This window comes from Salmo salar, chromosome ssa20 (assembly GCF_905237065.1).
Source record: "Salmo salar chromosome ssa20, Ssal_v3.1, whole genome shotgun sequence".
Taxonomy (NCBI): Eukaryota; Metazoa; Chordata; class Actinopteri; order Salmoniformes; family Salmonidae; genus Salmo; species Salmo salar.
This window is the reverse complement of record NC_059461.1, coordinates 8,716,668-8,860,846: the sequence shown is the minus strand read 5'-3', so window position 1 is coordinate 8,860,846 and position 144,179 is coordinate 8,716,668. Positions and strand designations below refer to the sequence as shown.

At 43.6% G+C, this 144,179-nt stretch overlaps 1 protein-coding gene across 3 annotated transcripts; it reads left to right on the top strand.

Moving 5' to 3' along the window:
- The first annotated feature begins 31,595 nt into the window (after positions 1-31,595).
- LOC106580155 (rho-related BTB domain-containing protein 2) lies at positions 31,596-127,025 on the top strand. Of its 3 annotated transcripts, XM_014160896.2 has the most exons (11): positions 31,596-31,912; positions 32,721-32,839; positions 77,309-77,510; positions 77,618-77,721; positions 91,963-92,148; positions 93,985-94,786; positions 95,113-95,332; positions 102,366-102,484; positions 119,835-120,074; positions 120,431-120,536; positions 120,774-127,025. In XM_014160896.2, the coding sequence occupies exons 3-11, from the start codon at positions 77,319-77,321 to the stop codon at positions 120,950-120,952; spliced, it is 2,148 nt and encodes a 715-aa protein (XP_014016371.2). In that variant the 5' UTR covers positions 31,596-31,912; positions 32,721-32,839; positions 77,309-77,318; the 3' UTR covers positions 120,953-127,025. The 3 variants fall into 3 exon arrangements, with proteins under 3 accessions (XP_014016371.2, XP_014016370.2, XP_014016372.2); XM_014160895.2 differs by lacking the exons at positions 31,596-31,912; positions 32,721-32,839 and adding an exon at positions 61,368-62,990; XM_014160897.2 differs by lacking the exons at positions 31,596-31,912; positions 32,721-32,839 and adding an exon at positions 76,691-77,187.
- The last annotated feature ends 17,154 nt before the right edge of the window (positions 127,026-144,179 follow it).

The window sequence follows — 144,179 nt, the reverse complement described above, 5'->3', positions numbered from 1 at the left end:
CGTCACGGTATCTCTCTGCATTCAAATTGCCATCGATAAAATACAATTGTGTTCATTGTCCATAGCTTATGCCTGCCCATACCATAACCCCACTGCCACCATGGGGCACTCTTGACAACGTTGACATCAGCAAACCGCTCGCCCACACGACACTATACATGTGGTCTGCGGTTGTGAGGCCGGTTCGACGTACTGCCAAATTCTCTAAAATGACGTTGGAGGCGGCTTATAGTAGAGAAATTAACATTCAATTATCTGGTAACAGCTCTGGTGGACATTCCTGCAGTCAGCATGCCAATTGCACGCTCCTTAACTTGAGACATCTATGGCATTGTGTTGTGGGACAAAACTGCACATTTTAAAGTGGCCTTTTATTGTCCCCAGCACAAGGTGCACCTGTGTAATGATCATGCAATTTAATCAGCTTCTTGATATGTCGCACCTGTCAGGTGGGTGGATTATCTTGGCAAAACAGAAATGCTCATTAAGAGGGATATAAACAAATTTGTGCACAAAATATGAGAGAAATGAGCTTTTTGTGCGTATGGAACATTTCTGGGATCTTTTATTTCAGCACATGAAACACACACTTTTCATGTTGCGTTTATATTTTTTGTTCAATGTAGAATGTCTTTGTAGTCATCTATGTGCTAAAGAAAGGGTGAAACATCTAATGATATATGGTGAGAAAGAGGACTTTTTGTACGATTTTAGCTTGTATATTTTGACTGACCACACACTGGCACATGTTGAGGTGTGTGTGTGTGCACAAATGCAAGCAGTAACAGACCATGACACTACAGGATTAGTGTGTATAAATCTGTTTCATAGATAAAAGGGAGTTGAAAGCAGCTCAATAAATCAGGTGTCTCAGTATAGCATTGTTAAATGTGTATCTGTATTAGATGTTGTTTATGTTAATTTCCTTCAGCATTCAGTTTTAAAATGTAACATTCCATATTAAGTCTTAAATATTCTTATACAGCATCACTTTATAAATGTACACTAACTATGAATCAACTTGAATATGTGTTGTAGCTCTTTTTTGTGTGTGCTTGCTGTAAAAAATAAAGAAGAACAAAGGAGAAAAATACATAGCAGCAAAAGTGATGAAACTGCAATGACGCATGTACTGTACAATGCCCATTTGGATAGGCGATTTCGATTTTTGGCCTCAATACTCCAGCCAAATTCAAATTTGAGATCAAATAATCAAATTTGATGCTATTATGATTTAGAGTTATGACTCAATCAGGATGGAATATGAGCCGGAAGCTAGCTATACCTAAAGATGAGCACAAATACTTTTTCTTCAAAATAAACATATTGTTAAAAATCCACACGTGTGTGCTTGGTCAAAGGCACAAGTGACTGCTGCCTCACAGGCTGATGTTGGCAAAACTGCTGCTTCATAGTCTTTAATATTGCATTCACTACTATTGCAGTCCATAACTGTCACTATCACTACTATAACACGTTTTTTACCCCCCATAATTACCATAAAACTACTTCAAAACATGCAAGCACACACATTTTCTTCAGAAAATGTAATTTTCTAGTTTTAATTGACATTTGCCAATGCCTGCAATGGAACATCTGAGAATAGAAACTGCCATGTTGAGATACAGTACCTGTAAATGTTACTTTGTGATGAATTGCAGTTCACCAATATGCCAGTAGATGATGCTCCGCATCAGTTCTTGGCCAACATAGTGGGAATGAGTTGGATCCTTTTGTGGAATAGAGTAAATATTAAGCACTTGCAGGGCTTAGAGTTCACTTAACAGTGTTAATTCTCTCACCAAGTGTGCTCAGGGTGTTGTAGAGCGGTTTGGGATGAGGTCCAACTTTCAAACTAATGTCATCATCTGCTTGCTATATCAGTGGCTGTAACAAGTCCCCTTTATTCACAGCATTCTGAGCAGTGGTGCTGTGGAGACAACTTAGATTTATTGATTAGTTAATTATGAACAATCTACCACTGGAAACGTGGTGTAAATTCCTATACTCAACAACTGAGTTTGAGTCAATCTCCGGGATCTAGGTTGATCCCAAGCAGCTGCAATCCCTTATGACAAGATAACAACATTTAGGTCAGTGTGGAATATTACATTCCAGTGGTCTGTTATTGTGTCATTGTTGTCAGCGCTGCTTTTGGAATGTCAGCTGATGGGTTGTCGTAAGCCTCCACACCACAGCCAAGTCATGTAAACCTCTTAACTTTGGCAGGTAACCACTGAGTGACACAGTGTGCTAACGAATAATTGATGATGGGGTCAAATGACTACCAGAGAATCGATGGTGGTTGTTAGAATGGCCTGAGGAGTCTGGTTGGTCGGACAGTGGAGTCGATGAGATCCCCAATCACATGGGTGCTGTTAGAATTACAGAACTCTACTGGAGCAGAGAAAGAGCTCAGGGGGGAGCAACAGAGGTTATGGGGGACAGGGTATGTGAAAGACCGAGAGAGTGGGGGGGTGACGGGTAAGAGCATAGGATCATTCCATGTCATTTCAGCAAGCCATGACACCCACCATCTCACATCGCTCTGAAATTGTTTCTGTTAGAAACAGATCAAATTAGCTTTCCTGCAACATTATTTTGTTGAAAAATTATTTGAGAAATTAATCTGAGAAAGTAAGCTAATTGATTGCATCCAATTGGTCTTTTTGATTCATAGGATTCATATAATATTCAATGAATATAGTCTCCAACATCCAATTTGGATTAAACCTTTTTCTAACAATGAGTTACACATGAGGAATCCAAAGAACTGTTCAAAAGCCACCCATGGACCCTCCACACCAATCAGTTCTCTATGTCTGACAAGTAGTATGGTCATCCTAAGTAATGTATTCCCAGTGAATTTGGCGACGTTTTTTTTCCCCTGTTCAGAGAAATTAGTCATTCAAGTTTTTAGGTTTATTTATGTCCCATCCTACATCTAGATATTACCATGTTCTGACTAAATCCTCTCAAAATTCTCGTGCTTTTTGAGATGGAACAACCCCATAGGAAAACTCATGTATGACACTAGTGTGAGCAATAAGGATAGAAAGGGTATGAGGGAATTTTGGGATAGAAGCAACATAAAACGGCACTGGGCCACAGTGACAGGCTCAGCTGGGTGAGGCTCTGTGTTATTCTGGCCCCTGACATACTGTAGCCCCAGGCCCACTCATGCTGTGTACTGCCATCCACTTTAGCATAATACAATATACCAGTCAATACAGTGTACTTATGGGCGAGGAGATATGGGGACTAGCTTACATCTCTCAACCATGGTTTGGAATGTTTTGTTTGCCAGAAGTGGGACAAATTAGCTATGTTATGTACAGACAGGCATTTAATGTGTGTGTGTGTGCATGTGTGCTGTATGCAGCAGAGGTGGGATAGAAGTAATGACCCCATTCACTCTACCCAGCAGACACAGGTATATTTTATTCATGAGTGACAAGAATAGCAAAATATCTCCAACGCTTTATGTGGAAAAACAATGAACCAGTTCTGCAAAGGAGAGTCATTCCCCCTTTGAACTAGAGTTATTACGGAACCTACAAACAGTATGTGACTGGAAGAATTACCTTTTTATATCCAATCATAAGAGGGTTAGGAGCCGACCCTTGTTAGGCAGAGGTATCGACCAAGCCCTATGACACAGCCACAACACAAACCAAAAAGCTTCGGACATCAATCAGGTGTGAAATGTGGATGGCCCAGGTCTCATCGACAACATCCATGCCAGTCTTTCCTGGTTGAGGGTTGATGAGAGATTAACTGCATCAATTCTTGTTTTTGTGAGAAATGTAGTGTTCATTTCCAAATTGGGTGGGAGGAGCTATAGGAGGACGAGCTGATTGTAATGTCTGAAATGGAATGGCGTCAAACGTGTGTTTCCATATTTGATGTGTTTAAGCCACCAGGGGTCTCTTCAGTCCCAGAACAGGAAGACTAGCTGTCGCCATTGGTGTCGTCTAATGGGGATCCCAATAAAAATCTAAAATCATCCAGCCCACTGGCAGCTGCCTGGGCTACTACAGCAAAGCCTGTTGGGGAAAGAAGCGCACCAAGGGGATGAACAGTCTAAAGCTCCTCCAAGCTGGACGGCAAACAAACACACAGAAAAAGGAGAAACAGACAGACGCCACGCTGAGCAAATAGACTGCTATCAAAACACACCGAGAGTGAGAGACGAGAGAGAGGAATGAGACAGAAGGGGTTGGTGGAGTTTTAGTATAAGTGAGAACCATGTTTTTCATTCAATTCTCTGGCAATGATTCATTAGGTTTGTTTTCCTCTAGAGATTGGCGTGTTTGTTTAAGTGGGGGGTCTTGTCTTACTGAAGCGTGCACCTGTGATGTGTATCTGGCTGAATCTTTCCTCAGAATGAGATGAGTGATAGAAAACAGGCAATGACATGCAGAAATGCATACTATAAACTTTATTGTGGACATTTTTACACAGGAAGTCAATATTAAATGAAGCACTCTATTGTCAGCAAGATGGAGAGGTCACAGTCAAAATTCAATGCATAAGCACCGGTCTGAAGTGAGCTCCAAAAGGCCGTTCCTTACATACTGCTATCTAAACCTATATAAACATGATTCATTGGATCGGTTCCTACATGTGACTAAGAAAATGCACTTTATAACTTCAAAGACTGAGGTTAATAGCATTTTTCAACATAACGTGATTCACTCAGGTGGATGGTTGGCAAACCTCAGTCAACCCAGCCTAGCAGACTTGGTACATTGCTGTGCATTGCTGTACATGACACCAGAGGAGGCTGGTGGAAGGAGCTATAGGAGGGCGGGCTCATTGGAATGGATTAAATAGAATGGAGTCAAACATATGGAAACCACGTGTTTGACTCAGTTCCATTAATTCCATTCCAGACATGACAATGAGTCTGTCCTCCTATAGCTCCTCCCACCAGCCTCCTCTGTATGAGACCCACCCAAAGCTTGCCTGGAATTCTCATTAAGGGGAAATGCTGTCTCCCACACATCTGACTCACCAGATGGCTCCTGAACTACAACCCACATGAAAGGGCAAGAGAAAATGGCTGGAAAACAGCACAGAGGAAAACAGCTGGAGAAGATCAGTGAAAGCAGGGAGGTGCAGGGATACTCGAGTTACAGGAAAGAGAAAAGTCCAACACTGAGATTGGGACCAAGTGTCCCAATATGCATCAGCTACTTGTCTCCAACCTTAACCAAAGTCTGAGAGTCTTGATGCATGAAAGAAATATGGTGAAATCTGAAAAGCTATCCTGTTCTCCCACCTAACTACAATCAAGAGGGGATGGAGACAAGGAAGGGAAGATTATTGGGAAATAAAGTGAAAGATGACCATTGTCCCTTTTTTTAAGAGTTAACCTTTTAAAGTCAATGTTCCGCACCTTAAACCGCATGGAAACAACTTCGAATTTCATGCAGATCCACACTGATTTCAAACAAGCTTGCCACGCCACCAGACTGCCATATCTGCAAACCATACACACACACACACACACACACACACACACACACACACACACACACACTTCTTCATTTTGGATAGTCAGGATTTAATTCATACGGTTGGATGTCACAGTGCCATTTTCTGCTTCCTTGACTCTCCCCTTCACGTTACAGATGCTCCACATTAATATACCAGTGGCACCCCAATACGTACCCCTACTTAGGCCAATTCGCAGACATGGGGAGTCATCTGTGCTTAAGTGCATTAGAGTAAAATAAACATGATCAGCCATTGCCATCTGTGCTGGGATGGCATGGTTGCCTAGGGCCGGGTTCTGTTTGGATGGTCTGACGTGGGTGTTCTGAGGATTTTGTGTGTGTGTGTGTGTGTGTGTGTGTGTGTGTGATGGCAGCACTCACATGATGATGGATTCATTTTCCAGACTAAGGCTCCAGACAGGAGCCACGTCTCTCTGACTTAAGCAGCGCATGTGTCCGTCCCTTCTAAGTGTAAGGTTTTCAGAAAGCTATCCTCATAATCCCTGGTATGATCAAGTGTGATGTGTGAACCATCGAGTCCCAAAATAGAACCACAACAACTATATCCTGGCATCCATCTCCATTGACAGTGTTAACTAACTCAAATCCAGTACTTGAATACAACACTAACTAGTTGTCTTGAAGGCAGCTCATCAACAAGCACCAGCCGCTACATTGCTAATCAGCCTCCACTAACTAGTTGTCTTGAAGGCAGCTCATCAACAAGCACCAGCCGCTACATTGCTAATCAGCCTCCACACCTGTCCTCACTCTACTTTATCACCTCTGCCACCACTACTTAAACTTGACCAGACTAACATTCCTCCTTTCTGTTCTGCAGTGCGCATTGTGTTGCACGGCACTGTGCGTTACTAGCCTTATCAAGTTTAGCTGAGAGTGTTCTCCACTCAGCAAGTTAACTATAATATTTTGTTGCGTTTCGCACCTCATCCACTAACCTCTACTCTGTTCGTCTCTCAGCCACGCAGTTGAAATCAGTTGGTTCTTGACATTTTCATGCTTTAGAATTGTTTTAATTGCCGTCTTCAGGCTCTTTAAATCCCTCGTTTCTCTCATATCACGGACCAGCAAGCTACTTGCTTTCACAACATTTTCTCTCCACCAAGCCGGGCCAACTCCGTGGTACGTTCACAGCGTGCTCTACTGAGCGCATTTCCTGACTCTCCACGGCCCTGCTTCACCCGAACGCACCAGTGCACCTTCCGGCCACATGCCCCGCTCTTCGGTGGACCAGTGAGGCATTGCTGTCAACCATTATATCCGAGTCTCAACCATTGCCGGTACAGTAATTCCGTATTAACTTACATTCATGTTAAGGGTAATTGATAAAAGCTCTGCTTGGCCTTTTCATTATACCATTAATAATTAATGTCCAGGGTCACTTGCCACAATCCATGTGACGGTAGGCCACACGTATCAGTTTGTAGCAAAATTCAACCATATATTGGCCACATACTATCACCCTGCAGACTGGCCACATACTATCACCCTGCAGACTGGAAATCTTCATGTCATTGCATGGCGTCCATCAAGCCATGATTGTTCTCTCACTTGTTATTTTTCTCTCTCCTGTGTGCCCCTTTTTCTTACACTTAACTACTGGCTGCTCTTCCTTCCAGAACCACAACCTCATCCACCTCCACCCATGTTGCTGACTGCATGACAACACCAAGCACCTGAGGGACACAATGACGATATCCCCTGCTGCCTCCACTGCAGCATATTCATTCCAGCACCACCAACTTGGCCTCAAAGACTTAGACCCAGGCCCCCAAGCCAGCTCCGGCCCCGTCTTCTCTCCCACGGCTTGGTATCCATTTCCATCTGAGACAAATACTATCCCTGTCCGACTATTCCGCTGACCAATTCTCAGGACACTCCTTCTGGGGTCTAAGGATGGCAGGGATGAGCTGTATACCAGGTCTTCACTTCATATTGGCAGTAGCCCTGGCACACAGGCACGTGGTGGGTAGCCCTGATAGCGCCAAGGGTGGATTAACATGTTAAGTTGGTTGCTACGGAGGGGGCGAGGTTCTGAAGTTGTTTTAGAGCCATTCAATGTAATAGAGGTATTCCATACAATACAAAGTACAAAATAACACTGTTGGTCAGAGCAACTCTGTCAATTTTGGGAAAACCAATACTGAGTTGGAGGGGAAATCTGGAGCAGTCTTAAGGATCGGACCCTTTTTTTAAATGTTCTGCTAAAATTACATGCCCAAATCTTACTGCCTGTAGCTCAGCACCTGAAGCAAGGATATGCACATTCTTGATACCATTTGAAAGGAAGCATTTTGAAGTTTGTGGAAATGTGAAATGAATATAGGAGAATATAACATTAGATCTGGTAAAAGATAAGACATAGATTTATTTCATTTTTTTCCAACTTTGTAACGCAAGAGAAGGGTCATGACGTACTATTCCAGGTTAGGTGCAATTTTGGTTTTGACCACTAGATGGCAGCAGTGTATGTGACATGTTTTAGACTGATCTAATGAACCATTGCATTTCTGTTCAAAATGTTGTATCAAGACTGCCCAAATGTGCCTAATTGGTTTATTAATACATTTAAGTTAATAACTGCACTCTCCACAAACAATAGCATTTTATTATTTCACTGTAATAGCTACTTTAAATTGGACAGTGCCGTTAGATTAACAAGAATTTAAGCTTTCTGCCCATATCAGATATGTCTATGTCCTGGGATTTTTTTTGTTTGTTACTTACAACCTCATGCTAATAACATTAGCTCAACCATCCCGTGTGGTGGGGCAACGATCCTGAAACCAATGCATTCCCTATCTGGATATGGAATGACTGATGTCAAACTCTTATACAAATTGCTGGGCATGACTCACTGGGGCATTTCTAGAGGAGCTGAACTCAAATCGTAAATGGCTAATTTACCGAGACAAGAACAGTGCAAACAGCAGAACATTTTATCCAAATGCCTTAACTGGAGGGAGACTGAATTGATCATGAAATTTGAACTGGTTTCACTTATCAATCTGGCTGGTCAGATGTTTCAAACAGTCTCAAAATAAATAATGTCCTACTCACTGTTGGATTAAATCCTGCTATATTTTACACGGTAGAATATTTAGGACACAACAGTACGTTTGCTTCTGTTGAGTGATGGAAAATATATACAAAAAAGATGGATATCCACTTTACAATAGCTACAGTGCCTTGCAAAAGTATTAATCCCCCTTGGCGTTTTTCCTATTTTGCTGCATTACAACCTGTAACTTAAATAGATTTTTATTAGAATTTCATGTAATAGACAGACAAAATAGTCCAAATTGGTGAAGCAAACGTAAAAAAATAACTTGTTTCAAAAAAATGTAAGTGGTGCGTGCATGTGTATTCACCCCCTTTGCTATGAAGCCCCTACATACGATCTAGTGCAACCAATTACCTTCAGAAGTCACATAGGTTGTGACATAGTCCACCTGTGTGCAATATAAGTGTCACATGATCTTAGTATATATACACACAACTGTTCTGAAAGGCCCCAGAGTCTGCAACACCACTAAGCAAGGGGCACCACCAAGCAAGCAGCACCATGAAGACCAAGGAGCTCTCCAAACAGGTCAGGGACAAAGTTGTGGAGAAGTACAGATCAGGGTTGGGTTATAAAAAAATCTTAAACTTTGAACATCCCACGGAGCACCATTTAAATCCATTATTAAAAAATGGAAAGAATATGGCAGAAAAACCATTGCTTAAAGAAAAAAATAAGTAAACGTTTGGTGTTCGCCAAAAGGCATGTGGGAGACTCCCCAAACATATAGAAGAAGGTACTCTGGTCAGATGAGACTAAAACTGAGCTTTTTGGCCATCAAGGAAAACGCTATGTCTGGCGCAAACCCAACACCTCTCATCAACCCGAGAACACCATCCCCACAGTGAAGCATGGTGGTGGCAGCATCATGCTGTGGGGATGTTTTTCCATCGGCAGGGACTGGGAAACTGGTAAGAATAGAAGGAATGATGGACGGCGCTAAATACATGGAAATTCTTGAGGGAAACCTGTTAGTCTTCCAGAGATTTGGGACTGGGACGGAGGTTCACCTTCCAGCAGAACAATGACCCTAAGCATACTGCTAAAGCAACACTAGAGTGGTTTAAGGGTAAACATTTAAATGTCTTGGAATGGCCTAGTCAAAGCCCAGACCTCAAGCCAATTGAGAATCTGTGGTATGACTAAAGGATTGCTGTACACCAGCGGAACCCATCCAGCTGGAAGGAGCTGGAGCAGTTTTGCCTTGAAGAATGAGAAAAAATCCCAGTGGCTAGATGTGCCAAGGTTATAGAGACATACCCCAAGAGACTTGAAGCTGTAATTGTTGCAAAAGGTGGCTCTACAAAGTATTGACTTTGGGGAGTGAATAGTTATGCACGCTCAAGTTTTCAGTTGTCTTATTTTTTGTCTTTCACAAGAAAAAATATTTTTCACCTTCAAATTGTTAGGCATGTTGTGTAAATCAAATGACAAACCCCCCCCCGAAAAATTTTAATTCCAGGTTGTAAGGCAACAAAATTGGAAAAATGCCAAGGGGGGTGAATATTTTCACAAGGCACTGTATGGACAAAAGGCAGGCGAAAGGTCCTGGATGGCTAGGTATGTATGCTCACACTATTTATTTCAAGGTCACTTGCTCAGACATTGTATGAACTCAATAACAGTTTGTTTCTCCTCACAGATGAGTCTCTGTCTCATATGAGGCTCCTACACATTACTGTAGGTTCCTGGGATCCAGCAGCACACAAGTCAGACAGCATGGAGCCCCTCCTCAGGTATTACATAACTCATGTCCTAGCTGCTCTGTCACTCACACCGCAGGTGTGTGTGTGTGTCTGCGCTTGTACGTGCACACTACACACTAGTTTCCGAAAGACATAAACGAAAACTCTATCCTTTTTAAAATAGTATTAAATGCGGGTAAAACAATGTTTTTTAAAGCACATGACAATGACTTAAGCATACAATATGTACTTTGGATGTTGCCCACATTAATCGTGTCCCTGCTTACAAATATCTAGGCATCTGGATAGATGGGAAGCTATCTTTTTAAAAAGCATATTGATGACTAAGTTAAGAAGCTGAGAGTAAAAATGGGCTTCTTCTATGTAAATAGGTCATGCCTCTCGCTTAAAAGTAGGAAGTGCACCATTCAGTCATGTTTATGAATACAGCTGCCACTTCATTAAAGCCGTTAAAAGCAGTTTACTGTGGTGCCCTTCGCTTTATTATGGGTGATAGGTTTAGTACACATCAGCACATTCTCTACCAGAAAATAGTCTGGCCCTCTGTCATGTAGCTCTCTTACAAAAACTCCCGCTGTACCTTACATCATTAATAACCTTTTAGAGATACAGGGGTATGCGCAATGCTGTCAGGAGTACGCCAAATAAAAATGTGATTCACATTTTCAAACAGTCCATTTAGATTTTCCAACGGGAGCTATACATTTGGGTGATGTTTTTTTTCCCTCGCCTGAGTAGCCTCGTTTCACTGCCAAAAAGTGAAATAACAACACAATGTCAAATACAGGTAGCCTTAATGTCATATAATTAACATCCAATCACATTAACCGTTACTCTCTCGCGGGAATTCCGCTAACGGTCCGTATGTAGACAAACGTAGCTGCTGCTCATTTCGTTTGCTCGAAAATTGATAAATGTTTTAAAAAAAGTAAGACCCGCGTCCACAGAAACACATATCAGCTCTGCTAGTAGTACTGCTACTACCAGCAGTACTACACCTGCACATGTTGCCGACCATAAGTTGTTCTGCTTCCATGAGCACATCCAATGTAATCCATCAGTAATTCTACATTTGTTGCTAGCATGGACACAGTGACAATTGTGAATCTGTTGTAGCCGAAGAGCTACTGCCTCCTTACCGGGGAAAGCACCGAACAACAGACAGGGACGTTGGCCCATCGAAGAGGTGCAAATTTGATGAGAACTACATTGATTTGGGGTTCACTTATATTGGGAGTAGTGCCTTTGCTCAGCCACAGTGTGTTTATATGTGCAAAAGTACTATCTCACAACTCGATGAAACCTTCACTCTTGCGCAGACATTTAGAAACAAAACATGCCAATTTGAAAAATAAGCCCCAGGAGTCTTTTGAGCGAGAATTAAGACTACTTTCGAGTAGTAAGACATGTATAAAAGCAACAGATACCATTAATAATAAGGGGCTAGAAGTGTCTTATATGGGGAGCTACCGAGTGGCTAGGACAGACAAGCCCCATACTATTGTGGAGGACTTAATTCTTCCTGCTGCCACAGATATGGCTGAGGGAAAAGGCCCAAAAAACGATACAAACAATGCCTTCATCAAACAACGCTTTTTCACGATGCAGTGACATGGCAGGAGACATTTTGAATTTCTATACGTTACAGCTGGATAAGTCAACAGATGTGGCGGGCCTGGCATAGCTCCTGGTATATGTCGTTATTTTTATGGGGGGCCAATTAAGGAAGACATCCTCTTCTGCAAACCACTGGAAACCAGGACAACAGAAGAGGATATTTTTTAAGTACTGGACAGCTTTGTGACATGGACTTTGGTGGTCAAGATGTGCTGGTATCTGTACTGATGGCGCAAAAGCCATGACAGGGAGACCATAATGGAGTGGTAATGCGCGTGCAAGCAGTTGGGTACACTGCAGCATCCACCGAGAGGCTCTTGCTGTCAAGGGAATGCCTGACAGCTTGAAAGACGTTTTGGACACTACAGTGAAAATGGTTAACTTTGTTAAAGCAAGGCCCCTGAACTCTCATGTATTTTCTGCATTATGCAATGATATGAGCAGCGACCATGTAACACTTTTACAACATACAGAAGTGCGCTTGTTATCAAGGGGCAAATAATTGACACGTTTTTATGAATTGAGAGACGAGCTTAAAGTTTTCTTTACTGATCATTTTCACTTGTCTGACCGCTTGCATGATGACGAGTTTCTCACGACTGGCCTATCTGGGTTGGGTGATTTATTTTATTTTTTTCTTGCCTGAATGATCTGAACCTAGGATTACAGGGACTCTCCGCAACTATATTCAATGTACGTGAGAGCCTCATTAAAATTGCAACAAGCGGTTCTGTGAAAATTGTATTTAATCAGAAGACACTGCCAGATTTCTGGATAGGGCTGCGGTCAGAGTATCCTGCCTTGGCAAATTGCGCTGTTAAGATACTGATGCCCTTTGCAACCACATACCTATGTGAGAGTGGATCCTCGGGCCACACTAGCATGAACACGAAATACAGGCACAGACTGTGTGGAAAATGATTTAAGACAGACTCTCTCCAATACAACCCAACATTGCAGAGTTATGTGCATCCTTTCAAGCACACCCTTCTCATTAACCAGTGGTTATTCACAATTGTTGATGAACAAATAAGGTTTTATATTTAAGATGGCTAAATAAAGAGCAAAATGTAATGATTATTATTATTTGTGCCCTGGTCCTATAAGAGCTCTTTGTCACTTCCTATGTGCCGGGTTGTGACGACAACTCACACTCATTCTTATGTTTAGTAATTGTATCGTATATGTGTGTGTGTGTGTGTGGCAGGCTTACAATGATGGCAAAAAAAAAACATTTGAGAGTGCGCTGACCCTGGTGCTAGAGGGGTACGCAGCTGGAGGTTGAATGTTTGAAGGGGTACGGGACTATAAAAAGTTTGGGAACCACTGGTCTAGAGCAATCCAGGGAGAATACCTTCGTGAGAGTCTCCCCTTTACACAGTGGGGTCATATTAGTGTGTAGCCCAAATGATTTGGAAATTGGCACATCAGTCAGTTACTGACTTCAGACTAGTCCTGTGGGGGTCATACAGCAAAGCGGAGAACATGGTGTTAGTGAGAGTCTCTTTCCATATTAGTTAGTAGGCCAAACCGTTCGACTGCTACAAATGTTTTCGATTTTCAGGATGTCTCAGCGCAAGATCAGCCACCTCTCATTCCATTTCCCTATCTGTCGTTCTAGTATTTCAACAATGGTTTCACTTTCACACATGCCTCTAATTCCTTTATTCTACCACTTGGCACTGTGCAAATGCATGGTCTAGGCTGTGCCTAAATTTACCCACACTTTCAAGCAAACTTTCATGTTGATTAATCCCACGCATGGTTTACGCAAAGATTTGTGCCGAGACATTATTGATAAATGAGGCTCCTGGATTTTTCTCAACTTTGGAGTATCTCTCCGATGTGTAGAAATAATGTACAACAATCCTTTATGTTAATTCAGAAATATTGGTTACTTCTCTGAGAACTTTGAATTGTCAAGGCGTTAAACAAGGTTGCCCTCTGTCACCATACTTATAAGAATATATAATTTTAAGGTTTTCCACCAAGGCCTCCAACTAGGGGAGAAGGTAGTAGGGGCATTAGATAGATATGAGGTTTGTAAATTCAAGTAATGTCATTTGATAGACTCCAATTCTATCTGCTAATTTCATAGCTGATCCAAAAAGAATCAAACATTTAAAGTAATGTTTAACCTTACAATGAGTAACACATCCATGGCCACATGTTGAGGTGACTTTAACTATACATTTCTTCCTATATAATCATATAAAGCGTGCATGTTCTAGATTGCATGCATAGGCCGTCCCAGGTCTGTGGAGATATTTACAGTTGCTGTAATAATCTGCGCAGAATCTTGAATGGCATTGATCACTTGCACCATATGCTTTTAATGTAATCTCAACTGCAATCCAGGTCATTTGGTTCTGCTATTGGATCAATCGCAGTGCTAACACAATCTGTTTCGTATAAATAAAGAACATTTCTTACATATTCCAATTTGAATTTGGCTGTGCTTTTAAATGGTTGAACGCACAGTGATAGACATTTGGGTGACAACTAAACCAAAAATCAGACATTGTTTTTAAGCGGTTGAACGCATAGTGATAACACATTGGAAATTCAACTAACTTTTGTCTTCATTTTGAGTGGGTGATTTATAGGTTGCAATCTCATTGATCAGCGTCTCAACCAAATATTGAAATAGCACGGTGTGCCTAGAGGGTAGCCACTAAACCATCAAAAGAACTAGCCAAGGTGAGGGTGGAAAGGAAAATGCCACTTGGTCAGTATAAAACTTTGAGTGGAACCAGACTCTACGGCAGGGGTGTCAAATTAATTTTCCATGTGTGGGGGGAGGGGGGAATTGGTCTTTAACGACGTCCGGAGGGCTGCACTGAAGATCCATTGGTCCGGATTGGACTTCCCGGGCTGTATGTTTGACACCACTGTTCTATCTGTCTGCATACCTTCCTGCATTCCTATCTGCCTGCCAGGGTACACTAGTGATAACATTTAAATCTGGTAATTTAGCAATGCATGCACTGAGCACACAGCCTGGCGTCCGAGCCATACAAAACAAATGAACACAGGGGGAACTGCTAGACATCAATAAAAGGTCAAAGCTTCAAACACACAGAGATGTCCATTAAGGGAATCCCCCATACTCTGTGTGGCTGTGGAAGGAAAGAAGCAAGCAAGCAGGGAAAGAGGGAGAAAGAGAGCAACGTGGCAGTCCCCATGTATTTGTGGAGTTTGAGAAGCTCCTGTTCAATGGCTTGTTGAACACATGTGTGAACACATACTCATACACACATCATGAGCATTCTCAGGTGTGCCCATTTCAGTTTCACAGGAAGAACATGTCATGCCACTGCAGCTATGCACCCAGAAACACATAGTGACAGAGACACTGAGTAGATTACCCCCAGAAAACATTTCAAATCTCTAGTTCCTCTCTGAGCTTTACAAGTCTTAATCCCACCAGTTTGGTGAGATGAGAGAGAGAGGGGGAGAGGAGATAAAGGAGAAAGAGAATATAAGGAGCGAGAGAGAGTCTCAATGTGAAATAGGAATCTTCAGTCAGCTCATGCAACGATGTCTGGGCAGTGGCAGCAGTACTGGGGGGAGAGGAGATAAAGGAGGAAGAGAATAGAGGGAGAGCGGGAGAGAGCGTCTCAACGTGAAATAGGAATCTTCAGTCAGCTCATGCAACGATGTCAGGGCAGTGGCAGCGGTACTGGTCCCTGTTTCCATGGCAACCCCAAAGTACCGTTGAAGTAGTGACACGACTGGGAACGCTATGCTGAGCGGCGTTGAACCGCACGTGCCAAAACCTGGCTCCTCTCATGAGCGTGGCTATTCATAGCACTCTGCACCGAGCCAGGACTGGGCTCAGATGCTGGGGCCTGACGAGGGTGGTTGATACCCCCCTCTCTAGAGCCCAGACGAGGGCCCAGGCGGTGGTGTGGCAGTGGGCAGGTGTACGAAGGGACACAGCGTGGACCTGATCTCTTTCTCACTCTGATCCTGCTCCAGACTCTGGGAGTGACACCTGCTCTCCGTACTGCCCTACAGTGACAGAATGTATTATGTCTAGTCACAGAGCTTATGACCCAAATCTTATGAGCTTTCAATCACAAAGGGGGACCTCGGGCTCTGGATTGCATCCAGGATCACATTTGATCCTGTAGAATAGATTGTATTTGTTCCTTTCACCTAGCTGTGAGTCAGTTTTACTGTAGTGACTCAGGGCCTAGCTCTCTCTTACACACTGACCTAGTAGCGTATCCATCTCCAATCAATTGGTGTGTCACACACATGGGCAGAATGATCTAATTCAGCTGAACAGTGAACAACGGCACCCAGTCCCCCTAGCACACAGGGCTGGCTGGCTGCTACCCAGTGTGCTTGGGTACGCATGGTCAGTGGGGTGGGCTGAGTGAGTGCCTCCCTTTTGTAAGCGATTGTTCAAGCTCAATTGGCACTTCTGTAACGTTGCTTTGTCAGAGGGATCGGCAGACAGAATGGGTTGGGCTCTGAGGCACAGAAAGAGTTCTGAGTGAAATCAATCTGGGTGGGATTAGTACCAACATTTCATGTGTGTGGCACCCCAGCTTTGTTGGATTTAACCGATGCAGGCCTTTCCCACCCCTGGAATCAGCAGTTTGCCCCCACACAGGAGAGGGAGACAGTGGGGTTAGCTGTTTGGAGAAAAATGTAAATTCAAAGATAAGGGTCGTATAGGCAGCGAAACAAGGACGAACGCCGGGGCTGAAGCTCAACTGCGACTTGGAGAAATACCCATAAAACTTAGCGGTCAAACACGGAAATGGTTCCAATAATTTTACAAACACTTCAAACTAAGTATGTGTTTGGTGTAGGCTTACCTTGGCGTGATATTTTGATAATTGTGTAATTCTCTCTCGGACAAGGTGAATTTGAACAATATATTCGCCCCAATTTACTCTCAAATTTCAAATGCTAATTTACAACGAAGACCTCAGCAAGACAAATCCCTGCAGGAAGCTCCTGTACGTCATCTCTAGCCGACACTGTCATTTACCGTTCACCAGCACGATCGGAGACCTGTGCCCAATCCATGATGAATCAATGTGCTGTATTGAAATGAATTGAACAAAGTGTTGATCGTCTTCCATCCCCTCTCTCTGTCTTAGCTATCCACTGACTACACTTTAGCTAGATAGTTAGCATAGCAGTAGATCAACAAATCATTTTGTATTACTTAGCCTGTACAGTATGTCGACTTTGGTGTCTCATTCAGACCTTATGGCATTTTTCAAGGATGAGCAGAAGAGCATTAAAAGGGGAGAAGACCACTATGTCTGGCCATGTGTAAATGTGCAGCTATAGTGAGGGGCAATGTTCCTTCTAACCAGGACTGCAGTGCAGAAGAAATATCAGCCCGCGCTGAGAAGCACAAGATTGAACTTCACTCAACTTTCTAGAGTTCTCCGTGTTAGTTAACACTATCAACATTTCCCTTTACTGTGGGAACTGTGATCGAATCAATGCAATATTAGCGAAAGCAAAACGAACTATGCAAGACTTAGTATGCAAAAAGTAACTGTGCAGGAGATTTTGTTGTAGGCAGAACGCATCTTAGTAGGATTCTATTGCATTGACAGGCACGACTCAGGCCTGTACCCTACACAGACTGGCGCCACAACCAATCAGAGCTGCAGTAGGCCTATATGCAAATAGACCATTGCCATATATGGATCTGTGCCTGTTTGTACAGCATGAGCGGTCGTGAGTAGATGCGCTTGTTTTGAGATCAAAGCGAGAGCTTCATGTAGCGACGTGTGCACATTTGTACATTTGTTAATATCCTTTGCTAGTTAGTGAGTTATTAGCGTTAATATCCTTTGCTAGTTAGTGAGTTATTAGCCCAGTTAAAGATCATTTGTAGTCAGAAATGGGGAGTGATTACTTCCTACAAGAGCACAAAATGTGCATTTCTAGACATCTTTGAAAAGCTAGTCAGGTGTAGAGCTTTTTTTGTCTTAAAGAGGCAGCGTTTTATTTTGAGACAGTAACCAATAGGCAGAGGGTAGCAAACAACCCAACAACATTTTCAGTCACCTCCTTGTCTGAAGGAAAAGTGGATAAACAGTTATTTTTCAAAAGTCTCATGGAATGTCTGATTGTGGACAACAGGAAAAGGAGGACCGAGCACGCCCCCATTCTCATCGACGGGGCTGTAGTGGAGCAGGTTGAGAGCTTCAAGTTCCTTGGTATCCACAACACCAACAAACTTCATGGAACACACCAAGACAGTCGGGAAGAAGGCACGACAAAGCATATTCCCCCTCAGGAGACTGAAAAGATTTGGCATGGGTCCTCAGATCCTCAAAAAGATTCTACAGCTGCACCATCAAGAGCATCCTGACTGGTTGCATCATTGCCTGGTATGGCAACTGCTCAGCCTCCGACCGCAAGGCACTACAGAGGGTAGTGCGTATGACCCAGGACGTCACTGGGGCCAAGCTTCCTGCCATCCAGGACCTCTATACCAGGCGGTGTCAGAGGAAGGCCCTAAAAATTGCCAAAGATTCCAGCCACCCTAGTCATAGACTTCTCTCTGCTACAGCACGACAAGCGGTACCGGAGCGCTAAGTCTAGGTCCAAAAGGTTTCTTAACAGCTTCTACCCCCAAGCCAATCATTGCTAACCAAATGGCTACCCAGACTATTTGCATTGTCCCCCCCACCCCCATCTTTACACTGCTGCTGCTCTCTGTTTATTATCCATGCATAGTCACTTTACCTCTACCCTGTACATATTACCTCAATTACCTTGACTAACCTATGCCACCACACAGCCTCACTACTGTTATTTTAGTGTTGCTCCTTAATTATGAAAAAAAATCATAGATTTTATTTATACTTTTTTACTTCAGTTTATTTTATTAAATACGTTCTTAACACTTTTTCTTAACTGCATTGTTGGTTAAGGGCTTGTAAGTAAGCATTTCACTGTAAAGTCTACACCTGTTGTATTCGGTGCATGTGACAAATAAAATTGGATTTGATGTAGGCCTACATTAAACACTACATATTGGCTGCTACTGTAGGCTGAACAATAGAACAGCTATTTCTATGTTAAGATGTTATGGGATGCATTGTTCTCCATTGTTTTTGATGGTAGGCCACACTGGTAGGCCTACATTATGATTAAATAGCCACAGTAGCCAACTAACTTAAAGCAGAAACAGCTTCAGTGTTCACAGTAAACGCGCACCGGAAGTTGTACAGAATTTTCACAACGTTCAAGTTCGCACTTAGCAGACCTGAAATTTGCTCAGTGACAATTTTGAGGGAACATTGGTGAGGGGCAATTTACCGGTTTGGTCAGGGCCAGCATGACGGATAAAGTTTCTTGTGCCAGTGAGTGTAGCTATTAAGTTTGAGCATCTTAGCAAAAACAATGTGTTCTATACATCTGTCAACATTCAAGGAAAGAGCCACTTAATTTATATAATCATTAACCAGATTACCCCAGATACTAGACTTAGAACTCAGTTCTAGAATGTTGTCATTGAGAATTAATCCAAATCTGACATTCAGAATTGCCTTTGTTTAGAATATTTTTTACATTTTGTCATCTAAATAATCTTTGGGTGTGAAAAAGCAGTGAAGAAAAGTTTCAAAGGTGAAGGTGGTAAGCTACACAATGTGTAACAGTCGTCGTACGTAGTGGACCAAGGCGCAGCGGGTTGAGTGCTCATAATGACTTTTATTGAACACAAACAAAACAAGAAAACGATCGAACGAACAGGATTGCAGGCTAAAACACACAGCTATGCAACCACAACTTGACTCTCAATCAGCAACAACGATGTACAGCTGTTCCTGATTGAGAGCCATACAACGCCAACACAATGAAATACACAACATAGAAAACCATAGAAATACAAAACAAGAACATTACCCAAAAACCCCGGAACACATAAATCAAACACCCCTCTTACATAAATACATATTCCATAAACCCCGAACCACATAAAACAAATAACCCCTGCCACATCCTGACCAAACTACTATAACCAATAACCCCTTATACTGGTCAGGGTGTGACACAATGACACGCTATACAGTATTGTACTTTCATGACCAGAGACAAATCTTAAATGGCACAGTATTTATTTATTCGAAGTGGTACATGCATTCACCCAGTCTTGATTTATAGGATCCTTCCCACTATATGATTGATATGTCAAGTGATAAAATCCCAAGATATCAATTAAACGTTTATGGAAAAACTGCATTGTCCTCATGTGAAAATGTCAGTTTATTAAATATTCTACAACTGTAATGTCATCAACTAAATCAAACTTTATTTACATAGCACATTTCTTACAACATGCATTTCATTAACACCCAATCTTAAAGTCATGAGAACCATACACAAACATGACAAACATTACGCAAATTCATTGACAAGTGGACCTTCCACACCCAATCCACGTCAACAGTCTGGATCTTCCTCTTCTGCCATGGTGGAGGAGATTCCTTTTCTGGTAAATACAGGGCCGTTTCTCTTTCCTACCGGGGATTGGCTGCTGTAGACCCGAGTGTTGTCACTGGGTTTCCAGTCCACCCATCAAAAAATGAATTTCTTTTACTAGCTAGCTCAGTTGATTAGTAAAATGGTAACATCTATATTAAAAAACCATAACCCACAGACTTGACTATAGTAACAGTAAAATAGACTGGGCTTTGGTCTATCTGCACATCTAAAATCCTACTATGTGGATGAGACATTTCTACTGGGATGGAGGAATTATCTGGAATGTTCAACTAGATGATCAGGACAGTCTAGGGTACTATTTGCATGAAGAGGTGAAGTATTGCGATGAGCTACACTACTGTACTACTGTACTGATTCCAATTCTCAAGAGGAAAGTTAAATCCCTCAGCCGTGAGGTCACTGAGGAGGACCAACGGTGATATGAGGGAATCGTCTGAAAGGGACTGACATGCAGGGATGCAACATAAGGATTTTGGGCACTGGGCAGCAGACCACGATTTCTACTAGCCTGGGTAACATTCAGGTCCTAAATCTGTGACATGCAATGTTTGTAAAGGCATAATTTCACTGCTGTGTCAGTCTAGTTTTGCACATTTTCTACTAGCCATTTCACTACTGTGTCAGGCTAGTTTGGCTCATTGTCTACTAGCCCAGTCTGAAAAGTACTAGCCTCGGGCTAGCTTAATTTCCATCCCTGCTGACATGTATAACTGGCTTCTCAGGTCATTTTGATTAGTCATGTACAACAGATGTGTGTTTTCTATAGGAAAACATTGAGCCTACAAGTCCTTTGTGAGCTAGCTAGCCAGCTAGTTAACGTTAGCTCACCATTCATGTAGTCACACTTTTCCACTTTGTGACAGACATGCCAGCTAATGTTCGCCCACCAGGGCAACAAAGTCCGACTACACCATAGTGAGATACGGTGAAACGTTAGCTAGCTAACACTAGCTAATGTAGCCAACAAAGGTGCCTAACTAGCTATCCCACCTGGTAATATTTAGCTAGCTATATCCCTTCTCTGGTGGGCTACCATTAGTTATCATGTCACCATGTGAAAAAGTATGACTACACAAACCGTGAGCTAACATTAACTAGCTGGCTAGCTCACAAAGGACTTGTCAAAATTAAAATGTCACAACAGTCATTATGCTAGACTATGCTGGATTTCTTTTTACTTGTAAGGAAGGCAAAGTGTGTTCATTTTTCAAACACATGTAGCTAACCACAGATGTTTGACCTAACCAAAATAGCTTGTTAGCAGCTAGCAAACATGGCTTACCTTATCACACAGCTCCAGCGACGCCTCTCACTTACAGAGTAGTGGTTCCAATCTGGTACATAGCACAAAACCATCCTTGCTTTTGATTTACGGAGAGACCTAAGGTTAGCTAGTTAGCTACAAAGGCGAGGGTAATTTTAAAATGCTATGGTAGCTAGCTAGGTCATTTGAAAAATGCTAACTAAGAATACACACGAGAAATACACAATATCAATTATTTACACGAGAAACTGAAAAGCCTGTAATATCTACTCGCTAGGTTACTTGCTACTGTGCATTGAGAAATGTGGAGGTTTTTCCCACTCTGGGCTTTGAGTGATTACGTCAAAGCTTGCGACAGGATGTGTAGTTCTGTTTGATAGCCACATTAGCAGCTAATTAGCATTTCATTTTGGGGGGTAATTACAGGCGAATATATTAACAAAAGTTATATTGTCCGAGAGAGATTTGCGTAGTTATCAAAATGTCACGCCAGGCTAAGCCTACACAAAACACAGACCTTATATGAAGCAGCTCTAAAATCCCTTACGGGAAAGATGTATGGTGGAAAAATGATTGGAACCATTTCCGGGTTTTACCGCCAGGTTTTATGGGTATTATGACTCATACTGTGGTACTCAATTGTGCCCGGGCACTACAATGGTGCTGGGCAGAATCCTGGGCAATGAGAAAGGGCTGGAAAGGACACTTTGGGATAATGCTACTATGCACCTGATGTGGCATGAAGGAGAGAGGTAACAAAGAAGATGATGAGCATAGAGTTGACCCAAAATGACAACCATTCGCATGACCAACATGTGAATTTTGCACCTTCACACCAGTGCTCATCACTGCTATAAAGACATGTCTCCTCCCAGTACATTAAGAAGGAATAGGTGCAACTCTCGCTCACAGTTAAAAACGTAATACTTGATTGATTTTTATTAGTTAAAAGTGTCTGTCAATGGCCTTCATCAGAAACATGTTCCCAATACATTCACTTTTTCCAGATACAGGTCCAAGATTTATGCCAATGATGCCATTTCCATGGCCACAGCTAGATGCACTCACCACCAGCATATTATTATAACTATAGTGCCAAGGACCTATGGCTTGACTTGTGGTGTGTTGTTTGGGGCCCTCAATGCAAAACAGTTGAGATGTGAGCAAGCCTGGAGATGTTTCTCGGCTCACATATGAGAATGCCTCAGCAAATGGTAAAGTGAACTGGAGAGGCAGAAACCAAGATGATGAAAACATGGTCCTGTGCGTTCCTCCCAGTAAATCATTGTCCTATCATGGCAAAGGTCTTAGTAACACTTTAGTATCATCCCATAACATTTTCATAAGAGCGACATCAGCTGTGTCATGGCACAAATTGATAACTGTTAAAAATGTAATTGATGGCCTGTCATTGACAGTCATGACATATCACAGTAAATGTACCTGTGATATTACAATGCTATTATAGTTTTACGGAAGGATACTCGATATTTCAAGTATCTCTAAAACGTGCATTTACCCCCTGTGACTCTCCTAATTAGATTCTAGACAAAGGATGTGTGTGGGAAAGTCTGGGGGGGGGTGTTCATCCAAGCCGTCCACTGAATAAACATACAGGTCCACCTGGTGTGTAATCACTAGGAACCAAACGGAAGAAAACAGGATGAAACGGAGAGGGGCCTACCTGAATGTATCCAGTAAGAAACACCTGTTTTAGTTTTTACGCTGCAAACAGTTTTGTTACATTGTGCGCTAATGAATCGCCCATAAACTGTCTAGCAGACACACTTGATGCACAACAGACAATGTGCAACACTTTGCGTGACTACATGGATATCAACTCCTCTGTTCCACACCTGTAGACCCGTCCCAGTGGGTGTCACCCTTCTACTCAAAACTTGATGCTATTTCTAGCTTGACATTTCCAACCAATTTGTCTAATATCTACAGTGCCTTGCAAAAGTATTCATCCCCCTTGGTGTTTTTCCTATTTTGTTGCATTACTACCTGTAATTTAAATGGATATTTATTTGGATTTCATGTAATGGACATACACAAAAATATTCCTAATTGGTGAAGTGTAATGAAAAAAATTACTTGTTTCATAAAATAAAAAAAGTGGTGCGCGTGCATATGTATTCACCCCCTTTGCTAGGAAGCCCCTAAATAACATCCGGTGCAACTCATTACCTTCAGAAGTCACATAATTAGTTAGATTGCACACAGTTGGACTTTATTTAAGTGTCACATGATCTCAGTATATATACACACCTGTTCCAAAAGGCCCCAGAGTCTGCAACACCACTAAGCAAAGGGCACCATGAAGACCAAGGAGCTCTCCAAACAGGTCAGGGACAAAGTTATGGAGAAGTACAGATCAGGGTTGAGTTATAAAAACATATCCAAAACTGAACATCCCACGGAGCACCATTAAATCCATTATTTAAAAAATGGAAAGAATATGGCACCACAACAAACCTGCCAAGAGAGGGCCACCCACCAAAACTCACAGGCCAGGCAAGGAGGGCATTAATCAGAGAGGCAACAAAGAGACCAAAGATAACCCTGAAGGAGCTGCAAAGCTCCACAGTGGAGATGGGAGTATCTGTCCATAGGACCACTTTAAGCCATACACTCCACAGAGCTGGGCTTTATGGAAGAGTGGCCAGAAAAAAAGCCATTGCTTAAAGAAAAAAATAAGCAAACATGTTTGGTGTTCGCCAAAAGGCATGTGGGAGAGTCCCCAAACATATGAAAGAATGTACTCTGGTAAGATGAGACTAAAATTGAGCTTTTTGGCTATCAAGGAAAATGCTATATCTGGCACAAACCCAACACCTCTCATCACCCTGAGAACACTATCCCCACAGTGAAGCATGGTGGTGGCAGCATCATGCTGTTTGTCTTCCAGAGATTTAAGACCGGGACGGAGGTTCATCTTCCAGCAGGACAATGACCCTAAGCATACTGCTAAAGCAACAATCGAGTGGTTTAAGGGGAAACATTTAAATGTCTTGGAATGGCCTAGTCAAAGCCCAGACCTCAATCCAATTGAGAATCTGTATTATGACATAAAGTTTGCTGTACACCAGCGGAACCCATCCAACTTGAAGGAGCTGGAGCAGTTTTGCCTTGATGAATGGGCAAAAATCCCAGTGGCTAGATGTGCCAAGCTTATAGAGACATACCCCAAGAGACTTGAAGCTGTAATTGCTGAAAAATGTGGCTCTACAAAGTATTGACTTTGGGGGGGGTGAATAGTTATGAACGCTCAAGTTTTCTGTTTTTTTGTTTTATTTCTTGTTTGCTTCACAATAAAAAATATTTTGCATGTTCAAAGTGGTAGGCATGTTGTGTAAATCAGATGATACAAACCCCCCCAAAAAATCTATTTTAATTCCAGGGTGTAAGGCAACAAAATAGGAAAACTTCCAAGGGGGGTGAATACTTTCACAAGCCACTGTATGTGTAACGAAAACAACATTGGGCTTTGCATTAGTTTGAAATAAACATGCTTGCACATAGATTACACAGAGATCAAACACACACACGTGCACAACACACACACACACACACAGGGGCGTCACGCGCCAATTATTTTAGAGGGGGCACTAAGTACGTAAGGATATATGGGGGGTGGTTGGAGAATTTTGCATTTTCCAAACACCTGAAACATATTTTTCCGGCAATCTATAGCCATAATCATTATGCCTAATTCTATGTAAAAAAAATATACAGTACCATTCAAAAGTTTGGACACACCTACTCATTCAAGGGTTTTTCTCTACATTGTTGAAAAATAGTGAAGATATCAAAACTATGAAATAACACATATGGAATCATGTAGTAACCAAAGAAGGTTTAAACAAATCAAAATATATTTTAAATGTAAGATTCATCAAAGTAGCCACCCATTGCCTTGATGACAGCTTTGCACACTCTTGGAATTCTCTCAACCAGCTTCATGTGGTAGTCACCTGGAATGCATTTCAATTAACAGGTGTGCCTTGTTAAAAGTTAATTTGTGGAATTTCTTTCCTTCTTAATGTGTTTGAGACAATCAGTTGTGTTGTGACAAGTTAGGGGTGGTATACAAAAGATAGCCCTATTTGGTAATGACCAAGTCCATTATGGCAAGAACAGCTCCAATAAGCAAAGAGAAACGAGATTCCATCATTAGTGCAGTCGCAAAAACCATCAAGCGCTATGATGAAACTGGCTCTCATGAGGAAAGCCACAGGAAAGGAAGACCCAGAGTTGACAGCCTCAGAAATTGCAGCACAAGTAAATGCTTCAGAGTTCAAGTAACAGACACATCTCAACATCAGCTGTTCAGAGGAGACTGCATGAATGAGGCCTTCATGGTCTAATTGCTGCAAAGAAACCACTACTAAAGGACACCAATAAGAAGAAGAGACTTGCTTGGGCCAAGAAACACGAGCAATGGACATTAGACTGGTGGAAATCTGCCCTTTGGTCTGATGAGTCTTTGTGAGATGCAGAGTAGTTGAATGGATGATCTCCGCATGTGTGGTTCCCACCATGAAGCATGGAGGAGGAGATGTGATGGTGTGGGCTGGCTTTGCTGGTGACACTGTCTATGATTTATTTAGAATTCAAGGCACACTTAACCAGCATGGCTACCACAGCGTTATGCCATCCCATTTGGTTTGCGCTTAGTGGGACTATCTTTTATTTTTTGACAGGACAATGGCCCAACACAACTCCAGGCGGTGCAAGGGCTATTTGACAAAGAAAGAGAGTGATGGAGAGTGATGTTGCATCAGATGACCTGGCCTCCACCCAATTGAGATGGTTTGGGATGAGTTGGACAGCAGAGTGAAGGAAAAGCAGCCAACAAGTGCTCAACATACGTGGGAACTCCTTCAAGACTGTTGGAAAAGCATTCCAGTTAAAGCTGGTTGAGAGAATGCAAAGAGTGTTCAAAGCTGTCAAGGCAAAGGGTGGCTATTTGAAGAATCTCCAATATTTCATAGTTTTGATGTCTTCATAATTTTTCTACAATGCAAAACCCTTGAATTATTAGGTGTTCTAAAACTTTTGACCCGTAGTGTGTTTTTTTCTTCTTCTGCATACCTCTTTACCTGTCCAATTATCCTTTTAATGAGGGTGTCATTCTGACTGTTGTAAATCACACATCTCAATGTACTGCACTAACATGGCTAGGATATTACATCCAAATTGCAACACAGTACATGGAATCATAACACACATCATCAATACATGTGGCACATGTCATGGCATCATAATTAATACACAAATATCATGATATTATCATAAGGTGCAATATTACATTTAAAGAAAGTATTTTTTCTTAGCTGTCTGTATCCTGATGGCATCTCTGCTAAAATCTGGGTAAAAGATTGAAAGGAATGTGAGTCTTATTTAGTACATTTAGTAATTGCTTGCTTTTCTAAATGTAACAGTGTAGGTTCCGTCCCTCTCTTCGCCCCAACCAGGGACCCTTGCACACATCAACAACTGACACCCCACGAAGCATCGTTACCCATCGCGCCACAAAAGCCGCGGCCCTTGCAATGCAAGGGGGAACCCTACTTCAAGTCTCAGAGCGAGTGACGTCACCGATTGAAACGCTATTAGCGCGCACCACCGCTAACTAACTAGCCATTTCACATCGGTTACATAAAGTCTAGCAAACTTGCCAGCATGCAAGATAGTTAGCCAAGCTACTGTAACTTGATTGATAGCATGAAATGCCTTGGTAGCTAGTTATGAGGTTGGGAGATTGGGAACCAATCTAGAATGTCATTGTATGCTGTAGTGTTAAGCGTTCCTTCACTGGAACTAAGGGGCCTAGCCCGAACCTTGAAAAACAGCCCCAAACCATTATTCCTCCTCCACCAAACTTTACAGTTGGCACTATGCATTCGGGCAGGTAGCGTTCTCCTGGCATCCGCCAAACACAGAGTCGTCCTTCTGACTGCCAGATGGTGAAGTGGGATTCATCATTCCAGAGAACGCTATTCCACTGCTCCAGAGTCCAATGGCGGCGAGCTTTACACCACTCTAGCCGATGCTTGGCATTGTACATGGTGATCTTAGGCTTGTGTGCGACTGCTTGGCCATGGATTCCCATTTCATTAAGCTCCTGACTAACAGTTATTGTGCTGATGTTGCTTCCAGAGGCAGTTTGGAACTCAGTAGTGAGTGTTGCAACCGAGGACAGATGATTTTTGCTTGTGTGGCCTACCACTTCGCAGCTGAGCCGTTGTTGCTCCTAGAAATTTCCACTTCACAATAACAGCACTCTTCAGTAAGGCTATTCTACTGCCAATGTTTGTCTATGGAGAATGCATGGCTGTGTGCTTGATTTTATACACCTGTCAGCAACGGGTGTGGCTGAAGTAGCCGAATCCACTAATTTGAAGGGGTGTCCACATACTTTGTATGTATAGTGTATTTCACCTGTATGGAGATGGTTTTTCCAGCTTAGATGGTTTAGGTCAGGGGTATTCAATTCTTACTCTGCAAAGTCTGGAGCCTGCTGGTTTTCTGTTCTATCTGATAATTAATTGCGCCCACCTGGTGTGCCAGGTCTAAAAGTCCCCGATTAGAGGGGAACAATGAAAACAAGCAGTGGAACTGGCTTCGAGGTTCAGAGTTGAGGTTGAGGGGTTTAGGTAGTCTCATATATGAATCTTCCTTACCTTGGCAGCCATTCTAACTGAAGATTGCGGGTGATGCAAAGTTCCAATTTTGGATATCCTAACTCTGTCTGGATTCTAATAGAAATTATATAACACTTTGCAAGCCAGCATAATATAACAGCCAATGTGGTCTGCAAAACACACTGTGTTAGGGTAACACTAGGCTGTCGAGGTATGGTATTGTCAAAAAAAAGTTATGTATTGTAATAAATAATAAAACATTTATGATAAAATATTATCTTAGGTGAAGGCTACAGGGTTGCAAGTCATGAACACAACAACCATGTCCCTGTCACTAGGAAACACAGTCATGGATGGTACAGATAACTCTAAAACTCTTGAAAAGCACCCTGGGAAATAAATATGCAAATATGGCTTTACACCTACAGTGTTAAAACAACACCCCAAAACGATTTACTGTGACACCACAGCTGTTAATTCCCTAACACTAAGAACGTGTAACAGCATCAGCTCTATTAATGTGTTAATTTATGTTGTTAGGGACCCAACACTCTAGTTTATCAACACTTTGAAAAGTGTTAGTTTAATCTTCAGGATCAGACAGTTGTAAATCATGAAGCGCGTTATGTCAAGATCACAGATTTTAAAGAAACAACAAATGTCGGTACATGTAAGTGTCTTATATCGGCTGAAAGCTTAAATTCTTGTTAATATAACAGCACTCTCCAATTTACAGTAGCTAATACTGCGAAAAAATGCCATGCTATTGTTTGAAGAGAGCGCCTAGCAACAAAACACTTTTTTCACCGAGACAGGTTTGATAAATTCACCTCTGAAGGTGAAATGTGTACTTACATTCTGAAATCTTGCTCTGATTTATCATCCGAAGGGTCCCAGAGATAACATGAAGTGTTGTTATGTTAGATAAAATAATTTTTCATATCCTAAAAAGGTCCATATAGCATGCACGATCGATTTTGTATTTCCACTCGTTCAATTTGCAAAGAAAGGAATCTATGAAAATCTCACCCTAAACATTGTTTCAATGAGTCAAATCACGTTCGTATCTATTCCTCAGAGATCCTAAAAAGTAACAAGACTTCACTATTTCATTAGGGGTGTAGTATATCCTATAGGACACCGTATTTGGTCAGAGAGCGACGCCTTCATGGCACGCTGATGACGCGGGCGGCCATCACTTGAACAACTATCTTTGTCAAATAAGCACCAATCGAGATCAAACAAAGCTAGCTAGATAGCCAATGAGCTGGGCTTTACGGGAGTTTCTGGAAACCATGTATATGTCGTAAAATGTAGCAACTAACCTTGTACGACAGCATGCCTTTTCATTTTGGACAAAAATTAAAAGGATATTCAGAGTTATGAAGTTATGAAAACTGGTTGTTTTGCAAATGTTGAACTTATAATATGGCTACTAATACTTGGAAAGCTAAATCAAAGTCCAAGTATACAAATTTGACGATATTCTTGCAGAAAAATGGAATATGAATTTGAATGTCTCCTTCACGATTTGCCCAAATGTACCTGGGGACTTCACACTAAAAGTCTTGAGGTTCAGTCATACTTCAAGTTATCCATCTGCAACTTTGCACATACACTGCTGCCATCTTGTGGACACTATCTGAATTACAACCAGAGTGATGGCTAGAACTGTGACCTTTCTCTTGCATTTCAAAGATGGTGATAAAAAAACACTGGTTGTTTTCTTCTTTGTATTTTCTTCTACCAGATCTATTGTGTTATATTCTCCTACATCCTTTCAAATGGTACCAAGAATATGCATATCCTTGCTTCAGGGCCTGAGCTACAGTCAGTTAGATTTGGGTTTGTCATTTAGGCGAAAATTTAAGAAAAGGGGGCTATCCCTAAGAAGTATTAAGACTATTTTGGTGGGTCACATATACACACTAAGAAAGTGTTTAACGTAACACTCTTGGTGTTAAGGAACCCCCACTCTTGGTGCACCGAAATAGCCACCGTGCTTCTACACCTGCATTGCTTGCTGTTTGGGGTTTTAGGCTGGGTTTCTGTACAGCACTTTGAGATATCAGCTGATGTAAGAAGGGCTATATAAATAAATTTGATTTGGTTTGATTTGTTAAAATTCTGATCTCAAATTTGCTGTGTATGCCAACTTCATAAAATTGCTAGGTGGCTAATATTACAGAGAAACAACAAAACATTTCAGTTTATTATTAATCAAAAAGGAATTAATAGACTACATACTGTAGCTTGATCAAATTAATGTATTAACACAAATCCTGTGAGGACTGCACATCACCAGCATCTAAAATCAAACCAAGCGCTGTGTTTCACTTTACTCTCTCTCTCCTCCTCCACTGACGATACTGCACACACTTGAGTATCTAACAATCTGCCCAGCATTTCTTTGCTCTGTTCACATTGGAAGGAACCCCTTACTGGGGGTTCCTTCCAATGACACTAATTAGAAATAATTATGATAAAACGTGGGCATGTCTTCACTGCACGCACACACACACACACACACACACACACACACACACACACACACACACACACACGGGTTGAGCAAGGAAGAGAGATAAATAATACTCAGGATGCATACTAGGCCAAATGTATTTATCCTGAGGTAAAGAATATGACAGAGATGGTGTGAATTTGATTGATTAAGCATAGTCACTATAAAGATGTCATCAAGTCCGGCAATAGGCATAGTTGGTAGGCTATAGCTTGAGCATTTAGATCAGGTTTAATTCACCTCTCTCTCCAACAACCAACCACAAATACAACATGGCATGACTGTATTACTACCATCCCTAAAAATGGGAGTCGTTGTACCAAAGAAAGGAATGCAGGCGACAAGCTTAGGTCCGCATATTATGCCCATAGAAACGCATTGGGTTTATTCTGGACAGATTTTGGCTAGTGAGCCTGCTCGCTGCGCCTCTTCCTCTCTGCTGAAACTAGCGAGCGAAACATTGCTCCTCTGTCTTACTATATGTAGCCCATCTATGTGATGCTGTCTGGACAGAAATAGTATGGCATGCCACAGGCTACTCTTTTTGTCCAGACAGCATCAGATACATAGTCTACACATGCTGAGACAGAGGGGCGCTGTTTCGCTCGCTCGGATGCTTTAACTGAGATTTATGCGTCTTTCTGTCCGCGCGCGTCTCGGTCAAATAACGGATAAATATTTAATTTCTAAGGGCGAGCCAGACCCATAACGCCGGACCAGACAGCCAGTTGTTGGTTGGAGCACGTCTCTAGAGTCAACGGATGGGCGAGTATTAACCCTGCTGTATAATTCACTGCGGCCAGCAGATCAAACAAACGGCTAAAACTAACGAGTCACCCAGAAAAACGAATCATGACTCTCGAGTCAGTAGAAAGAGTCGTTCAAAAAGAACCAATCGTTCGGGAACTGGCGCCAGGCTGTCGTCACCGTCACGGCTCTCGTTGATAGGCACGGGCGTTTTGTCGCTGGCTGGGCTGGAGCGAAACTGGGTTCATCTACAGTATGTGGCAACAGAGAGCGAGAGACAGGACGGCGAGACCACAGAGACTCCAGGAAACTTCGGGCCAATTTGGTGAGGATGCATGGCAGTCTTGCAACGCATGCACTATCGCGTTGAATGGGGTGTGATTGGACAAGGGATGCGTTGAAACAAGGACTTGGAGATGTACTTTTTTTTTGGTCTCAAAATTAGCTTACATCATTGACAAATAAACACTGGTATAGCCTTTATTTAGGTTAAAGCAATGCACGTTGTGGATACCACGTTTGCTTTCGTCATAGGCTTAATTGCAATCACATTTTGCGCGTATTAGATATATTTGGATGAACGTTGTCAAGGCCCAGGACCTGGTTAGAATAGCTAAGAGGCGAAAAAGAATATCCGCTAAACTATATGTAGTCTACAGCGTTGTCTAGGTAGAGGCAAGAGAAGGAATTAGACAAGGAAAGTCGGGCGCAAGCTTCTGCAAAGCCCCTGTTTAGGTTTGAAAGAAACAAAAGGAAAGTGGAAAGACTCGCATCAGCACCAGTGAACACCCAGACAGAGAGACAGACGGAAAACAGCCAGACTGAGTTGATAGCCCTGATAGCGACTGTTATTGGATGACACTTTCATCATTTTAAGACTATATCCGGAAAATACAAGATTGTCTGCACTTTTTGCAATATACAATAGGCTCCATGTAATTACATTCCTTCCGGCGTCTGTAAAGTCTGGAGTATTTCAGAGCGTAGTGGTCTCAACAAAACCACTCTAAAAGGCATCTAAAAACAGAGGTCAAGTCTCAGGAAAACTTGCCAGTAGAAATGAAGTGTTCACAAATGTCGTATCATACAGGAATGTAGCTTACTGAATAGTTATTGTGTGTTGTGCCTTGCAGCTAAATGGAAAGAGAAATAGACGAGCGCTGTCCAAAATAACTTAAATAAAGGGAAAGCGAGGATTGTGAAGTGGACAACGCAGAACACTAAAGATTCCAGAGGCGAATGACCATTGAAGGTAAGCACCTAGTTGAGTGCCATAATTACAGAATTTAGCCTAGGTCTTATCACAATAATAAACAATGCACCAAAAACGAAACAGAAGTAACTGACCACACTTGCATTGGATTGCATAACCGTTTAAGCATGTTGAATACGCCTATATTTTGCTGTTACTTGCAACTTACCTTAGGCTATTACATGAATAATTAAACACAACTTTTTTTATTTTGTTTTGTGTACCAATTAGCGAGGCCTACTTTATAATTATTCACCACTGTATGACACTATCTATGATATGTGGGTCCTTTAACATTTTTTTTTGTACCCCAAATTTTAAATGATGGCAAAAATACACTTTCTGTCAACCAGACAGAACGTAGGCCTAAATGCTTTAAATTCCCCCAAATAAAAATGTCACAATTGTAAAATGTGATATTTCAACATATACATTTGTGTATGTTTTTCATGTTTTGATCAGATATTTTTTTTAATAAATGTTATCCATAGCCACCTGTTATGAACATTTGTCTGTTATTCATTCAAAGTGTTGTGTTTCTGTTACACTCAGAGGCTGAGAAACTGACGATTGAGCTAATCTGACATACCAGTGCGACCTAAGATGGCCACTGATATCGGCGATATAGGCGATATGGGCACCGGTGCCATCAGACTTTTAGCTCTGTCTTTGGAACTCTATGGGCTATCTACTCAGTTCCAATTGCATCTGAAAGATGAGACTCTCGTCTTGGTATACTGACATTGACTGGGAGCTAAATATGTATTTGAATTATATATATATATATATATATACACTGCTCAAAAAAATAAAGGGAACACTTAAACAACACAATGTAACTCCAAGTCAATCACACTTCTGTGAAATCAAACTGTCCACTTAGGAAGCAACACTGATTGACAATAAATTTCACATGCTGTTGTGCAAATGGAATAGACAACAAGTGGAAATTATAGGCAATTAGCAAGACACCCCCAATAAAGGAGTGGTTCTGCAGGTGGGGACCACAGACCACTTCTCAGTTCCTATGCTTCCTGGCTGATGTTTTGGTCACTTTTGAATGCTGGCGGTGCTTTCACTCTTGTGGTAGCATGAGACGGAGTCTACAACCCACACAAGTGGCTTAGGTAGTGCAGCTCATCCAGGATGGCACATCAATGCGAGCTGTGGCAAGAAGGTTTGCTGTGTCTGTCAGCGTAGTGTCCAGAGCATGGAGGCGCTACCAGGAGACAGGCCAGTACATCAGGAGACGTGGAGGAGGCCGTAGGAGGGCAACAACCCAGCAGCAGGACTGCTACCTCCGCCTTTGTGCAAGGAGGAGCAGGAGAAGCACTGCCAGAGCCCTGCAAAATGACCTCCAGCAGGCCACAAATGTGCATGTGTCTGCTCAAACGGTCAGAAACAGACTCCATGAGGGTGGTATGAGGGCCCGACGTCCACAGGTGGGGGTTGTGCTTACAGCCCAACACCGTGCAGGACGTTTGGCATTTGCCAGAGAACACCAAGATTGGCAAATTCGCCACTGGCGCCCTGTGCTCTTCACAGATGAAAGCAGGTTCACACAGAGCACATGTGACAGACGTGACAGAGTCTGGAGACGCCGTGGAGAACGTTCTGCTGCCTGCAACATCCTCCAGCATGACCGGTTTGGCGGTGGGTCAGTCATGGTGTGGGGTGGCATTTCTTTGGGGGGCCGCACAGCCCTCCATGTGCTCGCCAGAGGTAGCCTGACTGCCATTAGGTACCGAGATGAGATCCTCAGACCCCTTGTGAGACCATATGCTGGTGCGGTTGGCCCTGGGTTCCTCCTAATGCAAGACAATGCTAGACCTCATGTGGCTGGAGTGTGTCAGCAGTTCCTGCAAGAGGAAGGCATTGATGCTATGGACTGGCCCGCCCGTTCCCCAGACCTGAATCCAATTGAACACATCTGGGACATCATGTTTCGCTCCATCCACCAACGCCACATTGCACCACAGACTGTCCAGGAGTTGGCGGATGCTTTAGTCCAGGTCTGGGAGGAGATCCCTCAGGAGACCATCCGCCACCTCATCAGGAGCATGCCCAGGCGTTGAAGGGAGGTCATACAGGCACGTGGAGGCCACACACACTACAGAGCCTCATTTTGACTTGTTTTAAGGACATTACATCAAAGTTGGATCAGCCTGTAGTGTGGTTTTCCACTTTAATTTTGAGTGTGACTCCAAATCCAGACCTCCATGGGTTGATAAATTGGATTTCCATTGATTATTTTTGTGTGATTTTGTTGTCAGCACATTCAACTATGTAAAGAAAAAAGTATTTAATAAGATTATTTCTTTCATTCAGATCTAGGATGTGTTGTTTAAGTGTTCCCTTTATTTTTTTGAGCAGTATATATATATGTATATATATACTATATATAGTAATATATATATATATATATATGTATTATATATATATATATATTTTATTTTTTTTGTTATAGTGGCTGCCAAGCCCCCAAGGGGCCAAATCTGGGATAGTTCCATATTTATGTTTTCTGATTTTTTTTGTTGTCAACAACTTGTTGCTTGACATAGTCCTAAAGTTTCAGAAGGATCAAAAAAAAGTTTTTAGAAATTGACATTTATGACCACTTGGTCAAATATTTAGGAGCATGTGTGACCAAAATATCTCTCTCTCTCTCTCTCTCTCTCTCTCTCTCTCTCTCTCTCCCACCCTGTCTCTCTCCCTGTCTCTCTCTCCCTGTCTCCCTGTCTGACTTTCCACTTCATGAGATGTGAATGGTGGGATGTTCAGATAGTGTTGACATCAGTTCCTCTGCTCTGTTTTTGTATCAGCTGTGGAATTTGAACCTCTCTTCCTTGGGTGAGGCCTTTCCTGCTCTGTGGAATATGTTAGTCTCCTGAGGGGGCTGGGAGTGTGTATTGATAAATGGGGCTTCCCAGTGGGGTTGATCACCAAACATTCCAGGCTGCTGGATGGAGGGTTAGCGGGCCAGCTCTGCACAGATGGGAACCATATAAGACGCTGTTTCTCTGTGTGTTGAGCAATAGCATGCACACACACACATTCAGACACACACACCCAACGACCCCCACCACTGTTCAACTCTGCATACCCCGACCAATGCATGGGGCAGGAGAACCCAGGGGAGGGCTGTGTGTGTGTGTGTGTGTGTGTGTGTGTGTGTGTGTGTGTGTGTGTGTGTGTGTGTGTGTGTGTGTGTGTGTGTGTGTGTGTGTGTGTGTGTATTCTACTCTCTATCAAGGGACAGAGAGCTGCCAAAAGCAAGGGATGTTTCATAACAGTCTGATTCAGTCTTGGAAAGATACTTGCATGACAAAGGAACACACACACAAAGACTGCATAGTGCACACATGTGGAAACTCTCTCACACATACATACCCCTTGTCACCTTGGCAATCAAACACTCACAGAGAGACTCACAAAGATATGCCAAATCAAAGTTAGTTCTTCTCTCTAAACCACATGATGTTTGTCTCTCTGCTGCAGTAATGTCGTCTCAGAGAGAGGGAGAGAATGAGAGAAGGCGGGGGAAGAGAGGCAGGTGGTTGTGAGAGAGAGGGATTGCAGTCATACAGTTTCTGTTCTATCCTTTCTCTCTTTTTTGGCTGCCACCCGGTTTTGTTTTTTAAACAGGGTGTCCGTGTGCAAAGAATGTGTGCGCGGCATGTGTGTGTATGTGTGTGTGTGTTTGTATGGTAGCAGAGAGGAGAGCTGGAGCCGGGACAGTGTCTGCCCAGAGAGGAAAGAAGGAGCACAGATCCTAAGGAAGAGGGAAAGGACATGTTTGGGTTTCTGGGGTAACATGGCCAGGGGAACAACAGAGAACAGAGAGTAACACACAACCAGACACTGAGACAAGAGGGCTAGATATTGGAAAAGCCTTTGTTTTGCCAATACAGTATATTGTGGGAGTTGGGAGTCAGGCACTAGGTCAGTGACAACACCTTGTGCAAAAACAGAAAATCCAATGCTGTGCATAACAGACAGACAGACAGACAGACAGACAGACAGACAGACAGACAGACAGACAGACAGACAGACAGACAGACAGACAGACAGACAGACAGACAGACAGACAGACAGACTACTAGGCTAATCGACTTTCCATGTCTCTTACAGTAATAGGCTGCTAGCTTTCTAGTTCTTTCCAGCGTCCTCTGCTCTTCAGGGCGAATCCTAACGTCCACTTAAGTAGAATTCTCACTCAGTCTCCCATTGATATTAATGCATGACCAAGTGAAAATTCTTAGGAAGACTTCAGTGGAAGTTTGGATTAGCCCCTTAAAAAGTAGGGCCTCTTTGGGGTCCATTGGACATCTGAATTTCATTATTCAGGACACTCAGTTACTTTGTATGTTTCAGAGGTCTGAGGCTACTGCAGCTGCTACTACACAACTTTGTGCGTAGTTATGTAATAACACATCTACAAAACATTGCCTTTCCAATACATACATCTTTTTTGATTTGCATATTTTATTGTAGTAAAAACAAATATACCGTTTAATACTATACATTCATATATTTACACACACACTTATCAAATTAATGTACTGTATATCATGCATGAAAGCTTACATTCATGTTAATCACATACAGTTGAAGTCGGAAGTTTACATACACTTAGGTTGAAGTCATTAAAACTTGTTTTTCAACCACTCCACAAATTTCTTGTTGACAAACTATAGTTTTGGCAAGTCGGTTAGGACATCTACTTTGTGTGTGACACAAGTCATTTTTCCAACAATTGTTTACACACAGATTATTTCACTTCACTCACTGTATCACAATTCCAGTGGGTCAGAAGTTTACATACACTAAGTTGACTGTGCCTTTAAACAGCTTGGAATACATAACATAGAAATACATAACATATAACTAAACCAAAACCCCGAAACACACTAAACAAACACCCCCTGCCACGCCCTGACCACACTACAATAACAAACAACCCCTTTTACTGGTCAGGACGTGACAGTACCCCCCCCCCCTCCCCAAAGGTGCAGACCCCGGATGCACCGAAACACAAACCCCCACAAAAATAACCCCAAACTAAAGGGAGGGAAGGGAGGGTGGCCACTTGTGCAAACACCCCCCCTTCCCCAATACTCCCCCCTACGGAGGTGGCTCTGGTTCCGGCCCTAGTCCCCAAACTAACCTGCCCACCCCCGCAATAGATTCTGGGTTGCTGACTGTCTCTGTAGGCTCTAGGCTGCAGGGCGACTCTGGCTGCGCCGGATTGGCGGGCAACGCTGAGGACCTAGTGCTCACAGCAGGCACTGGCTGTACCGGGTTATGGAGGCGCACTGGAGGATGAGTGCGGGGAGCAGGAACAGGACGTACTGGACTGGCCTGGCGCACTGGAAGCCTGATGCGTGGGGCTGGCACTGGAGGTACCAGACTAGTGACACACACCACAGGGCTAGTGCGAGGAGCAGGAACAGGACGTACTGGACTGGGCTGGCGCACTGGAGGCCTGATGCGTGGAACTGGCTTAGGAGGCGCCAGACTAGTGACACGCACCACAGGGCTAGTGCGAGGAGTAGGAACAGGACGTACTGGACTGGTCTGACGCACTGGAGGCCTGGTCCGTGGAACTGGCTCAGGAGGCGCCAGACTAGTGACACGCACCACAGGGCTAGTGCGAGGAGCAGGAACAGGGTAAACTGGACCCTGGAGATGCACTGGAGGTCTGGAACATACGGTCTGCACAACCCTTCCTGGCTGAGTGCTCAACATAGCTTGGCCATACTGAGGAGCTTTCACCAATTGCACCGGCCTTTGAATACGTCTGGGCAATATAGTGCGCATTTCCGCATAGCTCGGTGCTTTCTCGATCCGTCGCTCCCCGTAATAAGCACGAGGAGTTGGTTCAGGCCTATTGCCTGACTTACTCCAACTCCCCGTGTGCCCCCCCCCCCAATTCTTTTTTGGGGGTGCCTCCTCACCTCCTGAAATGGACGATATAGTGCCTCGTACCTCCGACACCTTTGCTGCCTCCAGCTCCTCCTTTGGGCGCTGGTACTCCCCAACCTGGTGCCATGGTCCTGCCCCATCCAGGATCTCCTCCCAAGTCCACGACTCTAAGTCGCTCCTCTGTTGCTCCCTCTTCCACTGCTTGGTCCTTTCTTGGTGTGTGGTTCTGTCATAATCTTTGTCTTCTGATGAGGAGAAATCATCGGACCAATACGCAGCGTGGTAAGTGTCCATACTTATACTTTTTTTTTTCGTGAACACTAAACAAAACAAGAAAACGAACGACAGTCCTGTAAGGTGCTCACACTATACAAAGGAAACAACCACCCACAAGACAAAAACCCCTACTTTAATATGGTCTCTAATCAGAAGCAACGTGATTCAGCTGCCTCCAATTAGAGACCAATCCCAAACAATTACCACATAGAAATAGAATACTAGAATATCAAACATAGAAATACATAACATAGAACAAAACCAAAACCGCGAAACACAGTAAACAAACACCCCCTGCCACGCCCTGACCACAATACAATAACAAACAACCCCTTTTACTGCTCAGGACGTGACAATATCCACAGTAAAACGAGTCCTATACCGACATAACCTGAAAGGCCGCTCAGCAAGGAAGAAGCCACTGCTCCAAAACCGCCATAAAAAAGCCAGACTACGGTTTGCAACTGCACATGGGACAAATATTTTACTTTTTGGAGAAATGTCCTCTGGTCTGATGAAACAAAAATAGAACTGTTTGGCCATAAGGTCCATCATTATGTTTGGAGGAAAAAGGGGGAGGCTTGCAAGCCGAGGAACACCATCCAAACCATGAAGCACAGGGGTGGCAGCATCATGTTGTGGGGGTGCTTTGCTGCAGGAGGGACTGGCGCACTTCACAAAATAAATGGCATCATGAGGCATGAGAATTATGTGGATATATTGAAGCAACACATCAAGACATCAGTCAGGAAGTTAAAGCTTGGTTGCAAATGGGTCTTCCAAATGGACAATGACCCCACGCATACTTCCAAAGTGGTGGTTTCAAAATCGCTTAAGGACAACAAAGTCAAGGTATTGGAGTGGTCATCACAAAGCCCTGACCTCAATCCTATAGAAAATGTGTGGGCAGAACTGAAAAAGCGTGTGCGAGCAAGGAGGCCTACAAACCTGACTCAGTTACACCAGCTCTGTCAGGAGGAATGGGCCAAAATTCACCCAACTTATTGTGGGAAGCTTGTGGAAGGCTAGAAATGTTTGACCCAAGTTAAACAATTTAAAGGCAATGCTACCAAATACTAATTGAGTGTATGTAAACTTCTGACCCACTGGGAATGTGATGAAAGAAATAAAAGATGAAATAAATCATTCTCTCTACTATTATTCTGACATTTCACATTCTTAAAATAAAGTGGTGATCCTAACTGACCTAAGACAGGGAATTCTTACGAGGATTAAATGTCAGGAATTGTGAAAAACTGAGTTTAGATGTATTTGGCTAAGGTGTATGTAAACTTCCGACTTCAACTGTATGCTCACAAGCACACAGAAACATGTACAAGCCCTCTGTGTATAGTACATACACAGAAACTCACAATAGTACTCAGAATCTCTGACACACACACACACACACACACACACACACACACACACACACACACACACACACACACACACACACACACACACACACACACACACACACACACACACAGACAGAGGACATTAGAGGGGCAGCAGTAGAGATAAGCCCAGCTGGTGTTCCCAGAGGGGGGCCTCTCTCTCTCTGACCTCTCCCCAGCTCTGAGAGCCCTAGGTTGGGCTGGGGACAGAGCCTGAGTGGATGTCCAGTCTGGGTCCCAGGTCCAGGGTGAAAGAACAGATAAAAGTGCCTGTTGCTCAACTCTCAACATGACACACTATGAGGCAAGAGCTCAGCGCTTCTGGGCCAAAGGTTCAACACAGCTAGGTGTGTCTTGTTTCTTCTATGGGTATTTTGGCTTCCGACACTAGGTTGTAGCATTGTTACATCAGCCAGACCAGGTAAAGCCATTCCTGATGATATTTACATGCAGCCTAACCTTGCCTTGGACTTGAGTGTCCAAGACATATTGAGTGTCCAAGACATTCACCTTCCTCTTTTGGCAATTCAAAGGCACATCATATACACTTACACAGTTCCTAATGACATAAACATAAGCGTAAACACTGTCTAAGAAGTGGTGAAAATAACTGCTACAGTGGGGGAATGAAGTATTTGATCCCCTGCTGATTTTGTACGTTTGCCCACTGACAAAGAAAGGATCAGTCTATAATTTTAATGGTAGGTTTATTTGAACAGTGAGAGACAGAATAACAACAAAAAAATCCAGAAAAACGCATGTCAAAAATGTTATAAATTGATTTGCATTTTAATGAGGGAAATAAGTATTTGACCCCCTCTCAATCAGAAAGATTTCTGGCTCCCAGGTGTCTTTTATACAGGTAACGAGCTGAGATTAGGAGCACACTCTTAAAGGGAGTGCTCCTAACTGCAGCGTGTTACCTGTAAAAAAGACACCTGTCCACAGAAGCAATCAATCAATCAGATTCCAAGCTCTCCACCATGGCCAAGACCAAAGAGCTCTCCAAGGATGTCAGGGACAAGATTGTAGACCTACACAAGGCTGGAATGGGCTACAAGACCATCTTCAAGCAGCTTGGTGAGAAGGTGACAACATTTGGTGCGATAATTTACAAATGGAAGAAACACAAAAGAACTGTCAATATCCCTCGGCCTGGGGCTCCATGCAAGATCTCACCTCGTGGAGTTGCAATGATCATGAGAATGGTGAGGAATCAGCCCAGAACTACACGGGAGGATCTTGTCAATGATCTCAAGGCAGCTGGGACCATAGTCACCAAGAAAACAATTGGTAACACTACGCCGTGAAGGACTGAAATCCTGCAGCACCTGCAAGGTCCCCCTGCTCAAGAATACATATACATGCCCGTCTGAAGTTTGCCAATGAACATCTGAATGACTCAGAGGACAACTGGTGAAAGTGTTGTGGTCAGATGAGACCAAAAGGAGCTATTTGACATCAACTCAACTCGCCGTGTTTGGAGGAGGAGGAATACTGCCTATGACCCCAAGAACACCATCTCCACCGTCAAACATGGAGGTGGAAACATTATGCTTTGGGGGTGTTTTTCTGCTAAGGGGACAGGACAACTTCACCGCATCAAAGGGACGATGGACGGGGCCATGTGCCGTCAAATCTTGGGTGAGAACCTCCTTCCCTCAGCCAGGGCATTGAAAATGGGTTATGGATGGGTAATCCAGCATGACAATGACCCAAAACACACGGCCAAGGCAACAAAGGAGTGGCTCAAGAAGAAGCACATTAAGGTCCTGGAGTGGCCTAGCCAGTCTCCAGACCTTAATCCCATAGAAAATCTGTGGAGGGAGCTGAAGGTTCGAGTTGCCAAACGTCAGCCTCGAAACCTTAATGACTTGGAGAAGATCTGCAAAGAGGAGTGGGACAAAATCCCTCCTGAGATGTGTGCAAACCTGGTGGCCAACTACAAGAATCGTCTGACCTCTGTGATTGCCAACAAGGGTTTTACCACCAAGTACTAAGTCATGTTTTGCAGAGGGGTCAAATACTTATTTCCCTCATTAAAATGCAAATAATTTTATAACATTTTTGACATGCGTTTTTCTTGATTTTTTTGTTGTTATTCTGTCTCTCACTGTTCAAATAAACCTACCATTAAAATTATAGACTGATCCTTTCTTTGTAAGTGGGCAAACGTACAAAATCAGCATGGGATCAAATACTTTTCCCCCCTACTGTATATGTGTTGGACATTGATGCCTGTGGGTGCAAGTATGCTAGATATTATTGTAATTGAACAGTGGTGGGCAGTGTCTTCAAATGCCCTTACTATCCATTGAGGGCCATTCACTCTCGTTCCCTTCACACTCTGTCCTACTGTGATTTCGCCTGCCCTCACACTGTTAGCAAACTAGTGATGCTTTTCCTCTGCAGGGCCGTGCCGTGCTGGGCCGTGAATATCACAGTTCCTATTTCATTTCCATTTGCCCATGGCCCGTTTGATTCCTGGAACCAAGGAGGATATTCAGCCTCGTTTGATATCTGGTACTGACCTCGAACCAAGTAGGCTGGTGGGTGGGGTTACAAATGGCTGAACTCGATCATTGGTCTCGCGCAATTATGTTGCAGTGTCGCCCGCGTATGTTTACACTCATGCACAAGTCACTGGCGCCATTTTTATAAGAGAAGGTTAATCTGACCACGAACGGTACAGCCAAAGATAGAACTTGGTGCAGCTACACTAGTGAATAACTCTCAAGCCAAAAACGAATAATGGAAGCAGCAAGTTGGTCAGTTGGAGCATCCAGAGGCAACTGGATTATTCCACCAGGAATGAAAAGATCTTCAAAAACATATTGGATACATTAGCTGAGATGGGATTCCATCGGTCAGTAAAACAGTGCAGTGAAAACAATTAAGAAACTCAAACAAGAATATAAAAATATAAAAAGACCACAACAGCAAAAGTGGATCAGACAGTGATATTTGAAGCCATGATGACGCCGAGCAGCGATGATCAGCACGGTAATACATTGTTTTTAGCCAAATTACTATCTAGCTAGCTACCAATGTCTTCAGCGTAGCTAGCTGTAACTTGTGAGAGTGAGCGCTGTGCGAGACGTGAACTAGGGATGACAACTTGTCATATAAATATCCATGGAAGGCCAACGCTGTGGACTTAGTACATGTTTGACGTTAGCCGGAATATCTGACTTTACATTATACAAACATACATAGAGGACATTCCTGAACCTACGGACTCAGAGGAAGCTACGTGCTCGAATAGTGAACCTACAAGCTCAGAGCTCTGCACCCCCAGATACCCAGCGTCCATTGACACAATCAATGCTCCTGCAACCCCTGATTACTGCAACCCCAGGCACCAAGGGTCCATTCTTGGTTGGTAAACAGTTCACTGTCAATTGTTTAGCCCTAATCACACAACTTAGCAGTCTTCAACAGGGGTAGGCAATCTCATCCACAGAGGGCTTTTGTCATGGCAGGATTATGCTCCTAAACATTATTCAAGGAGTGTGGATCGAGGAATTTATATATAAAACTGTAATGCTGATTCAATTAATCAAATTATGGCCCAATACCTTACCTTTATTTGCATCATTGGTGTATCTGGTTGGTACAGTAGATCTGGTTGGCCCCACACTGGCCTTTGCTTGATAATATTTAATACATTTGATGAGACAGTTACGGTTGGAGAACAAAACTGCACTCACACTTGCTGCCCTCACGTTTGCTTTGGAGTGTGTGCCTTATCATTCCTGACCTGTACATGTCATTACTTCTGCCTAAATATTTTCCCAGGGGAAGAGAAAACGCACTGCAAGCAAAACCAGTGAATACCTGAATTTCGTGAGTGAGACTGAGGACTCATACCTGGAGACACTTGAGGCCCAGTGTCAGCAGCAGGACCAGCTCTTTAATCAGTTGTGTGAAGATGAGGCAGCAGCCAGTGCAGCAGACAAGACAGCCAGGGCGACTGAGATGAACCAGTCCGCCTTGTTTAATAACAACTACATAGCTGTATTTCGACAGCTTGTCCAAGCCATGAAAGGTCATCAGACATGTCAGTAGACTAAACTGGCTGAAGTTCTTATGTAAAATATATAAAAAAATGTTTTCTTAAATTTGCGCTATACCAAAAACATTGTGAATGTGACTTTCAATTACTTTTGATTGAATTTAGCCTACTGTTAAACAATTAAAATAATGTACATTTTGGAGCAATATACTTCTTAAACATGCTTACTTGTGTTGATTTTAAATGTAGGAAATAAAGATTAGACATATGACTCACACACTTTTATTAAAAAACAAACATTGGTCGAACATAGAAGATACAATTGTGTAGTAGGGTATTCACAGGGAGTAAAAAAACGAAACTTATAAGAATATATGTCTAATCGTAAATTGAACATAAGGGAGTATATCAGTACTTTATTAATCCCCATGGGTAAAATCATGTGATAGAGGGTATCGTAACCAAAAAAAGGGAGAGACCCACTGAGCTAAGTGACCAGGCTTGGTATGTCATGCTAATAGTTCGGTATTAGTCCAGGCGCTTTGTTGTCCAAACGGTGTTGGTGGAGTTGGGCGTCTGTGAGGAAATCATAAAGAAAGAAAAAAGACAAAATCTATCATTAAACATTTGTGTTTGTTTGTCAATGGGACATCAACTCACCATAGCATAGGTTGAGATAATAATAGTTGATTGGGTTGATTACTTATCTGATTAGGTCAGGAAGTGTTTCTCATAAGAATGCTAAATTACTCTTGCAGTATTGAAGGAGGACAGCTAGCTATTACACTTGCAACAAGGTGCAGTCCTGCATTATTACTCTTGCAATATGTAGGCTTAGGTATGTACAATGTATATCTATCACAAAGACAGATACACATTATTTAGCTAGCTAGATAGATACATTGTGCATACTTCCTAGGGTCCTATCACACACACAGCATACTGCAAGAGTAATACTGTATTGCAGGACTGCATCTTATTGCAAGAAACTGTAATGGCTGGCCTCAATCCAGAAAAGTATGGAAGAATTCACAAAGACAGATACACAACAGCTAGCTAAACAGATACAAGCGCATACTGTACCGCTCACAGAGCATTTGTTTCGTAAGCTGGTCTTTCAACCGGCTGAAGCGATCCTTGCATGATGATCACTTACATTGTGTATTTCTCCATCTCTTTTCAGCTGTCTCCTCTCGTTCAGTCTAAATTGCTGCCCATTAATACAAATGAAAAGGATGGCACAAAATAGCCCGGCTAACTCCTCCATACTTAAAAATGCCAGTCACTGAGGATCGCATCAATGTCGCTGTCGAATTGCGTCATCGGTCTTAACATTTTCACTAACAGTTTTTCCCGAAAATTAAACCTAGTCCTGTTTCCAGTTCAACGGCAGATTGAAAACAAACAAGAACCAACAAGGCTAGTTTGTTCTGGTTCCGGCACGACCCGCCACGGTTTGGTTCATCCAGTGGAATTGCACCATAATAGTGTTTGACTATCAGGAGGTTGGCAATTACCACCAATCAGCATTGACAAGACATTTGCCATATTCAGCTGTCCAAGATAAAAACTAAACAGGATTTTGAAAGGACACACGTGCACACATGCATACACGCATGCACAAACTCAAGCCATCCAAGAAACCAGCAGATTGGCCTTCCTAATCAGCCTTGTGTAAGAGGGCACTTGTTTTAATTGGGAAGACTGATGTAACATCACTGCTATAGTGAATGAGTCAGACACCCAAACCACAGGTTGGATGTGTTGCTGAGGGCGCCGTCATCCCACTGAGTGGGAGAGTCTTCAGTGGGAGAGACTCCCACATTCTCTCTCTGTCTGGCTTTGTGGTCGACTCCCAGCCCAGCCTGTACTAGTGGGAGGTCACTGTGGAACAACTATAATCTCTGCATTACCATGGAGGAAAAACGTAAAGGATACTAGTGGGAGGTCACTGTGGAACAACTATAATCTCTGCATTACCATGGAGGAAAAAAGTAAAGGATACTAGTGGGAGGTCACTGTGGAACAACTATAATCTCTGCATTACCATGGAGGAAAAAAGTAAAGGATACTAGTGGGAGGTCACTGTGGAACAACTATAATCTCTGCATTACCATGGAGGAAAAAAGTAAAGGATACTAGTGGGAGGTCACTGTGGAACAACTATAATCTCTGCATTACCATGGAGGAAAAAAGTAAAGGATACTAGTGGGAGGTCACTGTGGAACAACTATAATCTCTGCATTACCATGGAGGAAAAAAGTAAAGGATACTAGTGGGAGGTCACTGTGGAACAACTATAATCTCTGCATTACCATGGAGGAAAAAAGTAAAGGATACTAGTGGGAGGTCACTGTGGAACAACTATAATCTCTGCATTACCATGGAGGAAAAAAGTAAAGGATACTAGTGGGAGGTCACTGTGGAACAACTATAATCTCTGCATTACCATGGAGGAAAAAACGTAAAGGAGGGCCCCTGGTTACAATAAAACACAGTGTCATGGGTTAGGGTATTGCACAGGTATAGTGACAAACGTTACACAGCACTATATATAGTTGTGAGTAATTTCCTCTGTATGAATAAAGATTTTGACTGCTCATAAATCTTCAGAGCTCTGGTAATAGGCTCAGTCAGCTCTCTGGTCATTCAGGTCTATGGTGACTCCTACTAGCTTGTGTAACTGTAGCTATACAACATCATACAGATAGTATTCACCATGAAAGAAGGAAGAGATGGGAAGCTTTAGTGGGCAGTAATATTTGATATGTGTATATAGAGTATATTATACACTGCTCAAAAAAATAAAGGGAACACTTAAACAACACAATGTAACTCCAAGTCAATCACACCTCTGTGAAATCAAACTGTCCACCTAGGAAGCAACACTGATTGACAATAAATTTCACATGCTGTTGTGCAAATTGAATAGACAACAGGTGGAAATTATAGGCAATTAGCAAGACACCCCCAATAAAGGAGTGGTTCTGCAGGTGGGGACCACAGACCACTTCTCAGTTCCTATGCTTCCTGGCTGATGTTTTGGTCACTTTTGAATGCTGGCGGTGCTTTCACTCTAGTGGTAGCATGAGACGGAGTCTACAACCCACACAAGTGGCTCAGGTAGTGCAGCTCATCCAGGATGGCACATCAATGCGAGCTGTGGTAAGAAGGTTTGCTGTGTCTGTCAGCGTAGTGTCCAGAGCATGGAGGCGCTACCAGGAGACAGGCCAGTACATCAGGAGACGTGGAGGAGGCCGTAGGAGGGCAACAACCCAGCAGCAGGACTGCTACCTCCGCCTTTGTGCAAGGAGGAGCAGGAGAAGCACTGCCAGAGCCCTGCAAAATGACCTCCAGCAGGCCACAAATGTGCATGTGTCTGCTCAAACGGTCAGAAACAGACTCCATGAGGGTGGTATGAGGGCCCGACGTCCACAGGTGGGGGTTGTGCTTACAGCCCAACACCGTGCAGGACGTTTGGCATTTGCCAGAGAACACCAAGATTGGCAAATTCGCCACTGGCGCCCTGTGCTCTTCACAGATGAAAGCAGGTTCACACTGAGCACATGTGACAGACATGACAGAGTCTGGAGACGCCGTGGAGAATGTTCTGCTGCCTGCAACATCCTCCAGCATGACCGGTTTGGCGGTGGGTCAGTCATGGTGTGGGGTGGCATTTCTTTGGGGGGCCGCACAGCCCTCCATGTGCTCGCCAGAGGTAGCCTGACTGCCATTAGGTACCGAGATGAGATCCTCAGACCCCTTGTGAGACCATATGCTGGTGCGGTTGGCCCTGGGTTCCTCCTAATGCAAGACAATGCTAGACCTCATGTGGCTGGAGTGTGTCAGCAGTTCCTGCAAGAGGAAGGCATTGATGCTATGGACTGGCCCGCCCGTTCCCCAGACCTGAATCCAATTGAGCACATCTGGGACATCATGTCTCGCTCCATCCACCAACGCCACGTTGCACCACAGACTGTCCAGGAGTTGGCAGATGCTTTAGTCCAGGTCTGGGAGGAGATCCCTCAGGAGACCATCTGCCACCTCATCAGGAGCATGCCCAGGCGTTGTAGGGAGGTCATACAGGCACGTGGAGGCCACACACACTACTGAGCCTCATTTTTACTTGTTTTAAGGACATTACATCAAAGTTGGATCAGCCTGTAGTGTGGTTTTCCACTTTAATTTTGAGTGTGACTCCAAATCCAGACCTCCATGGGTTGATAAATTGGATTTCCATTGATTATTTTTGTGTGATTTTGTTGTCAGCACATTCAACTATGTAAAGAAAAAAGTATTTAATAAGATTATTTCTTTCATTCAGATCTAGGATGTGTTGTTTAAGTGTTCCCTTTATTTTTGAGCAGTATATATACAGTACCAGTCCAGTTTTTTATTATTTATTTTTTACTATTTTCTACACTGTAGAATAATATTGAAGACATCAAAACTATGAAATAACACATATATGGAATCATGTAGTAACCAAAAAAAGTGTTCAACAAATCAAAATCTATTTTATATTTGACATTCTTCAAAGTAGCCACCCTTTTCCTTGATGACAGCTTTGCAGATGCAGGAATGCCCACATGGAGGAACGCACCAAATTGTGGGCCGCATCACACACTAGTGAGAAACATGGGCAAATGGGAGCACAGATGTACTTACGAATTGCAACATCAACCTACCGATGGCTAGCTGGCTAGCTTACGTCACTAGCTACAGGTGGAATTAAAAAACATACTCCTCTGTAGCACATTAGCATCCTCCTACACTTTAAACGCAATGACCGTTTCCTGTTAATACACTTATTTAACTCAAGCTATTGTTAGCTATCCATGTTATTTGCTGAGTAGCTAGCTAGCTAGGTTTGCAACATGAGCCAATAACTCTTCCCCCATTTAATGATAATCTCACCCTTCATCCGATTTCAGCGATATGATTCGCTGGCACAAAAGCTCTGTAACGTTTCAATGGATCTCCAAACTGTTCATGAAATTTCAGCTATATGATTCGCTGACACAAGTAGACAATTTGCAGATCCGATGTAAAGTTATTGAGAGCTCTTGTTTCAGCTAATCATATTGCTGAAATTGGAAGAGGAAGAGTGGGATTTAGGGCCGGCACCAGAACGAATCAGTTGGACGGGCATTTGATTTCCCTAGGCGAGGGGCACGGTTTTTTCACAGGACCTTGTGCACACAATAAAATAAAAAAAAGGGTGTTATAGTAAAAACCATAGACGTGTGAGTTTCAAGTTTGCGGAAGCTTACAATTTATCCGACCATTTCTACTGATCTACCGAAATGACAGGGATTAACGATACATTTACTAGGCGTTCTGGTGACATACTGTGTGTACTGAGGAATTGATCTAACACATTCACTGTTTCACAACACCTCAAATGAATAGCACATTACTTAAGGTGTCTGTACATACTCTATAAGGCCATATGACATGGTTATGGTGCCCATCATTCCATTCAATGTAATAATGTGACAAAGAGGTTGGTGAATGACATAACACCCTGGTATGTAGACTCTTATGTAGCATGTAAAAACATATGACGTATGTTGTCATGCAGACTGTACAATAGCAGTTGTTATTAACAGTTGACGTTAGACCATGTGACTGGATGAACAGTCATTTTTATTAACACCCGTTATAAACTGATTTATTACATCTCATGCCTTGACTCATAACTATTTAAAACTACTTATGACAGTTTACAGCAAATATTACAATGTGTTATATGGCTTTTATAAAGGTTTTACATGAATACATGCATAAGACACCTACAGTAAATTGTTATCCAAAATGCAAACTGTAAGATACAAATGTGTCATAAATCATAGTGAAATAGTATTACTGCAACCATAGCCTAATGGTCTTGCTGTAGGCCTACAATAATCTGGTTCATTCTGCCCCAGGGCACTCAGTGTCGCGGTCATTGACATGTGGTCACAGTGTGTGGTGACCGTCGGTAGCCAATGAAGAGTGCCAGGCGACCGCTTGGTCCAGAAATATCCGGACTCCAGTATAGATTTTTCCATTACTCTTTTTAGAGCGTACCATTCACTCTGACTGTGAAGCCGAGTGAACCAGACTGTCAATGAACGAGGTGTAGCTGTGTGTGTTTGTCCAATAAGTGTGTGTGTTTGTGCCGGTATGCGTGTGTGTGTGTGTGTGTGTGTGTAGAGGAGAATATGAGGAACACACACTAATAGAGCAACAGAATCAGACAAACAACACTTAAGCTATTTGGCCTAATCACAACAAAGGCCCTTCCTGTTTGCAGTGGGGGACTGGGGTCTCTCTTCCTTAACTGTCTGGTTATACAGTATGTTTTCTCTGTCTGTCTGTCTCTTTCTCTCTCTTTCTTTTCCCATCTCTCTCTCTCTCTCTCTCTCTCTGTTTCCCTCCTCTCTTCTTCTTCCCTATCTCTCTCTCTTTACCCTGTCTCTTCCTCTCCCCCATCTCTCTCTCACTCCCTTGTCCCTTCCTCTCCCCTCTCTCTCTATTATTCTCTCTCTTTCTTTCTGTAGACTTTCTCTGAAACATTGCAGTGTGTTAAGGCCTGAGTCTGTTAGTGTGAATAAAGAGCTGTACTGTGTGATGGCCTGTGAGTGTGTACAGCCTGATCAGTGGGTCCACCAGGCTGAAGTGCAGAGGTGTTTATCACTCTTACTCCCTTTCTTCATCAGTATGTTTCTCTCAGTCTTTCTCTCTCTCCCTTTCTCTCTCTCTCTCTCCCTCATGCACCTTCTTTCTCTCTTTCTTTCTTTCCCTCGCCGTCTCCCCCCCCATTTCTCTTTCTCTCTCTCTCTCTCCTTCTCTCAGATCTTGCTCGGTAGTACTTGTTCAGCTATTAATCTACTCACTCACTTTTACAGAGGTAGCATACAACTCCCCCCTCCTAAACACATCAATAGATATATCATAATTTCATTACTGTGACATAAGGGACAATTTATCATCAACCATGTCCCAGTCCAGCAGCATCGTATCATTCTCTTCCTCATCCTGGATGGTCGGGGTGAGGGAAAGCAACATCAGTGCTAGATTCACTATCTCTGCCTCTGTTGTATCGTCTCAACCCTAGCCCAAGGTTTACTGTGACACGTCCTCGCCAAAGTGTGATGAGCGGATTGGATCTGTCCGAAGTTCACACTGGTTAAGAACATTCCAACAATCCCACAAGTAGCACAGGCCTGCAAATGCTTAGTAAGTGCATGGTGAACCAGGCCTGTGGAAAGATTAAAGGCCCAGAAGCAGGGTTGCTTGTGTCAGGAACCTCTCAGTATGCAGATGACACGGCTGCCCATGTCAAGTGACTCCACGGTGATGGGGCAACTAAAGGATGTACTAAATGAGGTTGATAGAGAACAATTCTAGCAGATTATCTCAATTTCAGGACTGAATTCTGGACGCATGGATCGAGTGGTTAGTGTGTGATTTTTATGCAGGCTGATAGAAGTAACATGTTCACTGGATTGTACTTGTTAAACACTCATCTTTGGACGTAGATGTTTTGATCACTAAACCTGAGAGTTGTGGGTGTGTCCCTGGCTGGCTTGTATCATACATTGGGCCTACCTGGGTGAGGTACCCAATGAGCATTTTGTGTGTGCGTCCAGTGAATAAGCAGATTGTGGGGCTCTGCAAGTGTGTGTGTGTGTGTGTGTGTATGGTTGCATGTGTGTGTGTTTTTGGTTTTATTATCCTTGTGTGGACCAGAAGCCCTCACGAGGATAGTTAAACAAAGAACATTTGGACAAGTGGGGACATTTCACCGGTCCTAACAAGGGAAAAGGCTATTTTAAACTTAGGGGATATGTTTAGGGTTAGGGTTAAGAGTTAGGGGTAATGTTATGGTTAAGGTTAAGGTTTAGGGAAAATAGGTTTTTCAATAGGAATAAATTGTTTGGTCCCCACAAAGACAGTAAAACAAACGTGCGTGTGTTTTTATGTGCGTGCCTGTGTGTGTGTGTGCGTGCCTGTGTGTGTGTGTGTGTGTGTGTGTGTGTGTGTGTGTGTGTGTGTGTGTGTGTGTGTGTGTGTATGTGTGTGTGTGTATGTGTGTGTGTGTGTGTGTGTGTGTGTGTGTTTGGCCGGGACCCAGCCCCGTCAGGTAATTAAGCCCCTAGAACAGAGGCTGAGTGGATCCTTAATCAGATTAGACCTGCCACTTGACCGGGCCATGCAATAAGGAGCACCTCTGCTGACCTGCGTGTCCCTTTCCCCGCTGAGTGGATGATGTGTGTGTGTGTTTGTCCCTATAAGACCGGCCTGACCAACCTCGTTCCCCTCGAGGCAGTAGGTATAGGGTGGGGTATGTGTCTGTGTGTAAGTGAGTTGGGGGTTGATGCAGACAAACGGCAGGCCATCCACAGACATCGTTCCGTGCAGTTTGTCTCTATCAAAGCAGCTTTGTGCCTCTCAAGAATTCAGAGCATCCAGTTCAAACCACCTCCGCCTCTATCTCCCCTATCCCATTCCTTGTTATAAACTGTTTTGCGCTCAGGGCCGTGGCATTTCAAAGGCCGAAGCAAAACAAAAACTATTTAGCTAGCAAAAAATGGCTGGAGTCTCTGGCTGAAGTGTTTAGACTTGAGCACTGTGAGAAGTTTCACAGTTGAGTTCCTCCCATGTTCCCCCTCCCCTCCTCCTTTTAAGCACTGCATATCTAGAGGTAAAGGATGAGGGTAAGAGAGCAGAGATGCCACATAAATGGGCAGTGCCCCTGGTGTGAAAGGACTGCCTGCTCTGCTCTATGGTATGCTGGGGGGTTGGGTCCAGTTGATTGTGCACCCAGCTCTGCTTGGCATGGATGATACCTCTGTGATAAAACTCACCGCTGGCATCATCATCAGAGGCCTGTTTTATGTCACTGAGACACAAGGTATTTAAACACAACACAACACCCTCCCTCTAATGTCACTTCACATTTCCTGCATAGCTCCCCTATCACAACCTCTCATCACAGCTAACCAAATACATTTAAACTCAGTTTTTCACAATTCCTGACATTTAATCCTAGTAAAAATTCCCTGTCTTAGGTCAGTTAGGATCACCACTTTATTTTAAGAATTTGAAATGTCAGAATAATAGTAGAGACAATGATTTATTTCAGCTTTTATTTCTTTCATCACATTCCCAGTGGGTCAGAAGTTTACATACACTCAGTTAGTATTTGGTAGCATTGCCTTTAAATTGTTTAACTTGAGTCAAACATTTTGGGTAGCCTTCCACAAGGTTCCCACAATAAGTTGGGTGAATTTTGGCTCATTCTTCCTGACAGAGCTGGTGTAACTGAGTCAGGTTTGTAGGCCTTGCTCGCACACACTTTTTCAGTTCTGCCCACAAACTTTCTATAGGATTGAGGTCAGGGCTTTGTGATGACCACTCCAATACCTTGACTGTGTTGTCCTTAAGTCATTATGCCACAACTTTGGAAGTATGGGTGGGGTCATTGTCCATTTGAAAGACCCATTTGCGACCAAACTTTAACTTCCTGACTGATGTCTTGAGATGTTGTTTCAATATATCCACAGAATTGTCCTGCCTCATGATGCCATTTATTTTGTGAAGTGCGCCAGTCCCTCCTGCAGCAAAGCACCCCCACAACATGATGCTGCCACCCCCGTGCTTCATGGTTGGGATGGTGTTCTTCGGCTTGCAAGCCTCCCCCTTTTTCCTCCAAACGTAACGATGGTCATTATGGCCAAACAGTTCTATTTTTGTTTCATCAGACCAGAGGACATTTCTCCAGACCATTGTTTCTCCTCCACCTAACTTTACAGTTGGCGCTATGCATTCTCGCAGGTAGCGTTCTCCTGGCATCTACCAAACCCAGATTCGTCCGTCGGACTGCCAGGTGGTGAAGCGGGATTCATCACTCCAGAGAACGGGTTTCCACTGCTCCAGAGTCCAATTGCGGCAAGCTTTACACCACTCTAGCCGGCGCTTGACATTGCGCGTGGTGATCTTAGGCTTGTGTGCGGCTGCTCAGCCATGTAAACCCATTTCATGAAGCTCCCGACGAAGAGTTCTTGTACTGACGTTGCTTCCAGAGGCATTGTGGAACTCGGTAGTGAGTGTTGCAACCCCAGACAGACTATTTTTACATGCTACGCGCTTCAGCACTCAACGGTCCCGTTTTGTGAGCTTGTGTGGCATGCTACTTCGCAGCTGAGACATTGTTGCTCCTAGAGATTTCCACTTCACAATAGCAGCATTTACAGTTGACCGGGGAAGCTCTAGCATAGCAGAAATTTGACAAACTGACTTGTTAGAAAGGTGGCATCCTATGACGGTGCCATTCTTCAGTAAGGCCATTCTACTGCCAATGGTTGTCTATGAAGATTGCATGGCTGTGTGCTTGATTTTATACATCTTTCAGCAACGGGTGTGGCTGAAATAGTCGAATCCACTAATTTGATGGGGTGTCCACATACTTTTGTATATTTAGTGTATATAGGAGTCAAATGTAAGCGTGTCATGAAGGATATGTGTTGTGTGCAGTGACTGATATGTCTCCATAAAAACACAGTGAGACACACTATGTTTACTGACAGCTGTCCTTCCCACCAGTTGCTGAACACACACACACACACACACACACACACACACACACACACACACACACACACACACACACACACGTACAGAGTTTGAAATTGACTGTCGATAATGCAATCTGCATGAGATAAAGCACCAATTAAACAATGTTTCACGTTTTGTATTTAGCTCGCTTTCTGTCACTCGCCTCCTCTTCCTCTCTCTATATCTCTCCACATCTTTCCCCCCACCTCCCTATCCATGTCATCACCATCTCTCTCCATCTTTTTCTCTCTTTCTTTCCTCCCATTTGCCCTCTCTTTCTCCCTCTATCTGGCCTTATCAAACTCTGTGTTGTTTTCACACGATGCTCACATGCTCTTCACCAATCAGCAAAACACTCAAGTCCCAGCATGTCTGCTCTGCCAACATGTCTCAGACACCCTGTGTGTGTGTATATGGGGCCATAAACAAGCAAGAAACCGCTCACCCAGAGGCAGAGTTTCTGCTGGGTGGAGTCTTTAACGCGGGGAGACTTAAAACTGTCCTACTTCACTTCTACCAACACGTCTCCTGTGCCACTAGGGGTGCTAAAACTCTAGACCACTTGTATTCTACCCACAGAAGCGCATACAACACCCTCCCTCGTCCTCTCTTTGGCAAATCTGACGTGACTCCCTTCTCCTGCTTCCTGTTTACAGACAAAAGCTCAAACAGGAAACACCAGTGATGCGCTCAATACGGAAGTGGTCTTATGAAGCAGACGCGAGGCTACAAGACTGTTTTGCTAGTACAGACTGAGATATGTTCCAGGATTCATCCGATAGCATTGAGGAATTTACCACAACAGTCGTGGGCTTCATCAATAAGTGCATAGACAATGTCATCCCCACAGTGACTATAAGAACATATGCAAACCAAAAACCATGGATTACAGGCAATATCCGCACTGGGCTAGGCTAGAGTTACCGCTTATAAAGAACTGGACAAGGACAACGACAGATACAAGAAAGCCCTCTACGACCTCTGACAAGACATCAAACATATAAAAGGACGTCTCCGACGCTCGTCGTATGTGGCAGGGCTTGCAGATGATAACGGATTACAAAATGAATGTCACACCCTGACCTGAGAGAGACGTTTTATTTCTCTATTTTGTTAGGTCAGGGTGTGGGGTTGGCAGTCTATGTAGTATATTTCTATGTTGTCTTTTTCTTTGATTGGCCTAGTATGGTTTCCAATCAGAGGCAGCTGTCTATCGTTGTCTCTGATTGGAAATCATACTTAGGCAGCCCTTTTTCCCACTTTCAGTTGTAGGATCTTGTTTTTGTACATCTCAGTAAAGCCTGCAGAACGTGACGTTCGTTTTCCGTTGTTTGTTATTTTGATTTTGTGTTCTGAGTTATAATAAATATCACATGAGCACTTACCACGCTGCACCTTGGTATACTCCTTACGACGAACATCACAATGAAACCCTGTCATGAGTTGCCCAGCAATGTAGAACTCCCAAACGAGCTAAATGCCTTTTATGCTCGCTTAATGTATTGTCCTCTTGCTCAGTTGTACACTGGGGCCTCCCACTCCTCTTTCTATTCTGGTTAGGGCCAGTTTGCGCTGTTCTGTGAAGGGAGTAGTACACAGCGTTGTACAAGATCTTCAGTTTCTTGGCAATTTCTCGCATGGAATAGCCTTCATTTGTCAGTACAAGTACAAGACTGACGAGTTTCAGAACAAAGTATTTGTTTCTGGCCATTTTGAGCCTTTAATCAAACCCACAAATGCTGATGCTCCAGACACTCAACTAGTCTGAAGAAGGGCTGTTTTATTGCTTCTTTAATCATAACAATAGTTTTTCAGCTGTGCTAACGTAATTGCAAAAGGGTTTTCTAATGATCAATTAGCCTTTTAAAATGGTAAACTTGGATTAGCTAACACAACGTGCCATTGGAACACAGGAGTGATGGTTGCTGATAATGGGCCTCTGTACGCCTATGTAGATATTCATAAAAAATCTGCCATTTCCAGCTACAATAGTCATTAATAATGACTACACTGTATTTCTGATCAATTTTATGTTATTTTAATGGACAAAAATGGTGCTTTTCTTTCAAAAACAAGGACATTTCTAAGTGACCCCAAACTTTTGAATGGTAGTGTATATGTTTCAAGCAGACCACCATAGTCCCTGTGCCCAAGGAAGCGAAGGTAACCTGCCTAAATTATTACTGCCCCGTAGCACTCATGTCGGTAGCCATGAAGTGATTTGAAAGGCTAGTCATGGCTCACATCCAAAGCATCCTCCCGGATACCCTACACCCACTCTAATTTGCATACCGCCCCAACATATCCACAGATGACACAATCTTAATCGTACTCCACACTGCCCTTTCCCACCTGGACAAAAGGAACACCTATGTGAGAATGCTGTTCATTGACTACAGCTCAGCGTTCAACACCATAGTGCCCACGAAGCTAATCACTAAGCTATGGACCCTGGGACTAAACACCTCCCTCTGCAACTGGATCCTGGACTTCCTGACAGTCCTCCCCCAGGTGGTAAGGGTAGGCAACAACACGTCTGCCACATTGATCCTCAACACTGGGGCCCTACAGGGGTGTGTACTTAGTCCCCTCCTGTATTCCCTGTTCACCCATGACTGCGTGGCCAAACACGACTCTAACACCATCATTAAGTTTGCTGATGACACAACAGTGGTAGGCCTGATCACCGACAACGATGAGACAGCCTATATGGAGGAGGTCAGAGAACTGGCAGTGTGGTGCCAGGACAACAACCTCTCCCTCAATGTGAGAAAGACAAAGGAGCTGATCGTGGACTACAGGAAAAGGCGGGCTGAACATCGATGGGGGGATAGTGGAGTGGGTCGCGAGTTTCAAGTTCCTTAGTGTCCACATCACCAATGAACTATCATGGTCCAAGCACACAAGACAGTCGTGAAGAGGGCACGATAAAACCTTTTGTCACATTTGATATTGATGATTATGTGACACAGTTATTCCACATTTATGAACCCTTTATAAAGCATGGCATACAGTTATAAATGCTTTGTAACACTTATGTAGTGTTTATGAAGGCATTATGAAGGCTTTATGAGCTGAAAGTCATTTAAAGCGGAACGTTATGGTCCTGGCACCACTCCGCCAGGGCCCTCACCTCCTCCCTTAGGCTGTCTCATTGTTGTTGGTAATCAGACCAACCACTGTTGTGTTGTCAGCAAACTTGATGATTGAGTTGGGGACGTTCGTGGCCACGCAGTCATGGGTGAACAGGGAGTATAGGATGGAGATGAGCACGCACCCCTGTGGGGCCCCTGTGTTGAGGATCAGCGTGGTGTAGGTGTTGTTGCCTACCTTCACCATTTGGGTTGGCCTATCAGTAAGTCCAGGACCCAGTTGCACAGGGGGGGTTCAGACTCAGTGCGACGTGTGCGTGTGCGTATGTATTTAGGAATGCCAGATTCACTCTTTTCCACAAGGTTGCCTGCCCCTGCAGTAACACCATCGTCACCCTTCACCCTTGACCTCTAAGTTTCCCTGAGGACAAGCAAGCAGCAAACTCCACTTCCCTGGGCAAGAAAAAAACAAGCTCTCGCCCTACTGACTTCGAAATATCCTCAAGTGTTGGGGGACTGTTGGATGGCCCACTTTGGCACTGACCTACTTGTGTCAGAGTGTGGAGGCCGATGCCGATGCCGCTGGCTATCGCATAGTGTCTGTCTGAGGGAAGCTCTCTGTGGGTGTGGTGGAAGATGCTTGGTGTTTTGACAGCTAGATGTATGCTCCAGTATGGGCATTGGGCATAGGGCCTAGGGGTGAGCTGACGGGGTTTGGAGAGTGTGTGTGAAAGAATGTGGCTCCTTTTGGTGGGCTCTGGGGCGCATGTGTCGGGGTCAGGAGCTCTCTGGGCACAGAGAGAAAAATATACAGACAGGCAGACAGACATTACTAGAACATACAGTTTCAAACTGACCTCTGTGGCCCAGTCATCCAAGCACCCCTACTGCTCCAGCAGCCTGGGAATACAGTATGTTTTCCTACCCTTGATGTAGTGTGTGTGTGTGTGTGTGTGCGTGCGTGCGTGCGTGCGTGCGTATGTGTGTGCGTGCGCGCACTGAAGAGAGCTAAATCAACAAATATGACAGAACATATTAAGGCCACTTGCGTGTTTTTTTTTTATAGAATTGACTTTGTTTCGATAATATAACTCCCTTCCTTGATCTATGGCCTCATCTCATTCTCAACCCACAGTTCATTACAGTACACCAGCAAGGAGACATTTCCACACACATTTAATGTTACGCAGGCCTGCAATTTGAATAACATAGTCATAAAACACTGATACAAGCCTAGTGCTTCTTGCAACTGAAATAGGGAAGCCACAACCAGAGCATACATTTGAAAGTTCGCTCACAAGGTCCCTCCTTAACAAGCGCTGCCTTTCCAAATTCTATGACCCCCATTGCAAAACCAAGACCCCCCGTTTTATGCAACATTCCAACCCCATCATTCATGGCGTTCCATTTGAGCCATGCCAGAGGGGCCAGGGGGCATCACTTTCTCAGGACTGGCTGCTGTGGGCACTGCTATAGGCACTCCCAGTCAGTGGCATGTATTCATCGATGTCAAGGGAAGCCAGGCTTCTCCAAATATTTGACCAAAAAATTAAATGTATCTCTGTGTTTTCATAATTTTCAGTCAATTAGCAAATGGCTGAATCTCACCGGAGAAATCATCCGAGCGAGGGAAACAGTGCCCCTCTGTCTCTTCCGATTCAGATCATTTAATATGTTAGGCCGCTGGCCTGAGACGATTGAAGTTCAATATGTAGCCTAGATGTAGCCTAGTAGGCACAAGTTAACTAGTTAGCTAACTTAGCTGCTTCATTGATGCCCATGTGAGGAAGTTAGGCTGGCAAGCATTTTAGCTCGGTAGACCATGACAATAAAAACTGAACGCGTATTGTATGACAGAGCCATAGACCGTTTTGCCAGACAGTGCTCCGGTTGTCATTAGTGCTGAGTTGGGGGTTCTAAATCAGTAGTTGTTTAGTAAAACTGTCAAAAACATTAACTTGCTTGACCATGCTGCAGGTCATACAGTGAGGGAAAAAAGTATTTGATCCCCTGCTGATTTTGTACGTTTGCCCACTGACAAAGAAATGATCAGTCTATAATTTTAATGGTAGGTTTATTTGAACAGTGAGATACAGAATAACACCAAAAAATCCAGAAAAACGCATGTCAAAAATGTTATAAATTGATTTGCATTTTAATGAGGGAAATAAGTATTTGACCCCTCTGCAAAACATGACTTAGTACTTGGTGGCAAAACCCTTTTTGGTAATCACAGAGGTCAGACGTTTCTTGTAGTTGGCCACCAGGTTTGCACACATCTCAGGAGGGATTTTGTCCCACTCCTTTTTGCAGATCTTCTCCAAGTCATTAAGGTTTCGAGGCTGACGTTTGGCAACTCGAACCTTCAGCTCCCTCCACAGATTTTCTATGGGATTAAGGTCTGGAGACTGGCTAGGCCACTCCAGGACCTTAATGTGCTTCTTTTTGAGCCACTCCTTTGTTGCCTTGGCCGTGTGTTTTGGGTCATTGTCATGCTGGAATACCCATCCACGACCCATTTTCAATGCCCTGGCTGAGGGAGGGAGGTTCTCACCCAAGATTTGACGGTACATGGCCCCGTCAATCGCCCCTTTGATGCGGTGAAGTTGTCCTGACCCCTTAGCAGAAAAACACCCCCAAAGCATAATGTTTCATTTATTCTGCCACTGTGTGACTGTTATTGTATATCACGGTGGCGTATGAACAAATGGGTTATAGAGCAAACAACGCAATTATCACAACATAGGTTGTAATATGGTTTTTATTTTTACTGGCTTGCCATGGCTTCCTCTGTGATTTTACCCCAGCTCCTCTACTGCTCCCACTCCTGTATGGTGAGGGCTTGTGTGTGTGTGTGTGTGTGTGTGTGTGTGTGTGTGTGTGTGTGTGTGTGTGTGTGTGTGTGTGTGTGTGTGTGTGGGCTGACGGACAGGGCTGAGTGAATGCATTGACAAGACTGTGGGAACAGGGGGCGTAAACTAAGCTGTTCCCTAGCAATAACAGGCTACACTCTTCAAGCATTTCTTTTGGAACATGCAGTACCTAGATCCACCAGGAGATGTCAGCCTTCTTTTCCTTATACATACTAGAGCAGTGTCTCCCAACCCTAGTCCTCGAGTACCCCCAACAGCACACATTTGTATTGTAACCCTGGACAAGCAGACCTGATTCAACTTGTCAACTAACCATCAAGCCCTCAATGAGTTGAATGAGGTGTGTTTGTCAAGGGCTACAACGAAACTGTGTAATGCCGGCGGGGTACTTGAGGACCTGCGTTGGGAAACACTGCAGTAGAGAAGGCTTTTTAGGTAGTTCATTTAAATGTTGGTCCTAATTCCCACCTTTAATGACAACATTTTCCTCAAGAGGTCAAAGGTCATCTTCCTCAGGTCCTGTTTGATTTCATTAAAGAAGGTTATTAGTAGCATACAGTGTGAGGGCCTTTCTGTTCTTGTATGTATCATTAGTCAAGCACCTACATTTTGGACTATGTCTACATAAGTGTGTATGACCACAGGTGTTTTAATTTGAATGTTGGACAAGGTTATAGTGTTTGATCAAACATTGGACATGTAGGTTCGAGACCACTCAGATATAATGGCAACCTGTTCTTCCTTGATTTACTATGAATCGGATGAGCACATTGTCAATATTGGGCCAAATTCAGCACTATCATGAATAGGCCAAAGGCTAAGGGTCACTTTTATTATCGTAACCATAGTAATGACCTTATGACCTGTTGATGCCAAAATTAACATCCTACAGGACACATTGTCTGGTCACAATGTATGGGTAGTTAAGTGTTAAATCTATGCCCTTATAATGAAAATACAAAGTAATGCATTCCGTTAGATTCTTTTTTATTTTGGGCATTTATTCCCATGTGGCAAAGCTTAACATTCCAGGCATTGAATTCCCAGACGTTCTGTCCATGGCAAAGAATGGCTAATTGATTATACAGGTGGGGAGGCTTACCTTTCTCATCTACAGTGCTATCTATAGTATGTGCTCCTATATTTACAGCGGCGGCTGAGCACATGACTGTTGGTGTCACTGTGTTTGGTATGTAGTTGCCATGCCATTGAACTTACATAACTAGCCTCACAGTGATGTTTGGCAAACATTTAGCTGAATTTGAAATGTTTTTCTGTTGTTTTTGGTGAGTGAAGTACCCTATAGTAATTTGGTTAGCTGGCAATATTAGATAAAGTAACGCGACATCAAGAACTGTGTAATAGACTGTGTCAAATATTTCAAAATGATAGATGTTCAACCTGACTGTTTACATCTACAGTGTGCGTGAAAAGACACAGGTGTGGCATTGCTGTTCATAAAGCAGAAAGACAGAAGTGGAGTGTTTCTCGTTAACGGGACGAGGAAACTGCTTCGGGGCGGTAACAGGAAGAGCACAGCGGCTTACCATTGGCTCCCATCCATCCCGATCTCATGACGCAGACCCATGGGGGTGTGCTTTAGGAGAAATCAGCTGGAGAAACAATAACACAGACGGCTGCCTCATAGGTGGCACAGTTAGAACTAGCAATGGTTAATATTTCACCAAATATCAGCAGTTTTAGGTAAAAGCTCAGAGTTAGTGCTTTAGCTGGATGCAAATCAGTTAGTGAGCAGCCTGCATTCATTGTAAGAGAACAGCGAGAAGAAGGAAGATGCTATCTTTGTGACAGCGCTGAGTTTTTGGGCAACATTCACACTAACGTTAGTTCTCTCAAGGCTCTTGAGTTAGTTGCCAACTAACTCTTCCTCCCTCCACTCCTCTCCCGTGCTCGGTCCAACTACGCGCGGAGTGGCATGTGGGTCAATACCGGAACAGTCGGAAGGTAGGGGGGAAACGTTAGTACAACAGTTTTGCATGCATATGGTCACGTGTTCACTTTGTGTTTCGGTTTGCTTTAGGAGATTATGAAATAATCTCACTGCTTCCGAAAAATTGGAACTGTCAACAATAGGCTACAATTAGACTCTTCGCTCCGGGAGACTTGTAGGCTCCAATGTAACAACAATAATGACGGTAGTGTTTTTTGTGCACAGGTGTCCTGGTGCTTGAAAGCTGCTTTCATTTCGTTGTGGTGCAGCAATAGGCTGGGTGCGTTACGCAAGAGTATCAATGCATCTATTTTGGGTTGTATCCCACTTACCCGCTACATTAACATGCTTTGGTCTATCAATTCTAACTCGATTGACGTTGGATTTCGTATAGTTTCTTGTATATTTTGGGGATAATTCTTGTCAGCACTGGAAATGCAATGAAGTAGCCTATCAGTTTCCTACAAGATTGGGTCTCATACAGTAGAAAAATACAAATGAGCCAGATGCTTGGTTATGAATGGCTGCACAGACAATCAGTCAAAACACCCTCCATTGATCTTATGGTCTGCAGCAGTTTCTTGTTTCCCTCAATGTTTTAACATGCACTATTTCATAGAAAATCTAAATACCAGTTCAAATTGATTGTTGATTTATGATCAACATGACACACAATCTGCCCCTAATAGTGATCCAGGTCATTAAGAGGGTTAGATTACACTATGTGGCTGTACCAGTGTCACAGCTAAGGAGACTGTCAGTCAGTACTCCAAATCCCATGTTAGAATCGTGTTTTGGTTATATGTTGGCCAAACCCAATGTGATGTGCGGAAAGGTGACATTTTCTTAGGGAGGACATGAGAGGTAGTGTACTCCCCAAATATGATGTTATAAACACATAGCATTCCATCTTCTTAGGCCCTGTGCTCAGGAAGTAGAATTTAACATTGTGCTAAAAATAAATGGTCTGCAGCTGCTGTCATTGAATGCCTACCTTTAGTTTATATTCTATATTCTATACCTTATCATATGTATTAATTCTAGAGGATACAGGACAAAGCAAGCCACTATAGTGACCAGGGCCTGTTCTGTCTGTGTCAACAGTTAGGAGATAACATGCTGCATTGACCCACATGGAAGAGGCAGCCAGCAGTGTATGGTTTGACTGGCTACCGCAGTGACAGACAGTGAGGGAAAGAGAGGCTAGTGAGGGTGACTGTGGCAGACAGGCAGAGTCGTGCCCAATGCCAGAGGCTGAGTATGCCAACCCTGACAGAGCAGAGGCACCCAAGCTGAAGGCCTGAGCTGAGTGGAGTGACACAAGAGTGACAAATATCCTGCAGTCCAAGGTAACACTGTGTTCATGTGGACAGTTGGTTTCCTGGTACATTTGTGAGTGCAATGCCTTCACCTTAAAAGCGGACAACAGTGTGAGTGTTGCGAGGGAGGTTCTTCTAATGATAAGTCGCTTCTTTTGAGATGACAATGACAGTTACAGTTTGTGTGTTTTTAAGTGCATTTGGTGTTTACATTTGTCTAAGCAGTTAGTGGTAGTCCCAGGTGATGTTTTGGTCACGTGACGTGTACCTGGCGCTTATGAAGCACTGCATGCATATTGAAGTGTGTGTGTGTGTGTGTGTGTGTGTGTGTGTGTGTGTGTGTGTGTGTGTGTGTGTGTGTGTGTGTGTGTGTGTGTGTGTGTGTGTGTGTGTGTGTGTGTGTGTGTGTGTGTGTGTGTGTGTGTGTGTGTGTGTGTGTGTGTGTGCGCCAAAAATCCAGGACAGTTTACTAGTACAGGATGATTTAGCTGGGTGCCCTTCCTCTCCCCTGGACCTGTATACAGCCAGGCAAAGGCAGCAGACTAGACCAGACTACCGCCTTATATAACCAGTCTGTGGCCCCCCTCGCCTGTGGCAGCCGCTGTCTCCACAGATCCCTCTGTCTGTGTTCTCTCAGACACACACACACAGAGATGCACAGATCCACAGACACGGCACTGCTCTTCGGTATGCAGAACTGCATCAATGCAAAGCCTATGGTTCACATTTTGCGAACGTGTGACCGTCCTACCTACCAGCCATTAGTAATTTTCCATGAAGGGAGGAGACTTGGCGACTCAGTTTAAAATGTCCCAAGTTTATGCAAATGTCATACATTTATAATAACACATCTGTCTTTCCATACTTGGGATTGTTTTGTGTGTGTGTGTGTGTGTGTGTGTGTGTGTGTGTGTGTGTGTGTGTGTGTGTGTGTGTGTGTGTGTGTGTGTGTGTGTGTGTGTGTGTGTGTGTGTGTGTGTGTGTGTGTGTGGCGGGAGGTCATCCTCAGAGGGGTTTTACAGGCTGCCAGCTGTGTCATGGTGTTAGGGTGAACTCTAGCCCTGAGGAAGAGGAGGAGGTGGGGGAGGAAGAGCAGGATGAGAGATCGGGTTTATGGAGCGCTGGGGTCGAACGGCTGCTACCACTGGAACGGTTACATAACTCAAAGGGAGAGAGATGAGGGAGTGGAGAGAGACGCGTCTGCCTGCTGCTCATCGCATGGCCCTAACAGAGAGAGAGAGACACACAGAAAGAGAGAAACAGAGGGGAGTATGGTGGAAAGAGAAATGGGTCATTCCATGTAATTTCAGCAAGCCTTGTCAACCACCACTGCAGATTGCTCTGAAATTGTTTCTGTAGCTAGAAAAAGATAAGATTAGCATTCCTGTGACATTATTTAATATAACATTTGATCTCTGAGAAATTAAGCTAATTGTTTGCACCCAAATTGGCCATTTTTAATGTACAGTATTCATATAAAATAAATATTGTACCTAACATCCGATTAGGACCATAATTCTTCTTAACAATTAGTAAGACTTGAGGAATCCAATAAAATGATCAATAGCTATCCACAGATACCCCACGCCAATCTCACCCCAACAACCAGTATACAGTATCAGTTCTCTTTGTCTGACAATGTGGAGCTGCCGCTTGGAGTATTGCTTCTTCAACCTTTAATGTATTCCCTGTGAATCTGGTGATGGTATCAACTCCTAAATATGTGGGAACTGCACTATTTTTTTAGCAGCATTATGGTGAAGCACTTTACAATTGTGACTCACCACCTGACTTCGGTCTTATGTAGCAAAATGTGAAATGGTGTTTTTTTTACATTGGATAAAAGTAGACTCAGAGCTACAAAATGGTATATCATACACTGCATTTGAAGAACAATGGGAAAGTAATTCTGCTTTGAAAGTTGATCAACTTGAAAAACTAACTTTTGAGAAAATAGCCTTTGAATGTTTTGGTATCCAGTGAAGAGCTCTTCTTTGTCTAAACCCATTCAGCATCGTTCACACCCTCTTAAGCTTTAGCCCCACCCATCTCGTTTCGCTCTCGGAGCGCACACTTGACGCTCTGGCAAATTATTTGTTTACCTCTAAATAACATGAAAACAGCCTAACCAGCTCCGCTGGCAACAATTTCATTATGCTTTTTTGCAGACATTTACTGACACCGGCCATATTCAACAGGTGTTGTACACACGTCACGTAACGTTAGCTAACGAGCCAGCCAGCTAACGTTAGCTAGTTAAACAACAATGAACAAAGTGCCAACACTGCCTAACATTAGGCTTTAACTAGAAAAGCAAACAGCTCTGGGAAACTAATAATAACCTCTGCTAGGGAGCCAGCCAGCTAAAGTTAGCTAGCTAGCCAACAGTACACTTCAGCTTAAGACATATAGCTAGCTAGCTACAGTTGAAGTCAGAAGTTTACATACACCTTAACCAAATACATTTAAACTCAGTTTTTCACTATTCCTGACATTTAATCCTAATAAGAATTCCCTGTCTTAGGTCAGTTAGAATCACCACTTTATTTTAAGAATGTGAAATGTCAGAATAATAGTAGAGAGAAAATATTTATTTCAGCTTTTATTTCTTTAATCACATTCCCAGTGGGTCAGAAGTTTACATACACTCAATTAGTATTTGGTAGCATTGCCTTTAAATTGTTTAACTTGGGTCAAATGTTTCAGGGAGCCTTCCACAAGCTTCTCACCATAAGGTTCATTTTTGGTGAATTTTGTCCCATTCTTCCTGACAGAGCTGGTATAGTAACTGAGTCAGGTTTGTAGGCCTCCTTGCTTGCACACACCTTTTCAGTTCTGCCCACAAATTTTCTATGGGATTGAGGTCAGGGCTTTGTGATGGCCACTCCAATACCTTGACTTTGTTGTCCTTATGCCATTTTGCCACAACCTTGGAAGTATGCGGTCATTGTCCATTTGGAAGACCCATTTGCGACCAAGCTTTAACCTGTTGAGGACAGACGTTCCGCTAGCAGAACCCCGTTCCGCCTGCGGAACCCCTAGCTAACAGCCAATGGCATCGCACGTGCGAAATACAAAACCAACTAAAATACCACAATTCAGTTTTCTCAAACAATCAGCTATTTTACACCGTTTTAAAGACAAGACTCTCGTTAATCTAACCACATTGTCCGATTTCAAAAAGGCTTTACAGCGAAAGCAAAACATTAGATTATGTCAGGAGAATACCCAGCCAAAAAATCATCACACACCCATTTTCAAAGCAAGCATATATGTCACAAAAACCCAAACCACAGCTAAATGCAGCACTAACCTTTGATGAACTTCATCAGATGACACTCCTAGGACATTATGTTATACAATACATGCATGTTTTGTTCAATCAAGTTCATATTTATATCAAAAACCAGCTTTTTACATTAGCATGTTTTGTTCAGAACTAGCATACCTACTGAAAACTTCCGGTGAATTTACTAAATTACTCATGATAAACGTTCACAAAATACATAACAATTATGTTAAGAATTATAGATACAGAACTCCATTATGCAATCGCGGTGTCAGATTTTAAAATAGCTTTTCGGTGAAAGCACATTTTACAATATTCTGAGTACATAGCCCGGCCATCACGGCTAGCTAATTTGACACCCACCAAGTTTGGCCCTCACCAAACTCAGATTTACTATAAGAAAAATTGGATTACCTTTGCTGTTCTTCGTCAGAATGCACTCCCAGGACTTCTACTTCAACAACAAATGTTGTTTTGGTTCGAAATAATCCATAGTTATATCCAAATAGCTCCGTTTTGTTCGTGCGTTCAAGTCACTATCCGAAGGGTGACGCACCGGCGCATTTCGTGACAAAATGTCTAAATATTCCATTATCGTACTTCGAAGCATGTCAAACGCTGTTTAAAATACATTTTTATGCTATTTTTCTCGTAAAATAGCGATAATATTCCAACCGGGCGACGTGTTCATTCAAACACTGAAAGAAAAAAATGGAGTCGTCTCGTGCACGCGCGCCTCATTGTCATTGTTCTCAGCAGGACCACTCACAAAAACCCCTGCTGTTTTTCGCCCAGAGACTGGAGAGCTCTCATTCCACTTTCTGGCGCCTTCCTAGAGCCAGTGGAAGCCTTAGAAAATGTCACATTACAGCAGAGATGCTGTATTTTTGATAGAGATGCCCTAGAAGGAGAACAAATTGTCAGACAGGGCACTTCCTGTATAGAATCTTCTCAGGTTTTGGCCTGCCATATGAGTTCTGTTATACTCACAGACACCATTCAAACAGTTTTAGAAACTTTAGAGTGTTTTCTATCCAAATCTATTATATGCATATTCTAGTTTCTGGGCAGGAGTAGTAACCAGATTAAATCGGGTACGTTTTTTATCCGGCCGTGAAAATACTGCCCCCTATCCCAAACAGGTTAAATGTCTTACTCACGTCGGCCATGGAGAACGAGAGCCCACAGTCCTTGGGAGCGGGCCGTGTCAGTGGCATGGTGTTATCCTCAAAGCAGGTGAAGAAAGTGTTTAGCTTATCTGGGAGCAAGACGTCGGTGTCCGTGACGTGGCTGGTTTTCCCTTTGTAATCTGTGATTGTCTGTAGACCCTGCCACATACAGTACCAGTGAAAAGTTTGGACACACCTACTCATTAAAGGATTTCTTTATTTTTACTATTTTCCACTTTCTACATTGTAATCTGATTTGCCGAAGGGAGGGCGGTGGGGGGCCTTGTAGGTATCTCGAAAAGGCAAGTAGCAGTGATCTAGTGTTTTCACTTAACGAGTACCACAGTGTCACGTCCTGACCAGTGAAAAGGGTCATTTGCCATAGTAGAATGGTCAGGGCGTGGCAGGGGGGTTGTTTTGTGTGTTTTGGGGTTTTTTGGTTCAAGGGGAATTTGTTCTAGTTTTCATTTTCTATGCTTCGTTTTCCATGTTTGGTCGAGTATGGTTTCCAATCAGAGGCAGGTGTCTTTCGTTGTCTCTGATTGGAAGCCATACTTAGGCAGCCTGTTTTCCTTTGGGTTTTGTGGGTGGTTGTTTTCTGTTTAGTATGTTTGGATACCTGACAGAACTGTTTGGCTGTCGTTTGTTTTTCTTTGTGAAGTGCTTTTTTCATTCAAAAAATAAAAGATGAGCACTCAACACGCTGCGCCTTGGTCTGTTCACTACGACGCACGTGACAGAACCACCCACCAAAAGAAGACCAAGCAGTGTGGGAGGAGGTACGTGGAGTCATGGACCTGGGAGGAAATCCTGGCTGGGGCAGGACCGTGGACAAGGCCGGGAGAGTATCGCCGCCCGCCGGAGAAGATCGAGGCAGCGAAGGCGGAACGGCGTTACTGGGAGGAACGGCTGGAACGGCAAGAGGAGGCTGAGAGGCAGCCCCCCCCCCCAAAAAAATTGGGCGGGCATACGGGGAGTTTGGCTAGGTCAGGAGGGAGCCCTGACCTAACTTCCCGGGCGTATAGGAGAGAGCCGTGGAGCAAACCGGAGCCAGTTAAGGAGTCAAGCGCTGAGTTCGACGCAAGATTCCGGGAAATGGTACTGGCGGAAAGGGCACTGCGGAGCGGGCGTGCAGAGGGGCGAGAAATGCATTACGGTGTGATGCGCACTATCTCGCCCATCCGCACGCACAGTCCGGTGCGGTCGGTATGGGCTCCGCAGCGTTGCCATGCGAGAGTTGGCCGGCAGCCAGGAAGAAGTGCGCCGGCTCAACGCATCTGGTCTCCAGTGCGTCTCCTCGGCCCAGTTTATCCTGCGCCTGCTCTACGCACGACAGCCCTCATTCCCCAGCACAGCACAGTTCGCCCTGTGCCAGCGCTCCGCCCGTGCTGGGCTACAGTGACCATCCAGCCAGGACGGGGTGTGCCAGCACTGAGCTCCAGACCTCCGGTGCGCCTCCACGGCCCAGTGTGCCTTGTGCCTGCTCTGCGCACCCAGTCTCCTGTGCACCTCCCCAGTCTGGTGAGACCAGTTCCAGCCCCCCGTAGGAAGCCTCCAGCGATGATCCATGGCACAAAGCCTGTAGGGATGATCCATGGCAAGAAGCCTCCAGTGATGATCCATGGCACAAAGCCTCCAGTGATGATCCAAGGCACGGAACCTACGGCGACGCCCCTCAGGCCAGAGCCTCCGGCTATGCCCCTCAGCCCGGAGCCTCCGGCTACGCCCCTCAGCCCGGGGCCTCCAGCGACGCCCCTCAGCCCGGGGCCTCCAGCGACGCCCCTCAGCCCGGGGCCTCCAGCGACGCCTCTCAGCCCAGGGTCTTCAGCGATGGTCTGCAGCCCGGAGACTTCAACGACGGTCTGCAGCCCAGAGCCTCCGGCGGTGGTCGGCAGCCCAGAGCCTCCGGTGGTGGTCGGCAGCGCAGAATTGGGGCTACGCCCAGAGCCACCTCCGTAGCTGGAGGATTGGCGGAAGGGCTTGGGGTGTAGCACAGGAACCGTCGTAGACGGTGGCCACCCTCCCTTCCCTCCCTGTAGGTTTGGGGTTGTTTTTGTTCGGGGTGCAGTCGGGGTCTGCACCTGCGTGGGGGGGGGGGTACTTTCACGTCCTGACCAGTGAAAAGGGTCATTTGCCATAGTAGAATGGTCAGGGCGTGGCAGGGGGGTTGTTTTGTGTGTTTTGGGTTTTTTTGGTTCAAGGGGAATTTGTTCTAGTTTTCATTTGGTGTCTTTCGTTGTCTCTGATTGGAAGCCATACTTAGGCAGCCTGTTTTCCTTTTGGTTTTGTGGGTGGTTGTTTTCTGTTTAGTATGTTTGGATACCTGACAGAACTGTTTGGCTGTCGTTTGTTTTTCTTTGTGAAGTGCTTTTTTCATAAAAAAAATAAAAGATGAGCACTCAACACGCTGCGCCTTGGTCTGTTCACTACAACGCACGTGACACACTGTCAATGTGTTGATCGAACTTCGCTAGCGTTTTCCTCAAATTTGCTTTGTTAAAATCCACAGCTACAATATGCAATATGCAGAATATGTGGTTTGCATAAAGTCCAGTGTAGTTCCTTGAGGGTCGTCGTGGTATTGACTTGAGGGGGAATATACACTGCTGTGACTATAACCGGAGAGAATTATCTTGGGAGGTAATACGGTTGCCATTTAATTGTGGGGTATTCTAGGTCGGGTGAACAAAAGGACTTGAGTTTCTGTATGTTGCCACAATTATGCCATGAGATATTAATCATGAAGCATACACCCCCGCCTTTCTTCTTCCCGAAGAGTTCTTTATTCCTGTCTGCACGATGAACTGAGAACCCAATATGTTACAGTCCCTATCCCTCGCCCTGAGCTCATCTACTTTATTGTCCAGAGACTGAACATTAGCTAGTAATATACTCAGGAACCGTTGGATGGTGTGCCCGCCTCCTGAGTCCGACTAGTAGTCCACTTCGAATACCTCTTCTCCGCCGGCGGTGATTCGGAGCAGCCTCTGGAATAAGTTCAAATGCCCTGGGGGGTATGAACAAAGGATCCAATTCGGGAAAGTCGTATTCCTGTTCGTAATGCAAATGCGTTAGCGCCGCTCTGATATCCAAAACTTATTTCCGGCTGTATGTAATAACATAATGCAAAAAACATTCTGGGTTAATAATGTAAGAAATAATACACAAAAAAACATAAGACTTCAAAGTTGCTTAGGAGCTAGAAGCAAAGCTGCCGTGTCTGTCGGCGCTGTCTTACATAAGGGAATAATATGCAGACCTAAGCTTGTCCCCTACCTTCCCGCCTTTGGGACAAACACTCCGATTGTTAGGGCGGAGACATGAGCATCTCGTAATTATATACAGATCTCTGGTTTCAGCCTCTTGTGAATTGTAAAGGGAAGTTGGTGGTTGCACAGTTAACTGTTAGGATGCGGGATTTCCCTAAAGTAATTATATAATTACTTCTGTCTGAACAAAATCATTCAAAATTCTTCACCAGGGACCATGACAGGCACAGAGAACCATTAGTTTACTTAAAAATGTTTTGCTGTGGATTGTTTCAAATCACAAGTGTGTTTGGGAAGCTAGCGATTTGAGTAGTGCGCGTGGCAATAGGTGTATCTGAGTCGCGGCTGTGAGTGAAAAGCATCAAAAATATGTGCGAAAATAATGTGTCTTGAGTATAAAATGTTGCATCAAGAAGGGGAGGGGAGAGGGGCGAAGATATGGTGCGTCTCTCTCCAGAATGCATGCTTACAGTGCCTTCGGAAAGTATTCATACCCCTTCACTTTTTCCTCATTTTTGTACCTTACAGCCTTAATTTAAAATGGGTTAAATATTCTTTTGAAATCCTCAGCAATCGACACACAATACTCCATAATGAAAAAGCGAAAACAGTTTTCTAGGAATGTTTGCAAATGTATATAAAAAACAGTATTATTCAGCACCTTTGCTGACTCGAAATTGAGCTCAGGTGCATCTTGTTTCCATTGATCATCCTTGAGATGTTTCTACAACTTGATTGGAGTCCACCTGTGGTAAATTCAATTGATTGGACATGATTTGGAAAGGCACAAACCTGTCTTATATAAGGTCCCACAGTTGACAGTGCATGTCAGAGCAAAAATCAAGCCATGAGGTCGACAAAATTGTCCGTAGAGCTCCGAGACAGGATTGTGTCGAGGCACAGATCTGGGGAAAGGTAGCATTTTTGAAGCGTTGAAGGTCCCCAAGAACACAGTGGCCTCCCTCATTCTGAAATGGAAGATGTTTGTAACCACCAAGACTCTTCCTAGACCTTGCTGCCCGGCCAAACTGAGCAATTTGGGGAGAAGGGCCTTGGTCAGGGAGGTGACCAAGAACCCGATGATCACTGACAGAGCTCTAGAGTTCCTCTGTCGAGATGGGAGAACATTCCAGAAGGACAGCCATCTATGCAGCACTCCACGAATCAAGCCTTTATGGGAGAGTGACCAGACAGAAGCCACTCCTCAGAAAAAGGCACATGACAGCCCGCTTGGAGTTTGCCAAAAGGCACCTAAAGACTCTCAGACCATGAGATACAAGATTGTCTGATGAAACCAAGATTGAACACTTTGGACTTAATGCCAAGCGTCATGTCTGGAGGAAACCTGGCACCATCTCTACGGTGAATCATGGTGGTGGCAGCATTATGCTGTGGGGATGTTTTTCAGTAGCAGGGACTGGGAGACTAGTCAGGATAGAGGCAAAGATGAATGGAGCAAAGTACAGAGAGATCCTTGATGAAAACCTGCTCCAGAGTGCTCAGGACCTCAGACTGGGGCAAAGGTTCACTTTCCAACAGGACAAAGACCCTAAGCACACAGCCAAGACAACGCAGGAGAGGCTTCGGGCCCAGCCAGAGACCAGACTTGAACCCGATCGAACATCTCTGGAGAGACCTTAAAATATTTGTGCAGCAACGCTCCCCATCCAATCTGACAGAGTTTGAGAGGATCTGCCGAGAAGAATTGGAGAAACTCCCCAAATAATGGTGTGCCAAGCTTGTAGCGTCATACCCAAGAAGATTCGATGCTGTAATCGCTGTTAAAGGTGCTTCAACAAAGTACTGAGTAAAGAGTCTGAATACTTATGTAAATGTGATATTTCAGTTTTTATTTTGTATAAATAGAATTTCTAAAAGCCAGTTTTTTTCTTTGTCATTATGGGGTATTGTGTGTAGATTGATGAGGGGCAAAAAATATTTAATCAATTTTAGAATAAGGCTGTAACGTAACAATGTGGAAAAAGTCAAGTGGTCTGAATACGTTCCGAAGGCACTGTATGGAGGAATTGTCTTAACTTACTATGTACACCACAAATGTTTTCTTCGCCTCACACAAGTCAACGAAGTCTGTTTTTTAACATCCATTGCAAATGATAGTTCTCCAGTAGTTAGAAAAATCTTTACAACGCTCCCGCCCTCGATAATCACTAAGCCGTGTGAAAGAGCAAAATTCCATGATATGATGAGCCCATATATCTAGTGGAAACATCTTAAAAAAACACATTTTCTTCCCGAGCTCCCTTGTGCAGGAATCTCTGAGGGCCTTGAATAGGCTAGTAGATACAATGTTGCAAGTTCGCTGCCAACCGCTTCAGGCCTGACAGATAGAAAGGGAGGCAGACAGGTGGAATACAGAGATGAATGTGATTGAAAGGACTGGAAATTATCAATAAAGAGTTGCATCATGCAGCCCTTATGTTTTGATTTCTAAGAGATTCCCAGGTTTATAGGCCTTTCACAACTAAATAAATAATGGATTTTATTGTGATGGCTACATTAAATGGATTTGTGTTTTTAAAATGTAGATGTTCCGAAGGTGTGCTGAACCTGTTTATGTTAATTAATTAATTATTACCCAGAGACCGGCAGTCATTTGCATGCCATTTACCGTCTGACATAATTTCATGACCACCACAACCCTTAATGTCAATATTGTGATTTCGATATGAATTTAAATAATTGTGTAGCAGTAACACACACACATATGCGCGCACACAACATTGCGTCTTTGTCTATCTTACACGTAGAACCTCCTCAAATACAAACATTTCCTACTCTTGCATGGGCCAGTGGTGAGAGAGCTGTGACACACTGACATTCGTGAATGCCTCACGCAAATTCACTTACACACTCTGTCCTACACATACAGTATGTTCTCTTCCACCCCCCAACTCAACCTCCAGCACACAACACCTTCATTGGCATACTTGGGGGGAGAAAATAGGGATGCAAATTTCGTTAAATTTCTCTGCCAACTAACTGACCCTCATTAACCGGTCAACAAACGGTAAATGTTTTTCCAAACATTAAAATGACATGACCAATAGAAAATACTATCAGAGATATGTATTTAATGACGAGATGCTTGTTTCCACCCAGGCGACAAGCTTAGGCCTAAAATAAGCCCATAAAAAAACATTGGACTTATTTTGGACAGATTTTGTAGAGAGTAAAAGCTCTCGCTTCGCCTCTTCCTCTCTGATACTATGCACGCATACAAGGACTGGACATTTTTTTCATTAAGAGTTTAATGGAAACATACAACAATGGAAAGTCTATCATCTTACAGTCAACAAAAAAAAGTCAAGTCTGGTTGCATCACTGCCTGGTATGGCAACTGCTCGGCCTCCGACCGCAAAGCACTACAGAGGGTAGTGCGTACGGCCCAGTACATCACTGGGGCCAAGCTTCCTGCCATCCAGGACCTCTTTACCAGGCGGTGTCAGAGGAAGGCCCTAAAAATTGTCAAAGACTCCAGCCACCCTAGTCATAGACTGTTCTCTCTGCTACCGCACGGCAAGCGGTACCGGATTGCCAAGTCTAGGTCCAAAAGGCTTGTTAACAGCTTCTACCCCCAAGCCATAAGACTCCTGAACAGCTAACAGTACATATGGAAACCCAAACTATTTGCGTTGTCCCCCCCCCTCCTCTTTTACGCTGCTGCTACTCTCTGTTTATTATCTATGCATAGTCACTTTAACTCTACCTACATGTACATATTACCTCAATTACCTCGACTAACCGGTGCCCCCGCACATTGACTCTGTACCGTCACCCCCCTGTATATAGCCTCGCTATTGTTATTTTACTGCTGCTCTTGAATTATTTGTTACTTTTATTTTGTAAGGGCTTGTTAGTAAGCATTTCACTGTAAGGTCTACACCTGTTGCATTCGGCGCATGTGACAAATAACATTTGATTTGATATTGCGATCTCCCTCTTTCCCTCCTATTTTTCCATGTACAACTCTCAGAGAGAGCTGTTGTTGGTCCACTCCTCTTGCAGCTGCTTTGGCCATTACGTGAAGAACTGTTACATAAGGATAAGTTATAGTAACTTTTACGACTCCCTCTATTGCGATACTACCTGACTCACGTAAACCCACGTGCCTCACTGTGTGTCTTAGATAGACAGAGGAAAAGAGAACTAGGGATGGAGCACAGATAAGGCCGTGCGTAGTCAGCCACTACTCACTCAGTTCCCTCGGAATCTCTCAGGCTTGGCTCACTCTCTCCCCTACTCACATAGACTAAGGTAGGTTGTACAGTACAATTTGTTTTGGCCCTGCACCTGAACACCTGCTGCTCAGTGGCTTTGGCAGCTCTAGGACTTCAATGGACGTGGAATATTCCAAAGGGAACATGTTGTTTTTTTTGTAGCTTTTAAGCAAGCCCTGACATTGTTTGTTTAGGCCTGTAACAATATAGTCTCGATCTGTAGCAACTGCGACATACAATGTATGAGAGGAGCAGGAGTTGGTGGGAATGAGTGGAGGTGTGGGTGGGTGGGTGGGTGGGGGTTCAGCGGAATTGCCGCTGTCCATCGTCTCATGTGTCCGATGAATGGGTGCCATTTTTTTGCGTCTACTCTGTGTCCCTGCAGGGACGAAGTGCTACACCGCCGGCATCTATGTCAATGGAAAAATAATAAGCCTATGAATCTTTAAAACGGCCTATTTATGGGACCATGGTTTGTTCAGAGTGGTAGGACAGGATTGCAGGTTTGGTCTGCCCATATCGGCTGTATCAATATCACCTGGGGGAGGGTGTCTTTCATGAGTGCCCCTCAGCAGATGGGATCATCATTCACTCCTCCAAAAATAAAATCTGCCACTGGGGCTGTGCTCTGGTTTATATAGTTGCCTCTTGTTCTCTCCCTCTTTCTCTCCTTCTGTTATGACATAAATAGCCACTCAGTTTTTTATTTCTCTGCCCCCGTACCATGTGTTCACTCTGGAGGAGTTTGGCAGGAGCTGCTCATTACTGGTCAGTACGGACTCGGGCTTCTAGCCTTGGCCAAGCTTTTCTGTTGGTGATTGATTTAGGAGCTACCCTGCCCATTGTCTTGGCCAAAAGCTGTTCAGTATTGTTCCGTTTGTACCTGAATACTTCACTCAAAGACATGCTCTGGAACTTTGGTGACTAGTAAGTCTTTTTTAAACATTCCGCTTTGGTATGGATGTGTCAGTGTGTAGTTCTATATTCTATGACCAGAATTACTTTCTAACCCCTGCTCTCTCCTTCTCCCTCTCCCTCTCTCTCCCAGGGCCCTCTCCATGGATATAGACACAGACTATGAGCGGCCCAATGTGGAAACCATTAAATGTGTTGTGGTAGGGGACAACGCGGTGGGCAAGACTAGGCTCATCTGTGCCCGCGCCTGCAATGCCACCCTCACACAGTACCAGCTGCTCGCCACCCACGTGCCAACTGTCTGGGCCATTGACCAGTACCGTGTGTGCCAGGAGGTGGGCATGGACCCACGCTACACACACACACACACACACACACACACACACACCGGCACAGCCTGAAAATAATTGTCTCGTGGTGTGGTGTGTGCCTCTCCGTCTAGGTGTTGGAGAGGTCACGGGATGTTGTGGATGAGGTCAGTGTGTCCCTGAGACTATGGGACACCTTCGGTGACCATCACAAAGACAGACGCTTCGCGTATGGCAGGTGAGGAATCACACGAACATGCACACACTCACTCACTGAGAGGCCGTGGCTACTTTCGGGTCAGGGTACTTGTTGTCCAGACAGATTTTGGTAACTGACCTAATAACTTAACCTGCCTGGCTGTAATGCAACCCCCTACAATGCAACACCCCCTCTCCAGTGTCTAAGGCCATGTCATTGTAAAGGATTGACAATATTTAATTTGGCTAAAATCTACCCAAATTCCCCACCGTTCACCTCAGGAGACTGAGATGTGGCTTTTGGGCTGAAGCGCACAGACACACACACACACACAGACACACTAACACACGCACTGTCACACGTGGTCATGGTGGCTGATTTGTGCGCACTCATAGTTTCCCTTCGAAATTCAACATATTATGGATGAACTTCTATTTGTGACGCATTAATTCTGCCTGGTTACAGAGTTATTTACGCGTGGCTACAGGGTTAAAACAGAAACAACTCAAAGGTTAACAGTTTAGGCATTAATTCCAAATGGTTAAGGTTAGGGCTGTGGTTTGGGGAGGCTGGCCAACCTCATACCATAAGTATGACATAGCCTAATAGCTACAAAAGTCTCACGTTGCCATACCTCCAAAATCACGTCGTTGTCGCATTAGGGAAGCCTGGTTTGCGTTAAGGCTACTAGGAAGGTAACTATAAATAAATTTTCGCTAAGGGCAGCTGTTTAGCTGGTTAAACAAAGGTTAGCCATGTGAAGGCAAAAATGTATGCCCAAGTCAAGAAAGCTTACCAGCACTTGCCGCACTGGCCGCCTATTTGTGGGTGCTTTTCAAAGCCTATGTCAAACACTCCAGTGAGTGTAATTGGCTCCAACGACTGTAATTTGCTCAATACTAGGGGTTGATAACTAAAGTTGAGATCATTAGAAAGGAGATATTCTATTTTCTACTGTAGGTAGGTAATTCAAAATGAGTATACTCTGTTGTTGCTAGCAATATTCATTAAAACATTTATAACTTTATTTCTTGATATATATACACTGCTCAAAAAAATAAAGGGAACACTTAAACAACACAATGTAACTCCAAGTCAATCACACTTCTGTGAAATCAAACTGTCCACTTAGGAAGCAACACTGATTGACAATACATTTCACATGCTGTTGTGCAAATGGAATAGACAACAGGTGGAAATTATAGGCAATTAGCAAGACACCCCCAATAAAGGAGTGGTTCTGCAGGTGGTGACCACAGACCACTTCTCAGTTCCTATGCTTCCTGGCTGATGTTTTGGTCACTTTTGAATGCTGGCGGTGCTTTCACTCTAGTGGTAGCATGAGACGGAGTCGACAACCCACACAAGTGGCTCAGGTAGTGCAGCTCATCCAGGATGGCACATCAATGCGAGCTGTGGCAAGAAGGTTTGCTGTGTCTGTCAGCGTAGTGTCCAGAGCATGGAGGCGCTACCAGGAGACAAGCCAGCCATCAGGAGACGTGGAGGAGGCCGTAGGAGGGCAACAACCCAGCAGCAGGACCGCTACCTCCGCCTTTGTGCAAGGATGAGCAGGAGAAGCACTGCCAGAGCCCTGCAAAATGACCTCCAGCAGGCCACAAATGTGCATGTGTCTGCTCAAACGGTCAGAAACAGACTCCATGAGGGTGGGATGAGGGCCCGACGTCCACAGGTGGGGGTTGTGCTTACAGCCCAACACCGTGCAGGACGTTTGGCATTTGCCAGAGAACACCAAGATTGGCAAATTCGCCACTGGCGTCCTGTGCTCTTCACAGATTTAAGCAGGTTCACACTGAGCACGTGACAGACGTGACAGAGTCTGGAGATGCCGTGGAGAACGTTCTGCTGCCTGCAACATCCTCCAGCATGACCGGTTTGGCGGTGGGTCAGTCATGGTGTAGGGTGGCATTTCTTTGGGGGGCCGCACAGCCCTCCATGTGCTCGCCAGAGGTAGCCTGACTGCCATTAGGTACCGAGATGAGATCCTCAGACCTCTTGTGAGACCATATGCTGGTGCGGTTGGCCCTGGGTTCCTCCTAATGCAAGACAATGCTAGACCTCATGTGGCTGGAGTGTGTCAGCAGTTCCTGCAAGAGGAAGGCATTGATGCTATGGACTGGCCCGCCCGTTCCCCAGACCTGAATCCAATTGAGCACATCTGGGACATCATGTTTCGCTCCATCCACCAACACCACGTTGCACCACAGACTGTCCAGGAGTTGGCGGATGCTTTAGTCCAGGTCTGGGAGGAGATCCCTCAGGAGACCATCCGCCACCTCATCAGGAGCATGCCCAGGTATTGTAGGGAGGTCATACAGGCACGTGGAGGCCACACACACTACTGAGCCTCATTTTGACTTGTTTTAAGGACATTACATCAAAGTTGGATCAGCCTGTAGTGTGGTTTTCCACTTTAATTTTGAGTGTGACTCCAAATCCAGACCTCCATGGGTTGATAAATTGGATTTCCATTGATTATTTGTGTGTGATTTTGTTGTCGGCACATTCAACTATGTAAAGAGAAAAGTATTTAATAAGATTATTTCTTTCATTCAGATCTAGGATGTGTTGTTTAAGTGTTCCCTTTATTTTTTTGAGCAGTATATATATACAGTGAAGTCGGATTTGTACATACACTTAGGTTGGAGTCATTTAAAACTCGTTTTTCAACCACTCCACAACTTTCTTGTTAACAAACTATAGTTTTGGCAAGTCAGTTAGGACATCCACTTTGCATTTTTCCAACAATTGTTCACAGACAGATTATTTGATTTAGAATTCACTGTATCACAATTCTAGTGGGTCAGAAGTTTACTGTGTTGACTGTGCCTTTAAACAGCTTGGAAAATTCCAGAAAATGATGCCATACCTTCAAACTCAGTGCCTCTTTGCTTGACATCATGGGAAAATCAAAAGAAATCAGCCAAGACCTCAGATTTATTTTTTGTAGACATCTGGTTCATCCTTGGGAGCAATTTCCAAACGCCTGAAGGTACCACGTTCATCTATACAAAGAATAGTACGCAAGTATAAACACCAATGGACCATGCAGCCGTTATCCCGCTCAGAAAGGAGACGCGTTCTGTCTCCTAGAGATGAACGTACTGTTCGACTTCCGCCGAAGTCGGCTCCTCTCCTTGTTCGGGCGGCATTCGGCGGTCGACGTCACCGGCTTTCTAGCCATCGCCGCTCCATTTTTTTCATTGTTCCATTTGTTTTGTCTTGTTCCCTGCACACCTGGTTTACGTTCCCTAATCACACTGCATGTATTTATTCGTCTGTTCCCCCCCATGTCTTTGTGTGAAGTTGTTTTTGTTACGTGTTTCGCGCCAGGCTGGTTTTCCCCCTGTATTCCGTGGTATTTCATGAAGGATGTTACATTGTTAAACATTTGCTTATTTTTGTGACTGTTTCGCGCCTTGCACTTTTTACCTTTGGCTGGAGGTTTTGACGAGGTGGCGTCTGTCTGTTTTATTGCCTCTTCCTAAATAAAGTGTACGCCTGTTCACAACTCTCTGCTCTCCTGCACCTGACTTCTCCACCAGTAGCGCACAACCTTGACACGTACTTTGGTGTGAAAAGTGCAAATTAATCCCAGAACCACAGCAAAGGACCTTGTGAAGATGCTGGAGGAAACAGGTACAAAAGTATCTATATCCACAGTGAAACGAGTCCTATATCAACATAACCTGAAAGGCCGCTCAGCAAGGAAGAAGCCACTGCTCCAAAACCGCCATAAAAAAGCCCGACTACAGTTTGCAACTCCATATGGGGACAAAGATTGTACTTTTTGGAGAAATGTCCTCTGGTCTGATGAAACAAAAATAGAACTGTTTGGCCATAATGACCATTGTTATGCTTGGAGGAAAAAGGGGAAGGCTTGCAAGCCGAAGAACACCATCCCAACCGTGAAGCACGGGGGTGGCAGCATCATGTTGTGAGGGTGCTTTGCTGCAGGAGGGACTGGTGCACTTCACAAAATAGAGGGCATCATGAGGCATGAAAATTATGTGGATATATTGAAGCAACATCTCAAGACATCAGTCAGGAAGGTAAAGCTTGGTCGCAAATGGGTCTTCCAAATGGACAATGACCCCAAGCATATTTTCAAAGTTGTGGCAAAATGGCTTAAGGACAACAAGGTCAAGGTATTGGAGTGGTCATCACAAAGCCCTGACCTCAATCCTAGCGAAAGTTTGTGGGCAGAACTGAAAAAGCATGTGCGAGCAAGGCCTACAAACCTGACTCAGTTACACCAGCTCTGTCAGGAGGAATAGGCCAAAATTCACCAAACGTGTTGTGGGAAGCTTGTGGAAGGCTACCCGAAACGTTTGACCCAAGTTAAACAATTTAAAGGGAATGCTACCAAACACTAATTGAGTGAATGTAAACTTCTGACCCACTGAGAATGTGATGAAAGAAATAAAAGCTGAAATAAATAATTCTCTACTATTATTCTGACATGTCACATTCTTAAAATAATGTGGTGATCCTAACTGACCTAAGACAGGGAATTTTAACAAGAATTAAATGTCATACAGTTGAAGTCGGAAGTTTACATGCACCTTAGCCAAATACATTTAAAAGAATTTTTTCACAATTCCTGACATTTAATCCTAGTAAAAATTCCCTGTCTTAGGTCAATTAGGATCACCACTTTATTTTAAGATTGTGAATTGTCAGAATAATAGTAGAGCAAATGATTTCAGCTTTTATTTCTTTCATCACATTCCCAGTGGGTCAGAAGTTTACTTTGCTCCTAAGGATGAACCAGACTTGTGGAGGTCTAAAAAAAAAAATCTGATGTCTTTTGATTTTCCCATGATGTCAATCAAAGAGGCACTGAGTTAGAAAGTAGTCATTGAAATACATCCACAGGTACACCTCCAATTGACTCAAATGATGTCAATTAGCCTATCAGAAGCTTCTAAAGCCATGACATAATTTTCTGGAATTTTCCAAGCTGTTTAAAGGCACAGTCAACTTAGTGTATGTAAACTTCTGACCCACTGGAATTGTGATACAGTGAAATAATCTGTCTGTAAACAATTGTTGGAAAAATTACTTGTGTCATGCACAAAATAGATGTCCTAACCGACTTGCCAAAACTATAGTTTGTTAACAAGAATTTTGTGGAGTGGTTGAAAAATGAGTTTTAATGACTCCAACCTAAGTGTATGTAAACTTCCGACTTCAACTGTACATACATACATACATGCATACATACATACATACATACATACATACATACATACATACATACATACATACATACATACATACATACATACATACATACATACATACATACATACATACATTACCAGTCACAAGTTTGGACACCTACTCATTCCAGTGCTGGGTATTTTTATATGCCAAGGAAGACGTACATGTATATTGACTCTCCTCTATCAGACAGACATGATGGGATCATCTTTATCCCTCTCACCCAGACCTTTCAGACATAGCACTGATCCTCACCCAGCCAGCTAGCAGGACTTAATCCACACACATAGACACACAAAATATATATATATATATATATATATATATATATATATATATATATATATATATATATATATATATATATATATATATACTCACTCACTCACTCACTCACTCACTCACTGAGCAGGATGTTTTGAGTGACAGAGTGTGCATGCGTGAGCGGTTGTGTGTGTTGCATGCGTGTGTGTGTGGCTCTGTGCGTTTTCAAATTGTCAGTGACTCATTGTCTGTGTGTGCTCAGCCAGCCTGCAGTCAGCTGATAGCACAGTGCCAGCTCAGCTGTTCTCTGCCTGCCCGTCTCTGCCCGTCTGTTTGGGCGTTGTGGGGCTCAACATCTTGCCCTAAACCCGCTATCAGATAGCCATGCCACCCCATGCAAGCACCCTTATTTTTATTTTATTTTTGTATTATTTATTTCACCTTTATTTAACCAGGTAGGCTAGTTGAGAACAAGTTCTCATTTACAACTGCGACCTGGTCAAGATAAAGCAAAGCAGTGCGACACAAACAGCAACACAGAGTTACACATGGAATAAACAAACATACAGTCAATAACACAATAGAAATGTCTATATACAGTGTGTTCAAATGAGGTAGGATAAGGGAAGTAAGGCAATAAACAGGCCATAGTGGCAAAATAATTACAATTTAGCAATTAAACGCAGGAGTGATAGATGTGCAGAAGATGAATGTGCAAGTAGAGATACTGGGATGCAAAGGAGCAAAAAAAGTAAAAAATAACAGTATGGGGATGAGGTAGCTGGATGGGCTATTTACAGATGGGCTATGTACAGGTGCAGTGATCTGTAAGCTGCTCTGACAGCTGATGCTTAAAGTTAGTAAGGGAGATATGAGTCTCCAGCTTCAGAGATTTTTGCAATTCGTTCCAGTCATTGGCAGCAGAGAACTGGAATGAAAGGCGGCCAAAGGAGGAATTGGCTTTGGGGGTGACCAGTGAAATATACCTGCAGGAGCACGTGTTACTGGTGGGTGCTGCTATGGTGACCAGTGAGCTGATATAAGGCAGGGCTTTACCTAGCAAAGACTTATAGATGACCAAGAGCCAGTGTGTTTGGCGATGAATATGAAGCAAGGGCCAGCCAATGAGAGCATACAGGTCGAGGTGGGTAGTATATGGGGCTTTGGTGACAAAATGGATGGCACTGTGATAGACTGCGTCCAATTTGCTGAGTAGAGTGTTGGAGGCTATTTTGTAAATGACATCGCCGAAGTCAAGGATCGGCAGGATAGTCAGTTTTACCAGGGTATGTTTGGCAGCATGAGTGAAGGAGGCTTTGTTGTGAAATAGGAAGCCGATTCTAGATATAATTTTGGATTGGAGATGCTTAATGTGAGTCTGGAAGGAGAGTTTACAGTCTTAACCAGCCACCTAGGTATTTGTAGTTGTCCACATATTCTAAGTCAGAACCGTCCAGAATAGTGATGCTGGACGGGTGGGCAGGTGCGGGCAGCGATCGGTTGAAGAGCATGCATTTAGTTTTACTTGCATTTAAGAGCAGTTGGAGGCCACGGAAGGAGAGTTGTATGGCATTGAAGCTTGTCTGGAGGTTAGTTAACACAGTGTCCAAAGAAGGGCCAGAAGTATACAGAATCGTGTTGTCTGCGTAGAGATGGATCAGGGAATCACCAGCAGCAAGAGCGACGTCATTGATGTATACAGAGAAAAGAGTCGGCCCGAGAATTTAACCCTGTGGCACCCCCATAGAGTCTGCCAGAGGTCCGGACAACAGGCCCTCCGATTTGACACACTGAACTCTGTCTGAGAAGTAGTTGGTGAACCAGGTGAGGCAGTCATTTGAGAAACCAAGGCTGTTGAGTCTGCCAATAAGAATGTGGTGATTGACAGAGTCGAAAGCCTTGGCCAGGTCAATAAATACAGCTGCACAGTATTGTCTCTTATCGATGGCGGTTATGATATCGTTTAGGACCTTGAGCGTGGCTGAGGTGCACCCATGACCAGCTCGGAAACCAGATTGCATAGCATAGAAGGTGTTTCCTAGCCTCATTGCAGTAGGCAGCTGGGAGGAGGTGCTCTTACTCCATGGACTTTACGGTGTCCCAGAACTTTTTGGAGTTTGTGCTACAGAATGCAAATTTCTGTTTGAAAAAGCTAGCCTTTGCTTTCCTAACTGCCTGTGTGTATTGGTTCCTAACTTCCCCCAATCAACTACTTATAGGCATGCTCACACTGTCCTCTCTGTGTACAAGAGTATTTGATAGGGTTTGTTATTTGATCATAGGGCATATATATACTGCTCAAAAAAATAAAGGGAACACTTAAACAACACATCCTAGATCTGAATGAAAGAAATAATGTTATTAAATACTTTTTTCTTTACATAGTTGAATGTGCTGACAACAAAATCACACACAAATAATCAATGGAAATCCAATTTATTAACCCATGGAGGTCTGGATTTGGAGTCACACTCAAAATTAAAGTGGAAAACCACACTACAGGCTGATCCAACTTTGATGTAATGTCCTTAAAACAAGTCAAAATGTGGCTCAGTAGTGTGTGTGGCCTCCACGTGCCTGTATGACCTCCCTACAATGCCTGGGCATGCTCCTGATGAGGTGGCGGATGGTCTCCTGAGGGATCTCCTCCCAGACCTGGACTAAAGCATCCGCCAACTCCTGGACAGTCTGTGGTGCAACGTGGCGTTGGTGGATGGAGCGAGACATGATGTCCCAGATGTGCTCAATTAGATTCAGGTCTGGGGAACGGGCGGGCCAGTCCATAGCATCAATGCCTTCCTCTTGCAGGAACTGCTGACACACTCAAGCCACATGAGGTCTAGCATTGTCTTGCATTAGGAGGAACCCAGGGCCAACCGCACCAGTATATGGTCTCACAAGGGGTCTGAGGATCTCATCTCGGTACCTAATGGCAGTCAGGCTACCTCTGGCGAGCACATGAATGGCTGTGCGGCCCCCCAAAGAAATGCCACCCCACACCATGACTGACCCACCGCCAAACCGGTCATGCTGGAGGATGTTGCAGGCAGCAGAACGTTCTCCACGGCGTCTCCAGACTCTGTCACGTCTGTCATGTGCTCCGTGTGAACCTGCTTTCATCTGTGAAGAGCACAGGGCGCCAGTGGCGAATTTGCCAATCTTGGTGTTCTCTGGCAAATGCCAAACGTCCTGCACGGTGCTGGGCTGTAAGCACAACCCACACCTGTGGACGTCGGGCCCTCATACCACCCTCATGGAGCCTGTTTCTGACCGTTTGAGCAGACACATGCACATTTGTGGCCTGCTGGAGGTCATTTTGCAGGGCTCTGGCAGTGCTTCTCCTGCTCCTCCTTGCACAAAGGCGGAGGTAGCGGTCGTGCTGCTGGGTTGTTGCCCTCCTACGGCCTCCTCCACGTCTCCTGATGTACTGGCCTGTCTCCTGGTAGCGCCTCCATGCTCTGGACACTATGCTGACAGACACAGCAAACCTTCTTGCCACAGCTCGCATTGATGTGCCATCCTGGATGAGCTGAACTACCTGAGCCACTTGTGTGGGTTGTAGACTCCGTCTCATGCTACCACTAGAGTGAAAGCACCGCCAGCATTCAAAAGTGACCAAAACATCAGCCAGGAAGCATAGGAACTGAGAAGTGGTCTGTGGCCCCACCTGCAGAACCACTCCATTATTGGGGGTGTCTTGCTAATTGCCTATAATTTCCACCTGTTGTCTATTCCATTTGCACAACAGCATGTGAAATTTATTGTCAATCAGTGTTGCTTCCTAAGTGGACAGTTTGATTTCACAGAAGTGTGATTGACTTGGAGTTACATTGTGTTGTTTAAGTGTTCCCTTTATTTTTTTGAGCAGTGTATATTTACACTACCGTTCAATAGTTTGTGGTCACTTAGAAATGTCCTTGTTTTTGAAAGAAAAGTAATTTTTTTTGTCCATTTAAAATAATATAAATTTGATCAGAAGTACAGTGTAGACATTGTTAATGTTGTAAATGACTATTGTAGCTGGAAACGGCTGGTTTTTGGAGCGTGCTAACATAATTGCAAAAGGGTTTTCTAATGATCAATTAGCCTTTTAAAATGATAAACTTGAATTAGCTAACACAACGTGCTATTTCAACACAGGAGTGACGGTTGCTGATAATGGGCCTCTGTACGCCTTTGTAGATATTCCATTAAAAATCTGCCTTCTCCAGCTACAATAGCCATTTACAATATTAACGATGTCTGCACTGTATTTCTGATCAATATGATGTTATTTTAAAGGACAAAATAATTGCTTTTCTTTCAAAAACAAGGACATTTCTAAGTGACCCCAAACTTTTGAGTGGTTGTGTATATGTGTGTGTGTGTGTGTATATATATATATATATATATATATATATATATATATATATATCTCAATTACTAATTTATTTATTATTTATTTTTAGACTGCTATCAAGACGTTATCAAGAAGTTAGCCTATTATTGATTTAATGCCTACAGAATGTCATTCCAAAGACTGAACACGTGAGTTATTAACCCTTATGTCACCATTATGGAGTGACATAGTGCTTGCAAGATCTCTAATAACAGTGGGAAGTGTGTGTCTGTATCTAGGGATCTCTGCTGGGTTGTGTATACACCAAGCAGTCAGCCAGTCAGTCAGGAGTATGAGCTCAGCCTCACTCTATATCCTGTAAAAACACTTAACAGCCAGCTTTGGTTACATAAGGTTAGCTAGCAGCCCTGCTGACCTTTGTAGATTGACTTGACAATGACAGAGTAGAGTGAAGTTGCCCCTAGATGCTGAACTTGGGTCAGTTTTGGATTTCCCCCATTGATCCCCCACTTCCCCCACTAATGTTTGGGGGAGGGGAAGCTGATCCTAGATCTGTACCCGGGGGAAACTTCAACAAAAAACCTCCTAGTAGTTCTTATTCACGTGCAGTTGGTAAATGATTGGCCAACGGTGTCAGTGAACTATATAGACTCCCAATGTGTGCCAGTGTGTTTTGTCTTCTCCTCTCTGACTCATGTTCAGACATGGACGTATGAACATTCACAAAGACAGATTCACGCAGACAGATGCAGGGATAGTCACAACCCTTACCACAAGGGCGAAGCATGTACACACCAACGTAGATTAAAGCAGTCTGAGCCATGGTAATGACACTTTGACAGGATGCTAATGGGAATTCCTGTTTGTGTATGTACTTATGCGTACTGTGTCAATACTAGCCCTATGATGTCATGGTTTCGCACAAGATTACGTCGAACATATAGAGAAGGTGTAATTTTCCCTAGGTTACATATTGGTGGAAGTTAAGATATGGTCTATGGAAGCGGTGTTATTCTGTTGCCTATTTGGCTGACTACTCTATCTAGCTTCTTGAGCCTATCACGTTGGCTGTGCATTACTTAGTTGTTTAAACCCAGCTGACTCTGTTGACAGGTTACGTTTCAGTAGAACTTGAGCTCATACCCCGAATGTTTCATCTTCCATTATCATCTTTAACCCCTAAGGAAAATCGAATTAGCATAATACAAAAATCCCCATAGATATGTCAGTTTAAGCTAGAGATATCTTTTTTTGCATTGGAAACGTCTCAATGTGCTGCATCTGCCTATGTCACATTTCCGCATCTGCGGTGAAAAGTGACAGAGCTAGAGCTGTGTTTGTCAGACCATGAGACATCCCGAAAATCGGTGTTCTCACAAGAGTTATTTTTTTTTTTTTTTTTTTTTATATACTTCAAGGGGGTCTTCAAATTCAAAATCAAATAGCTAAATGATCCTTGGTATGACCTACTTAAAACAATTACATATACCAGGGGTTCTTAAACTTGTTCAGCCTTGGGATAAAAATGAGAAAGTCTGTGTTTTCCTGGGACCCAAGCTTATGAAAACATGCAACTATATGTAAATATTGGTACATTTCATTGCCTCAAACAAATGCAATATAGACAAATAACAATAAAATGAAATACCCATTTAATTAACTATTCATGTTTGTTTTTCCCCATTAAAAACACTCTTACATATCTGTCTAGGTTGGAACTGTTGCTATTAAAAACAGAAATCATTTTCATTCTTAAACTGGAATAAACTGATTGAAGCAAGATGCTTTTTGAGGCCTCACACAGATAGACCAGAAAACACACACACGCACACGGTCCTAATGAGAGGTGTGTGTGACTGGTTGAAGTTTTCAACAAGCATGTCTATTCTGGGCTTAGTTTTTGACAGTGCAACCCTGAGGTAATGCTCAGCATTGGATCTGTTTCTGTACTTGTTTTTTAAGTATGCCAGAATCTAGAACCCTGTCTCACATAAGTATGTGGTGTCAAACTAAGTCAGAACATCTACTGCTTTCGCAGCCAGGCAGGAGACCACTTCCTGCTGTAGATGAGCAACCCAGAACTGTGTGAGTGTTTGCCTCAAAAACCATCTTGCTTCAATCAGTTTATAGCAGTTCAGAATAAAAATATTACTTGTATTTAAACAGCAACAGTTCCAACCTAGACTTGTTTTCAACAATAATTTATACAGTAAGATGAACAGTAGGCCTGATCATGTTTCATCTTCATCTGTACTGTTACTGTTAGGATTTCACTATCAGTAGCTAGCTAGCTTGCTTTGGCTAACGTTAGCTAGCTAGCTATTAGCTGTGTACAAGGGGATTGTTTGAAAGAGAAACTCACATCGACTACTATGAGAGATAGTACTCCCTTACTTCTGCTCATCATCACCTGACTTAGTCTTCCACTGTCAAAGCACTGTTTCCTGAAGCATTCTGCCCTGTTCTGAAAGAACTCCCTGGGTTTACCGTCATGCTGTGGATGTTTGGTCGGGACGTGTCATTTTAATTTGTTATATTTTGAGAGACTCATTAAGCACTAACCCGCACAAAACACATTGTGGGCGCTCCTCGTTATTTCTCAAAGTGTGTATTAAACCAAGAGAGAGAGAAACTCATCGCTGTATTTGCGTTTCATGACAGTTGAGCTCAGTCAGAACTTGTTGCTAGCTTGAGTCCATTCGATGACAGCGGTGAGTGATGGCGAGTGGGAATGACAATTCAGTTGCCGCTTCAAAACAACTAGGAACTCGGAAATCTCCCACATACGGCTTCAGTGTGTTCAAAAATAACTGGGAACTCTGGGGGGGGGGGGGTTCCAACTGGGTCAAATCATTTTGAACGGTCATCCAACTCGGCCTCTTTCTATAGCTACGACTTTCCAACCTGAAGATCACTGACATCATGATTTGACCTCGTATTGTTCCGAGTTCCCAGTTGTCTTGAACACGGCAAGTGGCTGATGGCACACCATCAGCTGTTGCTGTACGACAGTACTGCGTAGTGATCTTCAAGAAAACTGCAGAAAATAGATCAGGTAAACCTCAAAGCACACAGGCATCTCCCGTCCACTCACGCAGCTGCCAAACTGAGTAGAGAAAATACTGCTAAACAGAGAGTGCAGTTGCACTTGGCCAAATCAATTCATGAAATAATTATACATTTACTCTGACATGTCGCGACCCATACTTTAAGAAAGGCTGCCATATAGCTTAGTAGAACCCCCCCCCACTCCTCCCCCAGCTTATACTCTTATGGGTTAATGACCCATTAGAAAAAACATTGATCTGACCATGGTTGTTAGCCTTAGGGCTGGCCCAATTACTATATAACTGTGTAACCAATGATTATGGAAGGAACAGCTGACTGAAGACGGGAGAGCGGGGCATTGCTGCAGTTGAGTCCATTTCTGCGGTGACATGGAATCTTAACAACGTACTAAAACTTTGCTGCTCCGTGCTGAAATGTAGAATGTTAATTCTAATTATGTTGACTTATGAGGCTCATGCAATGGAATGTATTTTTTGTAATGTCTGAGTTGAATCAACAATATTATCAGCACATACACTTCCTCCTTTGACTTCCTGCTTTTAATTCCTGCTTCGCTCCAATAGATACACTCGCAATGGCTGCCAGTCCACCCAATTATGCCATTATACCAATTACTGTCATCCAAAATTCTATGACCGTCACAGCCCTACTTATTGATTCAAAGTATTCTAATATATTTAGTGAATTCCATGTTTTGACCCCAGATAAATCCCCCAGAAACATAACAATTGGCCTATTTATCTTTACTGAAGTCCATTTCCATTGCCACTAGAACGGAGTGCTCTGAGAGCGGAGAGGCTCCCTTAGTGCTGTGCTGGTTATGTGGTAGCTGTCATATTCATTCACATATGGGAAGCCACACACACATGCCTGTCAGAGCCGTGCCTCAGAGACACTAGTGGTTGAGAACAGCCTTAAGTCCTGTTGTCAGCCTGGCCCATCACACTGACTGGCTGAGGAAGTAAGTAGCTGATGCTGCGCTGTAGCTATTGTGTGTGTGTGTGTGTGTGTGTGTGTGTGTGTGTGTGTGTGTGTGTGTGTGTGTGTGTGTTGCTCTATTATTAGCCACTTTCTGTGGCATTGGCTGCTTTACGGCCCTAGTGGGCTTACGTAAGAGAGAGAAAGGGGCTTCATAGCCCACATGACCTCACACCCGAGCCCGCTCAGTGTCGCCATCCATATTCACTGTGCCTAGCAGCACTAGTGCAGACTCTTTTCAGACATGTTTTTGACCTCCAGGAATGTACTTCCATCTCTCTCTCGCTGTCTCTTACTCCCTCCCTCCTTCCTACATTACCCTCTCTCCTTTCCCCAACTATCTCGCCCTCCTCTCTCTCTCCCTCTCTTATATGTGTGTGGCACAGGTCTGACGTGGTGGTGCTGTGTTTCTCCCTGGCCAACCCCAACTCCCTGCGCCACGTCCGTACCATGTGGTACCCTGAGATTAAGCACTTCTGCCCCCGCACCCCTATCATCCTGGTGGGCTGCCAGCTGGACCTGCGCTACGCCGACCTGGAGGCTGTCAACCGCGCCCGCAGACCCCTAGCCAAGTAAGACCACCATCACCCTGGTCCTCCTGAGACGGGTCCACATCAGACCTGGGTTTAAAATCAAATCGTATTTGTCACATGCGCCGAATACAACAGGTATAGACCTTACCGTGAAATGCTGTGAAAGTGGGAAACTAATCCGGATGCTTATAAGAAATCCCGCTATGCCCTCAGACGAACCATCAAACAGGCAAAGCGTCAATATAGGACTAAAATTGATGCTCGTCGGATGTGGCAGGGCTTGCAAACTATTACGGACTACAAAGGGAATCAGGAGGATAGAATTATGGTCAGGGGAGAGCTTTGTATGCATCTCTGTGTGTGGAGTAAAGGTGGTCTTGAGTTTATTTTCTTCTGGTTGCACATGTGACATACTGGTAGAAATTAGGCATAACGGATTTAAGTTTGCCTGCATTAAAGTCCCTGGCCACTAGGAGCGCAGCTTCCGGATGAGAATTTTTGTTTGCTTATGGCCTTATACAGCTTGTTGAGTGCGGTCTTAGTGCCAGCATTGATTTTTGATGGTAAATAGATGGCTTCAAAATATATAGATGAAAACTCTCTTGATCGATGGTGTGGTCTACAGTTTATCATGAGGTACTCTACCTCAGGTGAGCAATACCTCGAGACCGCCTTAATATTAGACATTGCGCACCAACTGTTATTGACAAATAGACACACACCCCCACCCCTTATCTTACCAGACCTAGCTGTTCTGTCCTGCCGATGCATGGAAAACCCAGCCAACTGAAATATTATCCGTGTCGTCGTTCAGCCACGACTCGGTGAAACATAAGATATTACAGTTTTTAATGTCCCTTTGGTAGGATAGTCTTGAGCAGAAATCATCAAGTTTGTTTTCCAGTGTTTGCACTTTGGCCAATAGAATGGATGGTAGAGGTGGGTTACCCACTTGCCGACAAATTCTCACTAGGCACCCCGATCTCTGCCCCCTGTATTTCCATATTTTCTTCACGCGAATGACTGGGATTTGGGCCTGGTCTAGGAGAAGCAGTATATCCTTCGCGTCGGATTCATTAAAGAAAAAATCTTCGTCCAGGTCTAGGTGAGTAATCGCTGATCTGATATCCAGAAGCTGTTTTCGGTCATAAGAGATGATAGCAGCAACATTATGTACAAAATAATGTACGAAAAAACACACAAAATAGCACAGTTGGTTAGGAGCCTGTAAATCGTCAGCCATCTCCTCCGACGCCATTATATACATATTTACGTCTTTATTTTCTGTTTTATTTGAGTATTTTCAAATAATGTGCCCGCATCCAACTACTTTTATTTGAAGTATTTGAAAGTATTTTCAAATAATTTCCTAGAAATAGACCTACTATTTGAAACTATTTTCAAATAGCCAACAATATTTGTTTCCAAATATATCTCAAATACCCCTAGGACAAAGCAGACTACGGAACAAATGCAGTATTTAAATATTTGTGTTTGAAAATACACTTGTCTCTGTATTTAAGTATTTTCAAATACATGGCAATATTCGACTACTATTTTCTAAGAAAACAGTATCCAATTACTAACTTTGAAATGTCTTTGAAAGTAATTGAAATACTTAAAATAGTTTTTGAACCCAGGTCTGGACCACCTTGACCGCAGCAGTCCCATCACATCCATTGGCTGGATGTTTGGCATTTGATTGAATCGCAGACGCACCTGTCCAGCCTTCTCTCTGTCCATAGTTTGTTTCCTTGTTATTGTCTAATACATTCTTGACTCAGTTACAGCCCACGATAGAACAGTTCTAGCACAATCATTTCATTAGATATCTATCTCTCTGCTAATTCTCTAACCCTCTCCCTTTGTCCTCAGACCCATCAAGCCTACAGACATTCTACCTCCAGAGAGAGGCCACGAGGTGGCAAAGGAGCTGGGCATTCCCTACTTCGAGACCAGCATCGTGGCCCAATTTGGGGTAAAGGATGTGTTCGACAATGCTATCCGTTCTGCCCTTATCTCCCGCCGCCACCTCCAGTTCTGGAAGTCCCACCTGAAGAGAGTCCAGCGGCCCCTCCTCCAGGCCCCGTTCCTGCCCCCCCGTCCCCCTCGCCCTGTGGTTGGCATCCCCGACCCCCCTCCCATCGACGGAGAGGCCCCTGACTCCCTCTTCTGCCAGTCGCTGTGCGCCGACGTTCTCTTCCTCCTCCAGGGCGGTGCCACACGCGTCTTCGCACACAAAGTCTACCTGGCCACATCCTGCTCCAAGTTCTATGACCTCTTCACCCTGGACCTGCTGGCTACTGAGTCAGATTGGGAGGGAGAGGAGCGAGCCGAGAGCGGGGAGGAGGACGAGCAGAGCAGGAGAGGGGCCAAAGAGCAGGCGGGGCGCACTAAGAGCTTGGACATCGATAAGGAGGGGGAGGGGGGTGCCAGGGGACTCAAACGGCCACCCATCCTCCAGCAGGGCTCCCTGAGAACTTCCAAAAGTGATAACGCTCTCCCAGCCAGGAGCCAGTGCCCTCTGGGGCCCCTGGGAGCCGGCCGTGGCCTCTCGGGATGGGAGAGGGGCTTCCTGAGTGTGTACTTGGAGCACATAGCTGACCCTGAGACGGGGCGACTTCGCCTCATGACCGTGGTCTCCATGGACAGCCTCATACAGGAAGAACCCTTCCAGGTAAGATCAGATACCAACAAAACAAGTCTTGCAAGACGCTTTGGATAATAGCGTCTGCTAAATCAATATGTTAAATCATGCAAAACCAGCTACACCGTGAGGTTCCCATTCCCATCACTGTTCCAGGGTTGTATAATAATTTTAGTTCACTGTGAAGAATGTCCCCTACTGGTCATCAAAACCATAACACATTTTAGGGCAACAAATACATTTTAAAGGAGAATTAAAGGTCATTAAAGTGAAGTTAATCCAAACACATCAAATGGTGTTTATTACTCAATTCCGAGAGGGTGTTGATTATTTTTTCAACTTTGCTGCGGATTCAGGCGGTGCTGCAGTACCTGTACACAGGCAGTCTGGACGAGAGCCGAGGGGACCTGATGCAGGTGGCCACCATCGCCGAGCTGCTGGAGGTGTTTGACCTGAGGATGATGGTGGCCAACGTGCTGAACCGTGAAAGCTTCATGAACCAGGAGATCACCAAGGCCTTCCATGTTCGCCGAGCCAACCGCATCAAAGAGTGCCTCAACAAGGGCACCTTCGCCGGTAAACACACTGCCCCTCACTTGCCTTGACATACTGCGTTCTCAGAGCTAGTGTGCATGTGTGTGCGTACTTTTGTGTGTGCGTTTTATAAATGTGTGTGTGCACAGTACATTTAGCATTCCCACTTTATTCCAATATTCTCCCATGAATTCACACATCTGGATCTATGGCCATGATATTGTTTTTCCTATATGCAATATTTTGTTTGTGTGTCCTGTCCTTCATTTGGTGTCATCGATCTAAATATGTGTTGCTGAGCTTTTCTGCTTTGTCCGTGTGCCGTGCCCACGTGTTTCTTTATGTCACTTATTTCTGGTTCGTTTGTGTGCATGTTGGCTATAGCGTTTACCTCAAGGTGAGAGTCCTATACCATCTCTAAGGTAACTGTAGACTTTTCTACCTTCAGCTGACATACCACAATCCTTATTTTATAGTCATTGTGTCTGTTTTCGTGGCTATTTCTTTTTCAATATACACAGAAGTCTGTGGACACCACTTCAAATTAGTGGATTTGGCAATTTCAGCCACACCTGTTGCTGACAGGTGAAGAAAAAAAAATTGAGCACACAGCCATGCATTCTCCATAGAGAAACATTGGCAGTAGAATGGCCTTACTGAAGAGCTCAGTGACTTTCAACGTGGCACCGTCATCATGTGCCTCCTCTCCAACAAGCTGTTATTGTGAAGTGGAAACATCTAGGAGCATCAACGGCTCAGCTGCGAAGTGGTAGGACGCACAAGCTCACAGAATGGGACCGCTGAGTGCTGAAGCACATAGCGAGTAAAAATCGTCTGTCCTCAGTTCCAAACGTTAGCACAAGAACTGTTCGTTGGGAACTTCATGAAATGGCAGTCTGACAAACGAAGCTGAAAGACGAATCTGGGTTTGGTGGATGCCAGGAGAACGCTACCTGCCCCAATTCATAGTGCCAACTGTAAAGTTTATTTTTTCATTTTTAGGGAGCAGATCAGCTTTAATATAGCAAATAGATTGTGGCTTCCATCAATGTAATTGTCTGCTTCATTTCCAATCCCCCATATATTTGTTTTGTAAAAATATAAACTCAGCAAGAAAAGAAACGTCCCTTTTTTAGGACCCTGTCTTTCAAAGATCATTCGTAACAATCAAAATAACTTCACAGATCTTCATGGTAAAAGGTTTAAACACTGTTTCCCATGCTTGTTCAATGAACCATAAACAATTAATGAACATGCACCTGTGGAACGGACGTTAAGACACTAACAGCTTACAGACAGTAGGCAATTAAGGTCGCAGTTATGAAAACTTAGGACACTAAAGAGGCCTTTCTACTGACTGAAAAACACCAAAATAAAGATGCCCAGGGTCCTTGCTCATCTGCGTCAACGTGCCTTAGGCATGCTTCAAGGAGGCATGAGGACTGCAGATGTGTCCAAGGCAATAAATTGCAATGTTTGTACAGTGAGACGCCTAAGACAGCGCTACCGGGAGACAGGACGGACAGCTGATCATTCTCGAAGTGACAGACCACGTGTAACAACACCTGCACAGGATCGGTACATCTGAACATCACACCTGCGGAACAGGTAGAGGATGGCAACAACAACTTCCAGAGTTAAACCAGGAACTCACAATCCCTCCATCAGTGCTCAGTCTGTCCGCAATAGGCTGAGAGAGGCTGTGCTGAGGGCTTGTAGGCCTGTTGTAAGGCAGGTCCTCACCAGACATCACCGGCAACAACGTCACGAATGGGCACAAACCCACCGTCGCTGGACCAGACAGGACTGGCAAAAAGTGCTCTTCACTGACTAGTCGCGGTTTGTGTCTCCAGGGTGAGGGTCGGATTAGCGTTTATCGCTGGAGGAATGAGCATTGCACCGAGGCCTGTACTCTGGAGCGGGATCGATTTGGAGGTGGAGGGTCCGTCATGGTCTGGGGCGGTGTGTCACAGCATCATCGGACTGAGCTTGTTGTCATTGCAGGCAATCTCAACGCTGTGCGTTACAGGGAAGACATCCTCTTCTCTCATGTGGTACCCTTCCTGCAGGCTCATCCTGACATGACCCTCCAGCATGACAAGAAATACGAGCCATACTGCTCGTTCTGTGCGTGATTTCCTGCAAGACAGGAATGTCAGTATCCTGCCATGGCCAGCGAAAAGGCCGGATCTCAATCCCATTGAGCACGTCTGGGACCTGTTGGATCGGAGGGTGAGGGCTAGGGCCATTCCCCCCAGAAATGTCCAGGAACTTGCAGGTGCCTTGGTGGAAGAGTGGGGTAACATCTCACAGCAAGAACTGGCAAATCTGGTGCAGTCTATGAGGAGGAGATGCACTGCAGGACTTAATGCAGCTGGTGGCCACGCCAGATACTGACTGTTACTTTTGATTTGTATAAACAATAGTACGCAAGTATAAACACCATGGGACCACACAGCCGTCATACCGCTCAGGAACGAGACGCTTTCTGTCTCCTAGAGATGAATGTACTTCGGTGTGAAAAGTGCAAATCAATCCCAGAACAAGAGCAAAGGACCTTGTGAAGATGCTGGAGGAAAGAGGTACAAAAGTATCTATATCCACAGTAAAACGAGTCCTATATCAACAAGGAAGAAGCCACTGCTCCAAAACCGCTATAAAAAAAACAGACTACGGTTTGCAACTGCACATGGAGACAAAGATCATACTTTTTGGAGAAATGTCCTCTGGTCTGATGAAACAAAAATAGAACTGTTTGGCCATAATGACCATCGTTATGTTTGGAGGAAAAGGGGGGAGGCTTGTAAGCCGAAGAATACCATCCCAACCGTGAAGCACGGGGGTGGCAGCATCATGTTGTGGGGGTGCTTTGCTGCAGGAGGGACTGGTGCACTTCACACATAGATGGCATCATGAGGGAGGAAAATTATGTGGATATATTGAAGCAATGTCTCAAGACGTCAGTCAGGATGTTAAAGCTTGGTCACAAATGGGTCTTCCAAATGGATATGGACACCAAGCATACTGTCAAATTTGGTTCAAAATGGCTTAAAGACAACAAAGTCAAGGTATTGGAGTAGCCATCACAAAGCCCTGACCTCAATGGGCCAAAATTCACCCAACTTATTGTGGGAAGCTTGTGGAAGGCTACCTGAAACGTTTGACCCAAGTTAAACAATTTAATGGCACTGCTACCAAATAATAAATGAGTGTATGTAAACTTCTGACCCACTGGGAATGTGATGAAAGAAATAAAAGCTGAAATAAATCATTCTCTCTACTATTATTCTGACATTTCACGTTGTTGAAATAAAGTGGTGATCGTAACTGACCTAAAACAGTTAATTTTTACTAGGATTAAATGTCAGGAATTGTGAAAAACTGAGTTTAAATGTATTTGGCTCAGGTGTATGTAAACCTCCAACTTTAACTGTATATACAGTACCAGTCAAAAGTTTGGACACACCTACTCATTCCAGGGTTTTTCTTTATTTTACAATTGTCTTCAATGTAGAAAAATAGTGAAGACATCGAAATTATGAAATAACACATATGGAATCATGTAGTAACCAAAAAATTGTTAAATAAATCAAAATATATTTGATATTTGATATTCTTCAAAGTAGCCACCTTGATGACAGCTTTGAACACTTTTGGCATTCTCGCAACCAGCTTCATTTAGTATATTTTAGTTTAACCATAATATTTGCTGTAATAAATGTTCTGTCTTTTCTGGTAGATTAAACTGAAATTGCAACCAACTTTCTATGACTTGTTTTAAAAATAGCAATATTTTGGAGATAATTACATTTTCAAATAACCAAAGTGAGAGGTTGTAATCTGAATAAAGGGAAAGGGGCATTCTTGAACATGGGGTGAGGCATTCTTACTATTCTGCTAAAGAACCAGTTCGGATTTAAGTATAACTTTTGGATGACTGAAGCCTTTAATGAAAGGTATAATGCTTTAATATTTAATCGTTTCTGCCCTCCGAGTTCATATTCATTATATACAGTGCCTTTGGAAAGTATTCAGACCTCTCGACTTTTTCCACATTTTGTTACAATAAAAACAAATACCTTATTTACAAAAGTATTCAGACTCTTTGCTGTGAGACTCAAAATTGAGCTCAGGTTCATCCTGATTCCATTGATCATTCTTGAGATTTTTCTACAACTTGATTGGAGTCCACCTGTGGTAAATTAATTTGATTGGACATGATTTGGAAAGGCACACACCTGTCTATATAAGGTCCCATAGTTGACAGTGCATGTCAGAGCCAAAACCAAGCCATGATGTCAAAGAAATTGTCTCTATAGCGCCGAGACAGGATTGTGTCGAGATACAGATCTGGGGAAGGGTACGAAAACATTTCTGCAGCATTGAAGGTCCCCAAGAACACAGTGGCCTCCATCATTTTTAAATAGAAGAAGTTTGGAACCATCAAGACTCTTCCTAGAACTGGCCGCCTGGCCAAACTGAGCAGTCGGTGGAGAAGGGCCTTAGTCAGGAAGGTGACCAAGAACTTTGTGGAGATGGGATAACCTTCCAGAAGGACAACCCTCTCTGCAACACTCCACCAATCAGTCCTTTATGGTAGAGTGGCCAGACGGAAGCCACTCTTCAGTAAAAGGCACATGACAGCTCACTTGTAGTATGCCAAAAGGCACCTGCAGACTCTCAGACCATGAGAAGCAAGATTCTCTGGTCTGATGAAACCAAGATTGAACTCTTTGGCCTGAATGCCAAGTGTCACATCTGGAGGAAACCTGGCACCACCCCTACGGTGAAGCATGGTGGTGGCAGCATCATTCTGTGGGGATGATTTAGATGAACGGAGCAAAGTACAGAGAGATCATTGATGAAACCTGCTCCAGAGCACTCAGGACCTCAGACTGATGCGAAGGTTTATTTTCCAACAGGACCACGACCCTACGCACACAGCCAATACAACGCAGGAGTGGCTTTGGGACAAGTCTCAATGTCCCTGAGTGGCCCAGCCAGACCCCAGACTTGATCCCGATCAAACATCTCTGGAGAGACGTGAAAAAAGCCGTGAATCAAAGCTCCCTATCAAACCTGACAGAGATTGTGAGCATCTGCAGAGAAGAATGGGAGAAACTCCCCAAATACAGGTGTGCCAAGCTTGTAGCATCCTTCCCAAGACTCGATGCTGTAATCGGTGCCAAGGTGCTTCAGCAAGGTACTGAGTAAGGGTCTGAATACTTATGTAAATGTGATATTTCAGTTTTTATGTGGAAAAAAGTCAAGGGGTCTGAATACTTTCTGAAGGCTCTGTAAATACAGCATTTTAATTTTGTCTGCCATGCCATCCAAATAAAATGTAATATTTTTTGCTCATATAATTTCAAAAACAAGTTTCTAGGTGTAGGCAAGGCCATAAGCAAATGAGTAAACTGGGATATGACTAAAGAGTTAATCAGGGTGAGTTTTCCACAAATAGACATGTATTTTCCTTTTGACGGTAGCAAGACCTTAACTATTTTTGCTAACTTTCTATTCAAATGTATTGTATTGTTAATTTTTTTATTTCGGGATATGAATACAGATTATTTCCACTTCACCATCAGACCATTTTATTGGTAAACTACACGCTAATGTAAATGTTGTATTTCTTTGTGATCCAATACATATTATATACTGGGTGGTTTGAGCCCAGAATGCTGATTGCCTGACAACTGTGGTATATTTATGCAATAAGGCACGAGGAGGTGTGGTAAATGGCCAATATACTACGGCTAAGGTCTGTATCCAGGCACTTCGCGTTGTCTTGCATAAGAACAGCCCTTAGCCGTGCTATATTGGCCATATACCACACCCCCTCGGGGCGTATTGTTTAAATATAGTACACTTATCATAATTTGATTGTAATCCAGAGAGGTTTGAAAAATTGTCTAGATGCTCTGAGGCTAGGGAGGGATCCAAATGGTAGATTTAAAAGAACATTAATTATCAGTGTGCAATGACACCTTTTTGTTTTCAAGCCCAGGATTTCTAGACCCTTGATATTATTGTTGGATCTGGAACTGTAAAGTTTGGCTGAGGAGGAATAATGGTCTGTGGCTGTTTTTCATGGTACGGGCTAGGCCGCTTAGTTCCAGTGAAGGGAAATGTTAACACTACAGCATACAATAACATTCTAGACGTTTCTGTGTTTACAACTTTGTGGCAACAGTTTGGGGAAGGCCCTTTCATGTTTCAGCATGACAATGCCCCCGTGCACAAAGCGAGGTCCATACAGAGATGGTTTGTAAAGATCGGTGTGGAAGAACTTGACTGGCCTGCACAGATCCCTGACCTCAACCCCATCGAACACCTTTGGGATGAATTGGAACGCTGCCTGCGAGCCAGGCCTAATCGACCAACATCCGTGCCTGACCTCACTAATGCTCTTGTGGCTGAATGGAAGGAAGTCCCAGCAGCAATGTTCCAACATCTAGTGGAAAACCTTCCCAGAAGATTGGAGGCTGTTTATAGAAGGAAAAGGGGGACCAACTCCATATTTAATACCTATGATTTTGGAATGAGATGTTTGACGAGCAGGTGTCCACATACATTTGGTCATGTAGTGTACTTCCTGAATATAAATGATTTACACGCTCTAGTGGTTTCTATGCCCTATGAAGATTGGCGAGGCCTATAGATCTGCCCTAGGGATTGGTTTAGATTTTTTTTTGTAGAATGCTTCTTCTTTAGAAGGACATCTTTGGGCCTCCAAACAGAATAAAGAGTTCGAGACCTTCAAAGGTGTGTGTGTGTATATATATATATATATATATATATATATATATATATGTTTCAAACTTAGTATCTCAACTCTGCTTGTCACTGTGTGCCACCCTATCCTTCCCGTGTGTCAAATAGAGGTCTAGCTTTTGATTTCTCTCTCGCTCTGTCTACCTCTCTCTATGTCTCTGTGTGCATCTGTCTGTCTGCGTTTGTCTGTGTGTGTGTGTGTGTGCGTGCGTGCGTGCGTCCGTCCGTCTTTCTGTAACCTCGACTCTGTGGCTCACTTCGAGATGAGTGCTCAGTCTTTTCCCTCCCCTGGTTTTAGATGTGGTGTTCCACCTGGACGATGGGTACCTGCCGGCCCACAAGCCCCTGCTCATCTCCAGCTGCGACTGGATGGCGGCCATGTTCCGGGGATCCTTCATGGAGAGCTACATCGAGGAGGTGAGTCAGGAGTAAGATGGCACAATTAATCGAAATGCACATCGAAATTGCAATATTGACATACGCAATATCCATATCGCACGAGATCCATATTGAATGCAATATTTTCAAACGCCACTCAGCCACGTGTAACGTCCATTTTTATAGTTTACTCTTTTTGATGTCTCCGTCTCTCCTCTTGCGGCTGCTTCCCACACACACCAAGACTCGCCCCCTGTCATTCAAGCAGCACAGTTCAAGTCCAATCGCAATATTTGGTTAAATGAAATCACTATTTGATTTTTTGCCCTTAGAGAGAGAGAGAGATGCTGGGGTTACAATGTCAAACCAGACACACATTTCCCAGTTGAACCTAGCAGTAGGAGAAATATCAAAGTGTTAGCTAAAGCTAAATGTGTGGGGAACTTCCTATTGTGTGAACACATGTGCTGGTGATTGTCAAGCAAATAAATCAAATCAAATCAAATGTATTTATATAGCCCTTCTTACATCAGCTGATATCTCAAAGTGCTGTACAGAAACCCAGCCTAAAACCCCAAACAGCAAGCAATGCAGGTGTAGAAGCACGGTGGCTAGAAAAAACTCCCTAGAAAGGCCAAAACCTAGGAAGAAACCTAGAGAGGAACCAGGCTATGAGGGGTGGCCAGTCCTCTTCTGGCTGTGCCGGGTGGAGATTATAACAGAACATGGCCAAGATGTTCAAATGTTCATAAATGACCAGCATGGTCAAATAATAATAATCACAGTAGTTGTCGAGGGTGCAACAAGTCAGCACCTCAAGAGGTGCCGGTCTCCCGGTAATTGACCTGTTAACTAGCTTAAACACGTTTAGCATCTTCTGGCTTCTAGGCATAGCCTACAAGCTACTGATCCAGACCTTTGGAACATCTACATTTTAAAAAGTAGAATAAATCCATTTAATATAGCCTACACCATCACAATAAATCCATGATTTATTTTACACAGGTCTAAATAAACATGACATGAAGAGAATGTAGTCTATTTCAGAAGAACAGAATAGCATACTCTAAGTTGGCCTTATGTTAGGTCCTGATATGGCTATGCCATATAGCTGTGGGCCACACTGTTTCATTTAGCAGACAAGATTTGCTTAGAATTCTGTGCCATTATTTTTATTTTTTTCTCTTGGTCAACTTCTGTGCAAGAAATAAATATTCCAAACATACTCTGGGACAGTTGTGGGATGTGATAGATGCCAAATTAATACAACCACTCGCATCCCAAAAACGTTTAAAAGCAATGAGGTTGATTGTTTAGGCAATTCTTTTCACATTATAAGCGCAGCAATATGCACACGGCAGTAGGCTAAAAGGGCTAATGTTCCAAAATGCTAGCAATTAGCGGGGGAAACACTGTTCTCGAAAGTGATTGCAAATGCGATTATGCATGTAATGCTTTATTATAAAGGTGCATTTTTATGGTGAAACTCATGCACAGCCTATGTATGCCAGTTAGGCTTTACACTGGTTATAAAGCGGATTGTGCTTAATTTTAAGAAGTTATTTGGCCAATTTAGTTGTGATATAAAACATATAGGCCTATGGGCTAGGATACATGAGGTGTGCGAAGTTGCAAAAAATATATATGCGCTGTTTTGTGCCTTAATGTGCAAGCTGGGCATGATTCACAAGTGATAATACACCATTCACAAGTGATAGGCTAATATTGTCACCCATCAAACTATTCTTAATTTAATGTAATTCACAATAATATGTGTGAAATTAGTTTTGATTTAGAATGGACCATTATCATGCGCCTGTCTTGGAACAGGGGCATGAGAAAAAAATACACGTCATCTATGCACTTAAATAGCAAATAAAGGACGCTTTTCCCATGGTGTGTTTTCATGCCAGCCAGGTAGGCTATGTTCCTGTGTTAAAGCGAATCAATGTGCTTAATATTAGAAAAGTTGTTGAATAAAATTGGGTAAACCTAGCCTATGGAAAGCTGATGGGATCCTCCTCGTTTTAATAGAGGCCATCAAAACTCTTTCTCACGCAATTACATAGCCTCTAAAAATGTTGCACAACATGAGCTCATGGGCGCTCATGAGGTGTTTGATTACATTTGCATTGATGTCAGAGTGATTAGAGGGACAATAGACTGTGGGGCAGTTAGCAAGTTTAGTAGGCTACTAATGACCATCAGCAGCATCAGAGCTTTTAGAAGTCTAATTACCGTGACTAAACGTTGTGGCTGTAATATGGTCACCGTAACGGCCTTATTCTGCACTCCAATCTATAAACCTATTTCACCTCTTCTAAGGGCTCACAGAGTTAGCTGCCACGCTAACTGACCAGATAAGTGGCTTAAAGCAGCAGGCAGACAGGGTTCCGCGTCTGAGCTGACTCGCCTCGGGACTTCCTGTTTCATTTCCTGTCTACACATACATTTCCTGTCTACACATACCTGTGGCTCAGTTGGTAGAGCATGGTGTTTGCAATGCCAGCATGGTGTGTGCGACGCCAGGGTTGTGGGTTCGAATTCCCACGGGGGGCCAGTACAAAAAAAATATATATGTATGAAATGTATGCATTCACTACTGTAAGTCGCTCTGGATAAGAGCGTCTGCTAAATGACAAAAAAAAAAAAAAAAACTTGCTGGACAAGAGGAATCGTCAGAATATCATATCACAGCACTAACCACACATACTGCCCGCATTCCTGCCTGGTATCAACATACGGTCATTTTACAGCCGCATCTGATCGAGAAGAGGCTATTGAGGGAGGCTGAGAGAGATGGTAGAGTAGCAGACCGTATGTATCGCAAAGGGAGCTTGTTTTCCTTCAACCATTGACCTCAAGAAAACAGCGTAACATGACATGCATTCATGTTAGAGAGCTACCCGTGAACAATACATGAGAAACAATCCAGGAACACACAACAGGCTATATATAGTAGCTAGAACACAGGATATTGTGGGACTGTGGCCCGGATGGTTCCGGATTCTCCGAGTCCCAGCATCCCTCTCCTTATCCAGGTCAGTATTCCCTGTACGCGGTGTCCGGTTACCCCCAGTTTCTCTCTGACGGCTCGGGTTCTAGAAACACTACTCCTCGAGGACAGGGCTACGGACCGGGCTGACCCACCCAGGGAGTGAGCGCCTGTCTCTGGGGGCTGTGGGTGTCTGCTGCCTGTGCCCTTCTGACGAACTAGATCCCCCAGGTATGGTTACAGGCTTTGGGTTACAGCCCTTCCAGGAAGCCGACAGCCCCAGGACGCGGGCATGGTCCGATAGATGCTCTAACAGCCAGAATCTACAGGGAGGAGGGTTGGGGGTTAAGGTGGAATGGACAGGGTCATGGTGCAGGGTGGGGGTCATTTTGTCTATAAGGACATTTGTAAAACACCAAAAGCAGTGAGGGTGGGGGTCGACAGTGGAGGCTACCGGGATGCTTGCCAGTATCCATGGTAACCCTGAAAGCTTCATGTTTGTCCCATTGTGGCACTCTTTATGGCGTTTCGCTGGCACAATGCAGTGGCCAGGTGCACATCTAACAAAGACTGAGAAACTGGACAATGTGAAGCCGTAATTATGTGTGCATGTGAGATTTATATAGTGGAGCAGCCAGGATAGTGGGATAGAGTCCTAGATGCTTACGGTTGCATACTCACCTCAGTTTGAAATCTCAGCACAAAAACCCTCACACATCCCTCCTTTTCCCTGCTTAGCTGGCTGGCCTTGCGGTGCATGGACAAAGCCTCCGTTGGAGTGGCACCAATGTGGCTGTGGTTGTGAGCAGTGCCATTGTGCCTGATGCAGGCAGATGGGTCCCCTTGTCACTAATGCATTGCCTCGTGCTGTCTGAGACGCATCTCCCAAAGCAAGCACCAGTTAGCCTGGATCTGGCCTCGTGCTAGGCCCATCTCCCAGCTAGCTGAAGAGGTCCATCAGCTTCTCCTTGGGCTACAATACCTATTTTGCCAATTGGCCTGGACCCCTTTTACTGCCGACACAGAGACCCGTCGATCCATCACGACTGGTTTACCGACGTAATCCACCCGTGGGGGTTTCAACAGGCTCCTCCATCGCGACATCCCCTGAAGGCCCATCTGCTAGCCACGGCCCGCTAGCTGTCTAGAGCATATCGGATTGTTAGCTGAAGAGGTCCATCAGTTAATTTCTTGGGCTACAATACCTATTTTGTCAATTGGCCTGGATCCTTTTACTGCCTACACGGACCCCTGCCAATCCATCACGACTGGTCTGCTGACGTAACCGTCCGAGGGGACTACAACAGACTCTTCCGTCTCGACGTCCCCCTAAGGCCCTTCTGCTAGCCCCGGCACACTAGCTGTCTGAATCGCCGTGTCTCCAGCTCGCCTAGCTACTCACTGGTCCCTATGATCACTCTGCTACTCATGTCTCACCCTAATGTCAATATGCCTTGTCCATTGCTGTTTTGGTTAGTGATTATTGTCTTATTTCACTGTAGAGCTTCCAGCCCTGCTCAATATACCTTAGCTAGCCCTTTTGTTCCACCTCCCACACATGCGGTGACCTCACCTGGTTTAAATGGTGTCCCTAGTGACAAAACCTTTCTCATCCTCACTCAATGCCTAGGTTTACCTCCACTGTATTCACATCCTACCATACCCTTGTCTGTACATTATGCCTTGAATCTATTCTTCCGCGCCCAGAAACCTGCTCCTTTTACTCTCTGTTCCGAACGCACTAGACGACCAGTTCTTATAGCCTTTAGCCGTACCCTTACCCTACTCCTCCTCTGTTCCTATGGTGATTTAGAGGTTAATCCAGGCCCTGCAGAGCCTACCTCCACTCCCATTCCCCAGGCGCTCTCATTTTCTGACTTCTGTAACCGTAAAAGCCTTGGTTTCATGCATGTTAAAATTAGAAGCCTCCTCCCTAAGTTTGTTTAATTCAGTGCTTTAGCACACTCAGCCAACCTGGGTGTCCTAGCCGTGTCTGAAACCTGGCATAGGCAGGCCACCAAAAATCCAGAAATGTCCATTCCTAACTATAACATTTTCCGACAAGATAGACCTGCCAAAGGGGGTGGAGTTGCAATCTACTGCAGAGATAGCCTGCAGAGTTCTGTCATACTATCCAGGTCTGTGCCCAAACAATTCGAGCTTCTACTTCTAAAAATCCACCTTTCCAGAAACAAGTCTCTCACCGTTGCCGCTTGTTATAGACCACCCACTGAACACCGTATGTGAATTGATTTCCCCCCATCTATCTTCAGAGCTCGTACTGTTTGGTGACCTAAACTGGGACATGCTTAACACCCCGGCCGTCCTACAATCTAAGCTAGATGCCCTCAATCTCACACAAATTATCAATGAACCTACCAGGTAGAACCCCAACTCCGTAAACACGTGCACCCTCAGATATCATCCTGACCAACCTGCCCTCTAAATACACCTCTGCTGTCTTCAACCAGGATCTCAGCGATCATTGCCTGCATCCATAATGGGTCTGTGGTCAAATGACCACCCCTCATCACTGTCTAACGCTCCCTAAAACACTTCAGGGAGCAGGCCTTTCTAATCGACCTGGCCCGGGTATTCTCAGACAGAGTTCAGTGTTTTCAACCCTGACCACCTCTCTGAGTTATTTTCCTCCTGAATAGAGCGGAGCCTGAAAAAACTGTCATTCCAGGGCCTTGCTGCTAAGCAAAGCAACAACCAAAAAAATTGTCCTCCGTTTGAGCGAGAATGGATTTCTATCTGTCTGCCATCAGCCAGCACAGTGCTTTCTTTAACACCTTTCTCTTTGAGTTGTCTCGCCACGCTCCGCTCTCACTTCCTTCATACACATTTTTAGACTCACTCTTCGTGTTCATGCGGTGCTGTGAAAACACTGCTATTCTGGTCCTGCCAACAATAAACTCAATAAGCCCCTCTCTGGTGGGAGAGTTTGGTTTGAATGCCCTTCTGATGATGAGTAAGGAGTTTATCATAGTTCATCTGAACAGCACCCACAAAGAATCATATAATCAATTTCAGGATAAAGACAAGGTAAGACAGCCAACAGCTGTTAGTAGCTGCATGTCAGGACAACCGACTTTAGCAGTTTGCATTAAAAGAGCAGAAAGATGACAACCTTAATTCAAATGAGTTTAAAAAAAAGAGAAGAAGCACTGGTTAATTTATTCTTCCAGTCTGGCAAGTCCACGAGGTGAGCCAGCCTTCAGAAAATTCTACCAAACACTTGGTCCCAAATGTAAAAGTCCTGTCACTGCTAGAGTAAACGGATTGATTGTTTTGCAAATGGATACAGCAACTCAGGTAGTTAATGAGATTCTGAAAGAGCCATGAAAAATAACCCTGTGTGTCGACCGATGGATCAAGAAAGGACTGACTGTTTCGCTTATGGGCATATCAGCCTGCTTCTATCACCCCTCCTCCAACAAGGCACAGCATGCGTTGCTCAACCTCCAGAGCTGGCCGTAGCTTTGAACGGCACGGCAGAAATGTCTGAATCTGAGTTGGACAATGATGATTATCCTTTTAAATCCAAGTCACTTTAAGATTGATTTATAATTTAAACCTAACTGGAAAATAGGGGTAGGTTGTAGAGTCGAAGGACCGTGAATGCAATAAGAAACCTTAGTTGCTGGCCTTCCCTGTGGCTCAGTTGGTAGAGCATGGTGTTTGCAACGCCAGCATGGTGTGTGCAACGCCAGGGTTGTGGGTTCGATTCCCACGGGGGGCCAGTACAAAAAAAAAATAATGCATGAAATGAAATGTATGCATTCACTACTGTAAGTCGCTCTGGATAAGAGCGTTTGCTAAATGACTAAAATGTAAATGTAATGCTGTAACCACTACAGAATCTCTGGTCAGAATAAGGATGTCATCCATTAAAGATCCGTTATCTGTAATAAACCTTTTCTAAAGACATCTGGACTTGTTCTTGCCGGACAGACCTGTGGCAGTGGAACCATATACACTGGGACCTAGTGCTCATTGTTCATGGTCCTCCCGGATCAGCTCTTAGTATTTTTTACAAACCAAACTTATGACTTGACCCATCACCCAGTGGCAAGAAGTGACATCCCAAAAAAACACAAACTATAGGCCTACGACACATAAATGACTCCTAGCCTCCCACACGTAAGGCTACCTTCTGTCCATAACACTAAAAATATAAAAATGAAATAGAAATTATTTTTGAAAACTCTAACTAAATAAAAACAAGTAAATCAAGTTTGAAAACGAACTGAAACTCAATAGAATTTCAAATAAAAATGTAAAAAACAAATAGAAATTAAAGCTAATAGAAAAATCACAAAACTATAATAACATCTGTGGTTTTCCATATGAGTGTGTGTGCCCCAGTGGCTTATCTCTGGCTAGTTGAGTGTGAAAGCCTGTCACATTCCTCTCACACAAGACTAACGGTGACAGGAGACACGATGAAAGGGGTGAAGGAAGGAAGGGAGGGAGGGACAGGGTACGTTTGCAACATAAGTATAATAGTAGGAGGCATTACTGCCACCACTCTCCAGCTCCTCTTGCTCTCCTCTCTCTCCTCTCTTTCTCTTTCAAAATTTTTCTCGTGGTGGCAACGGCGGTTTGGTTTCTGACGACGTGCCGTTTGACATTTTGACACCGCTTACTTCAACTTTTTTCCCCCCCGGCTACCTTTTCTCTGTCGTGTTCTCTAAAGTTACTTGTCTCCATTTCCTCTTTTTCTGTCAACCAATCACTTCCTAAACCAACGAGGGTGAGTTGGGAAAGGATACTGAATGACAGAAAACTGTAGATCATCCCTAAATTGCCCTGTGTCCCCATAACGTTCCCTGTCTCTGTGTCTCTGGTGAACTAGCGCTGTGTCCATTCATTCCCCCGCTCCTCTGTCTGGGCGAGAGAACTTTGAACAGGAGCGTCCAACTGTGTCTCTACCTTGATCTTTCTGCCATAATAAAGGGTCACTGCCATGCTGACATTCTCCTAATTGGCACAGAGACAGGCAGGTGAGGGGCACCCCTGGGACTGAGGAAGGACCCCTGTGGTTCCCATAGCTCTACCCACCTCTAACCCTCTTCTGGCTAGACCACATGGCATTGCTCAATAGTGGTGTTGAGACTGCTCTGAGACTTTTTAAAATGTCTTGTTCTCCTTTTAATACAACCTTTTGAGCAACATATTGGGCTGAAAGGATGAAATGTAAAACAAAAATTGTAATTGAATCACTACCTTCTCAACTTATCTGACGCTAAGCCCAGTTATAATGTATTATAAACTGGATGGTTCGAGCCCTGAATGCTGATTGGCTGACAGCCATGATATGTCAGACCGTATACCACGGGTATGACAAAACGTTTATTTTTACTGCTCTAATTACGTTGATAACCAGTTTATAATAGCAACAAGGCACCTTGGGGGGTTGTTGATATCAGTGGTATAAAGTACTTAAGTAAACTCGCGAGTGGCACAGCGGTCTAAGACACTGTATCTCCCTGCAAGAGGCATCACTGTAGTCCCTGGTTCGAATCCAGGCAGCATCACATCTGCCGTGATTGGGAGTCCCATAGGGGGCGCACAATTGGCCCAGCGTCGTCAGGTTTGGCCGGGGTAGGCCGTCATTGTAAATAAGAATTTGTTCTTAATAACTGACTTGCCTAGTTAAATAAAATAAAACATTCAAAATACTTTAAAGTACTACTTAAGTATTTTTTTTTTATATCTGTACTTTACTATTTATATTTTTGACAACTTTTACTCCACTACATTCCTAAAGAAAATAATGTACTTTTTACTCCATACATTTTACCTGACACCCAAAAGTACTAATTTTCAATGCTTAGCAGAACAGGAAAATGGTCCAATTCACTCACTTATCAAGAGTGAGTGGTCATCCCTACTGCCTCAGATCTCACTAAACACAAATGCTTATTGTAGTGTGCCCCTGGCTATCTGTAAAAAATCTGTCTGATGTGCATATTATAAGCAATTTTAAATTATTTATACTTTAACTTTTATACTTAAGTATATTTAAAACCGAATACTTTTAGACTTTTTCTGGGTGACTTTCACTTTTACTTGAGTCATTTTCTATTAAGGTATCTTTACTTTTACTCAAGTATGATAATTGGGTACTTTTTCCACCACCATATGTTGCGAAGTGCCTGGATACAGCCCTTAGCTGTGGTATATTGGCCATATACCGCACCCCTTGTGCCTTATTGCTTAACAACCCCTAGCGGTCAGAGTGGTGCAAAGTTTTTAAAAAGGTATATGCTGTGTGTGCGCATGTGTGTGAGGGCGGGTGGGAGAAGATGAAGAGAAGGGGGTTACCATGGTCCGATGTTGCAATCTGCAGTCCCAGCAGTTTTCTTTCTATCCCTCCCAAAATCGCCCCCTGTAACTCCTTGGCCGTCACTGTGGCTGTGGGAATAAGTGTGCCTTTGTTTGCTCTCCTCTCATGAGAGAAACACACTTGGACCCTCTCCAGGTTCTGAACAAGTTTCAAGATGGAGGGGGGGTCATGGCCTACCGTCAACTAATACACTGCACTAAGGATAGAGCAGTCTTCATGAATCTGGTATTTTATTTTTCTTAAAACCTCTTGGGGCTAGGTGGGACGCTAGCGTGCCACCCGTGGTGCACTCCATCAACAGCAGGTGCATTTCAAGAGCGGCAAATTTGAATCCAAATAAATGTCAAAATTCTAATTTTTCAAAAATACAACTATTTTACACCATTTGAAAGATAAACATCTCCTTAATCTAACCACGTTTTACGATTTCAAAAAGGTTTTACGGCGAAAACATACATTTAGAGTATGTTAGGACAGTACATTTACAAGAGTTGTGTGTAATGTTTTGTCAAGTCAAAGACAGGGTCACCAAAACCATAAAACCAGCTAAAATGATGCACTAACCTTTTACAATCTCCATCAGATGACACTCCTAGGACATTATGTTAGACAATGCATGCATTTTTAGTTCTATCAAGTTCATATTTATATCCAAAAACAGCGTTTTACTATGGCATTGATGTTGAGGAAATCGTTTCCCTCCAATAACCGGCAGTCAAGTCAGCGTCACAAATTAAATAATTAAAATTAGAAAACATTGGTAAAATATTATATTGTCATTTAAAGAATTATAGATTTACATCTCTTGAACTCAATCAACTTGCCAGATTTAAAAATAACCTTACTGGGAAATCACACTTTGCAATAATCTGAGCACTGCGCCCAGAAAAATACGCGTTGCGATACAGACTAGACGTCATGTTGGGGAGATCTAAAATCGAAAATACTATGTAAATAATCCATTACCTTTGATTCTCTTCATCAGATGTCGCTTCCAGGTATCACAGGTCCATAACGAATGTAGTTTTGTTCAAAAAAGCTCATCATTTATGTCCAAAAATCTCCGTCTCGTTAGCACATGATGTAAGCCAGCCGGACTTCTCGTCATGAACGAGGGGAAAAAATATATTTCCGTTCGTTCAAACATGTCAAACGTTGTATAGCATAAATCATTAGGGCCTTTTTTAACCAGAGAATGAATAATATTCAAGGTGGACGAATGCATACTCTTTTATAACGTATTGGAACGAGGGTACCCAACATGAACACGCGCGCCAGGTGTCTAATGGGACATCATCGTTCCATGGCTCTTGTTCGGTCAGATCTCCCTCCAGAAGACTCAAAACACTTTGTAAAGGCTGGTGACATCTAGTGGAAGCAATAGGAAGTGCCAAAATATTCCTAAGCCCCTGTGTTTTTCAATGGGATAGGTTTAAAGTCAATACAACACATCAGGTATCCACTTCCTGTCAGAAAATGTCTCAGGGTTTTGCCTGCCAAATGAGTTCTGTTATACTCACAGACACCATTCAAACAGTTTTAGAAACTTTAGAGTGTTTTCTATCCATATATAATAAGTATATGCATATTCTAGTTACTGGGTAGGATTAGTAACCAGATTAAATCGGGTACATTTTTTTTATCCAGACGTGCAAATGCTGCCCCCTAGACCCAACAGGTTAACAGAACTTCTCCTCGGACACTTTTCTCCAGTGGCATTGTTCATTTTGGCAGCTGTTTTAGATTTAGTTTTAGTCTTAAAATACCTTTTAGTCTTAGTCACATTTTAGTCATTTCATCCTTTGTTAGTTTTAGTCATTATCAGTCGACTAAAACTAGACCATTTTTGTCTAGTTTTATTCACAACCATTTTAGTCACATAATAGTCAGTGTATTTTTTTCTATTAAATAGTGAATATTTAGGCAGATGGCCTTGTCCAACTAGGCCTACTATCCCCTCGTATAGATTGGCTGGCAACATTGATATTGTTGCTGATTGTAACTAATGCCAGCCATAGTTAACCATATAGGCGTAAAGCCTTGGCTACAGATTATACAATTAACAGCTCTGGTTTTCTCCCCGTCATAACCTACAAGGGGGTAAATAAGTTGGTTTCCTTAAAGGGTAGAATTTGAGCTTTCCAAAAATCCCGAAACTATTACTGTCGTCCTAAAATTCAACAAATAGCATTCATTTTCCCCATAGCATAAGGCAACCACAACTCGCATTCGAGGACCGCGGCGCGAGAGCGGCAACACAGATGAAGAGCACATGGAAAAGTAGAACTTCTGATGTGATCAAAGCGAAAATAGCCTACATGAAAGTAAGAGAGAGATTAAACATTGTTTCTATACTGAATAAAAATATAAATGCGACATGCATCAATTTCAATAATGGATGGATTATCTTTGCAAACCAGAAATGCTCACTAACAGGGATGTAAACAAATTTGTCCACAAAATTTTTGAGAAATAAACTTTTTGTGCGTATGAAAAATTACTGGGGTCTTTTATTTCAGCTCATGAAACATGGGACCAACACTTTACATGTTGCGTTTATGTTTTTCTTAAGTATAGCTGAGGTTAGTTACAAGTCAAATGTCCTGGCTTCACATCAGTTCAAAAGATTGACTAGTGACCTAAGTGACCACCTGGGAGCTGTGTAGGAGGGCTGGGCAGATCAGCTCAATCTGACCGTGCAGCTGAAAGATGTCAATTCTGTCAATGAGAGGATATTCTGCAATAGCATGTTTAGGATTGGACAAAACTGATGAAAAGCAGCTTCATGTCAAATTATATGTCCATTGATCTCACATGGAATTCCCGTCTCGTTAGATGTTCGTCAACTAAAATGAGAAGTGATTTGTAATCATTTTTTTGCAGGGCATTTCGTCTGATTATCGTCATAGTTTTAGTCAGGAAAAATAGGTTGTTGACGAGTATTTTTCCTCATGGCCGTTGTTGACAAAATGAACACTGATCCAATGTGCCTGAGAGGTTAAATGTTTTCCTGAATCGAACTCTTCAAAGAACCACACAGCCACATGTCTATTGTACCTCAGCCCAGCCCATTCTGCCTGTATGGGTAGCTCTGGTCAGCCTGTGTGCTACTGCTCCAACAACAGACAATCTTATTGGAGCAGGACACAGTGAGGGAATATTACCTTATTTTCTCTAGCTGTACTTTTGTACTTGTTTTATCCGGATATGGGGACACATTAGCTTTTCTTTTTGTGTGTACTGCTCCGTTTTGGATGTGCTTACGTAAATGGTCCAGTCAGAGGTGTTTTCTCCTCGGACCATCCCACAGCTCTGCTTCAAGCTCTGTCCCACAATGACATCCAAGCCTTCTATGGGTGACTGGCCCAGTGGGGTTATTCTGGGGTGCTTTGAGGTTGTTACCCTTAGCTACAGCGCTAGCTAGCATCAACACCCCCCTGGCAGGCCGGGGCTTTCATCTCTGGCAGGATCAAAAGGTTCTACTCGAACTGGAGACTGACTGCCCTTCACCTTGCACAACCCCATTCCCCCACGCTACTTCCTGTGACATCACTCTGACATCACTTTACTTACGAGATCCACCCACCCATGCCCTTACATTGAAGGTTGGGGTTAGAGTTGAATATTTTCCCGGTATTTTACAAATGTTCCTTCCCGAGAATAAATCACTTTTCTCCCGGGTAACCCGGTATTTCCCGCCAAAACAGGAAGTGTCATTCAAAAGCATTAAAGCATATAAATATGTCTGGATTTGATTAGAGCATAAAATTTCAAACCTGATGTTACCTGAGCCTGATGAGCCATATATTAAATACATTTTATGAGCCCTACATTAATGGTATTTAATGAGCACAAGCCCAAAAAAGACCAAATACAGTACAGAGCCTACACATAATTCCCCATAACCAAAAACAGGTTTGTAGACATTTTTGCAAATGTATTAAAATGTTTAAACAGATATCTTATTTACATAAGTAATCAGACCCTTTGCTATGAGACTTAAAATTGTGTGCATCCTGTTTCCATTGATCATCCTTGAGACTTGATTGGAGTACACCTGTGGTAAATTAAATTGATTGGACATGATTTGGAAAGGCACACACCTGCCTATATGACCCACAGTTGACAGTGCATGTCAGATTAAAAACCAAGCCATGAGGTCAAAGAAATTGTCTATAGATTGTGTCGAGGCATAAATCTGGAGAAGGGTATCAAAACATTTCTGCAGCATTGAAGGTTCCCAAGAACACAGTGGCCTCCCTCATTCTTATGGAAGAAGTTTGGAACCACCATGAGCAATCGGGGGAGAAGGGCCTTGGTCAGACAGGTGACCAAGAACCTGATGGTCACTCTGACAGAGCCCCAGAGTTCCTCTGCGGAGAAGGGAGAACCTTCCAGAAGGACAACCATCTCTGCAGCACTCCACCAATCAGGCCGTTATGGTAGGGTGGCCTGACGGAAGCCACTCTTCAGTAAAAGGCACTTGACAGCCCGCTTGGAGTTTGTCAAAAGGCACCTAAAGGCTCTCAGAACATGAGAAACAAGATTCTCTGGTCTGATGAAACCAAGATTGAACTCTTTGGCCTGAATGCAAAGTCTCACGTCTGGAGGAAATCTGGCACCATCCCTATGGTGAAGCACTTATGTAAATGTCATTTTTCAGTTTATTACATTTGCAAAAAATTCTCTCTTTCTGTTTTGTCATTATGGGGTAATATGTGTAGATTGAGGTGAAAAAAAAATGTAATCCCTTCTAGAATAAGACTGTAACTTAACAAAATGTGGAAAAAGTGAAGGGGTCTGAATACTTTCCGAATGCACTGTATATGATGTAGGCTGCTGCACATTACGCATGAAAGAAAAACATAAAATCCCATAGATGTGGCTAGCTCTCCTGGGTAAATACATGAAACTATCTCCAGTAGGCTAATATTTTTGAGTGTGAACTGTATTACTGTATTGTATTATACTGTATTGTATGGACTGGAATTACACACGTCGTTCAAACCATGATAAAGCAGAAGAAAACATGCGATTCTGGTTTAGCACATGCGGCCTACAAAGTGACAAGTATAGTCTATTGAATTTGATTTTAATTTTGAAATATAATAGGGCCTATTTGTATAATTAGTACGTTGACGCATATATAACTTTCATAATGTTTCCCCTAATGCTATTAGCCTACCTCCTCTTTCTCTCTCTTGTTGCTTCTTACCTTCCTCGCTTTCAACAGTTAAATGGAATATGTTTTGTTGTCCTTGTCCTCATCATTCTAATGACATTCTTATAATATAGTACTAGAATTAGATGCAGATGTCTTTCACTTTTCTTCCCCAAGATTGAATGGTTATGGGTCTGAATAAATAACTGCTATAGCCTACCGCCATCGTGCGTTCGCTCTTCTTTCAAACTACCCATGAGTTCTATTGGCTACTACATTTAACATTCAGCAAAAAAGAGCTTGCATCCCTTGGAATAGTCTTTATATAAGAAATGCAACAACAACAAAAAAAGATGTCCAGCAAGCTATTCAGTCTAGCTTTTCCTGCATGGGACTCCAAGAGCTAAGGAGCGTTTTTTAAGGAGAGGCCAGCAGAGCACAGGTGCTAGTGTATTGCACAAGAGACAGAGGCTATACGTTAGAAGTTTATTATTCATAACCAATCATGAATTACCTAAATATAAGGCTAATACTGCATTGAATGTATTACCTGAAAAGGGTAGGCTAGGACATCTATATACAGTATAGGACTATATATCAATCTATACTGAACAAAAATATAAATGCAACATGCAACAATCTCAATGATTTTACTGAATTACATTTCATATAAGGAAATATCTCAATTGAAATACATTTAATAGGCCCTAATCTATGGATTTCACATGAGCCAATCAGAAGGAGTTTTTCCTTACAAAAGGGCTTTATTACAGACAGAAATACTCCTCAGTTTCATCAGCTGTCTGGGTGGCTGGTCTCAGATGATCCCGCAGGTAAAGAAGCCGGATGTGGTGGTTCTGGGCTGGTGTGATTACATGTGGTGTGTGGTTGTGAAGCCGGTTGGACATACTGCCAAATTCTATAAAAAATACATTATGGTAGAGAAATGAACATTAAATTCTCTGGCAACAGTTCTGGTGAACTTTCCTTCAGTGAGCAGGAATGTCAACCAGAACTTGAGGCATCTGTGGTATTGTTGTGTGACAAAACTGCAAATTTTAGAGTGGCCTTTTATTGTCCCCAGCACAAGGTACACCTGTGTAATGATCATGCTGTTTAATTAGTTTCTTATATGTCACACCTGTCAACTGGATGGATTATCTTGGCGAAGGAGAAATGCACAATAACAGGGATGTAAACAATTTTTTTCATAAACTTAGTCTCGGGCCTAACAACACCCATGCAAATATATCCTCCAAACACTGGCTTCTCTGGCATTATCACTTAAATAACTACTAAACTCAGCAAAAAAAGAAACGGCCCTTTTTCAGGATCCTGTCTTTCAAAGATAATTTGTAAAATTCCAAATAACTCCACAGATCTTCATTGTAAAGGGTTTTAACACTGTTTTCCATGCTTGTTCAATGAAACATAAACAATTAATGAACATGCACCTGTGGAACGGTCATTAATACACTACCAGCTTACAGACGGTAGGCAATTAAGGTCACAATTATGAAAACTTAGCACACTAAATAGGCCTTTCTACTGACTCTGAAAAACACCAAAAGAAAGATGCCCAGGGTCCCTGCTCATCTGCATGAATGTGCCTTAGGCATGCTGCAAGGAGGCATGAGGACTGTAGATGTGTCCAGGGCAATACATTTCAATGTCCGTACTGTGAGACGCCTAAGACAGCGCTATAGGGAGACAGGAAGGACAGCTGATCGTCCTCGCAGTGGCAGCAGACCATGTGTAATAACACCTGCAAAGGATCGGTGCATCCGAACATCACACCTGCAGGACAGGTACAGGATGGCAACAACAACTGCTCAAGTTACACCAGGAATGCACAATCAGTGCTCAGACTGTCCACAGCAGATTGAGAGAGGCTGGACTGAGGGCTTGTAGGCCTGTTGTAAGGCAGGTCCTCACCAGACATCACCGGGAACAACGTCGCGTATGGGCACAAACCCACCGTCGCTGGACCAGAGAGGACTGGCAAAAAGTGCTCTTCACTGACTAGTCGCGGTTTTGTCTCACCAGGGGTGATGGTCGGATTCGCGTTTATCGTCGAAGGAATGAGCGTTACACCGAGGCCTGTACTCTGGAGCAGGATCGATTTGGAGGTGGAGGGTCCGTCATGGTCTGGGGCGGTGTGTCACAGCATCACCGGACTGAGCTTATTGTCATTGCAGGCAATCTCAACGCTGTGCGTTACAGGGAAGACATCCTCCTCCCTCATGTGGTACCCTTCATGTAGGCTCATCCTGACATGACCCTCCAGCATGATAATGCCACCAGCCACACTGCTCGTTCTGTGATTTCCTTCCTGCAAGACAGGAATGTCAGTGTTCTGCCATGGCCAGTGAAGATCCCGGATCTCAATCCCATTGAGCACGTCTGGGACCAGTTGGATAGGAGGGTGAGGGCTAGGGCCATTCCCCCAGAAATGTCAGGGAACTTGCAGGTGTGCGTTGGTGGAAGAGTGGGGTAACATCTCGCAGCAAGAACTGGCAAATCTGGTGCAGTCTATGAGGAGGAGATGCACTGCAGTACTTAATGCAGCTGGTGGCCACACCAGATACTGACTGTTACTTTTCATTTTGACCCCCCCCCTTTGTTCAGGGACACATTATTAAATTTCTGTTAGTCACATGTCTGTGGAACTTGTTCAGTTTATGTCTCAATTGTTGAATCTTGTTATGTTCATACAAATATTTACACATGTTAAGTTTGCTGAAAATAAACGCAGTTGACAGTGAGAGGACTTTCTTTTTTTGCTGAGTTTAGAAGACATAGTATTATTATTTTCGAATTCACAAAATTTGAATCTCTCTATCCAACTTTCTTCCCTCCCCCTCTCCCCCTCCTCCAGGTGTCCATCCCTGACACCAGTAGCTCCTGTATGCGTGCAGTGTTGGAGTTCATGTACTGTGGGCTGCTTTCGCCCTGTCCTGACCTGGAGCCTATTGAGCTTATCGTCCTATCCAACCGGCTGTGTCTGCCACGCCTTGTTGCCCTCACAGAGCAGCATGCTGTGAATGAGCTGCTCCAGTGGTCGATGAAGGGAGTGGACATCGACGGACAGGTGCTGGCTTACCTGGAGTTGGCTCAGGTGAGTCTTTACACGTACCGTATACTCTGAATGACAGTTGTACTGATGACACTGTTACTGCAATACACATAATACAAATACTACATTTTGTTGTTAGGAAAATACTATTGCACTGGAGAGAACATTCTAATTGATATCCAAGAAGGATCGGACCACCCTATAGCTCATGCCTATATCAGATACCCAACTGTAGAAACTTTGTTCTACAATGACAGGTGACATTCATCTTTAAAAGTCATTTGTCCACTTCCCATTCAAGTTCATCTTTCTTATTTGTAAAGTAAGAAAGTTTGAGGTCTTTTTTTTTCATTGGACCTTTTTGATGGACTGATCACCTATTCATTCATCCCTTGCAGTTCCACAATGCCAAGCAGTTGTCTGCCTGGTGTCTCCATCACATCTGCACCAACTACAACAGCGTCTGTCGCAAGTTCCCTAAAGACATGAAGGTCATGTCTCCAGGTACAGACCGCATTCTCTCTCTCTTCTCTACATCTTTGTGTGTCTCCTCGTCCGCTCTATTCTACATTTTTCATCTGCTTTGTACCTCCAGTCCCACCTCCAATCCCCAACTTCGCTCCCCATCTCTCACTTGTTTCTCACGTTACTTTTTGGTCCCTTATATTCACGCTTTCTTTCTCTTTCTATATCTATTTATGTATGTCTTACGTTCTCTCCCCCCTCTCTCTCTGCATGTAGAAAACCAGAGGCACTTTGAGAAGCAGCGGTGGCCTCCAGTGTGGTTCCTGAAGGAGGAGGACCGCTACCTGCGCTCTCAGAAGGAGCGCGAGCGTGAGGAGGAGATCCTACGCAAGCTGCGCACCAAGAGAGGCTGGTGCTTCTCGAGTCACCCGTCCTCCTCGCCCCATGTCTCCTGAGGCTGTCACCCCTCCATGACTCCTCCTGCTTCTGACCTCTCACCCCTCACCCCAGACTGAGGAAGCCAGCTATGAGTCTACCACCTCTCCATGACGGGAGAGCGAAGTCTCCCTTCTGTACGATTGTGTGTGGGTGTGGGTGGGTGGGTATAGACCAGGCTTGGGCAGTTCTCTGTGCCCAAGATGGTTTCACCTCGCTGGGCCTCAGTGACAAGTCCAGTGTTGCCTCCTCCCCCTGAGATCCACCCACCAGCCTGGGGGTGACGAGACTGGGAACAAAAGGGCTCTCTCTCTCTCTGCCCCTCAGTCACACAGAAGCTAAAGACCATTCCACAGACCACTGCTAAGACTCCCCTATGGGGAGGTTACCACTGCCTTCACGTCTATTAGACTGTTAGCACACTGGACAAGACCAGCAGCCATGGGGCGCCAGCTCTGCTTCAACACACATGGAAGGATGCTTTCTTTGGTTTTATTTCGCTTAGGGATTTGAAATTAGAGTAGAGCCCATCCCAGAGTTGGGTGTTTTGCCTCAGAGTCTCTGACCACCACCTATGCCTGTCTGACTTCTCTCCCACATACTTTGTCCTCCACTTTGGACAGGTTTGACACCATTTTGTTTTCTCCCGGGTTTCATCCCAGTGAAGCTCCATGTTGGAGGTTTGAATCCCAAATGTTGCCCTAGACTGTTCTAGAATCAGCTGTGCAAGGGAGGGGCAGTAGACGTGGTAGTCTGGGTTTAGGTACCAGCTCAAGCAAAGGTGGTGGTTTGTGGTTCAAGCACCCATCGTGATCCCCCACATAACACCAAGAGGAGAGGCCAACAGTGCTTAACAAATCCCCCTCAATGACATTCAAAGTGAACACTTGATAGCAATTCTGGATCAGAGGGCTATTTTATACCACTGCCATGGGAGGGAGTAAGAAGCCGAACTGAACAGATTTCTTCTTGCTCTGTCTTAATTGACCACTAGGGTGCCCCTCAGCCAGCTTGCCTTAACTCCCCCATACCACAGGGGGCAGCACTGCTCAGGGTTCCATCATCAACCCTCACCGCGAGCAAACAGGAGTTTTCTCCCCTGCCTGCATATATCCTTAATTCTAGTTTCTTTTAACTTTATTTTATTACAGCTGTATTTTAAAGTCAACTGTAGTCTTTTGTCCTCACTGAGTGTTGAAAGCACATGTATTATACCAAAAAATGAAGCTGTGACATGTTCTCTCCCTCCTGTCTCCTTGCCATCCTCTCCTTGCCTCCTCCATAACATGGCAAATATGGGGAGGAAGGGAATAAGGTATTAGGAATAGAGGAAGATAACTTTTTCATCCCCCTCTCAGCATGTTTTTATAAAGCTGCAATGTCAGGTAAAACCCAGGTGTCACTGCAGGACTTCTACTCCTTTAGCTGGAATTGAAAATGGTGCTCAGGATGTCCACTAAAAAGACAGTATGTTTATGACACACAGAGTTAAACATACATACATGCACACACACAATTTACACTTGTACCTGTCTTTTCGGTCCACTATTTTTTGGGGGTTTATGTCTGCCCAGTCCATCATCAGTGTTAATATACGGAAATCTTTCAATCTACACATATAGTGTTACATTCAGATGTGATTCACTAGGGTTATTTTTTTCTTATTCAACGGTGTCTAATAGACTACGTTAGTGAATATATTCATAGTATTATGAATTTCAATGTTGGTCTTTTCAGTGTGAGTAGAGCTACGCTTTAAAGTTGAATCTTTCCATTTATTTAACTACATGCTGTAGTTTTCAATGCTGTATTAGACCAAATATTTCACTTGCTTTCAATCTCTTGCGCTGCAGAGTGCATTTCTGTTTTCATTGTGAGGGAGTGTGCTGCTTCAATCATTTGTTAACAAACGGAATGTGTAGTTCTGTCTTTTAGTTGAATGCTATGGAGTTGGATTTTGGACTGCTGAGAACATCTTAATAACCCACTGCACCTTCAAGACCTTAATTAATCCAAGATATTGTGTATTACAACAGGCATGTTGGAAGAAGAAAACAATAACTAACAAAGCATTATTACTGTATTTTATTGCCTTCTTTTTGCACAAAAGTGGTAGTTATGTGAAAAAAGAAGACTTTGTCACACGTTTTTCTTTACCACCTTTGTTCTATTTGTGGGTTTGAGATTTCCACCCCCGGCTTTACCCAGGTGACTGTGGGAGATAGATGGATGGCGTGAAACGTAGCTCTTTTTTTTTTAGCTTTTCTTCACGGGATGCGTGTCCTAGTCATCAACAGCTACTGAAATAGCTATGCGATAGGATCTCACGAGACCCAAGTGAGAATTGGGCTGATTTTACCCCCAAAAAAGATTTGAATTGGAACACTGAAATAGTCCTTACGCCCCTATTTCGGACTAGGATATTGGAACATTAATCTGGGGTTGACATGGGGACATAGAGATATTTGACTTCCATGACACCTTTCAATGCCCCAAGGATGAGCTATTAAAGTTGTCTTACTAATGGTAGACATGCCCTACAAAGCCTTCCCTCATGGAAGTGCACATCCACTATTAGGAAGTGGAGTATACTCAAAATATACAGTGTAAGGTAGTGGTATACAGTTGCAGACAGGTTCTGGAAAGGATAATAGTAGAGCTGATTGATTCAGTCTCTGGTAATGCTTACACGCCCAGTCTCACCCACCCAGGCCAGAGAGGCAGGCCTCTCCCTCGTCTTCCTCCCACGTCGGATTCTCCCTCCGGGGCTGCAGAGCCCAGCGCTGCTCCTGGAGAGTCTCTGGGTCTTCGGGTGGTCAGTGAAAACACAGGCCTTAAGTTAGTAGGTGAAGGGGCTGTCAGTATTGTAAGTTCTCTCAGTCTGTTTCTGTTTGGGAAACTGATTTAGTCTGCCACTACAAACCAGCAGATTACCCTCTGTAATGCCCTAGAGACCAAGGTTTAGACACCTGTGATCTAGGGGATGCTAAAGCTTACTATGAGAATACTGGTTGCCTTGTGTGAATGCTGTTCAACACTTGTGGGATGTGGTTATTATTTCTGCGTCATGGCCTAATTTTGGTACTGTAATGGCACTTTTCTCAGATTTTCATTATCGGATTGCACTTTCCTTCCTTTTGTGTCTTTTTAGCCGTGACTTTTTGTGCTTGCATGGACAATTCTTTAACAAGGTTGTTTTAAAAATGTGATATTTTGTAGCACGGGGATCTTCCTTTCTCCCTTAACTGTCCATGTGGCTTTCTGGGCTTTATTGAGTGTGTATCTCTCTCATCATGCTCACATACAAAGGTAAACTGGGCTCAGCTGTCTATTACGTGTGAAGCCTCTCAAGTCAATCATAATAATTGTAATTGTACATAATATTATCCTCATACGTTCAGTTGTCTTGAGAACAGCCTAAATGTAACATCGTTGGGATCTCAGAATAGCATTGAGGGTACACAGGAATATGTGTACATGTCAATAACTAATGACAATAGTTATTGACATTAGCAAGATGTGTTGCTTCTTGTACAGTGTTAAAGCAGTATTTTACCAGGTGTGGGACCATGGTTTCTCCAGGATTTGACATCTCTGGTGCTAGTACAGTACATAGTTTGTACTCACGTTCTAACACTATATGAATTCATAGACCTTGGGAATGTCCTATTTAGAAATCGGACAGCCTTGGGAGCTACAGTGAGAGGAATGTTTTGATTGGGCTGAAATGCATGGAAACAAATTACGAAGTTAATCTTTGGCTTTGAACAGCCATCAATATTTGACCCACATTGCCCCCTATTAGCCCAATTCTGTAACTATAATTTGAAACATAACATTAAGTCCATACTCTTTTGATGTCACTTTCACATCACCTTCATTTGTATCAGCTCAAGAGTGTGGTATTGGCCAAAGAAAACATAAGTATCGCTGAGAATTTGAAGAATATTTTCGAACATGCCGCTTATTGACAGAGGAGAACCCCTTGTTGTTGTTGTTGTTGTTGTTGTTGTTGTTGTTGTTGTTTGCCCCTAGTCTGGCGTCTCCTGTGCCTTTTGAGATAACCTCATGCTGTTACCTGTCTCCCTGAGCCCTCTTGTAGAGCCCCTAGCGGTCAAACGGGGAAATGGTTCCAATCGTTTTTTCCACCATTCATTTTTCTGTTAGGGAATTTTAGAAACACTTAAAATACCGTCTGTGTTTCATTTAGGCTTACCCTGGCTTGGGGTTTTGATAACCATGTAAATATCTGTCGGACAAGGTAACTTTTATCAATATATTTAGCTCTATTTACTCTCAGATTCGAAAATTCGAATTAGCATCAAAGTAGACATCATGCAAGTCTACAAATCCCTGCAAGCTCATGCACGTCATCTGTAACTGACAGCTTTGCTAACTGGTTTTGTGTCAATTTAAAACATTCACAAGGCAGTTTACATAATTGTCAATTTAAATAAATGTTGACAATTTATTTATTATTACATTTAGCTAACATTAGATAGTTAATCCAGATATTCTTACCTTTGCCTCGATTCGGCAGTCTCGCCCAGATCATCAAAAGCATTTGTAGTTCTTTATGATAGCCACAAATTAGCATTTTATTTTTGGGGGGGTAAATACAGGCAAATATATTGATAAAAGTCACATTGTCCTAGAGATTTACACGAAACACAGCCCTTATTTGAAGTGTTTCTAAAATCTACGGTAAAAATGAATGGTGGAAAAACGATTATGACTCATACCATGGTACTCTATAGGCTTACTGTACACATGAGGAGGGGCCTCCAAACCACTGGGTTCAGGTTGGCACCCACCATGCAGGCTAAAAACACATGCGCACACACATTTGACCAGGCAGGTTTCCTCCTTGTCTTTTAGTGCCTGTGGATTGACCAATGATTCCGCCATCCTAAGCTGTGTACCAAAGGGGCTATGCTGTTGAGGCCTACAGTAGTCTACAGTAGCTGTGGGGTACACAGTGCATAAGGCCCCTGACTTGGAGCTTTACAAATATGTCACCCAAACCTTGTCGTCACATCATCCATACCAAGCTAGGCTGTAGATACTAAATTGTTGAGAAGACATTGAGAACCAACAGATTTCAGATTCATGAACAAACTGATCTTTTGCACTTGGCCGTCTGTCAAGGCATGCACTTTGTCTATTATGTAGCCTTAAGTTTACACCGTGTGTGTACTAAGGGATTATTAAACCAAGTTTTACCAGCTTGCCTCAGCAGTCACAAATGGCTTCAACCCAACTCTGGCTCCTGCTCTCTCTCTCTCTCGCTCTCTCTCTCTCCCTCTCCCCTTGTGGCAGAGATGGCACTAGTGTAGAACTGGGCTATTCATTAGAGATGTAGTGAACCTTCCCAAGGTGTAGGGCGGGGAGTCCCACTAGTAAAGGAGACAGTACCACAAAATGTGATGTTGAGCACTACAGTGTCTACCATTTTTTTACACAAAATGGCGAAACTGCTCCTCTGCTGCAATGATACTCTACTGTTAATTTTGTAAACCTGATCTCCACTTGTTTGACCCGCGTTCACTTGCTAGTCGGAACTCGGAAACTCCGAAATTTCCGACTTGCTAACTTGTTGAACGGGGCAAGTGTATAACTACAACCAGTTAGCAAGTCGCACATTTCAGAGTTTTAATAGTTCCAATTGGCACATGAATGCGTCATTAACCCAGGACAGAGAGAGCTGGGAGGGGGAGGGACAGAAGCCTTAGTAGGTTGTAGGGGTATCTCTGCTCTGTGACATTTTCAGTGTGACTTATACATAGTATTAATATGCACTTTTGTTTCCCTCTTCTCGTTTCAAATGAATATTGATATTAACTGCTTGTGTTAATATGTTTATGAAACTGAAAAAGCACACAGACACACACAACACACCACATACACACAATATTAAGGGCTTTTTTAAAAGACAACAATCAGAATGTTTTGCTGCTTTTGCAAAAATGTTTTGAATAATCCTATTTGTTAACCACTGATTTGTAAAAAAAAAGGAAGCAAAATATTTTTTTGGGGCCGTTTCAGTATTTTAATGTTTCACCTGGCTTTTAATTAAACCCTAAGTAAATATTATCTATTTGTCCTTTTGTCTTTTGAGCCTATTGTTCTATATCAATTCTCCATGATGCTTCTTGTGCACAGAAATGTTTTAGAAACTGTGTGTGTGTGTGCGCGCGTGAGAGTGAGAGACAAGTGGGGACATTTCACCGGTACCCACAAGGAAACAGGCTATTTTAGGCTTAGGAGTTAGGGTTAGAATTAGGCTTAGGAGCTAGGATTAGGATTATGTTTAGGGATTAGGGAAAATAGGATTTTGAATGTGAATCAGTTGTTTGGTCCTCACTAGGATAGTAAAGTGTGTGTCGTGTCTGTGTCAGGGGAAAGCGGCTGCCCCCTCATTGAAACCACGGAGTTTCAAGGCCAACCGCAGGTACTGCAGGCATGGTTAGAACAAAACAGGATCCCCTATTATAGTGAATGAAAAAAGGTGATCTTTGTGCTCAATCTTTGTGTAAATAAAATAAATGTTTGAAAGACAATCATGTTACCAAAAGTTGCTTCTAATACACCAAATGTATGTCCTTGAATCGATTATTTTAAAATCACACAAAGAAGAAGGAATAATTTAGTTCAGTTTGACATTTATTGTCATGAGTCTTGCGCTGGAGGCAGAAATGAGCGCTTTCTGCTCGACGGACCAGCTGCAAAGTCAAAAATGGCTATATTGTAAAACTTCCTGAAAACGTAAATGTGCTTTTTGGACTTCATTTAAGGTACTGTAAGTGTTAGACATTAGGGTTAACACTGTGGTTAAGGTTAGGATTAGGTTTAAAAACAGATTTTATGACTTTGTGGCTATGCAGTTTGTGACCACTCTGCATAGCGGCCTCCAGTACATGAGTCATCTCAATAAATGCTAACCCGCTAATTTAGTTGCTAATTGTTGTATAAAGATGGCGCTTGGATGCATAGCCGCAATTATCGGCCTCTTACCAATTTTGTTATTTAGTTTGCGCTGATCTTACATTTTTTGGTTCATAAGGTTTCTGCCATCATTTCCTATGACTGAAAAAAGCTTCTGGACTTCAGAACAGCAATCACTCACCTCAATCTGGACGAAGACTTCTACTTCAATGAGTGGCGCAGTGGTCTAAGGCACTGCATCTAAGTGCAAGAGGCGTCAATACAGTCCCTGGTTTGAATCCAGGCTGAATCACATCCGGCCGTGATTGGGAGTCCCATAGGGCGGCGCACAATTGGCCCAGCGTCATCCGGGTACGGCCGGGGTAGGCTGTCATTGTAAATAAGAATTTGTTCTTAACTGATTTGCCTAGTTGAATAAAGGTTAAATAAATAAATAACTGAGTGTTCGGCACAGGACATACTGCGCTCACCTCAGACCAGACCCTAATCCCCGACACTCGGAAGAGGAAAATACGTTGTTATAGAGGGCGCCGTACAGGCACGTTGACAAGACTACGGTGGTGAGTGAATAAACTTCCCCTACCATTTTGTTCTATTGGCGAATGTGCAACCGCTGGAGAACAAGCTGCACGACTATCCTATCAACGAGACATTAAGAACTATAATAAACTGTGCTTTTCAGAGTCATGGCTGAACAAGGACATGGATAATACACAGGGTTTGTCATGATTCGGCAGGACAAAACGGTAGCTTCCGGTAAGATCCGTGTGGGTGGGGTGTGTCTCATTGTCAACAAAGACTGGTGCACAATCTCTAATATTAAGGAAGTCTCAAGGTTCTGCTCGCCTGAGTTAGACCATGCTGTTTACCAAGAGAGCTTATCTATATTTTTCGTAGATGTCTATTTACCACCACAAACCGATGCTGGCACTAAGACCGCACTCAACGATCTGTATAGGGCCATAAGCAAACAAGAAAATGCTCATCCAGAGGCGGCGCTTCCAGTGTCCAGTGATTTTAATGCAGGAAAAAAAATGTGTTTTACCTCATTTCCTTCAGCATGTCACCTGTGCAACTAGAGGGGGGGAAAAACTCTAGATCAGCTTTACTACACAAACAGAGATGCATACAAAGCTCTCCCTCACCCTCCATTTGGCAAATCTGACTATAACTCTATCGTCCAGATTCCTGCTTGCAAGTAAAAACTCAAACAGGAAGTACAAGTGACACCCCAATACGGAAGTGGTCCGATGAAGCTGACTGTTTTGCTAGGACAGACTGGAATATGTTCCGGGATTCATCCGATGGCATTGAGGAGTTTACCACATCAGTCACCGGCTTCATTAATAAGTGCATTGACGACATCATCCACACAGTGACAGTACGTACATATCCAAACCACAAACCATGGATTACAGGCAACATCCACACTGAGCTAAAGGGTAGAGCTGACGCTTTCAAAGAGCGGAAACCTAATCCGGACACTTGTAAAAAATCCCGCTATGCCTGCCGACGAACGATCAAACAGGCAAAGTGTCAATACAGGAATAAGATTGAATCCTATTACACCGTCTCTGACGCTCGTCGGATGTGGCATAACTTGCAAACTATCACAGACTACAAAGAGAAACCAAGCTGAGAGATGCCCAGTGAGGTGAGCTTAGCAGATGAGCAAAATGCTTTCTATACTCGCTTCGAGGCAAGCAACACTGAACCATGTGTGAGAGCACCAGCTGATCACGCTCTCCGTAGCCGATGTGAGTAAGATCTTTAAACAGGTTAACATTCACAAGGCCGCAGGGCCAGACGGATTAACAGGATGCGTACTCAGATCATGCACTGACCAGCTGGCAAGTGTCTTTCTGACATTTTCAACCTTTCCCTGACGCAGTCTGTAATACCTACATGTTTTAAGCAGACCACCATAGTCCCTGTGCTGAAGAACGCCAAGGTAACCTGTATAAATGATTATTGCCCCTGGCACTCACATCTGTAGCCATGAAATGCTTTGAAAGGCTGGTCATGGTTCATATCAACACCATCATCCCAGAAACCCTGGACCCACTCCAATTCCCTAACAGATCCACAAATGACGCAATCTCTATTTCCCACCTGGACAAAAGGAACACCTACGTGAGAATGCTGTTCATTGACTACAGCTCAGCTTACAACACCATAGTGCCCTCCAAGCTCATCACTAAGCTAAGGTTCCTGGGACTGAACACCTCCCTCTGCAACTGGATCCTAGATTTCCTGAACCGATGACCCAAAGTGGTGAAGGTAAGCAACAACACATCCGCCACACTGACGCTCAACACAGGGGCCCTTCATGGGTGCGTGCTTAGTCCCCTCCTGTACTCCCTGTTCACACACGACTGAGTGACTGCGCACGACTCCAACTCCATCATTAAGTTTGCTGACGGCCTGATCACCGACAACAATGAGACAGCCTATAGGGAGGAGGTCAGAGACCTGGCAACCTCTCCCTCAACATAAGCAAGACAAAGGAGATGAAGTTTGCCGATCATTGTCCTATCGTGGTCCACACACACCAATACAGTCGTGACGAGGGCAGAACAATGCCACTTTTCCCTCAGGAGGCTGAAAAGATGGGCCCTCAGATCCTCAAAAAGTTCTACAGCTGCACCCCTGAGTGCATCTTAACCGGCTCCATCACTGCTTGGTATGGCAACTGCTCGGCAGACGACCGCAAGGCACTGCACAGGGTAGTGCGTACAGTCCTGTACATCACGGCAGCCGAACTCCCTGCCATCCAGGACTTCTATACAAGGCGGTGTCATAGTATGGCCCTAAAAATTGTCAGACTGCAGTCACCAAAGTCACACACTGTTCTCTCTGCTACCGCACAGCAAGCGGTACCAGAGCGCTAAGTCTAGGACCAAAAGGCTCCTGAACAGCTTCTTCCCCAAGTCATAAGACTGCTCAATAGTTGACCCTTTTTGCAATAACTCATACAGTGTGCACACACACTGGACTCTGCCCACACACTCACACATACAGTACTTACACTGACACTCCAACACATTCTGGTGCTATTGTTTATTATCTATTCTGTTGCCTAATCACTTTACCCCTACCTAAATGTACATATCTACCTCAAATTCCTAATAACCCTGCACATCGACTCGGTACTGGTACCCCATATACAGTGCCTTCGGAAAGTATTCAGACCCCCTTGAGTTTTTGTTACATTTTGTTACATTATGGCTTGTTGTAAATTTTTTATTTTTTTTTATTATTCTGATCAATCACCAATACAATCAATCTACAATACCCAATAATGACGAAGCAAAAATAGGTTTTTATAAATGTTTGCTAATTTATAAAAACAAACAACTGAAATATTACATTTACGTAAGTATTCAGACCCTTTACTCTGTACTTTGTTGAAGCACCTTTGGCAGCGATTACAGCATTAATTCTTCTTGGGTATGACCACAAGCTTGGCAGACTATTTGGGGAGTTTCTCTCTGCAGATCCTCTAAAGCTTTGTCAGGTTGGATGGGGAGCGTTGCTGCACAGCTATTTTCAGGTCTCTCCAGCGATGTTCGATTGGGTTCCAAGTCCGGGCTCTGGCTGGGCCACTCAAGGACATTCAGAGACTTGTCCAGAAGCCACTCCTGCATTGTCTTAGCTGTGTGCTTAGGGTCGTTGTCCTGTTGGAAGGTGAACCTTCGCCCCAGTCTGAGGTCCTAAGTACTCTGGAGCAGGTTTTCATCAAGGATCTCTGTACTTTGCTCTGTTCATCTTTGCCTCGATTCTGACCAGTCTCCCGGTCCCTGACGCTGAAAATCATCCCCACAGCATGATGCTGCCACCACCATGCTTCACTGTAGGGATGGTGCCAGCTTTCCTCCAGACGTGACGCTTGGCATTCAGGCCAAAGAGTTCAATCTTGGTTTCATCAGACTGGAGAATCTTGTTTCTCATGGTCTGAGAGTCTTTAGGTGCCTTTGGGCTGTTATGTGCCTTTTACTGAGGAGTGGTTTCCGTCTGGCCACTCCTACCATAAAGGCCTAATTGGTGGAGTGCTGCAGAGATTGTACTTCTGTAAGGTTCTCCCATCTCCACAGAGGAACTCTCGAGCTCTGTCAGAGTGACCATTGGGTTCTTTGTCACCTCCCTGACCAAGGCCCTTCTCCCTCGGTTGCTCAGTTTGGCCATTGGGCCAGCACTAGGAAGAGTCTTGGTGGTTGCAAACTTCTTCCATTTACGAATGATGGAGGCCACTGTGTTCTTGGGGACCTTCAATGCTGCAGACAATTTTTGGTACCCTTCCCCAGATATGTGCCTCGACACAATCCTGTCTCGGAGCTATACAGACAATTCCTTCGACCACATGGCTTGGTTTTTGCTCTGACATGCACGGTCAACTGTGGGACCTTATATAGACAGGTATGTGCCTTTCCAAATCATGTCCAGTCAATTGAATTTACCACAAATTGTAGAAAAATCTCAAGGGTGATCAATGGAAACAGGATGCATCTAAGCTCAATTTCGAATTTAATAGCAAAGGGTCTGAATAATTATGTTAATATGGTATTTCCGTTTTTTATTTGTACATTTCTAAAAACATTTTTTTGCTTTGTCATTATGGGTTATTATGTGTAGATTGCTGAGGATTTTATTTTTATTTAATCAATTTACGAATAAGGCTGTAGCGTAACAGAAAATGTTAAAAGTCAAGGGGTCTGAATACTTTCTGAAGGCACTTTATATAGCCAAGCTATCATTGCTCATTGTGTATGCATTCTTGTGTTACTATTTTTCTATAATGTTCTCTCTGCATTGTTGGGAAGGGCCCGTAAGTAAGCATTTCACTGTTAGATTACACCTGTTGTTTACGAAGTGTGTGACAATTACATTTGATTGACTTGATTTATGGCAGCCTGCAGTAGCCTGCTCGACCTTCAATTTGAGTTACTCAGTGAGAGGGGGCAGCACTGAGCTAGCCTGCAACGCCACTTCCTGGAGTAGCTCAAACTGCTCATGTTCTGTCTCAATGAGATGCCGTCTTAACCAACTTTTTGGCTTCAATGTGCTATTGAGTCTTCACAAAGGAATGAATGGTGTCATGTGATCAATGGCATTGTATGTTCATATATACAGTCATTGGTCTGTGTCTGTGTCTGTGTCAGGAGACGCATCTATGTAACCAGTAGATGGGGCCAGAGATCAACGTTGCCTCCTGCTCTTTCTTCCTCATAGTTCCTGCCTCAGTTTATGACATAATAATGCCTCAATCATCACAACAAATCAAGATCCTCTTGAGAATTCAAGTTTGATATGTTTAAGCTTAGACCAGTTTAGGTAAGGTATTGGTGTATAGTTTTATAGGACACTGCATAACCACATCAACCACGGTCAACCTTCACATCATTGCAGTTATACTGGATTGAAATTAAAGGGACAAGTATTGCCCTATCATCACTACATTTTATTGATTTTGAACAGTGGTGTAAAGTACTTAAGTAAAAATACTTTAAAGTACTACTTAAGTAGTTTTTTGAGGGTGTCTGTACTTTACTTTACTATTTTTGACTACATTCCTGAAGAAAATAATGTACTTTTTACTCCAGACATTTTCCCTGTCACTCAAAAGTACTTGATACATTTTGAATGCTTAGCAGGACAGGAAAATGGTCCATTTCAAGCACTTATCAAGAGAACATCCCTGGTCATTCTGCCTCTGATCTGGTAGACTCAGTAAACACACATGTTTCGTTTGTAAATTATGTCTGAGTGTTGGAGTGTGCCACAGGGCTATCCGTACCTTAAAATAACAAGAAAACGGTGCGGTCTGGTTTGCTTAATATAAGGAATTTGAAATGATTTATACTTGAACTTTTACTTTTGATACTTCAGTATATTTGAGCAATTAGATTTACTTTTGATATTTAAATATATTTAAAACTAAATACTTTTAGACTTTTACTCAAGTAGTATTTTACTGGGTGACTTTTACTTTAGTCATTTTCTATTAAGGTATCTTTACTTTTATTCAAGTATGACGACTGGGTACTTTTTCCACCAGTGGTTTTGAATAAGAACTGGCCTATCCTGTAACCTGACCTGGAAAAACTCTGGGTCCTACCTACACCTGATCCACAGCAGTACCCTGCTCTCCTTCCTTCACATAAGCTCATGTGTTCTCCATGCTCTACTGGTTTTCCCTTGGAGAGAGGAACAACGCCAGAATTGCAGTCAGCCTGTAGACCTACTGGAACAATCCCAGCCTTGGCCTATACAGAGGGAATGGAGTATGAAGACGTGAAGCTGTAGCACCACACACACACACACACACACACACACACACACACACACACACACACACACACACACACACACACACACACACACACACACACACACACACACACACACACACACACACACACACACACACACCCAGGGTCTCTGTCTCTAGCTCCACAACATGCACACTGAGCAAGTCACCTCAAGCTCTGTTATTATTGCTGCTGTTATAGTCATAAAGGAGGCAGATTGTTGAGTGGAGAGAAGGCGGAAGAAGAAAAAAGAGAGAGAACTCCAGTGAAGTTCCTCATTTGTCAAGATGGCTGAAATGTGGGAGAACATCATCACAACCCATTGATATTGATCATCTACTCAGTTAACCGATCAGTAGACTTCAGCCCGTTTACCTATACAGTCGCATCCAAAATAATCACCCTTGATAAAGATGAGCAAAAAAGACTATCAAATAAATAACACAAATACTGAGCTATATTTAACCATTTTGTTTAATTAATAAAATACCCGTTTTCAATACACCGGCACCATCCCCTTTTGAGGATAACTGCACTGAGCCTTTGTAATACATGTATTATAAGACTGAATAACACATTGGGAGGGATCTTAGAGCAGTCCTCCCTACAGAATCTTTCCATATCATGTATGTCCTTCGGTCTGCACTTATGGACTGCCCTCTTCAATTCAAACCTCAGCTTTTCAATGGGGTTTTGAGTTCGGGACTGAGATGGCCATTGCAAAATTTTGATTTTGTTGTCAATTAACCATTTATTTGTGGATGTTGATGTGTGCTTGGGGTTATTGTCTATGTGGAAGATCCACTTAAAGCCAAGTTTCAACCTCCCGGCAGAGTCAACCAGGTTGTTGGCTAAAATGTACTGGTACATGCTAGAGTTCATGATGGCATTGACCTTAACAAGGGCCCCAGCACCAGTGGAATCGAAACAACCCCATAACATCAAAGATCCACCAACATATTTTACAGTAGGTATGAGGTTATTTTCTGCACATGTATCCTTCTTTCAATGCTAAACCCCCACTAGTGTGTATGGCCAAAGAGCTCTATTTCTGTCTCATCTGACCATAGTACTGGTTCCAATCCAAGTACCAATGTCGTTTAGCAAACTCCAGGCATTCACATTTTTTTGGTCGCTCTCAATAAAGGATTTTTTTTCCACAGAGACTATTGGCATGGAGGTTGCGTCTTAATTGTAGATTTGGATACTTGTTGACCCGAAGATGTGACTGAGTCCTGTAATTCTCATATTTTGGCCCTTAGATTTTTCTTTGCATCACAAACCATCTTCCTCACTGTATGTGGGGACAAGATACACTTGAGTCCAATACCAGAAAAGTTTCCCACTGTTCCAGTGGTTTTAAACTTCTTAATTGTTGCCCTAATAGTGATTTAGTGGTAAAAAAAAATTGTACCGATCGTTTTGTTTGTGAGTTCTTTGCCTTTTTCCATGGTGATGGATGACAAAAGGATTTCACATTTATGTAGCTAATTTTTATACCCCAGTGAAACAGGAAGTAATGGAAGGCCACAATACAGTTCCTTAAATTGAGAAAAAAGTAGAATATTAATGCAGATAACATTTTTGTTTGATTTTATTTGTACGAATCTTTAGGAGTGCCAACATTTTTGACACTTATCTTTTTGAGAGAAAAAAGTAATTACTCTTATGCTGAGCAATTTTATTAGTATAAAATAAAATAATTTTTATACAGTCCTTTTTGCTCATCTTTAGCAAGGGTGTCAATCATTTTGGATGTGACTGTATATCCCCATAATGGTTGTGGACTGTCTTATAACAATTCCCACACAAACCAAACTGTTACCCCATTTTGAAACATCATTCCCCAGCTTGCTCTACTTGCTCCCTCCAACATGTAATGGCTTTCTGACAAAACATCTCGTATTCTGCCTGCATCCAGGATAGTATTCTACTTTCTAAGTTTCCTGAAAGTTTCTGGAAGTCAGACAGACAGACTGTATACTGAGTAAGCGCAAATCTATGCCATTTTGCTCACTGGTCTATTCATAGCAGACATTAATCATTAAGATATAGTCTTTCTAACCGTCAGAGTTTTGTGTTTTAATAGAGGAAGTTTGGTAAGGGTTTAGTAAACGCCACACAAACTGGGCTGGGGATTGCTGGGTTGCCATGGTTACTTGTAGTGATGTGGCTTATGGGTAATATTAGAAGGGCAGTGGGGGTGGGTGGGTGGTTACAGGTCATGGAGTTCTTGTACCCATGCCATCTCAATCCGTGTGTGTGTGTGTGTGTGTGTGTGTGTGTGTGTGTGTGTGTGTGTGTGTGTGTGTGTGTGTGTGTGTGTGTGTGTGTGTGTGTGTGTGTGTGTGTGTGTGTGTGTGTGTGTGTGTGTGTTTGTGTATATGTGTGCCTGCGTGCTTGCAAAATTGTTCGATGGCAATAACAACCCTCACATGTGCCACAATGTTGACAACACCCCTGCATCACCAGTAACCGACTGCCACCCAAACTCCTTTATAACTGACGTCATTTCTCCTCGTATTGTAGTAAATGGGGGGATTTACAAACGTGTGTGTGTGGCGGTGACTGCTGGGTTGCTGTGTGTCGCCTGGCCAGAGACGTCGGTGAGGCAGTGATTACAGGCCTTATCCCTGTGTCAGCTGCTTTATCAGGGATGTGTTCAGCGTTCCCACTGAGCACCGCCGCCAGGCCGCCACAGCCTCGTTTAACGCAGTCTAAGAGCTAGTGACACACGGTGACATCACCACCACATGTGGCTCTCGTTTCAGAGCTTTCTCCGGGAAGAGGATGAGAAGATGTGAATCTGTGAAGAGAGGAGGGAGAATATTGCCTTGCAGCTAACAATAATGGAGGCAAGCCGATGTTCAGCGCCAAAGTCTACGCCCCTTCATTGGTGATTGGTCAACAGTAAAGATTCTTCAGTAAAGTCTTTGTCAAACAGAGAGCGGGACCGGAAGAGAGAAAGAGAGGTGGAGAGAAAGAAAGAGTTATACAATGTGTTTAGTAAGTCTAAGTATTTTGTCAGTGCATGTGTGTAATGCGTGTGTGCGCTTGCGTGTGCGCGTGTGTGTGTGCGTGTGCATGCGTGTGTATGTGTATGTTAGACACACTGGGGCTCCAGGGGAAGATAAGTCAGCCAGAGTAGCTGAGGAGGCACATAGCTGAGGGGTGACCTCACCTGAGAGGCCAGGAGCTTCAATCCTGTCAGAGAGCAGACACATACACTCTATATAAACTACTACAGGCCTGCATTCTCTCCCTCCCTCTCTCTCACTCTCCCTCTCTCCTTCCCTCCCTCCCTCCCTCTCTCTCTCTCTAGCCTCTCTCCTTCCACCCCTCCCTCTCTCTCTCTCCCTCTCCCTCTCTCCTTCCACCCCTCCCTCTCTCTCCCTCTCCCTCTCTCCTTCCACCCCTCCCTCTCTCTCTCTCTCTCTCTCTCTCTCTCTCTCTCTCTCCTTCCATCCCTCCCTCTCTCTCTCTCCCTCTCTCCTTCCACCCCTCCCTCTCTCCCTCTCCCTCTCCCTCTCTCCTTCCACCCCCCCCTCCCTCTCTCTCTCTCTCCTTCCACCCCTCCCTCTCTCTCTCCCTCTCCCCTTCCACCCCTCCCTTTCTCTCTCTCCCTCTCTCCTTCCACCCCTCCCTCTCTCTCTCTCTCCCTCTCCCCTTCCATCCCTCCTTCTCTCTTTCCCTCTCCCTCCCTCTCTCTCCCTCCCTCCCTCCCTCAATTCAATTCAAATCAAGGGGCTTTATTGGCATGGGAAACATGTTTACATTGCCAAAGCAAGTGAAATGGACAAACAAAAGTGAAATAAACAATAAAAAGTGAACAGTAAATATTACACTCACACAAGTTCCAAAAGAATAAAGACATTTCAAATGTCATTATGTCTATATAGTGTTGTAACGAGTGTGCAAATAGTTAAAGTAAAAAAGAGAAAATAAATAAACATAAATATGGGTTGTATTTACAATGGTGTTTGTTCTTCACTGGTTGCCCTTTTCTTGTGGAAATAGGTCACAAATCTTACTGCTGTAATGGCACACTGGTATTTCATCCAATAGATATGGGAGTTTATCAAAATTGGATTTGTTTTCGAATTCTTTGTGGGTTTATGTAATCTGAGGGAAATGTGTGTCTCTAATGTGGTCATATATTTGGCAGGAGGTTAGGAAGTGCAGCTCAGATTCCACCTCATTTTGCGGGCAGTGTGCACATAGCCTGTCTTCTCTTGAGAGCCAGGTCTGCCTATGGCAGCCTTTCTCAATAGCAAGGCTATGCTCACTGAGTCTGTACATAGTCAAAGCTTTCCTTAAGTTTGGGTCAGTCACAGTGGTCAGGTATTCTGCCACTGTGTACTCTCTGTTTAGGGCCAAATAGCATTCTAGTTTGCTCAGTTTTTTTGTTAATTCTTTCCAATGTGTCACGTAATTATCTTTTTGTTTTCTCATGATTTGGTTGGGTCTAATTGTGTTGCTGTCCTGGGGCTCTGTGGGGTCTGTTTGTGTTTGTGAACAGAGCCCCAGGACCATCTTGCTTAGGGGACTCTTCTCCAGGTTCATCTCTCTGTAGGTGATGGCTTTGTTAAGGCAGGTTTGGGAATCTCTTCCTTTTAGGCAGTTGCAGAATTTAACAGCTCTTTCTGGATTTTGATAATTAGCAGGTATCGGCCTAATTCTGCTCTGCATTAATTATTTGGTGTTTTACGTTGTACACGGAGGATATTTTTACAGAATTCTGCATGCAAGGTCTCAATTTGGTGTTTGTCCCATTTTGTGAATTTTGGATTGGTGAGCGGACCCCAGACCTCACAACCATAAAGGGCAATGGGTTCTATAACTGATTCAAGTATTTTCAGCCAGATCCTAATTGGTATGTCAAATGTTATGTTCCTTTTGATGGCTTAGAAGGCCCTTCTGACATGCCTAGTTGAACAAAGGTTAAATACAAATTAAATAAACAATTCTTGCCTTGTCTCTCAGATCGTTCACAGCTCTGTGGAAGTTACCTGTGGCGCTGATGTCTAGATAGTATTAGTATTTGTGGTCCTGGCAACTGGACCTTTTTTGGAACACAATTATTTTTGTCCTACTGAGATTTACTGTCAGGGCCCAGGTCTGACAGAATCTGTGCAGTTTCTTTCTCCCTCCCTCCTTTCTCTCTCTCTCCCGCACACACATACACACACCCTGGTGAAGGGCGCTTCCAGAACACACCCTAGTATCAGGCTGCCGGTATGTTAGCTCATCCCAGCTGGGTTAGGAAGCACGGTACAGGAAAGGACCTTCCCCAAAGTTGGAAGCACAGAAGCGTCTAGAATGTCATTGTATGCTGTAGTGTTAAGATTTCCCTTCACTGGAACTAAGGGGCCTAGCCCGAACCATGAAAAACAGCCCCATTATTTATCCTCCACCAAACTTTACAGTTGTCCTGGCATCCGCCAAACCCACATTTGTCCGTCAGACTGCCAGATGGTGAAGCGTCATTCATCACTTCAGAGAACGCGTTTCCACTGCTCCAGCGTCCAATGGCGGCAAGCTTTACACCACTCCAGCCGATGCTTGGCATTGCACATGGTGATCTTAGGCTTGTGTGGGGCTGCTCAACCATGGAAACCCATTTCATGAAGCTCCTGACAAACAGTTATTGTGCTGACGTTGCTTCTAGAGGCATTTTGGAACTCGGTAGTGAGTGTTGCAACTGAGGACAGACGATTTTTACGCTCTTCAGCACTCTGTGGTCCCATTCTGCGAGCTTGTGTGGCCTACCACTTCGTGGCTGAGCCGTTGTTGCTTCTAGATGTTTCCACTTCACAATAACAGCATTTACAGTTGACCGGGGCAGCTCTAGTAGGGCAGAAATGTGACAAACTGACTTGTTGGAAAGGTGACATCCTATGCCGGTGCCACGTTGAAAGTCACTGAGATCTTCAGTAAGGCCATTCTACTGCCAATGTTTGTCTATGGCGATTGCATGGCTGCTTGCACAATTTTACACACGTCAGAGACGGGTGTGACTGAAATTGCCTAATCCACTAATTTGAAGGGGTGTCCACATACTTTTGTATATATAGTGTATGATCACTTAGCTTGGAACTTCATACAAATCAGGTGCTGATGTCTTTGACAGATATGCGTAAAGATAAATATTTTTCAGTTAAGCCTGCATATCTTAATTCATAATTGAACCTCAACATGGCTGTGAGCTTAATAGATTGGAATAGATGGAAAGGCTACAGTAGGTGTCGAATGCCGGAGAGTGATTCCCTCTGCTGATTTGCCTATGGCAGTATTTTCCTCGGAGGATAGATAATGCTGTGTAGCACGGTAATGACCAAAATACAGCACACAGCCTTTCAAAGGTAGGACACATTCCAGCGAGTAGTAAATTCACAAGACAACTAAACATGATAATGTCCCCGGGAAAGGCTGTACTTATCGGTTCAATAAGCAGACAGTAAAGCATACCAGCCACAGTTCATACTGCGCAAGCATTTTTAAAGTTCATTTTGAGAAGATATTCTCTTCCTGAAGAATGACCTAGCCATGTAAGGTATGGGCAGCTGTGCACATTACACCTCACTCACAAAATTACATCTTCATTATAGAACGCCTTTCTATAGCGGAAAACCTCTGCTTATAAACGGCGAGGAAATACATCACCGTGCAACAATGCACTGTGTAATCAACCATGCCTATAACCATGCTTATAAACGTGAATGAGCCTACCATTTCTAGCAATGGATATACTGTACATAGTGACCAATAACAACCGCCTAGACACACAATCGAGAGAGCTGAGACAGAATGTTGTCTTTGGGATACTCATCTCAACACTCTGTTACACACACTGAGTTGGTTCAGGCTATTTCAGGCCACAGGAAAACAACCAACAGCCAGCAGCAAATTCTCTTAAGCCAATTTAGAGAGAGAAAGAGTTTCAGTAAAGAGTCAAATGAATACCCCCCGCCTCCCAAATAGCCCCCCTCCGAATCTCACCTCCCCCCTTCCCTCACTAAAAGCCACATCCAACAAAAACTGCCTGCCACCGCACCCAAGAGGAGGAAATGCCAGAGCCGTCTGAAGTGAAGCGTAACAGCCCAACAGTTCACATCCAGCCAGGGGCACCAGACAGGCCAGAGAGAAGCCCCTAATGACAGGAAGTTGTAAGAATAATAGATGTATGGGGATATAGGGATGTCTTGCCCTCTGTCCTACAGCCTTGGCGATGAACCAGTGGAGGGGGAGGCAGGGGGTGGCTGGGGTGGTAGGCGCGGGGGGGGGTTGTAGGTGGACTCCCGTGGAGGTTTAACCTTTTAAGGAGCGATGCAGTGAAATCGACTGCAGAGGTGGCACAGGTGGATAGGAGTTTGTGGTAGCACTACTGTACATGCAGTAAAGAGAGTAAAGAGTGTGTAGAGAGTGCCTTGTCAGATTAAAGGGATTGACAGGGCCGGTTCCAAGCATAAGCGACATAAATATGTAGAATTGAAATTAACTTTAAGACTGCAAAAATATCTCTCCACCCCATGTCAAAATGGGTAGAATTGCAGGAAATTAGCTGTAAAACTGGAGAAAATAAATGATCTCTGTCCCATGGCAAAATGAGTAGAAATGCATGACATTTGTTAAAACATCTTACATCTAGACGTTCCGCTAGCGGAACACCTGCTCCAATATCCAATGATAGGCGTGGCGCGAATTACAAATTCCTCAAAAATACAAAAACGTCAATTTTTCAAACATATGACTATTTTACAGCATTTTAAAGACAAGACTCTCCTTTATCTAACCACACTGTCCGATTTCAAAAAGGCTTTACAGCGAAAGCAAAACATTAGATTATGTCAGCAGAGTACCCAGCCAGAAATAATCAGACACCCATTTTTCAAGCTAGCATATAATGTCACAAAAAACAAAACCACAGCTAAATGCAGCACTAACCTTTGATGATCTTCATCAGATGACACACCTAGGACATTATGTTATACAATACATGCATGTTTTGTTCAATCAAGTTCATATTTATATCAAAAAACAGCTTTTTACATTAGCATGTGACGTTCAGAACTAGCATACCCCCCGCAAACCTCCGGTGAATTTACTAAATTACTCACGATAAACGTTCACAAAAAACATAACAATTATTTTAAGAATTATAGATACAGAACTCCTTTGTGCAATCGAGGTGTCCGATTTTAAAATAGCTTTTCGGTGAAAGCCCATTTTGCAATATTCTGAGTAGATAGCCCAGCCATCACGGCTAGGTATTTAGACACCCACCAAGTTTAGCCCTGACCAAACTCCGATTTACTATTAGAAAAGTTTGATTACCCTTGGTGTTCTTCGTCAGAATGCACTCCCAGGACTGCTACTTCAATAACAAATGTTGGTTTGGTTCAAAATAATCCATTGTTATATCCAAATAGCGGCGTTCTGTTCGTGCGTTCAAGACACTATCCGAAGTGTAAATAAGGGTCACGAGCACGACGCATTTCGTGACAAAAGATTTCTAAATATGCCATTACCGTACTTCGAAGCATGTCAACCGCTGTTTAAAATCAATTTTTATGCAATTTTTCTCGTAAAAAAGCGATAATATTCCGACCGGGAAAGCGTGTATACGTACAAAGAGAGAGAAAATAAAAGCATGGGATCCCCTTGTGCACGAGCCTGAGTCTCACAGTACTGTGACCAGCCACTATCCAAACGCGCTACTTTTTTTCAGCCAGAGCCTGCAAAGCCACGATTCAGCTTTTTGCCGCCTTCTGAGAGCCCATGGGAGCCGTAGGAAGTGTCACGTAACAGCAGAGATCCCCTGTAATGGATAGAGATAATCAAGAAGGGCAAGAAATGGTCAGACAGAGCACTTCCTGTAAGGAATCTTCTCAGGTTTTGGCCTGCCAAATGAGTTCTGTTATACTCACAGACACCATTCAAACAGTTTTAGAAACTTTGGAGTGTTTTCTATCCAAAGCTAATAATTATATGCATATTCTAGTTTCTGGGCAGGAGTAATAATCAGATGAAATCGGGTATGTTTTTTATCCGGCCGTGAAAATACTGCCCCCTAGCCATAACAGGTTAAAAGTTTTCTCTCCATCCCACGGCATAGTGTGTAGAATTGCAGAAAACATGCTTCAACTGTCCAATGCAGCTGTATTTATTTCAAAATCAAATACATTGTGGGTAACAATTAAGTTCCTGACTGTGATTGTTTTCAATTAAAATTGTAAGAAATAAATGAAAATAGCTTTTTAGCAAAGATCAATTTCTCAAGCAAGAATTTTGCTAGGACTGTCTGTGAGGGGTCTGCATGGGGAGGGGAAAACAACAAATTTGCTCTTATTGGCAGAGAGGTTTGGAACTCTCTTTCTTATTGGTCTAATAACTCATTTATTGCATGGGGATATCACCATGGAATGCCAAAACTCCATCCCACCAAAACAGGTAGAGATTTCAGGTGGTCTTTTCAAACAGCTCTTACACTAAAAGGGCATTATCATCATGTTAGTAATTTCACATTATTATTTCAGACTCATAGTGTGGAAATATAATATATACTGCTCAAAAAAATAAAGGGAACACTTAAACAACACATCCTAGATCTGAATGAAAGAAATAATCTTATTAAATACTTTTTTCTTTACATAGTTGAATGTGCTGACAACAAAATCACACAAAAATAATCAATGGAAATCCAATTTATCAACCCATGGAGGTCTGGATTTGGAGTCACGCTCAAAATTAAAGTGGAAAACCACACTACAGGCTGATCCAACTTTGATGTAATGTCCTTAAAACAAGTCAAAATGAGGCTCAGTAGTGTGTGTGGCCTCCACGTGCCTGTATGACCTCCCTACAATGCCTGGGCATGCTCCTGATGAGGTGGCGGATGGTCTCCTGAGGGATCTCCTCCCAGACCTGGACTAAAGCATCCGCCAACTCCTGGACAGTCTGTGGTGCAACATGGCGTTGGTGGATGGAGCGAGAC

Coding starts and splice junctions, on each gene's coding strand:
- LOC106580155 (XM_014160895.2), top strand. CDS start 62,962: ATGTGGGTCAATACCGGAACAGTCGGAAG. Junction 62,991..77,308: donor AATACCGGAACAGTCGGAAG/GTAGGGGGGAAA, acceptor TCTCTCTCCCAG/GGCCCTCTCCATGGATATAG. Junction 120,537..120,773: donor CATGAAGGTCATGTCTCCAG/GTACAGACCGCA, acceptor CTCTGCATGTAG/AAAACCAGAGGCACTTTGAG.